Here is a 144,179-nt window from a genome sequence, read left to right on the forward strand (position 1 = left end):
ACAGCACAATTTAGGAGTCATTTATCAAAAGAGACACAAGATTAATTAAGCCTGAAGTCTGAATTATCCTCCCTCTCCTCTCTCATCAAGGTGCACCCTCCAGCCCAGGGCTGAAAGGCAGTAATAGTCAGAAATGCTTCTGGGGAAGATAGGAACTTAAGATGCCCTTCCTTTGGCATAACACAAAGAAAATGGAAAGCTCTTCAAAGTTTGTATGTGTATATATACATATATATAGATAGATATCACATATTGCATACTTGTACACATATAGTGTATACAACAGAGGCTATATACATCACACATAATTTGCAAACTAATGCATTTTTATTTTTTATGAATCTTGTAGATACCAGCCCTCCTGTCCATATCACAATATCTGTCTGCATTATAAACCCTGGCAAAGAAACTAAAGGGGTGTAAAGGAAAGAAAATGTGAAATTAAGTTTGCAGAAATGCAAGGTGTCCAGATAAGAATAATAGGGTTAACTAAGGTTATCTTTTACTGGACCCCTGGGTATGTATTTTCCCTGACATTGTGCTTTGTAATTCGTACATGTGAATTGCAAAAGGAATAAAGCTGCTTAACTTTGTTCACTCATCGGCACCCCTATTTACAAATTCTTCAAAAAGAAAATCTTTTCATATTTAGTCAATTCACAGGCTTTTGATCCCATGCTGATACTGTGTGGACAGCTCTGTCTGAGTTGAACATGTCCCACAGCTGACAGAGCCCTTGCCTGTGCTGAATTAGCCCAGCAGCACAGAGCTAAAAACGTTACCAGTCCCCTTAGCCAGCAAGTTCATTATTAAAACAAATATATATCTAAAGCTTCTTTCTATATATGTATCTAACACCGTGGCAGCATAAAAATGATAAATAAATCATAGCCTTATTAGGTCCGTGTTGAGCATTTAAATTTGCTGTCAGTTTCCCCTTTGGCACCAATTCATACCTTAACATGTTTGATGCGGCTCAAGCACATCCCACCTACGCTACAGGTTTAAAGCTGGCTTATTCACAACCTACAATATCTGCTAAGATTGATGCATTGAGACTGAACTTAAAGGTTGGGGTAATGATAGTATTTTTTCTTTTTTTTCCTGTTTGCTGATTACTTTGTTAAATGAATCCCCCCTCTGTCCCATGGCAAATTATTTCCTGTTTATATATATATATATATATATATATATATATATATATATATATATATATATATATATTAATTTAATGAGTTCATTAGCCCTATTGTATCTTTTCCCTTGTTTGAGCAGGTCACGGCGGTGATGAATGGTTTATCTGGCACATAGCTCGGGGGTAGGATTCACCTAGGAATCAGGAGAAACCAAGAAAAATAAGAGAGGAAAAAAGAGAAAAAAAAGGGGCCATTTGGATCACCTGAGAATTCTCTCTCCTGAGTCCTGCATCTCAGAGACATTAAGAATCTAATGCGCTATTATTCTCCATCACCCCCCAAAGCCCTAAACATCTGTCCTCTGGGTCTCTGTTGTAATAGACCGGGGCTTTAGGACCTGTTTCTTAGAGAAGATACCGGCGCTTAGAAGGGCCCTTGACATGGTGCAGACTTAATGCTGGCTGCATCTGCGGCTACTTGGACAAAATTGACATTGTCTAGAGAGTAAAGCAATCACCAGCTCTGGTATTACAGAGCATTTATGTTTGAGCTGTGCTACCAGACAGCAAATCTTGACCTTTAGGAGCCCCGATATTAGATTTTTCTGCTGCTGCCTTTTCTAACTCACGTTAAGAATTAGTTTGCCATTCAAGTTAGCTTTCCTTTAGGTTACATGTGGGTTTAATGCATGGATGGCAGCAATCAGTTGCTGATAATTCCACAACAGAATTGAAAGAAAAAATTGGGAAAATGGGCTTAGACTCTTCCACTTGCTTGACAGAAGTTGTTATTTCTTTTGACAGCAGTGTTACTTGAGAGCAAATAAACTTGACGTGAGCCACAAGCACAATGTGTTTTGTCTTTCTTTGTCTGAAATCTAAATATAGGAAGAATATACAGTTTATATTCACATATATAAATAGATTCACACATTTCCACATATGTTAGCTCTGGCAGTGCATTATTGACACCTGGAAAACAACAATTAGGCCTCCATTGTGGAAAACTTTTGTACACTTTTCTCATGAGTGGCCATAAAAAGCTTCAGGTTCTACTAAAAATGTGCCTAAATGAATAATGATCCATACTATAATATATCAGCTCTGATTATTGCCAAAAGTAGGTGTTTATTTAAATGATTTATTTGGAGAGTAATAATAAGATAAAATTAACAAAAATAATGCAATTGAATTTTTTTTTCTGAACAAAAGACGAAGGACAGTGATTTGGGATTCCATAATAATACTAGATGTTGGATTAAACAGAAAGTTTAAAAAATCTAAAATTAATTCCACTCAGGGATAAATATTATTGTATCATTTATTTAACATGACTGAAAGATAAAGCTCTATGTTTCTGTTTCTTCAACAAAGTTAAGAATGAAAATGGAAACGTCAGGACAAGACAATGGGGAACTTTCTCCGCACAGACAGGAGCCAGATACAAAAAAAATTAAATCAAGCTTTATTTCAAATGTACCTTTTTAAATGTCCTTATAATTGAAATTGAAATTAGAGGGATCACACACATCAGAAGCCAAAAGAAAGAAAGATATACAGATACGGTATATGCAACTTCAAAAGAATAAAATGTTGGGCTGTAAATAAGAAATTGAGGACCTAAAGAACATTTTGTTAAAATATGGTCATGTTTAAAACACTTTTTAAAATTCCACAGGGAATCCTTTCAGAGATGATTAAAAGGAAAGCGGCAAGGATTTTGTTTGATGTTAGGTGGGGGGTTTTGTAATCACTGATGTAATTTTTTCCAACAAGCAGAAATCGCACTCTGCCCAGCGACCAATAACAAATAAAACTGATTACAAGGGAGGTCTGTGTGTGCAGGCGCCTGTCTCCACAGTAACAAACCATGAGCAAGGTAGCAGATGGGCCGGGGTTCGACTGGAAAGTGTGTTGCCAAGGACCTCGTGGATTTAACTTGTTACATTTCATTCATTAACCAGCTCTGGCAGCTGTGCCAACTCGCCTGGCCAACAGCTTCTCTGTTCAGATGCTGAAAACTTTGTACAGCCACAGTGCATTCTCAAATAATCCCCCAGAATGCAAATTCACATTGCAACAAATTAAAAATATAAACTTTGCTCAGATTGTTGCACACTTCACTATTTATTTAATGGTCCATTACAAAAATACAACTAAACACTTTCATTTGTTCAGCTTTATCATAAGACAACTGCAAACTATTTACAGATATCTCTGTACCGTGTGCTAAAAAGACTAGGAGCTAGACCAATTCAAAACTTTGACCCACCCATGAATCGCAAATTATGGAGTTGTACCCTATTGCATTTTGATTATTACATAGTATAAAGTGGATTCTGACAATACATTAAACCACAATAGGCTCCAGATTCGAACTTTTGAGATTAGCAGATGGGTCAAAGTTTTGATTTGGTCTAGCCTAAAAATGAATTTCCATTGATAATTTTCCATAAAATCACAAATAAATAAATACTGAGATTAACTTTTAATCTGCAAAAAATACATAGTTGTATATGCAGAGGTCTACAAAATGTCAAGTGGGAATGAATATTTCCAATGTTATTTTATATATAATACAACATATAATTACTTTCAGCGGGATCTGTAGAGATCCAAAATATCACACATCTTGTGATGAAAGAAAATGCAAAGGGGATAATATACACTTAATTCCATTATGCTTTCAGACCGAATAGGAATGTATGCTTTAATTCCTCCTAAGCATTAGAAAACTTTGCTTCTACAAAATTGGATTGTGTGCTGATTCACTCTCTCTGCTTGCATAAATGACATCTAACACTAATCTCTGAAGCAAACGTTTTAGAGAAACCTTGATTTTTAATTACATAAAACGCAACAGAGCACGACTTTCAGCAGGTTCTCGCAATACCAGACAATTTGTAATTATAAAGGCAGTTTAACATCTTATAATAAATTAATTAAACACATATCATTATTCAGTTTCAAAAAGAAAGAAAAGAAAAAAACAACTTGTAATGCTTTATTATTCCTGGGGAGTTCATTCCTTGTTTTAATTCCAGTTGGACTGCTTTCTGAAATGATCAAAAAAGTAAATTATTTGTTAAAAGCATAATTTAAATTGCTGGTCACTGTTTTTTTTTATCTTCCCCCTTTTGCTGTAGAGCAAAGGCCTCCCACATTGGTCTATATGGGATTACCACTGAAGATTCCCTCATTTAGTAAGATATAGTGTAGCTCCATTGTTGAGCTTTGTAGTGTCATTGTCACTTACATTATATCACTCTGAATGCTTCATCATGTGCTGTAGAACAAGATAAAATGATCACTTGGGAGCCAGGGGAGCAGAGCTGAAAAAGCCATTCATATTTATAAGTCAAGCAATTACAGTGACAAAGGAGAGGAAGACATTAACACCATCAAAAGAAGCAATTTTCACCAAACAGTCTTAAAAAGACAAATTTACTGCTTTCAGAGTCACTTAACCTTTGATCTAGCATGTCTTCCATAAATACTTAAAGTATATTTTGAAGGTGGTAACGAGAGATCTTTAGTTTGCTTTAAATTATTTTTGATCACTCTTATATTTTAATGAGATGACAAGAAACATCCTAACTACATGCTTAAAATATACCAGATTTTTACATTGTGTTTTATATTGCATACGATTATATTATAAGGAACAAAACCAGCATTTGTAATGAGTATGGCAAAGACATAAAAGATGACTACCAAAAGAAACCAGGGAATCTCTTTAAATACATTGTACAATTAAACATGTTTTTTATTGTTTTGCACCAAGTTTGCAATTTGATAAATAATTGTAATGTACAATGATCTCTTTGTTTAAATAATTTTGAAGTAGATAATTAATTAAATATAGGTTGTTAATCACATTACAAACAATCATCCATGGTTGTTTTTCACCCTATAATCAAGAGAAATTTTATTGCTAAACATCATTTACAAATATATTATTCAGTATGGAATATATTCAGTATAATAATAATTTGTCTCGATGGTGTAGATGTTACTTATTCTATTAGATACATTTTAAATCACTATTGTCATAAATAAGACATCATTGAATATTCTAGTGAATAGTGAATTGATGCTATTAAACTTGTCTGTTACATTAACCTTAAAGTTAACAGAAGATATTTAAATCTTGCAAGAACTTACTCAAAAGTACTTATATAGCCCCCCTAGAAACATATCATAAATCCAGGGCTCAGAAATTTCCCCTGAGAAAAAAGCAACTATCTTAATTTCAAGCTCTGTAAACTTTTAAAAATGGTCGATTCTTTTTTCTCAACACTGACTACGCAATGTAGGACTAAAATGAAAAATTTATAGGGACTCTCCTTTTCTTTTTTCAAAAAGAAAAAAAAATCAATTAACATTCTCTCTCGTATTTGAAGTCGCCTTTCTATTAATTGTAATCTGGTGCAAGCACAGTTAATACTAACTTAAAGGCTTTACATTCCCTCTAGGCCCTAATTAAAAATACAATCCTTTATAAACAACATTTTCATTCAGTTCATTAAATATTAACATGGTGGAGAAAGTCTAGGACTAATGTCTTGAAATCTTGTATAATAGCAATGCTCTGTGTCCACTGGTTTAATAGCCTGACTAGATTTAGTTTAAAATGCTGGAAAACATGGCCAGGACAGATAAAGCCTACAGAAAATGTGAGGGAACACAAAGAAGACTAGGAGAGCGGACAATAAAAACTTCTTAATAGGTTAGTAAGTATCAAAATAAAACAAAACCAACAAACACCCACCCCTTTTATTTTTAATTCGAAAGCATCCTTTTTAAGAGGCATGCGGTTAATCTACATGCAGTTAACAGATGGCTAAAACTATGCCTTTAAGTGCTGTTTCGTTCAGCAATTAAAAGTTTCTGGCTGTCATTTTTCTCCCCAAGTACAGATTGCAAACAACAAGAGAGGTCAAATATCTGCGAGGGAAAAGAAGGGAAGCAACTGTTCCAGTGCGCTCGTGAAGCCTCAGCTGGAATAAAAGTGGCCAGGGATGCACCTGAAGGAGCATTTGTAATCACCCTGCACCGAAATGAATAATTAGCCGGAATAATTACCAGCCTTAAGATGAATCTCTGCACTGTTTTTGCCCACGATGCTATCAAGGATAACAGGTGTTGAAAGTGCCTTGAAGGGACAAAGATTAAAGATTATTTCATTATCCAGGTTCCTTCAGGCAGAAATGTCTTGTATTTTATCCTGTCATGCACAGCAAGGTCTAAGTAGGGGCTCGTTTTCCTCTTGCTTGGCAGTTTTGGAGCTGGGCGTTTGACAGAGAGTGAATATTGTTTAATCTGGGAGAAGGATCTGTCCTTGAGATTTCTGTAAATTCAGTGCCCACATAACCTCCAGCTACCCACCCACCCCCCACCCCCTCAAAAAAAAAATCTCTCAGCACCACTCCAGCTCAATGCAGAGAGAGAGAGAGAGAGAGAGAGAGAGAGAGAGAGAGAGAGAGATGGAGAGCGAATGAGCAGTGTTTGGCATTGAGCCACAGAGAGTGTGTCACTGTGTTAGCAACAGGTTCTCTTTAATTAGGGAAACTTATTTAGGCAGCAAATGCTGGCTGACTTACTGTTTGACTGGGACAGGCGCTGGTTCAGCTTACAAAAACAAAACATCGTTTCCATGCTTTTCACAAAAGGGGAAAGGAGTGATTTAGACATTTGCTTCTCACAGCTAAAGTAGGTGGCTTTCTCTTTTCTTATTATTTTTTAAATAAACACAATCCAGATATTGAGAAATTAAAATAAGAGACGAAAAGCATGTGAAATGGCTAATATCAATATCAATTGTCATTTTTCTGGCTCTGTACACCACCACAATGGATTTGAAAGGAAACAATCAAGATGGACTTTCATCTTTAATTTGAGCGTAGTTACATCCAAATTGGGTGAACAGTGTAGGAATTACACCCATTTTTATATGTGGTTCCCCCAATTTTAGGGTCTCAAACGTAATTGGACAAACTAACATAATCATGAATTAAAATGTGAGTTTCCATACTTGCTTGCAAATCCTTTGCAGTCAATGACTGCCTGAAGTCTGGAACCCATAGACATCACTAGATGCTGGGTTTCTTCCCTGGTGACTGCAGCTGTCTTTAGTTCCTGCTTGTTCTTGGGGCGTTTTGCCTTCAATTTTGCCTTAGAAATCAAAACAAACCAATTAGAGAGATAGCAAAAACATTAGGTGTGGCCAAATCAACTATTTGGTACATTCTTAAAAAGAAAGAACGCACTGGTGAGATCAGGAACACCAAAAGGCCCGGAAGACCACGGACAACAACTGTGGTGGATGACAGAAGAATTATTTCCCTGGTGAAGAAAAACCCCTTCACAACAGTTGGCCAGATCAAGAACACCCTCTAGGAGGTAGGTGTATCTGTGTCAAAGTCAACAATCAAGAGAAGACGTCACCAGAGTAAATACAGAGGGTTTACCACAAGATGTAACCCGGAAACAGGGAGACCAGATTAGAGTTTGCCAAAAAAACATCTAAAGAACCCTGTACAGTTCTGGAACAACATCCTATGGACAGATGAGACAAAGATCAACTTGTACCAGAATGATGGGAAGAGAAGAGTATGGAGGAAGGAACTGCTCATGATCCAAAGCATACCACCCTTATCTGTGAAGCTTGTTATGGCATGGGCATGTATGGCTGCCAAGGGAACTGGTTCCCTTGTATTTATTGATGATGTGACAGCTGACAAAAGCAGCAGGATGAATTCTGAAGTGTTTAGGACTATATTATCTGCTCAGATTCAGCCAAATGCTTCAAAACTCATTGGACGGCGCTTCACAGTGCAGATGGATAATGACCCTAAGCATACTGCAAAAGCAACCCAAATATTTTTTTAAGGTGAAGAAGTGGAATGTCCTGCAATGGCCAAGTCAATCACCTGACCTGAATCCAATTGAGCAGCATTTCACTTGCTGAAGGCAAAACGCCTCAAGAACAAGCAGGAACTAAAGACAGCTGCAGTGCAGCCCTGGCAGAGCATCACCAGGGAAGAAACCCAGCATCTGGTGATGTCTATGGGTTCCAGACTTCAGGCAGTCATTGACTGCAAAGGATTTGCAAGCAAGTATTGAAAATCACAATTTAATTCATGATTATGTTAGTTTGTCCAAATACTTTTGAGACCCTAAAATTGGGGGGACCACATATAAAAATGGGTGTAATTACTACACTGTTCACCCAATTTGGATGGGTGATTGTTTCCTTTCAAATCCATTGTGGTGGCATACAGAGCCAAAATAATGACAATTGTGTTACTGTCCAAATATATATGGAACTAACTGTATGAATACTTGTATTCACAAAATAACTGCATGTTATTCAATTTTCACCACAGCCCAAAAGTATACGAAATATTAAAAGCAATTGAGAATGGATGGGAAGCAATGTTTCTATCAATGACATTTCAAGGGGGGAAGGAGTTAACAGTGAAATGATGCTTGCATGTTTTTAAACCCCAATTGCGCGGACTGCTCTAAATGAAGGCTTTGGGGAGCTCTGTCTGCATGTCTGTACCCAGGGGGATGTTTTCTTCTAGTTTACTGACAAAGTGGCACAGGCACCAGGTGGGGGTGTAGTATGGGGGGTGGGGGGAGAAACCTCTACGACCAGAAAAAATTCACTCATTACCTCCAGACTAGGGCCCTGACAGAACACACATGGGAAAAGATGATTGCGGATCTTGGATCTGGAGGTTTGAGTCAAGAGAGGTTGATTTTTTGTGTATGAACAAAATGTTACTATCTAGATTCATCTCGTAGTAATTAATAACTGCACAATAAGGGCCAAAGCCCATATAGTAATAATCAAACTTATAATAATCTACCAAATAGAGTGATACAGTCATTTCATACACCTAAGGCAAATGATGGGGGGGGGGGGAGTAATTGTTTGATCATTTGCCCACAGAAAACAAAGCTTTACTGGTTATAGTTATATTAAGCAAAATACAGGCTGTATAGTATGTAGGAGAATTAAGTTTGTAACCTAGAGACAACCCCCTACACACACACACATACATTGGCAATTTATGTACATGGTAATTTAATGAATTGGTGAAAATATATAAAAATAAAAAAACATACAAAATAAAAAAACTATAGCAATACATATGTGTAACTTCTCTTTATATGGCTTCCCAGTGATGACTCTACTCAGATGAAGTCTAAGACTTGAGAAAAGAGACCACCATAACAATCCAACCGTTTCCATGCAAAATAAACAACAACTATGGTACTACCACATTAAACCAATTAAATAATGTTAAGACCTCGACAATAAATACATACACGAATGAGTAAAACTCAAGTACAGTTTTCAATGTTCTGCTCAGGTCTGCTTTTCCTGCATATAAATTCTCCCTTGTCAAGAGATGTGGATGGTGCGTTCTGGTATAAGGCTTTGATATTAGCTTCTTACCAACTTAGCAATAAAGCCAGGAAGCCCGAGGATGTTTGTTCTTCTTGGAATTACTTTAAGACTTGTCAAGATGCCACTGTTACTCCTTGCATGCTCAGCCTCTTTCTTTGTTTGTTATGGAGACTTGTGTGTTTTTACAATTATAACAACAGGTGTTAGAGATCTGAAATTCAACTGTTTACATTAGGCAGGAAGTGGGACTTCATTTAATACAAAAGTGCTTTATTAATGAATGAGTAGGCACTGCTATTGCGGCAGGAAGCACGATTCTAAGAGACAGGTCAGCTTGATAACTGAAGGTGCTCTTGTATCAACTAAAATACTAAGTGAGATTAAAACATTTGACACAATATTACAGTTTTACCACCATATTGAATTTTAAGATTGATCAAAATACTATGAACCTGGGCAATCATTACCTGTTCTAGTTCCATATAAGTGGCCCGAAAAAGTTTTGGATTTGTATTAAACATGGCAACTATTCAAAAAAGCTTTGTCATTGCATTTCTTTTGTCAAAATAACTTACTGAATGATCTGTGTGTACTCTAGACTCTAAATCGTCTTTATGAAAATACATAAATTGAGCATATAATTTTTTCCCATAAACAAAATCTAAATGAATTTAGATTTACCAGTTAGTCAATTTTGTTTAATACACCAATTAAATCAGAAATGCCTACTATAACAATACAACCTTGTCCTTCATCATATCTTATTTTCCTTATTTGTCTTTGAAACAAAACAATTCCACTACTTACAATTTAAATAAACACTGCTTTGACATTTTTCCAGAGATGTATTGATAAATCCTTTCAGTGTAAAGCAGAATAAGTGCAAGTCTATGCAAAATAAAGATGAATGTGGAATGGCAAAGACGGCGGTTGATTAAGGAATGAGAGACTGCACTCTATCTTGCATCTTGTCCTGCGTCTTATGATATCTTATCATTAGTTTCCTTGACAAGGATTTAGCAGTCAGTATTCGATCTCATTGCCTGGTACTGTGTTTAAAAGTAACCTTCTTTCAATAATAATGGTCATTTGTCACTTTTTAACTGACACATACAAGGGCTCGAAACTAAATTGAACACCCCCAACCATGGCCCCTTGCCTGTAATGCACTGGGATGGTATGCACGAGCAGGAGCTCAGTGTCCCAACGTCGTATGTCGTTAATATTTCCTCGGTTACAAAGCATTCCTAAAACATTACCACCTCTAATTTCTTTGGGGAAAATGGGACTCCAGTTCTGCAGCCAAGTCTAATCTCCAGGAATGGCCCATAGATGTTAAATAACATTCAGACTGGGTGAGTGGGCAGGCTAGGGTCGATGGAGGAAAGAGCTGCCTCCTGCTCCTCAGACTGCTGGGCAACAACTCGTGCAGAAAGTTGCCATCCGTCTCTGGCAAGGTGCTAATGGGGTGCACTGGGAAGTACTTGGTGAGAGAGACTTTCCAGGTATCACCGTGCTAGGGCAATTGTTCTGCCAGAACAAAGCAGACCAAACCAGCACAGACCCTTCAGTTTCCTCCACACAGACTATTGTAAAGGTATCATTTAATTACATAGAATGTGCTTTCGTTGCTTGATTTTTTTGTTAAAACTTGAGCTTCTGAGAGGGGTGTTAAATCATGGCATACTTTATTATACTGATTTCCTAAGTGTAATACAAGGCTTTTCGTTGTTTTTTCCTATTATCATTTTTATTAACATTGATTGTAAAAATAGTTAATTAAAATCATTCAAGCATAACAAAATATTTGCTTCCCCTGTCCATTGAGCCTCATTTTCAAGCCATTTGCCTCGCTGTTGTTTCCTTGGGCATTCTTCCACAAACTAACAGAAATGTACTCAGTGGCATAATGGCTTAATCGTATTGTCAAATAAATACTACAGATAAAAATACCTTTTGACATATGCAACAGAACATGTGTTATGAACAAGAAAAGCAACATGTTTCAAGATGGAAAGATGTGAATAATTAATTGCTAATAATTAAGTAGCTTAGTTTTTTTTTTGCTGCAGGGTATTCTGTGCATAATTTGGCTTAAATTTTGGGACCATATGAAACAAATGCATGACTTACTTACTGTTGATCAGACACCTTATAATATTATTAATGAACAACACGCATTACATTTTCAGTTTAATAAAATATATTAATGATTTACACCATGGTATTTAATTAATATGTATATAAAACATTGCATAAATATTTTTTAATTTTATATATGTCTATATACACACACAGTAATTAAAAATCTTTTTAAAGGTTTTGTTTCAGTACATTATTTTTATTTTTTCCAGTATTTAGATCCAGACATATATATATTTCTATACGAAATAATCTGTACAATGTAAAATTGCTGCATACAATTCTGATGCTTAGTGTCACAATTAACATGGTTCCTAACACTAGTGTGTTATCAATGAAAGGCTAAAGCAAAATGTATAGCCCCCCAAAATATCTATCAAAACCCCCTAAAATTGCAGCTGCTTTCAGTATGCAGATTTTCATTTTTATTTTTATTATTGAAGACAGACTGTATTTCTGTGGTAATATACAGTAGAAAAGTCCATAATCTCAATGAAAGATGATAAATGTCATTCACAACCTCTAACCAATTTGAGAAGAATGCTGATTCTTTGAACCATTGTTAGAATATTGTGCATTTTCTTGTTTACTTATTAAATAACAGAATGCTTCCAAAAGGTTACTCACAATAGAATGTCTGTCCTGTTTGTGTTAGCCTCAGAGCTTTATCTACGAGCTGAATATGAATGAGAGCCCTGGAGGTTTCCCAAAAAGTCTTGTGTTCAAGCAAATTTGGGCTGAAAAAATGCATTTTCAGCACAGCCGATGTAAATGCGATTTCTTTGCCTCTCGGTGATGTGCATCTTACGCATTAATGCTTTGAGCTGTTAAGATGTTCGTCATATATAATAGTAATAAAATAAAAAATAATTAAACTTTTACAGACATGTGATTTATATGTTTGCCTTTCAAAAATATGTGGAGAATTTTGTGGCACGGGTAAAGAGTATATATGAGTGTGTTCGATCTTGATCACTAATAAAAGATTTATGCTGCAAGTCTCAGCATCTGACAAGGTTAATAATTTAGGATGCTTGACAGCTCTTTAAGAGAAAAAAAAAGCTGTTTTCTGCAGCAAAATACACCCGACTCTGACATTAAATAAAGTTATCTACCCAGAGCAGTTTGCTCTAGTGAGGTTTCTGAATAAAGAGATGTAATATGTTTGTCTTTCTATACAATTAGTTTACAATAGACCCTAGAAGATTATAAATTGATGTTATCAATATTTTACCTGACTTCCTTTTCTGCCTCGTTTCATATTGCATCTATCAAACAGGCAGTACCAAAACAAACACAACAAAAATAGATCACAGTGTTTTTTTGTTTGTTATTCATTCTAATTTTACAATTTTTAAGATAGTATGAAAGATTTGGTGAGTATAGGAATAACAAACAAATGTGAAAATGTTACACTGAGATGGTTTAATTGATAAATCTCCCTTATATGTTAATAGGATTATTTGATGGATAGATTGTGGTTAATGGCTGTTTATGTAAATGGTACTAAGACAATTACAACTAAAAACACTAGTGGATTTTTTTTTTTAATTGTCATGGTTTCATGAATTAATGTAGCCCCTTTTCAAAGTAAATATGGAGAATGAATGAATGGTAAACTTGATTAGCTTCTTAATGCATAATGTCCACAGTAGGAATGAATATATATTTATATATATATATATATATATATATACAAACATATGTTATTATATTAAATACTATTTCCATTACCTCTTGCAGCCACGTCAACGAATAGAGAAATAAAATAGAGAATGAATAGAGAAGCGAAAACCTGCCAGCATGAGCTGAATTTGTAATTTGCAATAGGTTGGTAAGGTTTGATTTAATCATGGACTTTCACAAAATTCCGTGCATCACTAACTGCTACATTGCATAATCTGTAAAGATATAAACAAACTATTTTTAAAAGCTTAGTAAAAGGATAAACACCAGATATTAAGGTTAACCACTAAGCAAACTTGTAAGGCACTGCTGAGGAACTTCTAAATTGTAAGAATCTGTATCCATATGCATTAATCACATTTAAATAACAGAATTCAAATTTAAAAACAACATAACCAAGAGCTGGTTTAAAAGATAAAAAGTATATATGAATGTTACAATAATTGTGACTACATTACAAACCAACCCTGGTTTCCTAACAATGTGTTGATAAAGGCCTGTGCAACTTAATTATCAGAAGGCAGAAACTGACTAGAAGTGTCTTAGGTCAGTCCTTAAAAAAAAAAAAAAAAAAAAAAAAAAAGATGAATAGACCTGGAATAATGAACTGCAGAATCTGTGTGCTGAATTTTAAAAAGTCAACTGTTACAGGGATTAAATTGTGTCTTATTCTATAACACCATTACTAAGGCAAAACTATGATGGTTCGTTTATACATATATCAATTAATCAAACAAGACAAAGCTGCCTACCTGGATGCTTGCTCTCAAGCCGATTTGTCTCTCTGCAGTGTTTGGACTGACAGTTTCCTACTGGGTGGTCTGAAAACAAAACAATAAGGACAGTTTTATTAAAACAGAATTTCTACATTGTCTAGCACCATTTCCCAGAAAAAATACAAAATAAAATGATTTGCTTAGAAAACATAAAAATAACAAATGACATATTCTTATATAGTCTAAGTCTGATTATGTATTTAATATATCAAAATTGGTCATCACCTTAATGACAATACAAAATCATAATTCTTTATATTATTCCCAATCAAATTAAATGTGCCTTTATCTAAATACAGAAGTAACCTAAGACATTTATTTTTTCTATCTTGGCATGCTGTTTTTGCCAAGAGACCTAAGCAATAACATTATTATTCAGTAAATCATTACAAACTGGGAGTCAGCAAAAGTGATATTTTGTCAAAAGCAATTCAACTGCTTTTTAGAAAGCCATTTATCCTGTCTTTCACAAACGTCTAAGAGCTGTCAAGTGAAAATGGTCCCAGTACTGAAAGACTTGGCAGGAGAGCCTCTTTGGCACAGTAGTGACAGTGTTGAAATGTCACAATGAATGGGATTAATGAATATTCAAATTCAAAATTAACAATGGGTAGAGACACTCATTTCTAAGATGAAATAAAGAAGTCACATTTTCTACATACCACTGTTTAAGGAGCCTGATATTTTCATCATAGAAACACAAAAAAACAAAAGCTTTGTTGATTTAATTTAAAATAAATACATCCACAGTATATTCTCTGTCATTCTTCTTTCCATGTTTATTTCTATGAAAATTGCAGAATCCTTTTTAATGTATTAGCCAGTTTGGGTGTATCAGAGAGATAGTGTTCAGCAATTGCTTCTTAAATGTATCTTTTTGTTACTACTTTTGATTAAAATCTGATATAATAAAGGATCACAGCAAATAGTGTAATATAGTATAATACTGTAATAATGTACCAATAATCTTAGGAATAATATTCATAATATAGCTGCATGATAAAGTACTACATGTTTAAATACCTATTACTTTCTTTAAATTATGCCAACAACTAGAAATTGCTTTCTTCATCAAAAATAAATTATGAAAAAATAATACTGTTAGTCTAACTTATTGATAAGACACTGCTTTTTTCTGTGGGGAAAAAAAACAGCATTTCAAGGTTATTGCCATTAATAATGTTACTCATCTTTGCTATGACCATAAAATACATTCTTTAGATGTGAACAAGCTGTAGTGAGGGTGTAATAAGGCTTAAAACACATGCACTGCTACAGGCTTTTTTCTCCCCTTATTTTATGACAGAATACCCAACTCTGTATACTGCACAGTTACAAAGGTGTGTTTTATGAACTCTCATCAGGTGTGAAAGTAGATGAGTGTGTGTTTCTGGACACAGGGAGCAACATGACATTTGCTGAAAGGCAGTGTAAAAAAAAAAAAATCTAATAATTACCTGCACTCTAATCCTGACTGAAGAGGGCGCGTGCCTTCAGCTATGTGCTGCCGGCTACAGGCCTAGTGTGGAAGATTACAGAAACGCCACACGATCATATGTTGCCCTTCCACCTTCAGAGTCTGCCATTATGCCACTTTATTTACTACATCAAGAAGGCAGGAGTGGTGAGTTTCAGAGACCTACTTGTCTGACTGCTGAACAAATGAGCCCTGGCCAGCTCCCTCCCTGTCTCGTGGGGCTGGTGGAAAAAGCCAGGGGGCTGACTTGACCTGGCTGTGTCTGTCAGGAAAGCTAGAGAGGATCCTGCTTCACCTTCTGAAAGGAAAAATATGCCACTCTGTTACATAGACAAGAGTTTGATTTTAATTTTATAATTTATTTTATTCAGTATTTGTTTAGCCTTATATTACAGTAAAACAACAAAACAAAGTTGTCAGCAGTGCAAATGGGAAAAATACTTTTCATTTGGTTTGTGTTTGGGGTTTAACATGGGAACTACTTTGCAAATTCAATTTTATAGGTTTTAACTTTTCAGTGATAGCTTTTCAAAGTTCACTCCTGGGGCAAGGTTTAAAGTAGCTACTGGTCCATCTCTGGTGACACTGTAAGCAGTGTATATTAACTTGTATTATTCAAATACCATTCCCACTGAACAGGAAATACTGTCACCTAACATCATTGGACAGTTGATTTAGTATGTGCAAAAATTTTCTTCTCATTCAATACTGCTCTAGAAAGCACATTTTAGATATATTTACACTCAAAGGCCAACATTTATATTTGTACTTTCATGGTGGCAATTATTGACAATACATTTTGAAAATTGCAACCAAACACTGTTAAAAAATGTTATACCATGAAAATAAAAAAGTGTACATTTGTAAGTAAATAATTTTGAGTTAAGTATACAAAATCTGATTTTTAAATGTATAAAAAGATAACTAAATATATTCTGCAATGTATATGTAAATAGAGATTATACTGTACATACATACATCTTTAAAAAGGCTAATTGTAAGACATATTTTATATTTGATAGGAGTCATATACACTAAGTAACTACAACAATAATAAAGCATAATTAAACCACAGGACAAAACAAGCAGAAAATACATTCAGAATGCTTATCAATGTGTAAATCCTGAACCTTTTCTCTGTACAACTTACAATGTATTTATAATTTAATGTTGCAGAGAAGGTCTTCAAAAAAACTAAATTATACATATGCTTAAGAAGAGTCCAATTCAGTGTCAGTGAAATCAAAGCTCAAGAAAAATCTAAAATATGTCTCCATGCATTTGTGTCAGTATGTTTAAGTATAGGGGCATGTTTTCTTTAAACATGTGCTATCTAATTTTATCTAATTTGGTCAACAATAAAATGGCTAATTAAAACATAACAGCATTACTTTGTTAATAAAGCAGACAGATTGACTCAGGGGAACATTTCCTTTGCAGTTAATTATGCACAGCAATAGTCTCAGACCTACTGTGCAAATTTGTAGCAATAAAACAGTTACATCCTACATTCAACTGCCACATAGCTGTATTTCACACACACACACACACACACACACACACACACACACAGATACAAAAAACCAACAAAGAACAAAACCCCTTTATCTTTATATTTTTTATTTTGCTTGAAGAAAAATTACTCAACTCCCAGCAGAACTGTGAGTTACAGAATAGTAAAGGCTATTCTGTTTAAAAACATTTTATACAGAATAAAGTCAATCAGCATTTGACCAGAGGTAGCATTGTTAACCCCTTCCCTCTTTTGAAGCTGTTGCAGAACAATAGGACAATAATGCAGCCAGAGCCTGCTTTCTCTGGCATGACACACAGCATTCACATGGAAAAGGTCATTTATGGGTCATCAGAAACACTCACTTTGGTTACATGTACTTAAGGTCAGCACTGTTCAGCGTTTTATAAAGTGTCTAGGAATTATAACACAGATACAGATGAACTACAGCCAATATTTCTGTACTGTATATGAATTACTGAATTTTACTACTTTACTACTTGGTTCCAATTCTATTGGCATAATTATTTTGAACATGTTTTTTTTTTTTTTTTTTTTAAAGTTATTTATTTACAAGCCACAACATCATAAAATATATAATCATATTTGGTTTTTATTTTATAAGTTTTACATTTTTAATATATAGACTGATGAACAAATATTAGAGAGCTTAAAATGACTGACCAGCAAATCAATCATATATATACTATTTCCAAATGTACTCCACCTAGGATGTATTACTATTATTGTTGTTATTATAATTAATACAAATTTACTATAGACCAAAAAATAAAACATAATCTCAAACAACTGTCATCATATAAAAGCTTACCAATAAACAGTTGCTTTGTATTATTAAATACATAAATTATAAACATTCCAGTAACAGTAACCACTATACTTCTAAGCATCAAATCGCATTTGTCTTATTTTGTTTTCCTCTACAGTGTACAATATGATTCTGTTATTATTATTTTTGTATTGTCTTAGTCATATAGCACACACAACTGTGTTTGAATTTACTATACTGATGGTAGTTGTTGACTTTTCAAATGGGAAATGCCAGGCAGCTTTAAGGAACATCACTTAAAGCAATAAGAAAGCTTGTCCGGCTGTTATACTGTTGACCCCCTTAGGAAGAAAAATTGAGTCATAATGAGATCAGCCTGCCTGTGTTAGAACGCTGACATTTTGTCAATATTCTATTGGCATTCGAGTTAGGCTGAGAAACGAGCAGATTATTTCGTTGTTGCGAGTTAGTAAATGGATTGTTTGTTGTGCTGTCTGCCATCAATCAGTAAACAGTACAAACACAGGCTGTGGCTGTCTACTGTAATTTCTCTCAAAAGACTTGCTGCCGTCCTTTTAGATTAATCTTGGCAATGCTGCTTCCACTAATTTCTTTTCTTAGCTGTGTGTTGACTTTTTATGGGAGATAAATTCTGACTGTGCTCCAAAACTTTTTGACCAAGTGATGCTCAGGAGCAGAATGACTGAACTTGACTAGTCTCTGTGAGTAGCTCCTTTTCAAAGCTCTTGCAAACTATTAAATGGTGATTGCTATTAAATGGTACAATATATTTTTCATAACTACTAAGAGTGATGAAAATGTAGTCCTGCTATAGAATGACACCCATTAAATGTTAATAATACATGTGAAATAAATTACATTTTCAAAATATAAAAGCTGATCCTTTTCAAATAGTAGATAGATAGAGATGTTGTAGTTTAAATTTAGTTTTGAAGCTCTTACTTCATACCATTCTTTAGGTTGGAAAGAGACTGAATTACTCTGGCAGTGCAAAAAAAGTCACACAAAAAGATCATTCTGCTAATTGTTTAGATTTCTTCTGATGCTAATGAATGTTTATTGCTAGGAAGGAGTTAACCACTACAAGTTATGCAAACAAACAGAAATTAATAAGTCAAAACACATCGTTAAAGTGATTCAGAAAGTAAAAGTTTTATATCTGTAAATAATGCATACAAATCTTTGATTTGCACTGAGTCACCATTTGAAACCTAACAGTAAATGCTAATGAGAAAGTAGCAATAACATTGATGGATTGTGTGAATAGATTGCAGTGGCTTTTGCCGTTACCATTCAAATAAGGTTTATGTCTTTAAGATAAATACTCAATATAAATAGTTTGGACTGCGGTGGTAATGAAAGATTTTTCAATTAAGTGGATGCTGGGTTGTAAAATATATATATACATATATATATATATACATATATATTATAAAATGAGAGACGGCATTAACAAATGTTTGTGCTTTTTCTGCTCTTCTAAATCATGATTTTATAATTATTTTAATTATTCTTATTGTCAATAACCTTAACCTCAGTACTTTTACCTGTTTAATCACTGGATAAAGATACATCAATGCAGAAGCATTTTTGAAAGAAAAATAGTCAGTCTTTTTATTTTAGAATTATCCCTCTGTGTATGACACATCTGTTTCCCCCTCAAATCACTAACATTTAAACTATCCCCATGGGCAAGAGTAAGGTCTTTGACAAACAAGACATGAAAGCAGTTTCTTAAAATGTACTTAAAATCTACTCAATTTGAGAGGGTAAATGAGGATCTGAGTAAGACAATTAAGAGACTTTAAAGATCATGCAAGTTTGTAGACAAAATCAGATCAAAATCAGTTTATGATTCACTGGGTATGAGTTATAAAGTTACAGTACCAGTATACCCTTGTTTTTTTGTTGAGCTCAGATCATATTTAATTCTCCATACAGTACCCCTTAGAATGTATAAAATATTATTATTATTATTATTATTATTATTATTATTATTATTATTATTATATGATACAATTCTGTCTAAAGCCTCTCATTGTTTTCCTGTGTAGTAAATGAAGCTTGCGAAGCACAGGGATTGCTTTGCATGAACTGTCTATTCCACAGAAGGAGTGGGCTTTTCTTTCCAAGGGTTAATCTTTCAAAGCCAAAGACATTGGGAGTTTAGGTATATTAATGATACTTGATCCACTGTTTCTCTTGGCTCAAGGCACCATGAAAAATGACAGGGCCAGATGCAGATATGTTAAATAAAGACAGAGTGTCTGACATGTCACTGCTGATGAAATTTTTTTCAGAGCTAAAGTTCAATGAAACCATTCTTTCAACATGACATCTATTACCTGAGGTGTGGTACATCATTATTTCAAGACTGACCGTGATATTTGCTCACTGCGTATTTAAATTATACTCAACATAGAGGATAAGAAGGAATTATTTGAATTACCAAATAAAAATCTTGCTCATAAAATTCTGGTGCTTTTTTAACCTAACTATGCTATAGGCAATCAAAATAAATAAATAAATAAATTAGATTTAAAAATAACTTTTGTGATCCTGTGAGATCAGAGTGCATTTTTGTTTAGCAGCTAATTATTGTTTTACTTAAAATACAAAAAAGACAGCCCATTTCAGAAGTCTATAAACCCTGCAGGAATTAATTCAAAGATGTGGATTGTCTTTACTCTGAAATCCACAACGAATATGCTAATAAGATTCTAATTAGTTAATTGCTTTGGTATAAAATTCTCAGTGTGTAAATAACCCTACATGAAAACAAGATACTAAATTTAAAGCTAGCAACCAAATAAAAACTCAAAATGTACTTTTTGTCCCAGTAATTGAGACAGTTACTAGGCTATTTTTAATATTTAATTCACCACTGTTTAACTACATCGCACTAGGTGTTGTATATTATGGCATGTGCGAATATCTACAGTGTGACACAACCGAACTAAAAAATATCTCTAGACTGTGATTTAAAGGCTTCAGTCTATTTGAACACTGATTAGTCAATAGAAACAAATGCCAGTTGGTCACTTCATAGTTTAGACTCAGACAGCATGCAAAAAAAGCTGTATTACGCAGACATGCCATTAATCTTGGTGCCACTTTAATAAATTCCCAAGAAAAAAAAAAAAGTATTAAAGCAGATACTGTTGGGTTAACATGATTGATATGTTAAATTACATTAATACAGAGAGCACCACAAAGGTTGGACATGTCATGTATCACAAAGGGATTATGATACTTAATTTGAAAAGGGAAAAAAATACATTTGCCTACATTTTAAGTTACGTTAATGAAAGCAAAAGGACAACTCAGCCTTGTACCGTAAGAGAAAGTTAATATGTGATTTGTCTTGGCTTGTTAGATTTTTTTTTTTTTTTTTTTTTTTTTACTTCTCTCCCGACTGTCAACTTTGTGATTAACCCTTTACAAAGAATGGGAACTCTGTTAGGAGAAAGTAAGTCTTCAGTGAGAATAAGAAATATTTTCTTTTAATACAAGAAGGGAGATGCTGCTGGCAGTTTCAGTTGAGCAGAATGGCCTGCAGGGACTAAGGCTGTGAGTTCAGTCTCTCAGAGATCTAACCTCTCAACTCCTCACATATGCTGCCAGATATCCAGATAGTTAATTACATGGGGAATTGTCAGTAAATACTTACTATTACTGCTATGTATAACTTTTTATATTCAGCGGAGCCTCAAAATTATAAAATATTGAAAAATACATTAAACAGAAATCCAAAATAGTTGCTATGTCTGTCTCCTGCTAATTGAGTTGCTACCAAGAATGTTAGGGCTCTGGAGTATAATTTGTCAGAGCAAAACATCGAATGGTCCAATTTAATACTTGCTGCAGGCTTCAGAGTTCCAACAGTCTTTGATCAACCTTTTTAGGTCAGTTTCACTGAAGAAAAAAAAAAAAAACAAATCTCAGGAACCAGAGATAAAATAATTTCCTTTTTTTTTTTTTAAAGAAGAAGAAAAATTGTATGTCTCTAGCTTTACAATCATCTGAGCCATGAGAGAACAAGTCTGTATGGTACTGGTGAACAAATGTCGTAAAAAGACAAATCCCACATTGTTTATTTGTAGTGTTACACAGGTAATTGGTTAAACATTTATAATCAAGATGACAGCAACAGCAATTATGAGTTTAGCTGATTTTTTTTGTTCTAGTTTTGCATCAGTATACAGAAACTTGCAAACACATTCTCAGCACACAATGGCTCACAGTGATGACATCCTGAGCATTTCTTTCTTTTCTTCTGTTTTGTCAAACAGGAAGAATCTTCAAAAGGCTGGGTTTGACAGCTCTGTTGTCAAGCTACTGTAAACGGCTGTTACTGTATATTTTTGAACCAGGAGAAAACTACAGAGAATTTGTGGAGCACAAAAGATGAACAAACTCTGCTTTGCATTTCCTAATATCATTTTAAAAATGTGATGCCATAAACTGATTACGGCAAATGCCACTAATCCTCAAGTTTACACATCCACGCATCTAATTTAATTAAACCTAATCTAAACCTCCCATATTTTACAGTTATACAAAAAGTTATATATCCGTAACTTGTAAATATATTAGGTCATACATATATGTTTAATGTTATCAACACCTACAAAAGTAATATCTTAATATTAGTGTAGTTTATCCCCCCCCCAAATTAAAACAAATCTACTGAATGTTTAAATTGTAATTGTAATTTATCAGGGGTTGCAGTTTGTGGGCTTTTTTAAAGTCTCACTTTAAACTATAAACTAAGATCTGACAAGTCCACAAATACATATAATTTATGTTTCACAGACACTTAAATATTTAATTCTTATTTATCCATAGCCTATTTCACTCCACTTATGACCTTGAGAGTTGTGTGGTGGTTGTGCTTCCTTGGCCAGTTGGAGTTGTGTCTACGTTGATTAACTCTTGATCTCATTTATTATCTCTGGAAATGGTCTCAAGGTCACAGGGCTGGAAATTTAATTACGGTGGCAGTATATTAAGTGGCACATTTAAAAATGCTGAATCGGAGTAATTAATTTTTTGGACGGTACTCCCAGTAGAACTGGGGGGGGGATTCTCCCCTTTTTTCCCTCTCACACTGGGGTGTCTGGACATTCATCAGCACCATTGTAGCTGACAGCTGTCTTTTAGCTGTAAACAGCATCGTTATTCTTGTTTTATGGCTGCATTTAAAAACACTATTCGGCAGTCTCCCTTTATAATATGTAATATATGCTTGTCTGTCTCACTGCGCCATACTTCACCTTTGTTGTAAAACATGATTTGAGGTTTCTACCCACCTTGGCCTCTAAATTGAAATAACATTCACCCTTCACTTACATCTTGTGTCAAAACATGAGCAACGAGCCAGGGCACGGTGCCTAGTGGCCCAGAAAAGCCAAGCATGGCTCACAGATCCAGCCCACTGCCCTGAGGACGTTGCAGCACTGGACATAATTAGTAAACACTAGACATTAACTTGGCACTTGCTGTTGACTTTGTAACAGCTTTCAGTTGTTGAGCAAAAAGCTCAGTCCACCAGGCAGCGTTTACCACCCAGCTTGTAATGTTTAATGAACTATTTGTCATTAAACTTGCTGTAATTTGCTGTTTTAATATTAGGCGAGATATGGTTCATATATATTTAATAAAGATGTGTGGATGCAGCCCTAGCGCATCCCTCTTATGTAGTTGTCTACTCCTTTAACGCGTCCATTTGGATTTATTTCCTTGGGGGAGAAAAAAAGAAAACTGGTGGCAGGAAGAGAGAGGCTTTGACACATCCCGAATCATGGTAGTGCTCTGCTTACTTCTGAGCACAGATACAGCTGGGAAATAAGAGAAATTTATGGTATTATGGTTTTGCACTAATAATGCGTCACAGAATCTGCAGTGTACTCAGGTCTGCAATTACATTTTGGAGCAGCAATTTTGGAACAAGGAGCTGCAATGTTCGAATAGTCATTATCTTGTGATACAGTAACAGGCAGGATAAAACAAAGCATTTTCATTATTATTACTATTCTTACTGTTATTGTATAACAATTTATATCCATGTATTTTCATTATTGTCTATAGTATGCCATAAGAGATGGGGTGGAATACATGCATGGAGGAAATTCAGCTCACGCATTAAAACAGTCATTGGAAAGTTCTTCTCTCCATACGCAAAATTCTTCCTCTAAGTCTAAATAAACTGAAAATTATTTATCACGGTCTGAGGGCTTTTGTGTATCTCGATAAAGAAATTAAACCCTACTTTAAAATTAAAAATTAAAATTAAGAACCAAATGTTATCGTGTTATATTGTGTAACAACAAACATGTTTTTTGCGCTCCACTCCTGTAGTTTCTTTTGCCACCGCATGTCAGTGCTTGATCTCCATAGGGCTACACAGTACACTGCTTCCAAAAGCGTTCTCTTAACCTGTACGACTCCTGCTAGCAGTGTTTCAGCCCAGGCTCACAGGAAAAATCTGTTGCAAATTGGAATTCTTCCGCTTGGGTACGATCATGCAAACAATCACACAGAATTTATTTAACCTTCAGCCAACTGCTCAACCAGCCTGAAATTATTGATAGCCCATCAGTGATGATCAAGATGGAGGGGCTAAATGAAGAGGCACATTTTTACGATAGAGCCATTGAGCTGGTAACAGGACTTGAAAGGTTGTGTCCGCTGAGCTAGCATGGTCAAGGAGCTCAGCTGCGGGAAGGAAATAAAACTGTTAAGTCACGGCTGCCCTCCAATCAGTCACAGGGGTAATGATCTTTGACTTTGGCTGGGTTATATGTCAGCAAATATTCGTCTGTCAGACAGCCTCAGCAAAAGCCTCCAGCCCCGACGCATTGTTATCAGAGAGACCAGGTCTGATATATGGAGCTCACAGGCCAGTGAAATAAATTTCACAGCCTTCAGCAGGCATACTGAATTTTAATAGTGAAGAGTTTAATGTGAGTCCCAGAAAAGTATTTTGTTATGTGCCAATACCAGGGTCCTGCATCATATTTCATACTAGAAGGACAAAATGGGTTGAGTATACACTTTTGTGTGTATGTATCAATATATATAAAATAAAAAAAAACAGAATGCGCTTAAGAACTATTAAAGTAGTATCACTGTGAAGGTAAATGTATAGATTTTGAAACCTCTAAAGTGGAAGAAATGTGGTAAAGTGGTAAACATTTGGAAAGCTTCAACAGAATAGCAGTAAACCTGACAATATAATGACTTTTTGTTTTCAGAATACAAAGTTTTAATGCCTATACATATATTTTTCAGAAACTTTTCTATTAATGGAGTAAATTACACTGTTATTCCTCTGGGGGCATGTTTTTCTCAGTTCATATCTTAGTACAGTTAGTTAAACAAAATTTGTTTTACAAAACAGGATGCCAGACAACACTGCAGCTCTACATTATTAAAATTAAAACCAAAAACCTGTTGTTATTTTCAGACACCAGATGGTACACAGATTGTTTGGCAAATGAAACACTAGTCTTGTAGGTGGTGGATTTCAAATAGTTAAAGGACATAACATAAAGAATGCAAAATTAAGTTTGTGTTAATTGCTTTAATTATAGCATTAAATATTAAGGTTGCAACAGTTAAAGATACCTCAAATTAATTGATGTATCTTTTTTATTAGCATTTATAGTAGCATATGAATTCATGTTCATCTTTAACGACTCTGGTAAAATGTATGTGAAAACCTTTTAGAAAATGGTGATTTGAATTAAAAGAAATGCTGTTTGCACATAATGATGGCTTATATAGAGTACAAGTTGAAAAATCCATATTAAAAAGGAAATTGAGAAAAGAATGATAATCTTCAACAATTCCTGAGTAATTTGAAACTACTAATTATATTAAGTGTGATGCCACAGATTGTTGAATGTACATTCAATTGCATGACTTATTTTGCCAGTTGCTGTAAACTTTAGACAAGTATTTGTTTCAACTGCTACATGGAATGTAACATTGAATGAAATGAGAGTGGTACAAACAGACACAAGGTAAACAATTGGCACGCCTGTCATCAACAGCTAGCTGCCGCAAAATGCAAAGCACTGGATTCCACTAGAGAAAAAAATCACACATGTAAACTTGGAAAGAGAAGAGCAGTAGGTGTGGTATTCGCATAAACAATAATTAAATCACTCATTCAGCCCTTCAAAGTCTCAAAGGTATTTTTGTATAATTGTCGTAATTGATTGAATTAATAATAGTGGGCAGTGTTCAAGATCTTTCATTGCTGCATAAATGTTTACATTGAGTTTCGAGTACTGACTAGGTCTGTCATCCTACAAGCATTACATCTAAATAAGATTATTATTAGAGGTAGCACAGGTAGTAAGGATAATAACATTATATATAGTCTATAATTTGGGTAAGTTAGTGATAACGATTATGAATAAATACATTATATACTAATTATTATCCTTATCCATTTGATTGATGGATTGCCAGGCCAATTTATAAAACTCAAAATATTATGTGCTTCAAATAAAAATTAAAAACTATAAAGCTACAGAAAAGTAAATTTCACAGTGCAGTCTTTTTCAAAAGTACAGAATTGCTATTAAACGTGTATTATGAAAAAATAAAAAATAAAACCCATATGTAGCTCATCTTTACACGTAGTGCCTATGTCTTATAAAAGCAAGCAGGAACATCTTTTGGACAAATGCATTAAGTTAGCTGAGACAGCTACAACAAACATTAAAATTCAGAGTATATAATACATACATGTACTACTTTTGTTAATAAAGAAACAATGGAAAACATTTAAAATATCCACTAAAGTAAATTATTGGTTTCGTCCGCTAATCCAATGGACAATCACATAATGGAAATACATAGCTTAGGTATCCAAATGCATTTCAGAAACCACATTACAGGGAAAAGGACACACGTTTTTGTATTTCAAAGTCCTGCTGACCTAATTCAGATGAGCTATGGATAAGAACACAAAAGCCTGAATTGAACAGCTACAATCTAGAGTTACCCTTGGAAATTTTAAAGATAATTTCAGTGCATTTAACAAACTGGCAAATGTTAACTTTTGCATGAGATTGGGGAATTGAAACATGAAGGAAAGCATTAAAATAATAATAATAATATAACAGTCGATTTAAGAAGTCTGGAAACTCCTTTTAGCCTGTCACTACATGTACACCAAGGTGCACACACTTGGCAAATCAGTCGGAGCAGTCTTATCTTGATATTTTAATAACTTTATTCTTTGAAGCTTTTGGAGTTCCAATGCTTGCCTCAAGGTCAAATACGTAAAACAAATCAAAATAAGGTAAATGTGGAGTTGGGCCAAACTGAGTTGAGCACTAATTGAGCAGTGCAGAGTGATTAGACAAGCAAAGTTTAGCACACATTAGGGCTTAAGATAACCATTAAGCCTTAGGTGACTATATTGTAGCCTGTGTGTAAAGAACTGTAAACGATTGTGCACCTACAGAAGTCCCGTCCCAGTTTAGCTGTGCATCTGTTAATGGTGGAGTCGAGAAACAGTCAGTGAAGAATGGAAAGGGTTACGTTCAATCAAAGTTAAAATGGGTGGAGGAGTGCAATTTAACAAAAGCTACCATAATTTGCCATTAAGAGGGACCACACTCTACTTCACAGATTTGTTTTAATTTTGCGCATCTTGGAATTAACTTTGCTGCTGTTCACAGGTTATTATGGATGTAAATGTTACTTTTTAAGCATGTTAATTGCAATCTAATTTGATTCAAGCAGACAATTATAATAATTGAAGTTTCATGAATCTTAGAATTTATTTCACAGTGAGTCTTGCCAAAGACACCCTTTGTGAACTGGTGAATTATATAGTAAATTGACATCAAATGAAGAAGGCAAAAACACAATCAAAACAAATCCAGCTGTGTGCCCATGGATCCAGTGTTTCGTAGATGTCATGGATGGAAATAAAGAGAGCCATGCTAATGCTAAGCGATGTTCATTTTTACACAATTGATTATTATTATTTTCTACAGCTACAGCTTATTTCCCATGCAAACACCACTGTTCCAATGCAAACCCATTAGAGACAAGCAACGATTAATCATAATTGTCCTGTGACTCAAATCCAAGCCATGCTGAATAGAAAAAGCAAAACTGCAGAGCCCTGAGCAGGACCCTGAAAAAAGCTAAAAAGCAGACCTTGTGTGCCCCTCTAATGACTGCCATGCTGAAAACAAACTACACAGACAGAGCTTAAACACAGCCATGAAAATGCAACAAACGAGAGTTTATTAAAGGGCTTGTGGCAGCAATGTAAAATGCTTATAATTTGACCCAGTTAGAATTGCACTTTTTATGGCACAGAGTATTATTTATGCTGCCATTTTAAATGTTTTGTTCATTCGTTTCCCTTAAATATTTCATACTTCATTTATTTCCTGTATTAAATTTTTAATCAGTTTATTTCCTATAACTTTCCTTTTAACTCTTTACATGATAAGTATTATTGTTATTAATAGGGTATACATTTTATGTTCATTAGGAATGAAGCTTAAACTGACCTATACACTGACCTTCAGAACACTTAAATATGTATATTCATATTCTGGAAATCCCTTCACCAAACCTAAGGAAAAGTGTTCGGAAAGGTTGTTTCCTTAACATACACAAACCAAGTATGTTCCATATATATAGAATTTTGGGCTAATATACATAAACATTATTATTAATAATAATAATGATCAATATATAATGAAACCTGAAAATAAGTCACCTGCTTCCCTCAGCAAACAAAACAATTTAATCTCATTGAATACAGTTTCAGCTTGATGGGTTTTTCTAGAAGGAGCCTATATTTTCTTATTATTTTAACAGAAACGTAAATATATATATATATATATATATATATATATATATATATATATATATATATATATATATATATATATATTCTATATGATCACTGCAGCTTGTGAGTATACATGCAGCTGGTTTAATGGTAAGTGCAGAAGCTTTTTACTTTAATATGTCAAACATACTTGTAAACATTTTGGCAATTATCTTTTGAAAACCAAACTCCTGCTTTTCTCGCCCAGAGTGTTTCTTTTATGCTGTCTGAAGTAAGGAAATGTGTTTGCTTAATTGCTTCCTCGTTAAGAACTCATAAATTAGGAATCATGTACTTCCTCTTATGTTACATACTAAAAGAAAAGAAAAGAAAAGAAAAGAAGCCATAGCACAAGATCACATCTGGAAGGTAGTTTTAGTAGAATAAAATATATATCTGGACACATTTGGGATAAACATGCTTCAATTTACCACTAAGCTGTTGCTCAGTGTATATATACTATTGATTCATCTTTGTTTCAGATTCCTTCATGCACAAAAAGCAGAATAAGCTTTTCAATTCTAGCTCCCTAATAGTTTGTATCCTGATAAACCCCTGTAAGCCTTTGCTACCAAGACATACAAGAGCTGCAAGGTATGTAGGATCTGAAGGTAAAAGTAGAAGTTTAAAGCCCTTTTGTCAAGCATGTAAGGCCCGTTCCATCTCCTCTCAATAAATGCAATTTTCCTCCACTACAAATAAAATAGTTCTGCCGTCTGGAGCTTTATCTAGTAAATTTCTTTAAAATCTTGTGTTTAAAAAATGCCTTTATTTTCCAGCAAATAGTTTTACAGCTGACTTTTATTGGCAAATTATTATTCTTACAGCTTACAGCTGTGTCTGGGGTAAACCTAGCATCTTGACATTTCTGTTCTTTGATAACCTATGGATCTCCACCTTCCCAGGCATCACTGGTTATGGTATGTATCTCCCTTAGAAGTGACTGAGTTCTTAATAATAACATTATATTTAAATGTTTCCACACAAAGTGGAAGCTGCTGAAATGCAAGAGAATCACAGACAGAGCCATTTTTTCCAAAAAAAACATACAACTTCTACAAGTTGTTAAAATATGCAAAGGCATCATCTGTTATCTTTCAGTTAATGTATTTTTTTTAAGTCTGTTGAGGAGTTTCTTTATCTTTTCTATAGGGACCATGTCAATTCATTTTCATTAGAGTCATTTCATCTCTCACTTTGTATACATTCCTTTTCCTAACCACCCTAGTGATTCCCCTTTCATCTTTGGATAAAAACAATTTGACAGATACTTATATATATATTATATATATTATATGTATATATATATATATATATAAGTATTATATACACACACACACACACACACACAATAATTCAGTAACAAGAACATATTTTGATGGGATGGAATGTACCATCAGAATGCAGCCATGTTTTACTCAAATTATACACAGATTATATAGATTAAATGACAGATGATTTACAGGTCTTGTGATTCAGCTCCACATTTATATAATAATAATGACCTTACTATATTGCAGTTTGATCCATTTTAGATTTTACAAGCTGGAGGTTCTAGGCTATAAGGCTACTCCAGATGCTTTGCATTTCATGCTTGTTAACTTATTTTGAATTAATTTGCATGGACAGATATGGAGTTAAAACATAAAATACACAATTGCTTGTCTGTTTCATCAGTACAATCTAATTTGTAATTTGTATATTAAAAAATGACAGCATTTTTCAAGGTAATGATACTGATGCACACAAGTCCACGAACAAGAATAAATATTACATTTGTTGCTACTGTATGGACTAGAAACTCACTGCAGTCTGTCGGAGAAGTGGGGCTTGGTGTCGGAATCTCTAGCCTTGTTTGCTGCTTCTGTTTGACTGCGATTATTTTTCTAAGTTTAATCTCGGGTGCTAATTTGCTTTAGTTAATAAGGAATCAGAGACGATGCTCTGAATTGTGAGCGTCTGTTGCTGGCAGGATCATGTCCAAACAGTTCAGCTTGACTTCAAAAGAAAACACGGTCTCGTTTTGTAGGTGCACACCATTAAAGCCTGTGCAAACACAACTGCACTGCTAAAATAAAACACCATAATAAACTCTCGTTTCATTGGATCATCTTTTACTTAACAAGGCCTACTGATCTGGCAGTGTAAACAGTGATGTGTTAATTAGTAATTCCAACATATAATCCAGTGTAAACAGGGGAGAGTTATAGTATTAGAGAGGAAGAACAAAACTTGTGATCGTATAAGGCCCGGCATTGTTATCTGCATGTTCATTTGTCAGGCTAGTCTTGGACTGTTTTTCACCAGAGCTACAGTAATTATATCCCTATATCGCTATAAAATGACTAGTAATGCCAGTAAATCCTCAAACACTGTCTACACTGATATTATTATTGTTATTTCATATATAAGATATTGTCCATCTAACAAAGAACTTTGAAACACTTTGTATCCAAGCTGAAAATTAATTTTAAAATTATTTAGCCAACATTTGTTCAAACATTTGAGATTTGATCAAAATTCCTCAGAATGTACAAAATCCTATGTAAACACACACACAGAATATATATTGCAAGCATCTGCATACTGTATACCTGTATTGCATTACAAAAGGTAATTTATATTTTCTTCGGCTATTCCAGAGATGTTCTTTTATGTTGTACTCTCTGACAACAGTAAAGTGTTCACGGGACAAATGAGCCCCCATAAGGCATTTCGGTATCATTTTGGTCTGGAAGAGGTCATCATAACAAATTAAGCAACACTCAATGAAGCTGAACCAACACAATAATACATGCAACAAGTAACAAAATATATAATGAAAACATTACTCTGACACAAAGCATTCATTATAAGACATTGTTTAGACACTTAAAATCTATTTAGACATTATTCATTTTGTATTTCTTTGACAGCTCAATTCCAGTATTAATGTACAAGTGTGGCTTTGGCAGATATTTCTAAATATACTGTTATAGCCCATTAGTTATTAATGATGGTATAAAACAAAACATGTCACTTAAACAGTTGAATACAATGAAATTATTTATGTTACTTCTGATAAATGGCTATTTACTCATGTCTTCATTACTGTAAAAAAAGATCAATAGAAACATATATATATACACAGCATCATCAGGAATAATAATACATGTGACACTGTCATAATATTTTTTAAAAATTTTTGAAAGTAAATCAGTTTTAAATCTGAAGTGTATACAGTCTGAATTTCATTCAGATATTTATTTATATAATATATAATTTTATTTGGGGGGGTTTTCCATAAGGATTTGCCACTTTGACGGTTAAAATTAAAGAAAACAGCCTCCCTTTTTGTCTTTGAGCTACTTTTAAGGAAAAGGGTTAAAATCAGGCAGACAATACACACACTTGTAGTCATTTAAATTGCAAAACCAAATACACCTCCCCCAAAATAGCACTCATGTCAGGGATAAACTTGTATAGAATTTTTAGTTGGGTGTTAGACATGACCCAAATCATAGCAGATCCGACAGTTTTCTTCTCCATAGCAATCCTACCTCCCTGTAATACTGACAGCTTGTTAAAGATTTTAATCTTTAATATGTCATTAGAATTTTTTCGGTTCTCATTTTGTGAATGCAGTGTTGAGATATATTTTTCCAGATCAGTCAGCAGTGTTTCAAAAACATCCTCCCATCACCACCAGAAATCCTTATTCTTGCACATACCCACAAAGTCTTTCATACATTTAATCAGGACTGCTAGCCAACAGATACAATGAAATTAATTGTGAATGCTCAAACCTTAGCTAAAGAAAAAAATATCCTTCAATTTGAGCCTGATTAATAGGAGACTCAAAGAGAGAAATAATGAAGCTTAATTTGAGAAACAGACTCTGTAATCCAAATTAAAAACAATATTTTTGTAGCTTTTTCTCTCTTTTTTTCACAAGTATTCGTCTAGATAAATATAATTAGTTAATGTATGATGGTTTCTTAGCATTTATTACCTCTGTTTGCATGGGTATTAAGAATAATTACCCCCCACCCCCCCACCCCCCAAAAAAAAGCCTGAACAAAACCATGGTCCTAGGGTTTTTATGTGGAACGTGATTTTTGAAAATCATAGGCAGCTTTCACTGAAAATATGGATTTACTCATCAAACAGACACATGGCATGCATTTCTAGATTTATACGTCTGGAATTCTACAATCCTTATTTACCCTTCCCTGATTTGCATACACTAATTGCCAGTTACCATTATCCAGTGCGTGGTCACCTTTGTTGGTAATACGAAAAGAATAATAAATTACAGCTTTTATCATTTCATTTATTCCAGCCCAGCAGGACAGTCAAGAACACTTTAAACTTGGTTTTAGAAAAGGGATTGTCTGAATCTTTCATTTGTCACTTTATATTCTCTACAGGGTGTTGAAAATAGGATGTGTGTTGTTAATGGTAGAATTAGTTATCTTATGGAAAAAAATATTTAAAAAATAAAAAAGGTTTCTTTATTAAATTATGGCCATGATTTAGAAAATGGAAAAACAAAGATGTTTTATCTTGCAACATCATTGATAACAAATGTATCCGTTTAAAATGAGGACATTCTGCATTTGCAAGGTGTTTCTTACATAGACCAACTGCTCATGTCATGAGATGAGTGTACTGTCAGTTCTGGAAACTGACATTATCATGTAGGGTTGCCAGCTCCATAGATAGCACTCCTCAAGCCAGCCTTTAGGGATGGCTTCCTGGGGAAAACACGGTGGGGAATTTACGATAATACAATTCTTTCCCCTTTGTGAAACTGCTGACAAAGGTATGCTTTACAGCTGGCAAGATTCATTTTACACAAAAAAAATGTTACACCAAAAAGTGCAGCAGGCAGCTTTGATGATGAATTTTAGATTTCAAAGGGATCCCAAAGTAACTACTTTTACAGAGCAGACCATGCTACACTGACAGAGATATAATCTTGACAATTACGTGAATTTTAACTGTATTTATATACCAAAACATTTCAGTTATATAAATATACAACTGCTCTAGAATACAATACAATAGACCAATTCTGGAATTCTACTTACGAAACAATTGTCAACAAAGGTAGCTAAATATATTTTTGTTAAATGAAAAGTTAAATCTTCCTGATATAATAGCAGTTTCATTAACTAAGCACATCTGGTATGGTTAGGCTACAGTGTACATTTACACATTTAAGGATTTTCTTTTGTTTCAGGCATGAAAAACATGTTTGTTTCTGCCTCTGAAGTTGCTCTCCCACTAATTGCCACATTGTTGAAAAGCACCACAATTACTGCATAACAACAAGGTGTACAGTTATGTGAAATTTCTGTCTAGGCAATGAATTTCCTATGCATCAAGTTGTCTTCCTGTAAAATTAAGCATTATCAGAAAAGCATAATGCCAACATTGCTAATTGTATAGGCAAAAAAAAAATCTAAATATTTAAACTCCATAATTTTCCCATTATCATCACATTAATTACTGTGCTGGCTTGCTCAGGCACACGTAATTAAATTAGGGCAACAAACTGAACAATAAGAAAATAAAATTTAAAAAATGTTCCTCTTGTATATAAGCATATGTTTACATTATTTCTGAAATCATAGGAACATTACTGAATAAAATACATTCTCCAAGTCTCCAAACAATCCCTCTGGATTAGAAAGTACAATGTACTACTTGCAACCTACATTAATCCAATTTTTAATTAAACACATTTTGACATTAATTGCTTTGAAGTGTCAAAGCCACAAACTCCACCAGACAAACCATTTAACTTGACTACCTGGAGGCAATCACACTACTATCTTTGTGAATCTAAGGTGCTTAGAAATTAAAGAAAATGAATGCATGGGTTGTCAGCTACAGTATTCTACAAACCATTCACTTTACATCTACTGGCATGTTGATATGCAGGCAGTTGTAATGATTTCTCCCAGATCACTAGTGTCTGTATTGATGTTTTTCTGAATACAAAGGATCTAAGTAACTCTTGCTAATTTCACTGCCTATCATTATATTCCAATATAGGCTTGCATTTAGACAAGCAAGTGGTGAGGAACCTACAGTTTTTTGTTTCAGCCCACAGAACTAAGTAATGAGCTCCATACCTCAAGCAATTATTCCAGAATAACATCTACAAATGATGGCCACTCTGTTCAGTAGAGGGAAATGTAATGAGAAAAGTAAAATCGCAAATGTTGACAACTATCTGTGATGTCAAGCACCATGGTGCTGCTCTGTGTGTGTATGTAAACTGTATTCGCCAGTTTGTCCATGTTGGTAGATCTCTGAAGTAATTCAGTTTGACACAGTAATTAAATAAAGGAAGCAGTTCCCATTTGCTGTGTATTTTGTATATTAATCCTCATTTGGTTCTCTGTATAATTTCCCACTAATAAATAAAATTGTAAAGAGAGATAAATAAGTTAAACGAATGCAATTACTTCTTACAGAAGGAAAGTGAATTCATAGATCAATTTTAATAGTTCAGTTTGTGTTGAGCTCATAGTCCTTCAGAGTGTCCAAATAATTGCATTCTGTGTTGTTTTTGTATTATTATTTACAGTGCCACTTCCTCTATTTGCATTCTCCTGAAAAAAAATGAAAAAGACAGTAAAGCTTGTCACCTTAAATTTATTTTTTAACAGTTCCATTCATTACCAAACAACACTTTATTATATTGATGCATATGTAAGTAGTTTACAAAATTCTTGTTAAACAATGATTTATCAACCAATTTAACACATGTAAATGCATATTCCAGCAACTGTAGGCATATACATTTTTCAGAGTACAGTATAACTAATGAATAACTTTGTACTCGAAGCATTAGACTTGATACTTTCCCCTGGCTTACCAAAATGGGTTCTAAAGAATAGTTTTCTGGGTTCATTCATTCAAGTATTCATTCAATCAAAGAATGTGCATTTAAAACTAAGGGACTATAATAGCAAAGTCTTAGAATTCCATACATTGTGGATAACACCTGATTTAATTTAAGATGCACACACAAAAACTATATATACTGAAGCAGGAACACTAATTATGATGTATCGTTATAGCAAAACACTTACAAATTCTGAAAAACTACCTATTTTAGTGCATCTTGTTTCGCATGATATTATGGATCTTTTTTTTTATTCTTCTTAGCCATAGATTATAAAGTAATGTAATGAAACAATTTTTCACAACAGCAACACAAAGGACAAATCCAGGGACATATGTGACACCTACATATTGCTACTTACAAACATTACAGTGAGAATGCCAGTGGAACTATCACAATATATGTTATGTATTTATATAAAACATAACTCAGGTTTCTTTTGACTAGCTATCAAATATTATACTTCAGCTTTCCCAAATAATTGCTATGTAGTTCAATTAATTTGTGATAAGGTGTGAAGTTTGAGAATTAAAGTTAACTCAAAAAAAGCATAGTAGACTGTACTACAAGTAACTGAATCCACCGGTTATAATACATACAAGCTTTTATGTGCAATTTTTGTAAAAAATATATTCCAAGCGTTTCTCTTCCTTTTTTTCTTAAATATTTTGAAACATATTATGAAACATATGACATTATATGTTATTATTTATTTACAATTAGGAATATTTCAACACTGAATAACCTATGCTGTACTCTTAGCTCTAAAAAGGACAGGTGGTCAGTCATGATTTGGTTTAACCTGGTTGTCTCCTGACACCTAGTGGATAATTGGAGAAGACCACAGAAATAAACGGATCTTATTGTTGACTGCAAAAATCAGCTTTATTTGCAATGACATTGCTCTATTTTCGACATCAGGTATTTATGATAATAAAGTCACCTTCCTCTAATATTTCTGTTTTATTTAAGTTTTTATTTTGTAAGCATTGAAGTTTCATGTTCATTACAGACACTACTTTGATTTGATTGTTTCTTACACAGATGTTTCATTTTATTGAAGTTTCTACATACAAAATGAGATACCGCTTCAGTGAAATAGTTCTTACTCACAGAAATTCCAGTTTTACAATTCCAACAACAACTGAAGTATTTTTAATTCCTGTCTTGTGTTTACAATCATAGCACCTGATTTCCAAAAGGGGTGAGATACGTTGGCAGCAATGTCATTATTAAAACAATCAGTGAGAGTTAGTTGATAAACTCCTTTCAAAGAATGTATATAAAATGTATCATGTCTACTTTCTGCACCATTAACATTATATATAATTTTATTCTGTCACACAAACCAGGGTATTTAAACATCACTTTGCAAACTATTTATCTTGCCCCTTTACAAAATTCTACATCTACAACTGAATCCATGTAGACACTATATTTTGCAGAATACCATCCACGTTATATCAGGATTAATTTATTTTTAAAAAAGAAAAAAATCTGAGCACCATGTTCACTCAATATTTTAACATGTATCAAAGAAATCTCTACAAGACAAAAATATGCTCAGAAAATCAACACAATTCAATGTAATAAGGACTTAAAACCTTTGTGCCTTTATGATCAAAAAAACTTTATGCCAGGGACTGACTAAATGTTTACAATTATCTAGACAAAAACACAAATGATAGGTTGTGTTACAAAGGTAAATACTGGATGATTTGTGCACTACAATAAAACTGCAGAGAATATTGGCATTCTGCCAAATGAAAGAAAAGTGATTGGGAACCCATAAAACATCTGTCTGTTAACTGATTTACACTATAATGTTGCATAACGTACATTAAATCAGTCAATTAAAAAGGGAGAATTATGCATTCAGTAGTTCCAATAATGCACTTGGAGATGTATGTCTTACACAGACATATGGTATAAAGTATTGTGATTCTTCCCCCATTTGGTTTATTGTTATCCAAGATCACAAACGGATGGTATAGTTCTTATATTACTGTGAATCTACCTCTACCTTTAATGCATTTTACCTCAATATATAACCAAGGGAGCAGTTTTAGTCAATTCATACAACATAGAAACAGAAGTAAAACAAACACAGCCATATCTTACCTCAAAAATCTTTCAGAGTCCATCTTCCTCTGGGACTCAGAGATCTGGATGAAAGGAGGGGTGAACTGACCAGGTCAAGAACAGGTTATGTAGTGAATTGGGGTCTGGAAAGCAAGCAGAAACTCCAGATTGAACCCACCATTCCAACAGAAAACAAGCTGGGCTCTTGCAGTAGGCTATAGCACACATGTTGTTTGCTGCAAAGGTAAATGACAGAACCTTACTGTTGTTCAAGTGTACAAACAGGAAAGAACAGAAACATACCTATAATTACTGGAATGCTTTCATTCTATGTGTGCTTGGTTGTATTAATTATCCTGTTAAAAATTAGGTTGCTTATCATATATGAAGTGTTTAATTAAGTTATTTTTTAACATGGTTCACTTTTGTATGAACAGGGACAGTCAAAGAAGGCTTTATAAAAGCTGTCATTTTATGCTGAATACACAATAACCGTGAAGCCTGAGGAAATATTATGTAGGCTTACATGCAATTACTTTTAAGTTCCTTTTGGACTTTGTTTTACTCTATTTTATACCATTTGAGTATGGAATGGAAATGGAAAAAATAAAAACAGGTTGTTTTTTTCCCCGAGCATTTCCTTGCACTACATATTTTTGTATCTACATGTATTTATCTCTGGCATTTCAGCAGTCCTGTACAACAGAGGAAAGGAAGCGTCAAGTCGTCGTCCCACAACCCCCTTTTTTTAAACAAATAAAGCCAGGTAAATTGTGAGTGTGGCCTATTTATAGCAATGGTACACTACTGTGAACGATATTATCTGTAGACGTGGTTTTAGTATATTGACAAAACATGTTTAAAACTAGTAAATAGGCCTATTTACTATGGTGTTGCCTATTTTATAACCACTGGCTTGAGAGTGTCTATTGTGTTTTAAAATGTATTTCCAGTTAGTTCATGCTTAACTAAAAGTTTAACCAAAATGTCACAAAGTGTCTGTGTCCACTGCTTACCTCAGTGCTCAGTATTGGTCTAGTTTGCAGGTAAACAGCAGGCGCCGAGCAGCGTGGAGAGCCGCCAGACGAGAGGCCACAAGAGTGTATCTCCCAATACTGATTCATTTTATAATTGTTTACAATGCAGTCTGTAACGTTTTAACACTTGTAATGTATTATCTTACCAAAATGGCCTTTTTGCCAAGCCCTTCCGCGTAAACATGTTGTGTAAGAACTAAATACACTACTGCTGCTTCTACCTTTTCAATATATGTTAAATGTACAGCACTTAGTGTACAAAATGCTACACTGTTACAGTATTACGGTCGCGGTCGTGTAGCGCAGACGTCCGCAGTGCTGCGCTGCTCCACCAATGGGATCGTCGATGTTCTGCAGGTCTGCGCAGCACTGCGGACGTCTGCGCTACACGACCGCGACCCTTGCGGATTTGTTTTCTTGCATCGCTTTTCTCCTTCTTCTTGGACGACAGAGGGCAGTAGCGCCGAAACCCTGCGGTGGAAGATGGGAGGAGAAAAGCAGCCCTGCACGGCCCACCGGAGTAACGGGGCAGGGAGCGAGCAGCCTGACTGACAGATCGGGACCGTTTGACAAGCCAGAGCCCTGCAGCGGAGAGCGGTCCGCCAAGTCCCGCAGCTGGGAATCGAGGCGCACAATGGACGGTCAGTTTGATAAACCTACTTAAATTCCGTGGCAGCCGGCGAGCTCGTTCATAAAGATCGCTTTCAAGCGCTTCTGTGGCACAATGGGAAGGACCTAGCAGATCCGCGAAAACAGTTTGCTAGTGCTAGTTTAGCCTTGCACCACTCTTTTCCAGCACAGGAAGGAAGGAAGGGGGAAAACGGACCGCACAGGGTAGCCAGAGACTGGGCCACAAAGCAGGCTAGCAGCGGGAAACGGCAGCGTGTCGCTCTGTGTTCGCACCCGTACCGTCCGGAAAGCAGGCCGACCCGATACCGAGGAGCGGGACAGACCTAACGGCTTCATACGTGCGGAGTGGCGTGAAAGGGCTGGCAGGACTTCTCGCTTCTTGTACTTCGTTGCGTGTCAGCGAGGCTTTTAAAGTTTTGGACGCTTATTTGTTTTAATTCTATATATTAAAAAGAGGACCGTCCTGCCCTTATGGCTAGCGAGGGGACTGGAAGTGAAGCCGGGCTAGGTGGGGATATGGGCTTAAACAAAAGCAAAGCCGAACCAGACACGCCCAGGGTGTTTGAGAAGCTGGAAAACAGGCCGGCAACGACGACTTTGACTTCGGGGGGAGAAACTGACGCGCCGGAAAACAGGACGGCGAGTTCACCGGAGAGAGCTGCTGCTGATCGCCGGGCTGCGACTCCAAGCAAAACAGGAGGTCCGCCGCAGGAAGCAGCCGCTCCGGACAATGTGCAGACGCGGGGCTCGGCGGGGCTGCTGACCGCCACTCCGGTTCGTCACAGTCGGCCTTCTCCGGCAGAGCACAATGGAAGGTGAGGCGGACGGGCTCGGGTTGCTTCTGTGAGGAGACGCGAATGGCATGTTGAATGCAACAGTTGCATAAACATATTCACTTGACAGATGTGTTAACATTAAACACCGAAATTCCTTTGTATAATTTACAAAGAGCTGTAACCAGTTACACGATATAACAATCAATACAATAAAAAGCAATTGCAGTGTGACATTAGTGACGTAATTACTTATGTCACCAGAAAATACCACTATGAATTCCTGTGCAGTACGTCAAATTCTGGTATAATCAAAATGCATTTATATAAAGTGCATGTTAAATATTATATTGTGTTGCTTCATACCAATATAGAATCATTCTAACGAAGCTGTGTAAAAAGTGAAGACCTCTTCCAATATTTTCCAGGGTTCACATCTTTTGTAAAATGCACGTGTATTTGTTGTGCTGGAAGTCTATCAATGTGTCACAGAGGAGGAATTAAACTTCTTATCTCTGAATATCCATACATTTCCTATCAGCTGAACACAGATATCCAACCTGCAAATACTGTGATTGCATTGAAACTGGTGTTGTGATTATCAGTATACGAAGTGCCATTGGTAGTTATAATAGGTATAATATATATCAGCAAAAGAGAGAGAGATAGAACTTCAACTTTGTAGTATCTATCACTATTCTACCATTTAAGATGTAGTGCACTTCATACCATAGGAGAGGATTCCATTTGCCTACCTAAAAGTAGTGGACAATAAATTAGTTTGCTCTTCCATCCACCTGCTTTTCTGTTCTTTCTGAATTGCCTTAAAGAAACTCTTTCTTTCACAGATGAGGTTGTGTGGGACTTGGCTGATTTGCTTCCTGCAGCTGTATTAGCTTACATAAGCAAAAGGTGGGGGCTATAGGTCCATAAGACAGTTAATGTGTCCTGTGTTTGCTGAAGAGACTCTTATTCCTTTGCATTCAATGAACAGAGTACTGTATTGTAAGATGAACGTTTTTGGTTCACAGAAAGTGATCTTTAAAGTTCCAGGGTATTTTTTTATTTTTCCTTTTGTTTTTTTGGAAATGGTATGGGGTTTTTACTCTTAAGACACTTGCCATTTGTTTTTAAGGGGACAGATTCAGAGAGAGCAAGCATTTCATCTTGGTCTGTGTTGTGGACCAAGGGCCAGATGTTAGAAAAAATGGGAACAGTTGCAGATTGGGGGGGGGGTAATGTGGTTTCCAGAAAAATGTATAATTGAATCAGTCACTTTTTATGAAAAACTGACAAAAGAAATGAAGGAGTTTATAACAAAAACTCAGTCCAGGAAAGAACCAAAAAAAAGCATAAGCAGGATAACTAATGTCACAGAGCGTCATAGACTCTGGTTTGCCATCACATCTTATCCAGTGCAGCACAACCCCCCTACTAACTCCTTGGCCCAGCTTTTCTACTATAGTCATCTTAGCCCCACCCCCTGGACCAAACCATCAGAAAATAGGGATGATAAAAAGAAAGATGAGATCATACAACCCCAAATATACATTCTCAAAATAAGTTTACATAAACATAACAAGCTTATAATAAAGTGAAATTCTATTATAAAACAAATCTAAACTATACACCAAGGAAATAACATTCCACACAATAACCTTAACACCCTCCCCATGTCAGTGATAATGCGACCCAGGTCCCTTCCCAACATGGCCTCTGTAACCTTCCCCTACTTTCCCCAAGATGGCTGCTGCACAACCCCACCCCAAGTAAGTTTGTTTGTTTGGAAGGTTTTTTGAACATCTTAACAGATTGATGGGCCTACTCCATCACAGTCTGCTTAGGTGAAACAACTGTGTAATTGGCTCTTGTTTGGTTTTTGACCGTGCAAATAGTGTGTAAGGCCCTTATTTTAAAGTAGGCCTCTCTTCTCATAAGTAAGCACTAATTACATTACAGCATGCTGAACTCATTCCTAAAACTGTAGTTGCATTAGAATGTTGACTATTTTAATTTATCAATAGACAAAGACTAAGATGAGAGTAGATGCCCATTTAGCCAACAGTATGAATATTATGTCAACTAAGTATTAGACCATACCTGGTCAGTTCACCACTGAATTGGTGTAGTGGAAATTTTTTTTGCACATGCCCCAGTGATGATAAATTTGTGTATATAAAACACACAGTTTTTTTTGTTTTTTGGTGGTTAAACAGACTCGGGCCTTGACCAGACGCAGACATTCAGCTGTATGATGACAATAGTTTGAGACATTCCTCCCCCTTCCTTAGGAATGACCACGAGAAACTGAACTTCTGTCCCAGTCCACAAATGGCATTGACAATCCCTTTACAAATTAAACTACCTTGGTGCTGTAGTGCAATGAATTAAAATGGGGATGCTATGTGTAATATTGCTTCCTCCTAAATGTTAGTCCAGTATTTCCACCCTAATTACACAAGATATGCATATGCTAAAAAGTAGTTTTTACATTAGTATGAGCGTATTTATTGAGCAGCAGCTCCTTGACTCTACATTTAATGTAGAATGAGTTTGACAGACACTACACATCACCTCTTTATATGTATTGACAAAGTGAGAAAAAATGTCTCTAGACTTACATTATGTTGGTCATCAGTTGCTCTACAACAGCCTTTCTCGGAGTTCAGGTTATGAAGTCTTTCCATTCTACTGACTGTTTTATTTTAGATCTTAATGTACAGTATACATGTAATGTATAAAGTATTGCTCTTTATCTCTTAAGCACTGGTGTGTGTTTCCATCAGTTGATACCCAACATAATGAGCTGAATTTTAAAGGGTAGTGTCTCTGTGAACAATATTCAGTATTATGGAACATAATTTCAGAGTCAATCAAAATTAAACATGTATTCATGAAAACTAAGTGTATTAAATTTAATGCACATGTTCCTAACCACGATTTGTTTCCTTCATTGAGATGAGCACCCCCCCACCTTTTACATAAAAAGTTATGTGTTTGGTTTTTCTTTTGAAAAATCATTCAATGACATACAGCTTTGCTATAGTTTTCACAAGGAGAGTGCCTGTACCAAATGGAAAGCTCAGACAAAGTTTCCAGTTTTCAACAAGATGGATGTGTCAAACTACTAGTCTCAATCCCTTGACCGAACTAAATGTGTATTTCCTTTTCTCCTCACATTATAAAATCTGGAATGTACAGTTCATAATTAAAACAATGCAATTTACCATAGGTATGTGTTACCAATGTTTGTTTAGGGAATCTTTAAAAATGATTGAGTGGATCTATAGTTTAAAACTATGTTCTCCTAGAGATGAAAATATATAATTTAAACACTTTTTAAATTAATTGTCAAAGACTTGAATTAAATCAATACTTTGACACACCTAATCACAAATTATTATACTTGCCTGAAGGGTCTGGGTTCTACCCTAGAATGATCTCCCAATCGACATTCGAGTTTGTAATTAATTGGGTAGATGGTTCTGGTTTTAATGCGTTTCTGCCATAGCTGAGTTTCAGTGCCAACTCCTATGACAATAATCTGCATAGTACATTCAATTGATTATAGGCTACATATAGAAGGTCTTTGAAATAAATTTTGCCTGTCAGCCATGGAAAAGGTTTAGTTAAAGCAGAGTCTTGCGCTGCGGCTTTGGATGTTTAATGAACTTAAGCAGCTGGCCTTCGGTGATTGGCACAGAGCACTGTGAATCAGGCATTTGTAACTGGTAAGCAGTGAACACAGCATCAATTGAAAGCAGGAAGCATAGGCTACTCTTCATGCAACTGATGAAAACATTTTACAAAAGAGCACTACATGAATAGAAGGAAGTGGGCTGTGCCTTTAAGGCCTGTATGATCAATCAGTATCGCAAGGTTGTTTTCCAGATGTAAGGCACTGTGGTTATTGACTAATTATGTGGCTTCATTGCAAAGTTATTTTGCATCATTATCTGACATGTCATTCAGTATATCATATGCAGTGGCTCCAATCATTTTTTTTTTTTCTACAGCAGTTGTTCATATACTGACAGGAGTCCCTGTGAAAGATGAAATGGCTGATTACTTCGTATCTTACTTTCTGTTTCAGCCTTTTGGAGAGGCAGGAGTCAGTGGCCACTACAGAGGCACGGCTGAGGATGGAGGGGGTGGAGCTGAAAGAGGAGTGGCAGGATGAGGATTTCCCCAGGTATTTACAGACCACCCTGTCTCCACAGCTTTCTGTACCTCACACGGGAGCTGGCTTTTAACCATTCTCCCGCAGCAGCCCAGTCCTGTATGTCGAGACTTGATCCCATACATTTCTTTTCTCACACTCGAAATTACATTGAGGGAGAAATCTGTTCCTGGCTTTCTGAAAGTTTAAAGATGCCATTTTTGCACAACCAAGGATGAGAAGAGCTTTCATGTTCCACAACAATTAACAATTGGCTTCTAAAATAGGCACTATAACACATGTTCTGTGATTCAAGCTCTTGATGTGTCTTGTTTGTATTAATGATATAGCCCAGATCTTTTAATTAGGTAAATAACACGAATAATCATTTCTATCTGCTGTTGGTAGCCCCACTTTGCATGAACACATTCTAATAGCAAAGCAGAGTTGTTGCTCATCAAAGAGGTGACAACACAGGCCTGCTGTTTACTATTGAGTGAAGAAGGACCTCTTAATAAAGAACAGCTGTTTGCATCCAGTCTTGCACAACCCACACATCATTGTATTGTGGATTGATGTGGACGAAGTACAAGGCATTGTTCTAACATACATAGCCATTTCACAGAACTGGGGGTAAACAAAACTGAATAACAACCTTTTCGTATAGAGGACATACTTTAACAGCTTTTGCTTCTCACTGTGTTTAAAACATATAAACCCACTAAACTCATTTGAAGGTTTTGTTTGTTTGAGATTAAGACCCTGTAAGGAAGTGGTTATAAGCAGTCTACTGTCTGTGCTGGATCTCTTCAGTGGCTCATAGGTGTGTGTTTGTGTTTGTGCAGGCCACTTCCTGAGGAGGAGGACATGCATATGGATGAGGAGCTGTTCCCTGGCACTGGCAGAGAGGGTCAGCCTGGTAAGTCTTCAGAGATAGCAAATGGACATTTCAAAAATGATTTCTGAGGGTTTTTGGCTGTAACACAAATGCAAAATCAAAATATAGCTGCAAGCAGCAATGCAGGGGGCCAAGTACACATCTACACAGTATCATCAAGTCTAACATATTCTAAGTTTGACACCTTATGCAATTTAACCATCTCCAAAATTTGATTGGGTCATGGTGGCCATCTTGTTTTATCAATCATATTGCCATTAACAAATCTGATAGAGGAGCTAGCCAAGGTCATGTGTACAAAAGTTCACATTAATTGGACCTGTGGTTTCAGAGAAGAAAATCTTTGAAGATTTATGGCCAATCCAATATGGCTGCCAAACCATGCGACCAATCGCGTTGTCTTACTACTACTACCCAGTTTTTTAGCAGACACCCTTATCCAGGGTGACTTACAATTGTTACAATATATTGCGTTATTTTTACATTTTACCCATTTATACTACTGGGCATTTTACTGGAGCAATCTAGGTAAATTACCTTGCTCAAGGGTACAACAGCAGTGACCCCCACCTGAGATTGAACCCACAACAAAGTAACACATTTTGGACAATCTGCAAAAATCTTCTTCTCCAAATCTGAATATAAGCCATAACATAACAACACACACCAAGTTGCACATCTGTCCCATTTGCAGTTTTGGAGAAGATTTTTGTAGATTGTCCAAAATGTGTTGCTTAAGCCAGTATGGCCACCAGACCATGTGACATATGGCCAGACCATGTGACATATGCATATGGCATAGCCCTACATTGCCATCTATCACTGTATGAAGTTTCATGGCTTTCCGTCCAGCGGTTTGGTTTTTATAGGCTTTTGAAAATAACGTTGGAAAAATAATAATCCTAACAATTAAATTAGGGTTCTAGCAACTTAGTTGCTTGGCCCCCCTAATAAAATACAGAAATGTGCCTCTCCGCTGTTTGCTAAATAATATTCCACAAACCAAAATGTCTTTGTTTTGTTGTTTCTAGTCTCCTAATAGTGAGAATTCAGATCACCCCATTGTTCGCCAACCAAAATGCATTTAGCCCAGTTGAAATCCTAAAAGGTTCAAGTTTGTTTTGAAGAGCAGAATATGTAGGCCTATCATCTGGAAAGACAAGCCCTTCCTTAGATTGGGGATCTGCAGATTTCCAATGAAGCACTCTGCTGTATTCTTTTTAAATCAGAAAGATGTTTATCTTCCCTCTGAGAGAATCTTTCCTACTTTATTTTAAATACTGAAATTACATTACCAGCCCTTGTAGAATATTATCTCATGTACTAGTAGTTAAACTTCCTATCCTTGTGTTACCATTTGACGGTAGTCATCGGTGCTTCTTCTTGGTGAGTTTCACTTCGCTTTGCCCCATTCTCAGTGAAGATTACTCTCTCACCAATCCATTCTAAGAGTGTGTACATGTTTTATTTTATTTTTAATATCCTGTATGACGGTAATTTGTTTGTAACAACTAGAACTGTGAAGCTACAATTTGGTTTTCCAAACTTTATTTTTTTCTCTTTAGGCACACAGTCGTATGACCTAAGCAATGACAAGAAGACCAAAAAAAAACTGATGGCCCCTAATATCAGCCTGACTTTAGATCGCAGTGACGGCTCTGTCCTCTCCGATGAACTGGAGGAGAGTGCCGAGCTGGATCTAGATGACATGGACACCCCCTCTGACAACAGCAATGAGTTTGAATGGGAAGGTGAGAATAGCCTGGGAAACTTGAGTGTGTTTAAACCATGGAGTGATCCCAAGATAGGTTTAAGGATACCCTGGTAGAGCTGGAGTTTTATTGTCTTATCCACAACAAAGTGCTTTATTTTACATCACAGGTATTTATAACCATTTGAGGTTTTCTGATCAGAATGTCTGTGATCGACGTGTTCAGATGTCATTTTCTCTGCCTGTTTCAGCATTTGTCTGCTTTAATATAACAGCTTGTCGTAGCTGATTAACACTACTACCTCTTGCTTGGGGATGGATTCTTAATTGTTTGACTCCTAAACTGAGCACCCACCAGGTGAAATTAAGTAGGTTGACTCCAGGGGAGTGCATGTTTCTTAAGAAGAATACCTGGATGTTATGTTATAATGGTTTATAGACCAGATAATTGCTCTGCTTGGGCTGCAGTTAAGCCAGTGAAAAATCTATTCTCCAGTCAGTTTTATAGCTCCCCAATAATAGATCAGTTTGTAATCTCTCAAAGTCTGGAGCAGTTACTCCCAAATTGGTTTTAAGGATGATGTGCCTAAACAATCAGATCACAGAATATGAACCAGTTTACGCTTTTCCATGTTCCATGTGAATTGTAGCAGGAAGATGTGATCTCAACGTTCAGTCTCGGGTAGGAGGAGGTTGGGAGAGGAGGATGCAATTGTGCTGGAGATTAGAAATTCCATTAGTCTGATCGTTGTTCGTTACTATCACTTTGAGGTGTATCATATCCTCCCAATACAGTATCCCTGTGCCCGAATGGAAAAGTAGTAACTTCAAAGTGATTCATCAGCATGTTTAAATAGTATCTTGTTTTTGTGTCTCCACCGCTGCTTTCTGCTTTCTCTCCTGGAAGGATTGTTTCCATTCATTGCTTGGAAACAGGCCACTGGCCAGCAACATGTTGCTCTTCTCTATGTGGTAAGGTTACCTAGACAGAGATGGCAAGAGTCTTGCTTTTACACAACCAACAATCAGTTCAGTCGTAAAGCTCTGTGATTTGCTTCATTCCAATATGTGTATCAGCAATGTGACCAAATCAAGTTATCTGTAACATCTGTGCCTTTTTGTTTTAGTCTTTTTAACCCAGATTTCTTTTGCATGTTTTTTTTTTCTCCTCACCTCAATCCCATTGTTACTGTATAGTGTGCAAAACAACATCGAAAGAATCGCTTCACAGATTTGAAATCAATTTTCGATCATTCAGTTAAGAGCTTAATTTTCAGTTGATCAGTTTTATTTTCACAAATATTTTCAAAATACAGACTAATTCTGTTTTGTGTCCATAACGAAGAACATTTTCAAATTTATATTTTAAAGTTGTATCAGTACCCAAGCGGTTTCAGACTATAGAACCATAAAATGTAAGATTGAAATACTTTTAAATTCACAACCTAAACCAATGGCAATAATTTGACAGGTCTAAATTTTTGATTGTCAAGAAAGTGTTTTTTAGAAGAATATTTATTTAGTTCAGGCTCCACAAACTGCCAAAGCAGGGGTTGTTTTTTAGTGCCACATGGAGTTTTGGCCTCCTCAGCGTCTCTCTATTATTAAAAACCATTATGTATTTTTATAACATTAGTTTGTTATCCATTTCCATTTTAAATTGAATAAATTAATCATAGCTGCTTTAAACCTTAAAATTAACTAAAATTAAATTTTAACCTTCCAGTAGGTTTTGTGGAGGGATGTTTCAGTGCAGCTGGTAAAGTGACTCTTGAAAGAGCTTGCATGACTGTTTGGGGAATTATTTTTTCCAGACGATCTTCCGAAGCCGAAGACGACAGAGCTGCTTCGGAAAGGCGTCGACTCCATTCAGGAGTACTCTGCCTCAGAGGAGAGGGAGGAAGGCCGGCGCTGGCGGATATTCCGGATCGGGGAGCAAGACCACAGAGTGGACATGAAGGCCATCGAGCCCTACAAGAGAGTCATCAGCCATGGAGGTCAGGTTTAGAAGGCGACAAGGCACTATCATATATTGGAAGTGAAGAGCTTTTGGAAATGTAGTTTGTTGGTGTTAATAAGGAACATTTTGACCCAAGTGTCAGTGGTTTTAGTGCCAGGAGAATGTAAAGCCTAGTTTGTGTGTACCATTTCATATATGCTTGACAGCCTGTTGATCTTCCTCAATGCTTGATTATCCTTCCTTCATGTGGATTTCACTTTATTCTCACACTGAATGCTTGCTTTATTCGCAACCAAAAATGGCAACCTTCAAGTTTGATGCCGAGGTGGAGTTTACAATCAATTACAATCAGTTTTCGGGGATTTCTTTTTTCTGTAAACTTGATTGTGAACTAAACAATGTAATTTCCAGGTATGGGTTATTACCATATTATAATGAGCCTTAACGAAACTCATTGTAGGCTACATATGTCCAGAAAAGAAGTATTATGCCTGCACCTTGAACTGGGCTATACAAATGAAGCAAAAACTTCACCAATAAATAGATTGGAAACTTTTCCCCCTCCCATGATCACCCCCTAATGCCCCCCTACAAAGCATCTGTGGCCTTGCTGAGTCAGTTTTTTTTTTTTTTTAGCAGAGCCTTCTAGGGGGGCTGTTTGTACACTGTTCTGCAGACAGCCACCTTACCCCCTGGGTAATTTAGAAACACTATAGACATTGCCTGATTAATGTAGAGGACCGATAATAGCAGCCCTGGACATCCTTCAATATGACGAGCCCACCATCTGTTCCTGTCACGCAGGACGTTGTTTTCTTTCTCCGACAGCTGTTTTCAAAGCCTGTTTGGTGTTCTGCATATAATTACTAATTAGAGGGAGATTGGAGTAAGTTGTTTAATTTGAAGGGAGAGATTTATATATACATTTTTAAATGTACATCTTTTCAAATTAAAAAGCTAATGTTGATCAGTGATCCGAAAGAGCTAATGTTGATCAGTGAACCAAAAGAGTATTGGGCTTGGCCTTTTAGCTTGTTTTAGGATTAGACCACTTTTCCAGAGTATTAGCTCCTGTACTGCTAAAAGACTTTATATACATTATATACATTAATACTCCAGTGCTAAGTGGCTGTGGTAATTGTGTGCTCCTTCATGACAGTTTGTTTCCGTTTCAAACTAATTTAAAAACTTCCCATCATAGGTTTGCTCACTTCTGCTGTCACTAAAGATCTTTTTTACTCTGACCATTTATATTAGTGTTTTGTTTTGTTTTTCTAAATCATTTACTATCTGTTGAGCAACTTCTTAAAAATACACTAGACACTGCTGAACGAACCATCTTAAAAGTTAACTGCAGTTCGATGTGTCCTCCTTTTACAAAAAAAAACAAACTGTATAGCTCAGCCTCTGAAGGGCGTGTATGGCCTGATCAATTAATTTATGCTACCCGCAATTAAAAATGTGTGTTTGTGTGTGTGTGTGTGTGTGTAATTATATATATATATATATATATATATATATAATGTGTATATATGTGTATATATGTGTATATATATGTATGTATATGTGTGTGTGTGTATATATATATATATATATATATATATATATATGTGTATATATATATATATATGTATATGTATATGTGTATATACATATGTGATCCCCCACAAAAAAAATACATATACACACACATATATGTATGTATGTATGTATATATATATACACTCACCTAAAGGATTATTAGGAACACCTGTTCAATTTCTCATTAATGCAATTATCTAAACAACCAATCACATGGCAGTTGCTTCAATGCATTTAGGGGTGCGGTCCTGGTCAAGACAATCTCCTGAACTCCAAACTGAATGTCTGAATGGGAAAGAAAGGTGATTTAAGCAATTTTGAGCCTGGCATGGTTGTTGGTGCCAGACGGGCCGGTCTGTGTATTTCACAATCTGCTCAGTTACTGGGATTTTCATGCACAACCATTTCTAGGGTTTACAAAGAATGGTGTGAAAAGGGAAAAACATCCAGTATGCGGCAGTCCTGTGGGCGAAAATGCCTTGTTGATGCTAGAGGTCAGAGGAGAATGGGCCGACTGATTCAAGCTGATAGAAGATCAACTTTGACTGAAATAAGCACTCGTTACAACCGAGGTATGCAGCAAAGCATTTGTGAAGCCACAACACGTACAACCTTGAGGCGGATGGGCTACAACAGCAGAAGACCCCACCGGGTACCACTCATCTCCACTACAAATAGGAAAAAGAGGCTACAATTTGCACAAGCTCACCAAAATTGGACAGTTGAAGACTGGAAAAATGTTGCCTGGTCTGATGAGTCTCGATTTCTGTTGAGACATTCAGATGGTAGAGTCAGAATTTGGCGTAAACAGAATGAGAACATGGATCCATCATGCCTTGTTACCACTGTGCAGGCTGGTGGTGGTGGTGTAATGGTGTGGGGGATGTTTTCTTGGCACACTTTAGGCCCCTTAGTGCCAATTGGGCATCGTTTAAATGCCACGGCCTTCCTGAGCATTGTTTCTGACCATGTCCATCCCTTTATGACCACCATGTACCCATCCTCTGATGGCTACTTCCAGCAGGATAATGCACCATGTCACAAAGGTCGAATCATTTCAAATTGGTTTCTTGAACATGACAATGAGTTCACTGTACTAAACTGGCCCCCACAGTCACCAGATCTCAACCCAATAGAGCATCTTTGGGATGTGGTGGAACGGGAGCTTCGTGCCCTGGATGTGCATCCCACAAATCTCCATCAACTGCAAGATGCTATCCTATCAATATGGGCCAACATTTCTAAAGAATGCTTTCAGCACCTTGTTGAATCAATGCCACGTAGAATTAAGGCAGTTCTGAAGGCGAAAGGGGGTCAAACACAGTATTAGTATGGTGTTCCTAATAATCCTTTAGGTGAGTGTATATATATATATATATGTGTATGTGTATATATATATATATATATATATATATATATATAATTAGTGTATATGTATTTTTTTGGGGGGGGGGGCTTTTCCACTTACAACAATATGTGATTTCTGTTTTAGGTTATTACGGAGACGGTTTGAATGCTATCATCGTATTTGCAGTGTGCTATATGCCTGAGAGCAATCAACCAAACTACCGATATATTATGGACAATCTTTTCAAGTAAGTGAGCTTAACTATCACTGAGGCGCTGCCCCTACCTACCATTGTACTGCTGCAGGATAAATTGAGCATTCAAAAGCTTGTAATGATGTTCACTTCTATGTTAAACTATCACCGCACAAAACTGCTTTTAATTTATTTCTATAAAGGAAGTCTTCAACCTGGGTGATCCCTGTCTCCTGCTAAAAAAAAGTTAAATACTTATGGTTACCCTTGTTTTTCTCCCAGGTATGTAATTGGCACTCTGGAGCTTCTAGTCGCTGAAAACTATATGATAGTGTATTTAAATGGTGCAACGACACGCCGGAAGATGCCGAGTGTGGGCTGGCTCAGGAAGTGTTATCAGCAGATTGACAGGAGGTGAGGACTGGAGCATTGTAGTCGGTCATGGCATGTACTACCTTCAGGGATACGATATCTACTAGCCTCTTAGCTGACATTGCAGCCAGTAACTCTGGAGCATCTTACTGTATTTCTGCTTCCTGTCAGCTTTATAACAAAAATAATAACCCAATGCATAAATACTGCTGTTTCTGTACAATTCTGATATTTTAAAAAAATCAAACACCGTTGATAGAAGGGTTGTCATTCATGTTTTAAGACCCTAGTTTAGTTAAAATAACCATGGCCACCATTGCCTCATCTGCTCTTGTTTCTCTCCATTTGTAGGTTACGAAAGAATTTGAAGTCCTTGATAATTGTCCACCCCTCCTGGTTTATCAGGACTCTTCTTGCCATCACAAGGCCGTTCATAAGGTGAGTCCCCTCGCTGCTGTTTGCATTCTCATTAATTGTTTTTGCTTTTAGCTTTAATGTAGATCCTTGTGCTCCAGACCAATCAGATAGGACTGACGCCAGCTTGTTCTTCCTTTTCCTAGCTCGAAATTTAGCCAAAAAATCAAGTATGTGTTCAGCTTGACAGACCTGGCCGAACTAGTACCAATGGAGTATGTTTCTATACCAGAGTGCATCAAGCAGTAAGTATGGTGATATCTTTCCTTTAATACAGAATTCTGCATTTATGAATTCTTTATTTACTTTTGCCAAAGATGCCAAAGATTTTTGTATTTATTGGCAGCATACAGTCCATTTAAGTGGTTATATGTGTTGGAGATTTAAGCATTTAAGTAAAATATGTATTTGTATTAAGAGCACATGTATTTGCAGAGCTTGTCACAGTAGCTCAGTTTGTCTGAAATCTGCTGCAGTACACTGTACACCATTTTCTGTTTGTTGCTTTTACTTGTATGAGCTGCTAGGAGCCTATTGTTTCCTTTCTTTTTTGTTCCCTATTACTGGCTGAACATAACAGAAGAACTTGCATCTTACTAAGTGCCAGTTAATAACTCTCTGTCAGGAACCCTTAAAGCAATTGTAATCAGCATATGTTCTGTTAGATGTTTGTATGTCTGTTGGCTGTTGAATCTTTCCAATTTTCGTAATTGCTTAACCAATTTTCCCTACCCCTTCAAAGGTTTGAAGAAGAAAAAAATAGAAAAAGACGTAAAAGGTACCTGTCCCCTTTATTTTAGGGATTAAGCTAGGACTAGAACTTTGCCTTGCACGAAACTAACAATTATTCAATTGGTTGGCTTTGAGGAATGTGACATGAGCTTCATTAAAACCAGCAGGAAATGAGTTAAAATTGTAAAACTGGCAATCTGTGTTATTGTGTAAAACATTTGTTATCTTATGATTTTAGATTTCCTGCATTTGAAAAACTCAGTCCTTATCAAGAACCACTTGCCATTCCACTTAGTTTTTCTATAATTCCTAGTCATTCTACAGAACCACACCCAGACATCTTAAACAAGTTATTAATGTCTTTATATTATAGCAAAGCTTGTTTGTTTCTCTTGCCGTTTACTTTGTTTAAAGAGATTGATATTAATTCTTTGAAACTGTAACTTATGCGAAGTTTTCCTTTGTAAAGACAGAAATAAAGTAAAATGTGCTAAAACATACTTTAGGTCAAAATATTATGCTTTATTGCTATAAGAAATTGACTAAAATGAATTAATCCAAACTGAAAACTATATAAAAAGTGGAGTTGTCCTGGTACTTTCATAGTAACTTGTTTCACCTGTATGATTATAGGTGTTCATGCCAAACATCAAAGCTAACCAATACTTTGATTTCAACAGTATGCCTACTAAGTTAAAGTTCAAGATGTCAGTCAGAAAAGCTGTTGCAGGAAATCACCCCACGCAGCTGACATTTTCTATTATTGCAAATTGCAAACTCACCCACTACCTGCAAAACTCTCATTCTCTCACTGAACATTGATAAAGCTTGCCACAATTTTAAACAATGCAGTTAGGCCTAACTACAGAAACCCCTCATTTAATTTACAAGGCAGTGCACCTCCCTTATTGAGAAGGATTTACATGCTTGGGATCCTTGCTCTCCAGCCTGCTGTTCAGCATTAGCCTTTTTTGAAAGCGTAAACAAAAACATGAATGATTGATTTTAAGGCTATTTTAGGATTAACAGGGACCAAACTAAAGCCAATGGGTCTGTTACAAATATTTGTTGTCATTGTTGTTTTTGATTTGTTCTTTTAAAGCATATAAGAAAAAGACACTAGCCTACCACCTATTGTTCATAAACAAGATCATGTTAATCTGAGGAGACCCCCACTCCTACCTCAGCCTTGGTTTAATTGTTAAATTAAATAAATTGGTAAGGCAGCATTGTAATGCATCGCCTGTTATTATGCAGTGCCATTATACATGATTAAACCAAAGGGTAAGTCTGTCTGCCAGTTTATGTTGTGGAAATTGCTCTTTCCAACTGGAATTCTTTTGATGTAACGGCTGGAGATCACTGGATGGAAGCTAACAAAACTAATGAGTTCAAACAGAAATATAATTTTATGGACAAGTTCAGAGGCATCTGTAAAATATCCTCCTTGCAGTGGAATTTGTTTATTTCTATATAGAATGCAATGAAAACTATACAAGTAATTCTAAACACTGTTCAAATAAAAGGTGACTTCCTTAAAACTGTTTATTTATATGAAATCTAACATCCCTGTGCATTATCTTTTCTATATTGATGTTGATATATAACTAAGAAAATGCAAAGTGTTAGTTATATACAGTGACATTGTTCTGGGTGTGTTTATTTATACAATGCAGAACTAGTCAAATGCTAATGTATTATTTATTTCTTAGTAGACACCCTTATTCAGGCTGCTTTCATGGGAACTAACCAGATCAGCTTCTAGCATTTGTACTGTGGTCCATGAGTCAGTTTGTACATGCTCCATGTGCATGACCAAGGCTACAGATTTTTCTCTTGCATTCGCTTGACTTATCGCAAGTAAACCACAAAGACACTAGCTTGCATCACACACAGCAGGAATGCTTACTGTACTTTGTTTGTGAAAATAGGTCTGAGCGCTGAGCCCATGACATGGAAAAATTAGCCTCTATGTTGCTCGGTAATAAAGACATCGTTTGTGCTTTGTTCTGTCATCACAACGGGTGCGGGAGTGTGTTCACAATGGTGTTTGGCATGTGTTATGAGTTTTTCCAGGCTGACGGCACACCTTGCTTCGTGTCATCACCCCACTGTATGATCATCACTGTACTGCTGATTGATTGGTTTGCCTCTTTTTTCAGTGCTCTGACCATGCAACTGTCTTGTGTTGCAAACCACTAAAAGCACAGTTGCATGATTGTGATCCACACGCTCTAGTTTAATGTGATGTCAAACTCATTGAACTGACATGAACGTAGATTTATCTAGAATTCATAATTATTTTAAATTGTATCCTGAACAGTGCAGCAATCTAAACTGACTACTGAATGGTTCAGGAAAATGTTTGTGAGTCAGAAATTTTGAAATGATGCAGCTTGACCAATTTTTCTAAAGACAAATAATAAAAAAAAAAAAAATATGTACCCATAAAATTCTGTAGAAAATTGTATCCAGCTATTGGCATATACATTAATACATTATCCACTTTTTAATGAAGCTTAAAATATTTCAATGTTAATGGAAGAGTTAACCAAAGGACATTTTATCATGCTTTGCTTAAAACCTTGCATACTAATCCAAATACAGTGACACATGTGCCAAAGGAAGACAATAACGCCTATTGTCCTTAAGAATTTCTCATTAGAAATCTACTAATACTAATATTTAAAACAAAAGTCGGGTGTCTTGTGGGTTCGAAAAAAAGGTTTGTTCTTTGAGGTCTCGGTCTTTTGAGGAGCCCTAAACACCTAAAAAGGAAACTGATGCAAAGGGGGTTACAGTGAGGATAAGTAATGTTTATTATATTTGGTAGATAGTGGGGGGGGGAAATACAGCATTAACATTGTAGGGCACAATAAGGACAATTTCAGCATTAGAATCACATCTTCAAGATTCTCCACCCCCCACCCCCCCACCCAGAAACATTGGTTTTCCTTCTGTTTGTGCCTCACAGAACCGACCGGGATATGCAAGGGAAACCACAACCGGCAGCAGCCGCAGAAACGCAGCAGTGAAGAGCAGAGACCTGCGTCCTTCATGGAAGGAGACTAAAGAATGTGCAGAACGTCCGCTGCTTTCATGTATTTTACAGTGCGTTTCACAAGCTGTGGCCTTAGGTATTACTATTGGAAGAATAAGTGCCTTTATTTTTAATGTCATGGTAGCCTGTTGCATTGTGGAGACATTCACTGCTGTATAAGTATGCCAAACACTTGACCTATGGATGGAAACACAATGATCTGTTACAAGCATTTTTATATATTTTATGTATCAAGCCAAAATGTAACGAACCATGTTTATTTTGTTTTGTTTGTTTTTGTTTCTTACATATATATTTAAGGCACTATGATTCAATTGATTGATGCATGTTCTTCAATACATTTAAAAATATATATTTATATTCAAGTGGAAAAGGACAGAGATTTAATATATTTTTATGGCGGAAATGATATGAGCAATGTTTTTTTTTTTTTAGTTCTGTGAACCTGCACGTTAATTTGACTGCAGCAGGTTCCAGATTATTTCTGTGACTGTTTACTGCTGATGTCCTTCATGAATCTGCATGAAAAGGCTCATTGTCTTTACAAAAATTAAATAAAAGGAGAAGAAAAGCATCTTTGAATTCTTTTAGCAAGTCTGGGGACTTAAGTGTATTTGGGTGGGAAGATTTTTCCATTTGACTGAATTTTGTAGTCTGTTACTGTTTGTAATGTTGGGGGAATTGTATCATGTACATTTATTTACTGCAAGTAAACTATCAATTGCACAAATATGCCTATGTGTTTGTTTTACACTTTACTGCTCGGATGATTACATTGTACATAAAGTGCTAAATCTTGGTTCATTGAAGACTTTCAGCAGATGACATTGAACACGGATTATGTACACTATACACACTTATACTGTCAGCCCTACTAGGGTTTTGTTTATTTTATTTATAAATTTAAAAAGTCCATAGTTTTTGCCATTTACAGGTCATATTGCATATATTTCAATTTTTTTGTGGTTCCATATCAACTCTAATAAGCCAAGCTGTGAAAGTGTGCAAACAGTGTATGCATTTCATATTTCTATACATATGTCCTCCTTTAGCACATTTCTACCATGACTAGATAGGGTTAGTTGCAAGAAATATATTTTAAAGTAGGATTGCCAGATCTGACTGGTGATATGTCCTGTATTTTGTTTAATCTGTATCAGTATTTTTCTCTCTGATGGTGCTGCTATAAATACAGATTGAGCCATAAGTCAATTATTTGCTCTAGGAGTGGGCAACCTTGGGCACTTAATTATGGCATTCCCATTTTCTTTTTCTGGAATTAAGTACTGGTTTACTTAAAGCAGTTCAATGAATAATACCATGCTTTTTTAAACTCTGAATTGCTCTTTGGGAGCTGCTAAAATAGATCCAAGTGTTCCAACCCTGGTTCTGGAGGATTTAAACTCATTCCAACCAATTACAATTATTGTTAAAAAATATTTAGGAAGAAGGAATGAAGGAAAGGAACCCCCAGATACTTTTGTTCTTGCAACAGGTTGAAACGGCCAAACCAACACCACAGTATTCAGAGATAATGCCACTTAACAAGAATTGCATCATAGATGTTCTGTTGTGGCATGCATGTTTTTTATTCTTAGACAACTAAATTATGCAAATAACAAAAGGCTGTAAATAATTTGAGGGAACTATGAAAAAGAAACTGATCATATCAATCTCTTGACTGCCTTCCCTGCATCAACATCTAACCTCTCAGGGACTCAGCCTTATGTGCTGCTTACCTAGTATTTTATGTGTTTAATTTCTCATTTCTTTTTTCTAATTTTAACTCTTAAATGTCATTATTTTGCTTCTGTACCATACTCTGATACTAGTGTTACTAAAATCCCTTATAGTCTCCCTAAATGCTTGTTTCTGCTCCCTCCTGTGGGCCTTCTGGTTGTACCTTCTCGTAAATCTCCTACATCCAGTGCCCCCTTTGTTGGAGCTGGATACCTGTGACCATCAGGACTTACATCTCAGGATCCAATGATGATCTTACCTTTGCTGCTATTATCACCAGCAGTGTTACTTTGCACTGCCACTAGAGGTCGGATCACAAGTAGTTTTGGTTCAAGAATATTAAAATGCCATCCCTCATTTGGGGCTGTTGTATTTTTGTTTCACTATTGCTTCACAACTTTTTGTGTTAAGCTGTTTCTTGGATTTTTTTTTTGAAGTATTCAACACTGGCAGATGTATCTAAGTGTACTGTAATTTGTTTTGTTTTGGTAGTTTGGGTAAAACCAGTCAAACAGTATCATATTGTAATACCACAAACCTTTAAAGACATCCCTTTGTTTCACTGCCCGAATTGAAGATCCGTCTTGTTACATTTGAAGACGGTGCCTATATTTTTCACCGTTGTTTGTTAATAGTGAAATAGCATATAATTCCATCTCTGCAGATTGGTGTGCATCTTGTGTTTAGGTATTTAAATCTACATTGTTACCTGGACGAACAAGCAACTGTTCTTTTATATACCCGAATCACAGATACAAAATTGTATTTCCATCAATCTACCTTAAAACAAAATAAATCCAAGATTGATTATCAAAACTACTGACAGAAATTAAGGTTCTTCCAATCTAAATATTGAATTGTTTCTTTATATATTTGTTGCGCCAAGAACTAATATACTCAATTTATTAACGTTGTATGTCTGTGGTAGGTCTGAGTGTTAGTTAAACACACAAATTGAAATTGTTGAATTATTTAAATAATAGTTTGAGGATTGTATTTATTTACACTTTCTCTGCATAATTATTTTATATCTATACCTCAATTAACATTATTAAAGTAGATACTATTTTGTTGTACTAGTAATTCTATAATAATAATAATAATAATAATAATAATAATAATAATAATACAATTTTCTTAAAGATTATGATGATGATGTCTCCCAAAGAAGCAAGCTCTTAATTGTTTGGTTGAATTTCTCTATCACAATAACTGCATTTTAAAATAAAGGTGCTCCGAAACGCCGCACTCCAGCACGAACAAGTCCACAGCGTGAAGGTCCGCGCTCTTCGTCATGTTTGTCCTTCTCGGTGTGCCGTACTCTGTGTACCGGGTTTATGCTTCCTGTTTAAGAGACAACAACAGGACGGGGAAGGGAAATACCAGTACGAGGGAGTTTTGATTATATTAACAACAAGGGCTTGTAACCTTGGTATTACTACTCAGACAGTTAGATAAAATGGCATACCAGCTTTACAGAAATACCACCCTGGGGAACAGTCTGCAGGAGAGTCTGGACGAACTCATTCAGGTAATATGCGAGGTGTAGGCAACGTGTGGTGTTCAGTATGTTCATACTCCCGCTACATGCACCAGTAGGCAAAACACGCATTTGTCTTTCCTCCGTCGACACCACGGTTATATCAACGTGTTCACTGAACAGTGCAGGTGTTAAGGAAGCGCACTGCCACCGAGCTCAGTCGCGAATACAAGTTCAGCCTCAGACAGGACCAAAATGGTCGAGCTGTCTGCTCAGGCTCTGGGGACAAAAAGAAAAAAAGCAACTTTTCCCCTGTTATAAATCTGCAATCTCTTCTGTTTTGATGGGTGAGAGACGTGACGTTTTTACAAAGAGGGATTTCCTGAGCAGCTCGGCATTGTAAAGTGTTTCCATATGGTGAACCCAATCACAGCGGGTCTGTTTAGTATTAATGTCCCCCAACACGCCACCCAAACGATCAGGTACATTTCAGCAGAGAAGCAATGGTCTGTTCTGCCGATGATAATGTTTGATGTATTGGGATTTGAGTTTAGATACGGTATGGTTCTTTGTCGTAGTTCTAATAATTCATGGCTGACCTCAATGAATTGAATGGGATCTGACATGTCTTGAAAGGTCTGATAAGGTCAGTCGCAGGGGGGAGAAATCAATGGCTGTTGTACTTGTATGTGACACGCAAAGGTTATTAATTGAAACAAATTATTTCTGTGCCGTTTGGGAACATTGACCAGGTCGACAAAATCAGTAAAAGATCTGTCTAGGTATGCAACTCCCAGACACCATTACTGTAAGAACCAAGTTTGGCCCTTCAGCAATATACTGTGTTTTAAATTAATCTTTCATATTAAAGAAAGTCGTTTTATTGAGCTATGTGATGTGATGATGCTATATTATTGAGTGTTGAAGGTTTGTGTCGGTATGTGTTTTAAATATTGTGTATATTTATCATATTTATTTTGCCCCACTGAAATACGACAACACTTTCTACATTATAAGCGATGTCTTCTTGATTCCCAGACCCAACAGATCACTCCACAGCTTGCACTCCAGGTGCTCCTTCAGTTTGATAAAGCCATTAACACAGCGCTGGCGAATAGGGTGCGCAATCGGGTCAACTTTCGGGTGAGTACCGTGCTTTCCAGGACGCCCAGGTCTCGGCACAGTTATGGGTTAGAAGAGAGCAGAACTGCAAATATTCGAGGAATGGAATCTGGAACTTCAGGTTCTTAAGTTCCAGATTCCACTGCTCGAATATTTCCAGTTCTGCTCTCTTCTAACCCATAACTGTTTCCAAATATTATCCAAATATAACCGGAGAACTTCCAGTTCTGCGTTTCAATTCTTTTGTAGTCTTTTTGTGCCTCAAGAGGGCAGCATTGATGTACATGATGTACATATGTAACCACTTACATAAGTATTTGTGTGTATTTATCAGTCGACAGTGAATGTGACATGTTTAAACTTTTGTTGAGAAATGCCACAAACACCAAAATGTGTAAATACTATGTATGTAATGAGGAAAACATAATGAATATGGAATACTTTCATTTTAAAAACAATCTCTCTCTCTCTCTCTCTCTCTCTCTCTTAATATATATATATTACTTTTTTGATATTTGTTCTTAACCATTGATTCGTTTTTTAAAAAATATTGCTCAGCTGCTCATAGTGCTATATTAAGATTACACTTTCATTTGTAGATATTATAAGTATGCATTGACAACCTTTTTTGGTTTTTACCCCCCCCCCCCTCCCCATATTGCTATCTTTGCAGGGATCGCTCAACACTTATAGATTCTGTGACAATGTCTGGACATTTGTGTTGAACGATGTCGAGTTTAGAGAAGTGACTGACTTGGTTAAAGTGGACAAAGTAAAGATTGTCGCTTGTGATGGAAAAAGTAAGTGGGAGCCTTTAAAAGTCCATGTAATGTTGTTATTCAATTAAGGAGTATGTATAGTGCATTTGTTTACCTTACATTATTACATTTCTTAGCAGATGCATGTATAACATAATGAAGAACACAAAGTCTTCAGATTACATTACATTACTTCAGATTCTTTCTCAGATGAAATTAAATTTTTAAATGAATTTCTGTGTATTCTGGATACTTTGTGTGAGAGGACTTCAATGTATTTTTTTCTGGTTCTATTTGTTTTACCCTGAAAAGACTTCTGAGGTGTACAGAACAATTGTCAAATATAAATCAAGGTACATAACTATACCTTGTATTCTGTTACTGTTTAAATGTATACAGTCTCTAAAATGTAATCTATTATGTGAAACACTTAAGTCACAGGTCTTGAACATTTTGTTTCATTTTTATTACAGACACTGGTTCCAATGCTGCTGAGTGAATAAAGGATTTTTGTGTAATTGTTACTGATGGAGAAGGGGCCCATGCTCCTGACAAAATGCCACACAGACAGGACTGTATATATTTATAATTTATGACAGTGATTTCTGTAAAGACCTGAAGTATCAACCCTGTATATAGCAAATGGATCAGTGGGAATAATGGAGCTACAAATGGATCTGCCGAATCATCTGTTTTTGCATGACCTTTTTTTAATGACTTTCATATCCCAGCTTTTTTTCAGTTCATAACTGTTATTTAGCTTGAGATTTCTTTAATAAACTTTTATTTAAAAAAACACATACTGTTCCTGTCAGTTTTTGTCTTATACAAGTTTATTTAAAGTACACGTAAAGTATATACAAAAGGTTGTTCACAGTGTTGTACAGGGTTAACATTAACATATTCAGTTTCTCATATGAAATCTACTATCAGAGCAAGGTATATTTGGTATTGGTCCCAACATATGAATTCTGTCAAATCTATGTAGTTAATCATCCAATTCATACATTATTTAATTATGTGATGATTGTTCACTTAATTCACTGTAGTTAGAAAATGCAGTTTATTTCCTCCAGAGCATTAGGCTACACAATAGTCAGTATTTGAGTTCAAAACCATTTGTCCCTTTTTGAAAATCCATACAAAATATATTTTTCACACAAATAAAATAATTATCATTTTTATTCCTTGATATCATGAATGCTTTTCATTGTTTGTTGTAGTTCCTACATTAGCCTATGGGTCTTAGGGAGCTTTGTAGCCTGTATTGTGGGAATGGATTTTAAATCTGGGTCATATTTGACAAATAATGTATTATCCAATATGATTAATCCTAGGTAACCATGTATGTAATATATTTTTTAAGTCATGAATATAACACTTATTAAGGCACACACCAATTTAATAAAACATATTTGTAGACAAACCTGTTTTGTAGAGAGGAGTTGGCAAACGTTAAAAGCATAATGTATTGCATGATGTTTAAATAACACGTTCAATTATAAATAAAAGTTTGATATCAATCTATGTTATAAATGATCTGTTTCTTATTTATCTTAGTAGGTCTTTGTAGGTCAATATTTGTCCTCATATAGTCCTGTTAACTCAAGATTGTCCCTAGTCTCTTGCCATTGACTGCTTTGTCACGAAGGTGCACCTCTAGGCATTTGATGGCAACGTCATCCACTTCAGGGTCAAATTTGTTCGCGAATAGATGGTGCTGAGGTAGCATCCAATGGAGGTCCCCACTACCATAGACGCACACTGCTCTCCGGTGAATGCCAGAACAACGTGGATAGGGTGACCCTTTCCTTGTGTCGCCTTCAAAATACTCCCATTTTACTAGTCGAGCTATGGCCTGCAAATCCGTGGTGTGAAATTTGGAATTGCTGGGAATGGATCCTGGTACTCCAGGCATTCTCTGTAAAGTCGCCCAGAGATGTTCATCCGGGCTGTACGTGTCCTTTGACCATTCCAGTAGATTCTGCACCTTGGGATTTTCAAATAGGTATTGGACAAATTCACGAGTGACAACAAAATAAGCGTTGCCAGCAAACATGGGAGAGTCGATAGGTGGGGGGATCTTCTTGGTTTCCGTCCTGGTTATGGAATCTTTGACTTCGTGATGGTAAATCCAACGGTCTTTCTTGTGCTGTGGTGGAGGCTCCGATTCAAGGCTGTTCTTGCCATTCAGGAATTTAAGGGTCTGTACTATTTCCGCGTTGGTTTTTATTGGAAAATCGGTCCCACAGGTATTTAGAAGATATCTCCATTGTACCGTTGAGTTGAGCAAATCTTCCATACAGTTCAGGTCAGCCTGCACCCTCGACCACGATGCGTAGACTATCTTTTCCAGCTTTTTCACCACAAACACATTCGGCAAACAGGACACAATGGCCCTCACGGCATTCTTGAAGTCAGTTGAAGATTTTTGGTCCACATGTACACAGTACACATTCTGAGGGGTGTATATGGCACGAAGAAGTCTCTCGAACATCTCAATTTTTTCATGGATAACCATTGAGTAAGAGATAGGGAAGTCTTTCTCTTCTTGGCTCAACGGTGATGTAAGAAATTTTCTATTTTTCACATAGGTATCACAGTCACGTGTAAGGTTAACATAATCAGCTTCTGTTAAATGCTTAATTTTATTGGCGACAAGTACCCTGCTTATCAGTGCTTGCTCAATAGCATCCTGATCTCCACGAATTATTCTGGAACAGGTGGACAAATCCTTTTGGTCGTCACTTACCAGATGCACAGGTCTCAATGTTAAGTTATTGATGGTACAGTTGTCTCTTCTAGTCTGCCACAGAATGAACATGAATGAAAGCCAAAAAAGTAAAAGAGTACCGGTTGAAAATTTGTGATGGAAGAGTTTTGTCACAGCTTTTAAACTTGTGTTGATTTTATTCCATTTTGCCATCGCTAATAATATGTTGTTTTTTTAAAAAGTCTCCTGAAAAGCAGAAATCTCCTGTCCTATATAAGTATGAGCATGCAGTATCCACATCCCTTGAGTACACTGCGCTTTTTAAGTCTTCAGCAAAAGTAATCACTTTTGAGTAAACAAGGTAAAGTAAATTATTTACCCAGGATATTATCTTCAAGAATGAATAACCAAGTATTGTGTTAGTCAAATGCCCTTTCGACTATACAGCAATCCATTTTTTTATGAAGTGGTGTCGTGACTCATTTGTTCTGACCTCAGCACTGACAAAAACTGAGCAAAACTATACAAATGTTTCCCACCCTTAGTTGTGGTTATTTGCAATATTGGCTCATCCCATGCACATGCGTTCTCAGAAGGTTTTCCTATGTTGACATTGTTCCTCTTGCATTAGGCTACTTAAACAGGCAAGCCATGCAACTGTTGGAATTTGTCAAAAATTCTCCTAAACTTTTTCTTATGCATAGAACGAGATTATTTTCAGTAATTTACACATTTTTCAGGATATACATTTCTTATCTCACAAAAAATATAGAAAGACAAACAACGTAATAAAGGGAGAATATATTTACAATCATACAGAACACCTGTTTGATGGTAACATCCGTACAACATCATTTTTTAATTGTTTTATTATTAAATAAACCACATAGAAGATAAACTTAGCTGTACTATGTGCTGACCTTGCTATGGGAAAATATACTATCGGGATTCACTAAACAGTAAAGATCAGGGAAAACAATACTTTATTAAAAATCTCATTTTGCATTTGCTGGTTTCAATCCTGAACAGCCTAAAACGAATTATGTTCTAGTTAAATATGCTATTGCCAAGGGGGGAAGATGTCAGAAACGTGTGTATAATTCAAATACCAGCAGAACTGGCCAGTGTATAGGCTATAGCATAATTCACACTCATAATTCAGCAACTCATCAGATAATTTTTTGTGTAAAATGTAGTTTTACACTTTACAAGTACTCCGCTGTTATTGTAATACGTACTGTAACTTACTGGCAACTCAAGCTGCAAGATATGTTTATTCGATATAATTATTGATATATTTCACAGAATAACCCGGAAAAGAGACATGGCAAATACAGCAAGGGAAAATCCAGAGCAGAATCAAGGCTGCCGATCTCGGTTCAATGGCTGTGTATTGTGTATTAATCTTCATAGACGTGTTCCTGGATGTATTTGTGATTACCCAAGAGCTTTCAATACAGGAAAGAGGGCTTATTGTGATAGCTACAGATCCGGCATTGCGATGCCCGCCCAGGTTCACAGCAGGAGCCTGACTTCCACGGCGAGGTGTTGGCTTTACCTGTCTGGCCGCGGGTGTGGAGGTTGTGTCGGTTATTAACTTGCAGATAAAGGGAGGAGATTAATCACGGCAAGCTCCTCTGTCTTTGTGGGAGTTTGTAGAGATCCGGCAGTCCCGGAAAGCTAGCTGATAAAAGGGCTTATACGCTTATAAATTGAAAGTTAGTCAGAAAATAGAGGAATTAAGGTGGGCGCACCTTTACCTATAAACTACATAATAGGATTTCTCAATGTCTAATAAATCAATAAACAAAAAGCAGAATAACTAAATATAATATGTATATATGACCATTAGCCTACACCAATATATATATATATATATATATATATATATATATATATATAGTGTAGTGTAAGTTATGCTGGACACTGCCTTTATTACTAGTGGACAATTTATTAAGTCATCTCTATATGTATAACTTTTTCCCCCAACATTTAATTTTAAGGAAAAGAGCACACGCATACATCCCTCTTCACATCAGGAGGCATTTCATTTATAAACGTTGAAGTTCGTGTGCCTGTAAAAAGCACAGCAGCATCTCAGGGATCTTGTCTAAATGAGAAAAGGCGGGTGGAAACATCTTGGCAGTAATTACATTTCTTTACAGCATATTAAAGTATTTAATGAAGCCTTCTTTTGAAACTCTAAAAAAAAAATCTATTTTAATACACAACATAAACAAACTACCCAGCAGCCACTCGACGTCATTTCATCGTTGTTTCGTGGTTGAAATGACGTGGATCAACAACAATACAACCGCTATCCAACGTGGATTTGGCAGCGATTCATCAACGTCGAAATATACGTTGCTTTAATGTTCAATAGACGTCGTGACAGTCAAAGCAATCAAACAGACCCCAGATAACAAACACAGTATCCTCTCAAACACATGTATTTCCCCAGACGGTACTTTTTTCATGGGTGTATTTTGAGTGACATGGTAAAAAATAAGCAAAATTCCCCTTAATAAAGAAAACATATAAATAAAACGCTACTCTATGACAAACAGCTTAGCCGGCGAATCATAGAGTCGGAAAGGGTTATCAAGTACTCAGCCAATGAGATGAAGGCGGGAAGCCTCTGAACTGGAACACCTGGGAAGAGCCTCCATTTTCACGGAAGCGGCTGTATGGAGGAAGGCTTGCTCAAGTAAGACTACATATATTTTTTGTGTAGGCTGTTGAACGGGTCTTTGCTGCTTAAATGTTTAAGTGCTATACACTGTAGAAATTGATGAAGGTATATAATTCGAATTGAAGCACGGACAAATATTTCTGAGTTTCGTTAATTAAAATATGTCATTTGTCATATGTCATAAACGGCTAGTTTAACTCAAATATTTTACCAGCAAAATATTTCAGTGCAGGATAACAAAATTGTATTATGTGTGCATTCATCAAATTTATTATCAAAATAGTAACTACATTTAAAATATTTTATCAGTGACCGCTGACGATATTTGAAATTTGAAAAATGTCAGCGTGCATCGTTTTGTTGTTGTTGTTGTTGTTGTTGTTGTTGTTGTTGTTGTTGTTGTTGTTGTTGTTTTTTACTTCAACTTTAATTGAACTGGAGACCTGTATACAACATATTGGAAAAACTGAATGTGTATAAAAGTGCTCTCTAACCATAACTTGCATGGAACTAGTTTTAAAAACATTGATAGTATTTTTAAAATCTGTTTTTCAGGTTTAATATACATGTGTATAAATTCTACACAAATAATGTGTTAGGTACTACACAATATGTGGAGGGTACTGTCTTTCTTCTAACACACGTCAATAAACTAATTTCAGCCAAAAAAACGATGTTTGCAGTTTTCATTCTAGGTTCATCCTGAAGCTGTAGTGTTTTTTCCTCTACTGTTTTTGTATAGTTAACACCAAGAAAGTGTATTTCAGTTGTTTTCATTTCTTCTCCCCCCCAGATTAACTGTCATCACTCTCTCTCTGTGGTTGTTTGCATTTGCTGATGAAATTGATGTTGAAGAAATGTTGACAATGAACATAAGAAAGTTTACAAATGAGAGGAGGCCATTCGACCCATCATGCTCGTTTGGTGTCCATTTGGGTCCAAGGATCCTATCCAGTCTATTTTTGAATGTTCCCAAATTCTCAGCTTCAACCACATTGTTGGGGAGTTTGTTCCAGATTGTGACAACTCTCTGTGTAAAGAAGTGTCTCCTGTTTTCCGTTTTGAATGCCTTGAAGCCCAATTTCCATTTGTGTCCCTGGGTGCATGTGTCCCTGCTGATCTGGAAAAGCTCCTCTGGTTTGATGTGGTCGATGCCTTTCATGATTTTGAAGACTTGAATCAAGTCCCCACGTAGTCTCCTCTGTTCCAGGGTGAAAAGGTTCAGTTCCTCAGTCTCTCAGTAGGACATTCCCTTCAGACCTGGAATAAGTCTGGTTGCTCTCCTCTGAACTGCCTCTAGAGCAGCGATATCTTTCTTGAAGTGTGGAGCCCAGAACTGTACACAGTATCCAGATGAGCTCTAACTAGTGCATTGTACAGTCTGAACATCACTGCCCTTGTTCTCAATTCTACACTATTGACAATATACCTTAACATCATTTGCCTTTTTTATTGCTTCCCCACATTGTTCGGATGGAGAAAGTGAGGAGTCCACATAGACTCCTAGGTATTTCTCATGTGTTACTTCCTCTAGTTCAATTCCTCCCATAGTGTAATTATAGTGGACATTTTTATTGTATTACCTTGCACTTGTCCACATCTTGTTTCATCTGCCAGGTGTCGGCCCACAACTGAATATTATCTAAGTCCCTTTGAATGGCCTGTGCTGCCGAGATTGTATCTGCGAGCCACCTATTTAAGTATCATCTGCAAATTTGACAAGTTTGCTAACTATCCCAGAGTCCAGATCATTGATATAGATTAGACAAAGCAAAGGCCCTAATACTGATCCCTGTGGAACTCCACTAACAACCTCACTCCAGTTACAGTGAGGGAAAAAAGTATTTGATCCCCTGCTGATTTTGTACGTTTGCCCACTGACAAAGAAATGATCAGTCTATAATTTTAATGGTAGGTGTATTTTAACCGTGAGAGACCGAATAACAACAAAATCCAGAAAAACGCATTTCAAAAAAGTTATAAATTGATTTGCATGTTAATGAGGGAAATAAGTATTTGATCCCCTATCAATCAGCAAGATTTCTGGCTCCCAGGTGTCTTTTATACAGGTAACGAGCTGAGATTAGGAGCACTCTCTTAAAGGGACTGCTCCTAATCTCAGCTCGTTACCTGTATAAAAGACACCTGTCCACAGAAGCAAGCAATCAATCAGATTCCAAACTCTCCACCATGGCCAAGACCAAAGAGCTGTCCAAGGATGTCAGGGACAAGATTGTAGACCTACACAAGGCTGGAATGGGCTACAAGACCATCGCCAAGCAGCTTGGTGAGAAGGTGACAACAGTTGGTGCGAATATTCGCAAATGGAAGAAACACAAAATAACTGTCAATCTCCCTCGGTCTGGGGCTCCATGCAAGATCTCACCTCGTGGAGTTTCAATGATCATGAGAACGGTGAGGAATCAGCCCAGAACTACACGGGAGGATCTTGTTAATGAGCTCAAGGCAGCTGGGACCATAGTCACCAAGAAAACAATTGGTAACACACTACACCGTGAAGGACTGAAATCCTGCAGCGCCCGCAAGGTCCCCCTGCTCAAGAAAGCACATGTTCATTGGCAAACTTCAGATGGGCCTGTACATCTGAATGATTCAGAGGAGAACTGGGTGAAAGTGTTGTGGTCAGATGAGACCAAAATCGAGCTCTTTGGCATCAACTCAACTCGCCGTGTTTGGAGGAGGAGGAATGACCCCAAGAACACCATCCCCACCGTCAAACATGGAGGTGGAAACATTATGCTTTGGGGGTGTTTTTCTGCTAAGGGGACAGGACAACTGCACCGCATCAAAGGGACGATGGACAGGGCCATGTACCATCAAATCTTGGGTGAGAACCTCCTTCCCTCAGCCAGGGCATTGAAAATGGGTCGTGGATGGGTATTCCAGCATGACAATGACCCAAGACACACAGCCAAGGCAACAAAGGAGTGGCTCAAGAAGAAGCACATTAAGGTCCTGGAGTGGCCTAGCCAGTCTCCAGACCTTAGTCCCATAGAAAATCTGTGGAGGGAGCTGAAGGTTCGAGTTGCCAAACGTCAGCCTCGAAACCTTAATGACTTGGAGAGGATCTGCAAAGAGGAGTGGGACAAAATCCCTCCTGAGATGTGTGCAAACCTGGTGGCCAACTACAAGAAACGTCTGACCTCTGTGATTGCCAACAAGGGTTTTGCCACCAAGTACTAAGTGGAAGGGGTCAAATACTTATTTCTCTCATTAACATGCATATACATTTATAACTTTTTTGAAATGCGTTTTTCTGGATTTTGTTGTTGTTATTCTGTCTCTCACTGTTAAAATACACCTACCATTAAAATTATAGACTGATCCATTACTTTGTCAGTGGGTAAACGTACAAAAGCAGCAGGGGATCAAATACTTTTTTCCCCTCACTGTAGAAGCAACTCCTCTAAATCAACACCCTCTGTTTCCTATACATCAACCAGTTCATAATCCATCTACTTACATTACCCTGAATGCCTACAGCTTCCAATGTGAGGATCAGTCTTTGGTGTGGAACCTTATCAAAAGCTTTGTGAAAATCTAAGTATATCATATCATATCATATGCTTTCATGTGATCAACAGCTGTGATGAATGAATTTATGATTACACTCCTAATAAAATATTTCCCCTCATTCACTTTCACTTGATAATATACACATGTACTATATTATATATAGGAGGAAAAAAAAAAAACATTCAACCCCACCCTCCCACCTCAATGAACACCCCCAAATCACAGGCCCTTCAGAACAGGTTGAAGACACTCCATAGTGGTTAGATCATATCCAAAGTACTAGATAAAGGTATGGTTTCTGTAATCTTTTTATTTAGGATACATCCTCAAATTATCAAAAAGATGAAGCATCATACAAAAATTACTTTCTAAATATGAATTTGTGTGTGAAGCATCATGTTCCTACTGAAGGCACGTATTCAGCAAACCACTACACATTTCACACAGATCTTGGCCCTAAGATTTGCTCAAGTAAGTGTTTTCATTGTCATCCTCTCCATCCTCAGCCTTGATGAAGTTGTAGCGTCGGTAGACCGTGCCATCCCTGCTGGTGTAAACCACATCAGTCTCGTCACCGCTGTCCTCGGGGCCCGGGACGCCATGGAGCATGGTAGAGGTGGGGGGGGCAGCCTTAGCACTGCCACTCAGTCTCTCATAGCTCTGTTTCCAGCACAGTCTCTTCCTCGCCCTGGCCTGGAAGAGTGCGAACATGGCTAGCCCCAACACCAGGGCCAGCACCAGCAGGGCAGGCAGTGCTATGGATGCGTGACTTGGCATCTGAGAGTCTGCCTTCCCAGATAGAAGAGTGTGCTCCGACATGGGGAAGGAGACCTCTACACAAAGCGCTGGGGATTGTAAACAAACAAATTCAGCTAGCATCACACTATTACCATTTTTTTAACATACATACTTTACTGGTGCTAGTAATTAATCTCCTGTGGTGGCAAAGTAAATATAAAGAAGCTGGTTGTAGAAAATGCACTAAACATTTTATTGGGTGGAAATTCAGGTCAATATAACCATGTTATATAAACCACAGGGAAACAGAATATTGATAACTTGCAAGTACACTATGTGCAAATCTTTGCTGCAGAATTTATTTAGATCACTCAGTTTTAATCAGAAGGCAATTCATTCTAATAATCCATGAAAGAACACCGGAATATCATACTACTGGACAAAGAACCAATATAATCAGTTTGCAATTGTGATACTGCAGCTTTGTGAAGATTTAACCCATCTCATATTACTTTACACCACACTTTGCTACCAACCTCTTGTGGTTCTACAAAACCCTCCATTTTAGATTTGAAAAGCTTGAGTACCTGAGTTGGTACTACAGTGGCAGCAGTTAGTATTGTTGAGCTTTGACTCGCAGCATCTATCACACCGGTTTTCCAGAGGATGAAGACTGAAGTTAGGCTTGCATGTCAAACACTGATGTGGGCCCGGGCCTGAACAGTGTCTGCAGGAGGGATCACATAGCTTACAAAGCTCCTGAGGGGAGAGAGGAGAAAACATATCCAGATGGCTACAATTAGATGAGTTATCCATATTGAATGGCATGCTATGCAACTTAAAATGTCCACAGAGAGGTATCTAAATCTAAAATTGTTTTGAAATGTAATGTTTGTATTCAGGATAGGGAGAAGGAATATTTACTTATCCGTTTGAAAACAGAGAGCTACCATGATCTCAAATCAATTGGGTTGAGTATAATATTCTTGGAAAGAAACTGGCAATTTATTAAGTTTTGCACAATGCTGGTTTGATATGTATGTTTTTAAGAAACAAGAAACTGTGAAAGTAAGCCAAAATGTTAAACAGACTGATACAATGTTGTGTAAGAGCAAGAGCATGCTTGGTGCACACAATTATATTCATATGAAGGAACCTCCAATAAGCACCCTTCTTTTGTAACTCAAAACCGTAACCTTATGAGCAGTTCTCAGATGGCAAAACCACATTAACAGGCCATACATCACATTTTATATGACAAATATTTGTTGCAGATCCTTAAAGAGCAGAACTTGAGTTTTAATGTATACTTTTTTTTTATTATTATTATTTACATCATGTTAGTCATAGGTGTAGTCAAATAAAAGTCAGCATTTCTTAACCACAGTACAACTTCTTTTGTATTGCAGCTACTGGAGTCTTTGACTGCAGCTACTTACATCCTCAGAGAAGTAATGCCTTTCTTCACAGCGAGGGTAACAGATCCCATCCTGCAGGGTACTGCCCCTGTCACAGGTAAGACATCCCTGAGGGGTGGCATCTACAATGTAAAAACTATCAAATCAAGGGTTAAGGGTTCACGAGACAAAAACTGAAACTTATATAAAAAACAGAATTGAACTATGAACTGACAAATTATTACTGTTCCTCAAGGGCAGTTTGTTAGATGAGGTGCTTGCTTTCATCAGCATTGACAGTAATAAACCAATAGCCCTAATTACCTTTACAAGTTTTACAGCTAGTGTGGCACTGTCTGCACTTGTGGTCCTGCTGGTAGAATCGCTGAGGGCAGTGCTCTACACAGAGTTTGGTACTTTCCAGTTCCAGCAGGTGGGGGGGGCAGGCCAGGCAGGACTTAATGCCAGGGCCAGAGCAGCGGCCACAGGAAGAGTCACATTTCTCACATCGAGTCTTCTCACGATAGTACCTGTAGCAACCAGGACAAAACTACTACATAAGGATGCAAACATTCAGTAAGGCATGTGCATCAAACCAGACAGCCTGTATTAAAAAAATAAATACAAAACAAATCATTAAAAAAGTGTCAGTCTTCAGTCACCCTTGATTTGGATTCTTCCTAGCAAATCCTTTATGGTCAGTGACTGGCTGCATGAATAACATTAGTACCAAAGAACATTGAATAAAGTTATTCAGCATCTTCTTTCTCTCACATATTGGTTTAAAAGTGTTAAGATAACACCTTTAAACTCAAGGATGTAAGGGCAAAACTTGACTTAAGTTTTATGGAGTTGGAGTTGGTCAAAGGACTTCCTTGGTCCTTCTGGGCTCTGAATTAGAGATTCCCTTAAGCTGACCAGACTTGTTTTTTCCAGGTCTAAGGCAGAGTCCTCTAGCCCTGGTCCTGCAGAGCTTTAGGCTTTATAGGGTTATCACATCATTGGCTAAATAAATCAATCACATAATACAATCAAAACCAATTACACCACAATTGGTTCATTAAATAAATGAGAACATGGCTGAAAATAAATGCAAACAACTCAGTTCTCCAGAAGCAGGATCAGGGACTCCGGAAGAAAAATAAACGAAATACCTGTAAAACCTGTCCCCATATGCTCATTCATATAAACATTATCTTTTGAGATCTCTTCCTTATTAAACATGGGTAGTGCAGTCAGGTTCCTATATATACGGAACTACCCATTTACCATTGTCACTAGGAAATCAAATCTATTCCAGAGTTGACGTTGGTCACCAGCAGTTGGTGTAATATTTGCAGTAAGCATGTTCAATTTAGGTGGGGCAATCAGGACACAGTCATTGTATAAGCAGGTAAGGGTGGAGGAGAAAAAAAAAAAAAAAAAAAAAAAAAAAAAAACCTACAGGTGTGCAACACATACCAATTCACCTGTAGCACTAGGCTAAATAAAAACTCAATCCTCTCCTCTTACAGAAGGTTGGATTAAGGATGAATAATATCTTCATGATAGCGTCACTACAGTCACACGCAAATACTACCATTAAGATTGATACAGGTGTGGAAACAGGTGGAGAAGTTAACACAGACCAAGTATTCCTACAATGCCATGTCTGAAAGTATTAGTCATTTGAAAAGCTTCTTTTACCCTGTAGTTATATCAATTTTCAATTTCTTCTGAATTCGTAACGGACGTGTGCTGAAACTACTTCTGGTTTAAATGGTTTCCTCAAAATGTGGTAGGATGTATTTGACAAACTACTGCCCACACTTAACGGTACTTACCCTGTGGGACAGTGGGAGATGCAGAGGTGAAGGAATTTTAAATAGCCTGAAGAACAAGTGATGCAGTCCTTGGGCGAGGCCCCAGTACAGGTGTCACAGACATGGTCACACACCGAACAGAAACCGAGCTCCACTCTGTCTGCCTCCTCACTGGACTGGAAGGTGCCCCCAGGACATCCCGTCACACATGTGCCATCTGCATCAAAACAAATTGGCATACTGGATGCAGCTGTTCTCTTCAGATTAAGCCTTTCACCGTGTATTTCAAATTATATTACATTTTACGGTCACTTGCATATAATGAAACAGGGGGGAAGAAATGTTTCCAATATGATGGAGCTCTGCCAGACCATTACAAGTACCCACTACATATAACAAAAATCAAGCACATCTCGCAAGACTTGATCAACAAAAGTACTTACTGTACAAGTAACTGGGCACTGCGCAGGTCTGGCAGTCTGTGTCAGCAGGGCCCACACACGATTCACACTGGCGGTGACAAGCATTGCAAGTGAAACGATCTTCATGAAGAAACATTTTGGGGGGGCAGTTGGAGTCACCGGTGACACCACACATCCTGGTTTCTTGATCTAGTGCCAAGCCTTCCTTACATTTAATGCACTGTGTTGCCTCTGGGCCTAAACAGCTGGCACAGGTCAGGTCACACTCTGAAAGATTGAAGATTACAATTATATATTCCTTAGAGGCATTTTCCAATTAATGTCTTGAACGTTTTTAACGATCTGTTTTTAAATCTGCCTTCACGCCTGAGTGAAAAGTAAACACGGTTGTTAAAACACCAACTAACAAAAGTTGAATTCTGAGGAAAAAGTATTGGAGACCGTGACAATGGTCAATTTGATTTCAAATTCATTGGAACACTGTACTCAAGCTGTCGCACGGTAGGGAAGTGCCACAATCGATAAGGTTGTGTGTGTATCCCAAGGCGCCTTCGGCAGATGCATAAAACACTTTGTGCTACATGCAGTAGTAACATGCATGATAATAAAGGACTATATACATTCAAGCCTTTGTTTTCTTCTAAGCAATAAACACAATTGTGGTGGATTTAGCTGCAATTACAGAAGAGATTAACCACAGTCACTGAAGATTACCATTTAAACTAAAAGGCACATATGTATGACTACTGTGCAACAAATGCAAGTAACAGTATATAAATATGTATAGGTACATGCATACAAATGGGTTCTAGAGTAATTACAGTGAGGGGAAAAAAGTATTTGATCCCCTGCTGATTTTGTACGTTTGCCCACTGACAAAGAAATGATCAGTCTATAATTTTAATGGTAGGTGTATTTTAACAGTGAGAGACAGAATAACAACAAAAAAATCCAGACTTCGACTTCGACTTAGTACTTGGTGGCAAAACCCTTGTTGGCAATCACAGAGGTCAGACGTTTCTTGTAGTTGGCCACCAGGTTTGCACACATCTCAGGAGGGATTTTGTCCCACTCCTCTTTGCAGATCCTCTCCAAGTCATTAAGGTTTCGAGGCTGACGTTTGGCAACTCGAACCTTCAGCTCCCTCCACAGATTTTCTATGGGATTAAGGTCTGGTGACTGGCTAGGCCACTCCAGGACCTTAATGTGCTTCTTCTTGAGCCACTCCTTTGTTGCCTTGGCTGTGTGTTTTGGGTCATTGTCTTGCTGGGATACCCATCCATGACCCATTTTCAATGCCCTGGCTGAGGGGAGGAGGTTCTCACCCAAGATTTGACGGTACATGGCCCCGTCCATCGTCCCTTTGACGCGGTGCAGTTGTCCTGTCCCCTTAGCAGAAAATCACCCCCAAAGCATAATGTTTCCACCTCCATGTTTGACGGTGGGGATGGTGTTCTTGGGGTCATTCCTCCTCCTCCAAACATGGCAAGTTGAGTTGATGCCAAAGAGCTCGATTTTGGTCTCATCTGACCACAACACTTTCACCCAGTTCTCCTCTGAATCATTCAGATGTACAGGCCCATCTGAAGTTTGCCAATGAACATGTGCTTTCTTGAGCAGGGGGACCTTGCGGGCGCTGCAGGATTTCAGTCCTTCACGGTGTAGTGTGTTACCAATTGTTTTCTTGGTGACTATGGTCCCAGCTGCCTTGAGCTCATTAACAAGATCCTCCCGTGTAGTTCTGGGCTGATTCCTCACCGTTCTCATGATCATTGAAACTCCACGAGGTGAGATCTTGCATGGAGCCCCAGACCGAGGGAGATTGACAGTTATTTTGTGTTTCTTCCATTTGCGAATATTCGCACCAACTGTTGTCACCTTCTCACCAAGCTGCTTGGCGATGGTCTTGTAGCCCATTCCAGCCTTGTGTAGGTCTACAATCTTGTCCCTGACATCCTTGGACAGCTCTTTGGTCTTGGCCATGGTGGAGAGTTTGGAATCTGATTGATTGCTTGCTTCTGTGGACAGGTGTCTTTTATACAGGTAACGAGCTGAGATTAGGAGCAGTCCCTTTAAGAGAGTGCTCCTAATCTCAGCTCGTTACCTGTATAAAAGACACCTGGGAGCCAGAAATCTTGCTGATTGATAGGGGATCAAATACTTATTTCCCTCATTAACATGCAAATCAATTTATAACTTTTTTGAAATGCGTTTTTCTGGATTTTGTTGTTATTCGGTCTCTCACGGTTAAAATACACCTACCATTAAAATTATAGACTGATCATTTCTTTGTCAGTGGGCAAACGTACAAAATCAGCAGGGGATCAAATACTTTTTTCCCTCACTGTATATATACAAGGTTAATAAGTAACATCTTTACTACATGGCATGTCTAGCTGTCCATTTTTTACTGTAGTCCTAACATGATTTGTATTGAAATCTAAAGTCTGATCACACATTGATTATAATTGTTCCCTTACCCTGACATTCACTGGCTGAAATCTCATAATAGGTTCCTGGAGGACAGTCCTCAGAGCAGCGACCATCGTACAGCCTGGGATATTGCAGTGAGCAGCTCTCACAATCATCCGTCTCTGGCCCCGAGCAGGTGGCACAGGTAGGGTGGCATGGAACACACTTGCCTTTGTCCAGGTCCTCATAGTAACCATCAGGACAATTTGCTTTGCAGACACCATTGAGAAGCAGGTACAAAAAACTGCATTCTTGGTGAAACAAAACAAATAAATTGGTAAAAATGTATTAGTTTGCTGATCTTGCATCTTTGTGAAGAGAATTTAAACAGTTTCTTCCCAGCAACAATCCACTGAACACTACCTCCTGACTTTGAATATTTTAGGAGATGCCCAGCAGCTGCACTGAGACACAGTCACCACAGTCACCACCTACTGAAGTGCTCCACTGGCCTGCTGCTCTCAAGCCCCAGCTGGATTCATGAAGTTCAGTTTACATGGGTTTAGAGAAGCCCAATGAAGGACTGATTTTAAAAGCAAAACATATACGTTTTAGCTGCAAACAGTTCATTGAAAACTTGTGCAAGATACAAACATTAAAAATTCTGAATGCTCAATTTATTTTTTCTGAAAAAACAGTGCCACAGGCAGAACAGGACAATGGAGAGACTCAGTTCCAGCATCTGCAACACATTTTTCAGACAGAATATCAGCCAGTATTCTTTCATGCTGGCTGAACTGATGTCTTGCAACCCCAGGAAGTGCGATTACAACAAGGAAAATGTAAAAGCCAAAATGAGATTCTCTCAAAATGTAACTAAATCAACTGGAGACCCACCATGCTATGCTTTCTTCTTCATTTGGCAAAGAAAAATGGGGCTTGTGATGCAATAACTGAACTGTAATCAGGTTTAGGACAGAAAAGGAAAAAAACAGGCTGAAGAATAGTAACTGCATCTGGAGAGAAGGCTGCTCACAACAGCCCAGACATCCCTGGTTCCAATTTCAATCGCTGGGGCTGGCCTGGCTCACAGTTGGCCAGGGTTTCCTTGACTTGCTGCACAACAATAAGGACTGTCTAACCAGGCACATGTAGGTCCACAGCATTATTGGCGAGAGCTGCATTAGTTACAACCTTACTGCATGTCAATTTGGAGCCTGTGTGCATAAATCATCTCCCCGAGCCTGTATAATAGTTGTAGTAGCAGTGATAGTTACAAAAACAAGTTTGGAGGGCTTAAAAGAATGCGTTCAAAAACCAAAAAACATCTTCACTAAACAATGGCCTTCAACTATGAAGAATCAGCCATACTATTTGAGAAGTGCTTAATGATCAGCCTAAATGAATAACAAATAATCACAGTGATGCCTTACTCATACAGGTGTTGGCGTCAGTGCAGACATCACAGTGAGCAGAGCAGCGGCTGCAGGTCCCATCCTCGGCAGGGTAGCTCCCGAAGGAGCAGTTGCCATTGCACTGGTGATTCTCCAGGTACAGCCCCTTCACACAAGACAGGCACTTGTACTTGTTTTCGTCACATGTAAGACAGGAGTCATCACAGGCCTCACATGTGCCTTCCACTCTCTCAAAGTAACCTCTGAAACGACACTGTAGTGAATCACCATACTTTGACCAAAACTACAACATTTAAAACAATACATTTTTTTTGCATTAAAGGGTGTGCTGCAGATATAATCTAAATTATTTCATAATCAAGGTTAGAACTGTATACAGTACCATGAAAAAGTATTTGCCCCATACTTTACATGAAAAGGGTGAATTTTGTCAGAATTAAGTTTGATAATTCCAACTTACTCTGGGCAATTTGACCAGCACTTCCCTTCATGAAGGAAGAGTCTGTATTTGCCTTTCTTACAGCTGACACACGTGTCACTAGTCTCCTCGCATGTCTCACAGTTGGGAGAGCACTCCTCACACAGCTGGCTTTCAGACTTAACAAAGTACCCAGCAGGGCAGTGCTCCACACAGGAGCCCTCCTGGTCCAGTAGATAGCCTACAACAGCAGGAGTAGATAAGTTGTTAGAGGAAACAACCAAGTCTAATATATTGCTTACACCAGGTTGAACAGTCATGGTCCCACCATTACATCTTTGGGTTTCAATCTTGCCTAATTCAATGCATTATAACATTTTACCCCAGTACTTTAGGTGTTCATTGTTTAATATGACCTATAACACATAAGACTGCAGCACTCCAATATCAGTGACCGATAACTGATTCGGACAGAATATGGAAATTGTAAACCAAATCTTGAATTAGGGTAATTTATCCCCATGTGTCACCCTCATTTAAGATTGAGTGCAACTGCTGGGTCTCCAGGGCATTGGCAATCATTTCCACAGTGTCTGGGTCAAATGAAGTGTTCCCAGGTATGCAGAGGAGTTAATTGAAATGGTTACAGTATGTACATAAATATCACTTGCCTCTCCAAATCTCTCGAGATTATTGCAGGCAATATTGCTCAGTGTGTTACACTGGGCGGTTTGCCCACCAGGCTTTCTTTCTGCTCAATTATCAGTGAGGGGATTACAGTTCCAGTTGCTATTTTTAGTTCCATCAAACAGAGGACAGTGACAAATGTGCAATTTAACATCACCATCCATTTAGTTCGGGAGGTTGAAGTATTTTACCATTAACTGATCCCATTCCACAATCACTACCATCAGACGACAGCCTCTAATCTGTGTAGTTATCAGATTTATGCTGTGGCTGTTTACAGCAGAAAGGATAAACATGCATCAAAGTGAAATGGAGGCCGTTTAGCAAGGAGAACGACAGCATTTGTGAAATATCTTCCCTTGTAAAATCCATTTGCATTATATATTTTCGCCACCGACTTCATGGTTTGTAACAGTAATTGCTTGAATAGATGGACATTACAAACAAACCCGTTTGGTTCATGAAATGCGCATCTTGACTGAATCGACACTCACGCAAAGGGACAAAGTACCTGTAAAGCATGAGGAGCAGTCCAGAGCTTGAGGCCCAAAGCAGGTCTTGCAGGAAATGTCACATGCATAGCACTTTGCATCGGTTGCTAAGAGGTCAGGCAATACAAGAGAAACCAAATAAAACATGTCCAGATTCAAAAAGCATAGATCTGATACAGCCACAGTACAGTCTAACTTTGCGATTGTCTTATTATATCCACAACATAAATCCATTTTCGGAAAACAGGCAAAACCAAAATAAATCTATACAAACTATGTGTTTACAGTTCTTACAAATGGAACTGCAGTGTTTCCCTGCATTAAACAGCATAAGTACCAAAGTGTAGTATTTGAATTTATCCAGCAGAGGACAGTCTTGGTATTGCTATAAGGAAGGCTATATCTTTTTTTATGCATTCACATTCTGAATTAATTTTATTTGAAGTTGATTTTGAACGTAGATGTACATCTAAAAATAAACTTTGGTAAGAAGAATACATCTTACATAAAACTGCAATTTTAATTTTACTTTTTCCCCAGTAGTTTGTGCTGTAGGGATGTACAACATGAGAAAAGGGAAGTAGCAGCACAGGGACATTAAAACAGCTGAAAGAACATCCCTGTGTGGGCCGCAGTGTGGAGATAAACAGATGGTCTTTCCAGGGCCCAAAGAAAATCAAAATACAAAACAAATGGTAAATTTTGAAAAAGTAGTTATTGCAGTATTTTTAACTTAACATTTTGAATTTTGACAGTACGGAATTAAACCTAGGGGTTTTTAGCAGACCCTATTGAATAAGGCAAACAATTAAATGGATAGACATGGAAAGATTTTATAATAAGTGCGTTTACAGCTCTGGCAGTGTGTGGAAAGCAGTTGTTGATTAGTTTAAAAAATAATGAAAAACTACTGAATAGAATGGAATGGATGACTGGTTTGTTCAATTGAATCGCTTTAAAATAAAGTTTCAATTTCAGCAAATCTATATTTATATTTATCAAAATCGGGTACAACTGCACAATGGTTTTTAATCTTACCTAAAATTACTAGAACACTTAGTGACACAGTCCTTGTGATATTTACAAGTTACACAGAAGCAGTTTGTTCAAAAGACAGATTATGTACACTTAATAAAAAAAAAAAAAAAAGCGTCAGTGTTGGCCGACTTACCATCAAAATACTGTCCCTCCAGGCAGCTGGCAGCAGGACACTGACCGTACAGAGGAAGGTTCCCATCAGGGCATACATCACAGTCCTTCACCAGCAGGCCATGGCAGCTCTGGCAGGAGCTGTGACAGGCCTCGCAGCGCCAGCCGTTTGTGTCCCCGTAGGTGCCATCAGGGCATTGCTTTACACAACCTCCCTCTGTGGACAAAGCATATTGTAGGGCATGATGAATTCCTGCCACGGCCTTCTCACACAAAACAATCCTGCCTGCCCACCCGTTGCGTAGATTACAACAAGAATATAACAAAAACAAAAGCTGTGATGTATATTTCAGTAACTACTTCAGAAGCAGACTTCTGACCTGTATAAACAATTTCCTTATGTTCAGCATTTGAGAAAGATTAAGCCATGATAGTAAGCAAAATTCCACACACTTTCTTGGATATCAAATAATTTGGTCCAATAATCCTTTTTGCATGGTTGAGTCACAGTGACCAGGTGGTTGCTAAAAAAATATCTTTACCTGTAAAATGTAAGAATCATTGTTTTGACCATTTGTACATATAATGCTTTTTTACCCTTAGAATTTATGGGTGGGCACAGGGCATGTTAAAGTGCAGATACAAAAAAGGTCACAGGAGTTTGTTATGGATTATGAGCCTTTTTCTTAAATTATAAAAAACCAAGAAGGAATACAGTTTTCAATTCCACTAGATGGGTCCAAATCAAAAGATCAAAACAAACATGTATTGTTTAGTATGTTCACTTTTAAAGTAATTACATTTTAAAAGTTATTTCTGAAATAGCTGAAAGCACTGGAAATCAACATTAGATTATAAATGCAAACCAGCAATACAGAATAGTCCTCCTTGCAATGGATATCCCTAAATCGCAGAGAAAAACTACAACATTCCCACAAAAGATTACAGAACAGGTAGTTCCAGGCCACTTTTTGAATACACACATTGAAGCTAGAAACGGCAATGGCGCTCAAAACTGTTGATGTTAGAGAAAGTGCCGAATGGCTCGCCTTAAGCAAATGAAGTGGAGCTCTCAAAGGCGGTCTGTGTTTTTGTCATGACCTCTCCTCAGTTAGAGTAAGCAAGGCAGTGTCTTCTTGCATTCCTTCTGGCAGTTCAACTGTGAAACTGTGACCCAAATCACTTGGAACTGGATCTCAAACAACGGCTTGCTTTTAAGAGAGTGGCCGAGAGAGAGAGAGAGAGAGAGAGAGAGAGAGAGATGCAGAGGGAGAGGAGGCGGCTTCAGCTGCCTGTAACTATGAAACTAAAGTACACAGTGCCCTCTCAGAAATGCAACTGAAGGAGGGGAGGAGGGGAAAAGTAAAGTATGAAAGTCAACAATTGTCAATCTAAAAACAAAAACACGAGAGGTTTTCTTTACAAACATATATGGTATGACAGTTGAAATGCAGCATGTTTTCTCTGATGGGGAAAAAAAATAAATAAAAAAATAAATGGAAACCCTGAAATTTAAATACCCTCTTTTTACATCTCCCAATTTCTAAGATAATGCATTGCTACCACCTTCAAACAAAATAAAGATCTAAAGATAGTTTTCCCTAATAGTACTGCAATTGCACAGGTACCTGACCAGCCACAAAGGTTGTGCTTGTACATAATACCATGAACATTGGGGGCCATGGTGACTGCAGACTGAGCAGAGACCTTTACTAGCTGAGCCACTACATCTAATATGGAGTCACAGATACTATGTATAATAGCCATTGACTGGATATTACAACTGCTTGCTTTTGGTAAAAGGTCAGTGAAGCTCAGTGAAGACTTGCCGAGGGTCAAATTGGCAGTGTAAAAAATGTAATTGGAACCTCTTTATATTGGACTACTTGTAGGACATCTGTCCCAGTTTGTCATCAATGTATTGGGCTAGGGCATTATTTATATATTATATACATCACACACACACACACACACTTAACCCCTCAACCATTATTTGCATTACCCCTAGAATCCAATTGCCTATAGAAATAGAACACTGATTTGCTATCCAAATTGACTATTGTTGGACTTTCATCATAGAAGTGCCTTTATGAGTGTGGCAAGTTTATTAGGTGCTGGGAAATGTCTAGAAACTACAAGAGAAACTCAACTGGTTAATTCTGGGTTAATTTTTAAACAAACAAACTCTTATTGGAGGCAGTGATTCTTATAGCTGACTACTGAAAGATTCCAGTGGGCTGATTGGTGAACTGTTCAAAGTGGTGTCTGCTATTTATGAAGAAAAGGAAAGAAAGAGGAAAAAAACACAAAAAAAACCAAAGCAGTTTCAGCTGGGTCTCATGATGTGCCCTGATATTTTGCTTTGTTTAATTCATTTTAGATTACCTAGACCTCAGCGGAGTCACCTCTCTACCGCCACCTTCCAAAAAGTTAGAAAGATTAAGCTCTTTGAATCATTCCTCTTTAAAGCACTCATCCAAAAGGTAATTCGTCAAAATGAGAAACTGAGAATACACCAAAATGCTTTCATTTATTCTCAACATTGCCCTGTCCTCAAACATTTCATGAATGAGTTTCTCATGCCTGGGACAATGTCAAAGTATTTGGAGCATTTCATTTTCTGACTTCTAAATCCTTTTCAGGATATCATGCCCTGAACTAGACATGGTATTCTAAGTGAAGTAATAACCAAAGAGCAAGTTAGTAGTAGCTGCGCATTCACTGTAGGCTGTAGACTAAAGCACTAAAACATTAGGTACTCACCAGTCAAGAAATGGCCAGGCTGACAGGCAAGGCAGAGAGACTCACTAAAGCAGTCAGTGCAGGGGACTGGGCAGCTAAAGCAAATTTTCCTCCCAACATCCTCATAGGTCTTTTGTGGGCAGCGCCGGCGACACTGGTGTCTGTAGCTGGAGAAATGCAAGATCAATATAATCAGGAGATTGCATTGCCATAGAGGTCATTATATCAAATTTCAACCTCCAATCTAAATAACAATACAGGAGAGTACACGAAGTAAAGGTTCTAATAAGAACCTTTTAGGGTTCCTGGGGTTGATACTGTGGAGGAACCCTTAAGGTTCTTATTAGAACCTTTTACCAAGGTTCCTTACAAACAAGTATCCTTAAAGAACGTTAAATGTATCTTAAATCAACCACGATCATGATGAAAAGGGTTTTTAAATGATCCCATGCGTTTAAGACAGACCTCACGGTTCTTAAACAAACTCTTTAACTCAAGAACCCAAAGGTTCTAAATAGAACCGCTAAAGAACCTTCATATTTTACAGTGCAAGAATAAGTAAGACTGGAGACGTTTTTTTCCTTCTTCTTCCAGGGCTGATTGGGAGCACGTGACATGTATGCATTTCCACTGTATGCTGAAAGAAATGTACAGTAATCAAAATACTTTGTGATTAATTTATATTCGGACTTATGGGATGCATCAGTGTTCTGAGAGAAAAGAGCAAGAGAAGGCTGCTACCGAGTGAGAAATTCACTTCCAGATACAGTACGGTAGCCCAACTTATTAATTGAAGCAGGGCAACTGATATGATTGTTCTCAGATCAAATGGCTAATGAAAATAATATGGCTATGAATCATTATGGCTCTTGCAGGTGATACAAAGATAAATAATGGGATATGGCTGTGTGTGGAAGTCTGACAATAGGAGCTGGGCAAAGAGGTAACCAGAGAGCTGCTGCCACACCCAGGTTCACAGCACAGCCTGCAGCAGTATAGAAGTGGGCTGGAGACAGTGGCCCAAGGGAGTCCAAAAGCACACCTGTTGCATTGTTTAAGTATCCCCATGTCAAAGATATAACTTGACATTAACAACCTGGTTGGCATACAGCTCTCCGAAATTAAAAACCATCCCAGAACTGCTTTTCAGGCTACTGCCCCACAGGGTCATTTTAATTGACAAGTTGTCCCCAGAAATGGTTTTAAATGAAATAGGATTTTGTGCGACACTGTAAAAGTCACAGTTTAAACGTTGCTACATGTACAGTCACTTAATAGTCTGGACTGGTGACAGTCATCTTGCTTGAAAGTTTCAAATACAAACTAATGGAGCAGGTGTGATCCAATGATCTGGGGCTGGCACCGATGGGCTCTCAGTTAAGTGAAGTCTTTAATTATTGGAATAATTATTGGAACCGACAGTGAGTTGCGTTTCCTGCTCGGTGCTGTGGCTGTGAATCTCTGCACTGTGATGCTCTGAGGGGCTGTTCAGATAAACTGCAGAGGCTGTGTTGCTCATCACAGCTGCTCATCTCTTTCAGAGCCAGAAACCCATGGCCAGCTGCAGGCAATACAACCTTCAAAGTGTCCAGGCACATTTCCTCTGTCACACACTGGCATCATGGTTTGTAGACTACAGTGGTAACCAGTTACCCAAAGCTATCAGCCACAGATAAAGAAAATCAGCTTCCTTCTTGCTTAAAAGAGTTATTGGAAGTGCACTGCTGCTTATGACATTTTAGATTGTATTATAGAATAACCATGACATTAATATACATTACCTTATTCCTTATAAACCTTATGGTCATTTAGGTTTTGTACAATGCAGACAAAGTGTGTGGAAGTGTTTGCGCGTGTGTGTATGCACACAGACTTGGACAAGAATACTACCAGTACTTTAAACACTGTTTGTTGCCAAAGAAATATTCTACGTGCATATATTTGGGGTCCTTGCTTTCCTTTCCCGAGTTACAGGTTACTAAAGCTGGGGGACTGCAGTTTGCTTTGATTTAACCCGAGAGCTGAAAAAATGCATTGCAAAGCTGAAAATAAAGTACCAGCATTTTAAGGGTATTGAAGGGTGGATTTTGTGGACTTGGATTAATAAGCAAAAGATTCAAGAACAGTGTGAAGACTTTTGAAAAGGAAACAAAAAATGACCCTAAATCCTGTTTACTACTTAGCTGTGTTTCTCCAGTTAATCTTCCCAGCTACAATGGATGATTTTCCACTACTAAAATCTATCAAGGGCTTTCAAACACAATGCATGAATGCATAAGGTTTTTTAAATGTTTACCTTTTAAAGTGTTGAAGATTGCCAACAAATATTACTATAGAATATTCCATGTAAGAAGGGGACAACTGGGGAAGCATGGAAAGGGAAGATACCAGAGAAACCCTATGTACACAGCCTCCAAACCTTCAAAGGAAATGTCTGACTTAAAACTGAAGGATGACCCCCCAAAAATAAATCGTAAAAGTCAACCGTAAATAGTAAAGGTAAAATCCAAATAAACAGACAGATTTGTTTCCAAACTGTTGACATCAACATAGACTATTCGCTAATATGTTGGGTTCAATTCAGCTCTACAAGTTTTCCTCTATACTAAATCTCAGGTTTCAGAAAACATCCCTCATCAGTAGGTAACATGATGCAAAAGAATAGTGGAGCAAAGCTAATGCAGAAGGGGAAACTGAACAATGTGCCATTTGTTCAGAGGCTAAGGTAATGCAGGGGACCAATGAAACAACTCTGGCGCAGTGGAGAGAGTGTTGGTCGCCACATCTGGATTCTTGGTTGCTGCTCGGTTTTCAGTCCTTAAAAAGAGCCAGGCTCCCTAAATAGAGCGGTGACATTCACCCCCCTTGCCATCAGGTAAAATATCTAAAGAGGATTAATCACTATTCAGGAATGTAATCTAGCATTCTTTATAATACTTCAATGGAAGTCAAATCAGACTCAGTTTTAGCCTCAGGCACCACATCATTGTTTAAATCTTCTCTGGTCCTCAAGGGCCAAATTATGGTTATTTTATATAGGTCTCTTTTTCTCATTACCTTCTTCAGTTCTGGGTGGAGTGTTAAATATGGTTCAGTGCAGTTCATCAAAAGTTTACTTTCCTGAAAGCTCAGGTGGATGTGAAACAACAACAGACCCTATGGCCCCCAAGGACTGGATGGAAAAGGAACTCTGTCAGGAATGGTTCTTTCAATTTATAGCCAAGGTGGTGCAAAACTTGAGATGTTATGCATGTGGGACCTTCCACGTTCAAAACACTTCCATTTCAAGGCTTCCATTTCTTTGTGAGGATACTGAAGGGGAACTGACCACACTCGTTTGCATATTCATTAATAAAAGTAACCAGAAGTTGTTTCTTCTATTAGAAACCCAAACAAAATGTTCAAAACCAGCCTAACACTGCAGAACATATTCTTACATCAGCAGGGAGGAAGACAGTCTTGGCAAACATCCCTTTTTGTAGCAGGCTGAAGACATATTTGGAGGACTTACATGCTATGGCAGTTCTCCATTTCATTGTGAAACAATACTGGTCAATTAAGAATTTCAGTAAATTAAAAGACTCCCTTTTGGGACATCCAGAGGAATTGTACACTCAAACACCTTGGACTGTGAAAGGAAGAGAAAGAATGCAATGGGAAAAAATGCAAATGAGCTTTACTCACAGAAAATATCCTTCCATGCAGCTGTTACAGAGCTCAGGGTCATCTGGGTGGGAAAGAAAGAATGATCAGTACGAGAAAGTGCTTTTCAGGACGCAAATAAAATACAAAAAGCACCAGGGAATGAGAAAGGACGTGAACATATTGATCCACTTTAGCAGCCTCATATATTTTCTTGCAAAAGAAGAGATCTTACATGCTGAACACAAAAAATATGGCCATACATTAGTTTAAGTTCATAAAATGGAAAATAGGCCGATAAAGTGCCCTCTAATAATAAAGTCCACTGCAGTTTTCAAGCTTAAATTACAGACTTGTTTTCATCAATGCTAACTTATTACCTTTCACCCCCCTGTGTACACAATTCCAAATGAACATTAGCCATAATCTAAATCACCAGCCCATTTATACAGCAGGCCCCAGGATCAGACCTGTGATTTACCTGTTGAACATGTTTTACATCCAGCTTCACAGTCAAAGCATTCTCCAGTTTCAGGGTCTTGGACTTGGCCTGTAACACAAGAAGCACAGCACCACTCAGCCCCTGAACACCAGGCACTACATTTACAAAGCAACTGCACCTCCTCCGAGAGAGACTGGAGCTCTGTGCACTATGACATTTAAATATCCTTCTCTTCCAACACCAATTTCTCTTGGTCGGGTCATCAAAAAGTCACCGGTTAACATTACCTTCTTCACACTCAGCTGCCTGGCAGATTCCATTTTGGAGTTTGTAACTTTCTTGGCACTTGGCGCAGACATCGGCATCAGTGCAGATCTCACAGTTGGGCATGCAGGACTCGCAGGTGTACAGATTCCGGTCTGGGTAGTAACCCCGGGGGCAGTGCAGCCTGCAGCGGCCTCGGTGCAGAAACCGCTCCAATCCGTCTTCATCTAGGAAGACCACAAGTGCTGTTAATGGAAACCAGCGCTTCACCTCTCCTGATGGATCCATTAGCTACAAAAATGCTTGCCAGTAAAGGTCTTTTGCAATCCAAGTTCCACTGGGAATTTTAATCAAAGGCTCTTCCACAACAATATACAAATCTGTGCCAAGTAGGTTTTACCAACTTTTGCATAAATCAAATGTGACACGGCCCATTGAAAGGTTATTGTTTGGTTACATTTATTATATGAAAGTTCACATAAGGTAAACGACATACTGGCAAGGGTGCGTCAACCTTCTTCCAGCAAGACACTGAACACACCAAAGGAAGCAGCCAGATCAGACCATAATAAGAAAATGCATCAGGGAAGTCATCTTCACTTTCAATACAAAAAAAGGGGTGGGGTTGATTTCAACCTTTTACCATACAAAGCTTTGTCAGGATGTTAACTGTTGAAATAAAAGTTGTTAGTTAACTTTAGTTCATGATTATGCAACATATAGAGGTCTACTATAGCAACACCCCTGTCCACACACACCAATATACGAGACAGAAGTTAGTGTAGGAAAGACAATTAGGCCAAATCCTACAAATGTTGCTCTGAACTCAACTATAACATTAAATTGCTGCATTTGTCTTTGCTTGCTTTTCATGATCAGAGCATGTTTTTCTCCCACCAAACCCATTTAAACCAGCTTTCAACTTCTAATAGGCCCTAGTAGATTGCACCCTACTTATTCAGCCAAATCAGTACAATAACAGAGCAGTTACATTATTTATGCATTTTAATGTCCATTCCACAATTCATATTTTTATCATCCATGCATCAGTATGAACCATTTCACAGCTGTGTATAACCTTGGAAAGAACAGTCAAATTTTGCAAATCTAGAATATTTGTCTAGCTATAATTTACTTATTTATTAAAAACAACTTAATACATAGTCCTTTTCTGAAATCAAAACCATTAACCACATTGTCTGGTAGTTCTTGATTTCCTTAGTGCTCTATACAGTGTGGTTTCCTATCCAGACAACTACTTAGGACGGGGGGACTATGTAATAAGACAACCGCATAGTGCTGCAGCAATGGCTAACTGGATGCTTTCTTGTACATTTCTAATTGTTTGTGTGTGTGGCTGCTGTAGTTATCACATTACAACAATACAGCATGGACTTGAATCCATTTTGCAACATAAAGGCCGGAAAATGGGCACTTCTGTTCCCCCTGCCACCCATTTCTGTATTAAAGGATTTCTCTAAACTGAGTTGCTTGCGATTCCTTATTGAGATAGAGAGAGAAAACTTTAGGGGATTAATATTTTACCAAACGTTTGCATTTCTAATAATACAAATTAGATATAGCTCAGCTGAAAGAAACGTCCTTATAATTAAAATAATGTTAAAAACAAAAATACAAAAAGAAGTCCTTTATTATGCATGTCGTCGACTTTACTTAGCCAGGTCTCTTTTTCAAAAATAATGCATCTTTGTCAAAAAGATAAATGAAGGTGTGCTTCGTTTTGTCCGACTCCAACAGCTGTGTATACAGAGAGAACAAGCTGGGAGCCTGGGATTGCTCACCACCTTATTAGCTTCTCTGAGAACAAATACCTTTGAACAGAAAGACAGTGGTGAGCCTTTGTGTCTATGCGAAAATGTTAAATAGAGACCTGAAATACCCCACCAATACTGTTAAATTAAATTCTAAACGGATTCCTTATGAAACTGCATTCACCCACGTTTGTGTACACCTAGCATTTAGAAAGAGTTTCCTTATTCAGTTATTGCTTATCTCAAAACTAACTAATAATACATTATGTTTATCGTTGTTTCATTATACTTTCTCAAACTGGCGGATATGTTGCGCAAAAAGGAACACTTCCACCAGCCTTCACATGGTGAATGATTAGTAAATACGATAACAACGCATTGCATTTCACATTGCACCACAACATTAAAAAGGCATGCATGTATATTTCAATCCAGTTAAGGAATTAGCTTTTTATTTGCATCTCGACTCCTTTTAAAACTCATTTGATGCATGTACACAAGTCACAAAGTGTCTCACCCACTCCACAGGTTGTGCACTCAAACAGCTCATGACCGACGCATTCAGCGCAGGTAGGATGGCAGCCGACGCACTGCTGCTTCAACGCAAACTGCCCGCCGGGACAGGACAGCGACGCAGGTTTACTGTGCGCAAATCCGCAGAAAACCACCAAAAGCAGTGCTTGGAAAGTGTTAACCTCCATGTCTTCTTTAACATTCACGCAAAAACAAGAGCTTTTAGTGACGATAAATGACGGCAGTCGGCGAGTTGAAGCTCCCGCAGGTGTGCATCCCTAGTTGAGCACCAGGGATTGAACGCTTGAACTCGCTCGACCAGTTTGTGTATGGGGGTTGGTCAATTGGCACGCTGAGTGAGCAAATTGTGCACTTTTAGAAATAAAACGATGATTCTCAATAGGCATTTCAATATTTAATTGCTTATACAATGTAGAGAGACATTGTGTCTAACAGTACTGATTTCATACACTATGCGTTTCCGTTTTGATGTTAATAATGAATATACAATAAATACTGGACGCTATATAAAAGAAGCGATGATCCATTTAAAAGCTCGATAAATATTACAAAAATAATTCCTATTACACAAGAGTGGAGCAGGTTAAATGTATAGCCTACGTAATTTTCAAGTAAAAGTTTCTTTGTCACAACTGAAGAACTTAATTAAGTAACATACCATTCTAATTTGAATTGCAATTTATGATACATATTTTATTATTATTTGTCTCCGACTGATGCAACTTTGAACCTGTCTCTACCCACTTGCAGGTCCCCTGCTGTAAGTCACGCGTTTTGAGAGATGGATTATGCTCAAGACAATTGCATTAGGTAGGCCTATAGTAAAACATAATATAACAGTTAATTTCAACTAGTTACAATAGGCATGGAGATAATAATCACAAATGATATGCAGTATGGTTCCAGAATTGTAATGAAATGTGCATATTAATTGATTGTACCTGTATTGGCCTTGTACTATTATTACACTGTGAAGTGCCTTGATTTCATTATATGGAACAATGAGGCTAAATTACCCCCACCCGCTGGTGCGCCCTGACACTGCAATCCTTCAGAGGAGCAGACGGAGACACAGACCTGCCTGTGCCTGTGCCTCATCACGGTCTAACAGTAATAGTTTCATGTGTTGTTCATTGTGTGGACGCTTGCATAGCTGATGTATTTGTTAAAATGCAATGGGTTATTTACAAAATATTGGTCGAAAAGCATTTCAATTACAATATTATACCCTACATTTTAAAATCAACTGTATTGCCTTGTCTGATTTCACTGGTCTAATTTTGATACAACTTTAGAGCGAACTATAGGCCTACAGTCTTCTGTCTGCTTGGTACAAATGTAATTATATATAAGCTACTAATTGTTTTGGTCCCCATTTAGCTGAGGTTTTGCTGAGTGGACGTTATGGACATTTTAAAATGGAAAGCCTATTTTATTATCAAAGCATAGAACACTGAATATTTGTGGTTTTAAACATTCTTCTTAGCACGTACATTTTGAAGGATTCTGCAATTCACAAAAGATCAGTTAAATGAATAAAAGCCCATGCCTTTGGTTTATACTCAAGGTCAAGCCTTTCAAGGTCATTAACTATTGTGAAATATTCCCGAGCTTCTTACTTGCATAATTTGGCAGAAACCATTATCAAAAGTGACCTAATTGAAATATAAAACGTAAAACTATATTTGTTTCTGATTTGTGATCATTATTTGTTTTCCCAAAGAATGTGCTGAAAATAATAAAATTAACACTTCTAATTTAACAGCAGACGGGAACAATTCATGTATATGCTTTGCACACAGACACTTGGAATTTCTCAAGGCAGGGCGTTAATAGCTCCCCCAGTTAGACTTTTTCTTTACAGTTTCCAATTACGTAAGAAGTACATAAGAGCTCGGATCCCCAGAACATTCTGCATGTCTGAACTATTCCTTTCTAGGAGAACATTTTGTTTTTTGTTTGTTTTGAATTTGGTATTGAAAACTTTCAAATTTTAAGTATCAGTCTAGTATTCACTTTTAACACAGACAGGCCTCTGCTTTCCTTTCTCTTAGCTGAAGAAAAGGTTATGACAGTTAAGCTTGCTAGGAAATGCCTTTGAACTTGTGTTCTGTGAAACCCAGATCTTAAGTGGCAATTGCTATTAATGTGAGATGAGAGCTCTGCTAGTGTGGATTTTTCCATCTCCGCTAGCCCTTTGAAGCTAATGGCCCTGCCGTGCATAATGAGTGCATGCCTCTCCTGTTTGCAGATGCTAGTCAACCTAGCAACTTGTAATGATGAGTGTTAAATTGGGATTGCAATAAAAAGTGTCAAACCTTGTTTTGTTCCAGCGATGGCCCAGCAGCTGTTTTGTAGACAAGTCAGTGCTGCCTAATTCAGGACTAAGCACCTCCTGGCAACTCCCTCAGTCAGCTTCTGAGATTTTCTGGCCTGGGAGAGAATCCCACTTTTATTTAGAATCGTGTTTGGAACAGATTGTCTGGGGCTAGAAAAATGGCCACGGTTATAAGAAGATGAAGGGATGAGAATTTGACATTCCTGATTTATAACCATGAAGAAGGAAAATAAAAGTCACGATTACAGGGTGATGGTTTTGAATTTAGGCATGTTAATTTTCTTTAGGTATAAAACATAACATTTTAAATTAATTAGTATATATTAAAAAAAAATACAGACAGACTTAAGTATCTCCTACTGTCTTCTTACATTGCTGCATAATATGAGACAGCTCAGACTGTTCAGGTTTCACACTGAGCCCATCAATCAGAAATAACCTGATAATAGTCAAACATAATGTGTACAAATGTGTTTGCTTTAAAATTATTTGCTGTTTAATTATTTTTACTGTGGGTTGACTTGGTTATAAAATTAAGTTATTCTACATAAAAAGTTATTCATTTTTTTTCAAAATGTGTATTCTCTACAAAGGTACTATGCCTATGAACAGAGATCTTATATAATAATCCTTATATAATATCTTGTATAGGTGTACAGCATGTATAAACATAAACACATAGTTTTCACACTTTCAGAAATTCACACTTTTTACAATATGTAAGTTCAAGTAGAATTAGCTGTGATGTAAAACCAATCTAAACACATCTCTTAAGTTCAGGGAGCCATGTGGGAGGTATGTTATCTAGCAATTAAGGACTTGGGTACATTACACCATTTCTAGGAAATGCGCAAACATCTAGTGTTGCAACAGACTGAATATGAAAATAGTATTGTATCATAATGCTGACTGATGATTATTTTTGTTGCAGCTTATTAAACCTAATCATTGATTAGGAATTGTGCAAAGGATCAATGAAATGCCATTTGGTCACTGAAGCTGAATGACCTGCAAAAGTGTATCTAAAGTGAGTTACATTATTAACGCCAGTGACAGTTTTGGGATACCTATGAAAAGTACAGAGAGAATACAGAATTACAAATGTTTTGTCTGACTGCTTAGTCACATCTTTCTTTAAGGGACTTTGAGTGTGTTGGTGGTGAAAAGACACTGTCACTCATCTCTGCTTCTCTCCTGGGGGGTCAACCAGAACAGCTCACTTTTAATTTGAATTTCCCGTCTCTGATATGACTCTGAGCACAGTGAATCACAAATAGATGTCTTCACTTTTCTCCACTGACTTGTTCCTGTAACATTTGTGTTCAATTATGTGCCATAGATCAGTTTATATACATGTACTCCTCCTAAAGGCTATAGAATGGGTAATAATGGGTTTCATATACATGATTATTTTGCTGCATTAAAACATTGCCATGAGAAAAACAATCTATACAAATATATTTTAATCTTAGGGGCATTGATATACATTTTCTGCATTCACCCTCAATTGAGTTGATTTAGTCATGTACAGCCACAAATATTGACTTATAACATTGATGCTTTTTTTTTTTTTACTTTTTAAGGGTTTCCTTCTTTTCGGTTGTAAGAAATATATCAGTGCTCATGTACTTCATTTAAAAGTATAATTGATCTAATGGTCAAATGCGCATAATCTGAAGTCTAGTTTTTATATATCACTATGAAATATATTCTGTAAAGTTTCTCTCTATGTTTTAAATGTATTTATTTATTTGTTTGTTTAATTGGTTTTATGCTGGTTTCAACTGAATGTCACACTCAGACATGTTAATGTATCTTCAGTATTGAACTTAGTAAATTGCAAGGGGATTTTTATTCATATTTTGGGATCTTGATAGGGTCTACCCCAACATCAATGCAAAACTACTTTGACCTGAAGTGACAACTGCAAGGTAGGATTGAAAACAAGTGAGGAACCTGCATACAAATATTATGAGCATCTTGTGCAAACTGCCCAGGCACATAAGTGGAGATGTCTCCCTGGGTTCCACCAAGAAAGGCGGGTTGATATCCTGAGATTGATTAGGTCTGGCAATCAAATGCACAAGCGAGACAGACTGAATGGGCCTAATCTAATTTGTAACCTTTATTATGTTCTTATCCGATCTGTACATCTATGTTTAAATTCCTGACACACTGTATATATAACATCAAACTCCTTGACTCTCCTTCATTGATCTCATGCTGAACACAGAGCCTGTGAACTACTGTCTGGAGACTGCTGGCATGTGAGTAAAGCACACCAACGGCAGTCTTGGCAGGCAACTCCACGTCTACCTAAAACCCGATGTGGGCTTGTTGCTGTTGATCAGCATGAAAGAACGAAAGGGAAAAATACTCAGGACATGTGGAAATTGTATTTGAATTTGTATTGGATTTCACCAAATAACAAAAGGAAAGGAGTGTACATAGACACAGAGTAACCCTAGAGGTCCATTTTAATTTTTACAGAATTTTGCTTCAGTTCATTGTGTAGCTTCACACCCAAACCCATTAAGTGGTCATTTGAGGTATTCATTATTTTGGTATCGTTTTACTGTCCAATATGCTACAGATGCTTAGAACTATCAATATTATACTTCTAGGAAAAGTGAAACTGCTATAGTATCAAAAGTTGCTGGTATTAAATGCAATATTATTAAAGATGAATGTTTCTGTTCTGATTGTGTCCTGTATGTTTATGTACTGCACTTTTTAGGAGCATGTTCAAAAATATGCTAAGTAAAGGTGCTGTTGGAGTTAGTCAGGCAGAGACTTTAGCTGCCTGGCCTTTACAGATGGGACAGGATAATTGTGTGTACCCACTCTACAATGAATGCAAGAGCCGGAAACCCATGGCACAGCAACACGAACATGGCAATGCCCGTCGTCTGCACTGTCTTCCTCAGACAACTGAAGTACCAGGCGCCATCCCCTGGCGTGACACAAATATGCAGTAATGCAGCTTCAAGTGCAATGCATCCCTACGCCATTTTCACGCCCCCCCTGCCTCACGGAAAGAAACCCACCTCTCGCATGTAATTGACGCTAAATCAGACGAACAGCAGAGTACGCTGTTTCTCAGGCCCGGGACGCCAGGTGAGGAGATCGCCAATGGCGGAGCGGAGGAGGGCGGCTGCTGTTGATCCCTGACGTCATGGCGTGGAAGAGATAGGGGGAGGAGTGACTTTGTGGTTCTGCTGCAGCGGAGAATGACAAGAGGATGAGAGAGAGAGAGAGAGAGAGGGGGGGAGACGGACTGTCTTGTTTATTATAGGGAATAAATAAGGTATTCATAAAGGAACCGGAGGAGGGGAAATAAGATGGGGAGTAATGACTGAATGTACGACGGTAAGACGCTGTTTGTTGTGTTTCAGCTGTGAGATGCATGGAAATATGAAATATTTAAGAGAGTCAGCTGTTTAAATCACTGCAGACCTGGAACAGGTGCACCCTGGTCTTGTAAATGTGCTACGTGCCTGTGTCTATTTGCATGGTGCAGGTTAGGTGTTTGTTTTTGATGAAGTATGCAAACATGAAATGCAGCCGACTGGGGGGTAGGGGTGCAGCGCATCTGAAAAGGGAGCTCGGGGAGGGGGAGCAATTTTTGGGGAGAGTTATTGTGTTTCGCGATGTGAAGAAGGCACCTTGATGCACAGAGATAGCGATCTAAGCCGCCAACGTCAGGGGGAGGATTTAAAGAAAGTCTTTTATGTGTTGACGTAAAAATAACTCTTTCATATCCCACGTACATAGTACTGCAACTTCACCAGTTTCAGTGGCGATCACATCCCCGCAAACGTGAAAGGTGTGTTTGTTTTGTGTCGGCACAGCTCATTGTGTGGCTTCCGCTGCTCACAGGTTTCTTTTCTTTTTTCAATGAACGTGTTTTCAGAAAAACGAAAGCTGCTATGTATGTATTGGCTTTCTCGTTTATGCCTCCTATTAGGGTTAACGTGACCTGTTTGAAATCATTATCAGCTGGTATGCAATTTCTGGCAATGTGATTGAAGATCACTAACCCAAGAAGATAACTTCTCGTTTCAACTTTGATGTTATGCTTTGACTAGTGTTTCATTGTGTCCGTTTAATGTATAAAGAACATACGTTATTTTCCTTAATAACTACCTTCATTATTTCCAATCAGTTCCAATCAAGATTTTAAAATTGTGAGCACAAATGTGAATTGCAATAGAAATGCATGTATCTGTCAGAATCCGGTCATTCCGGTTCCGTTATGTGGAAGAAATGTTAGCACTCCTTCTACATTGTATCTCATAACGGAAATCATTTAATGACCTTTAAATAGCTATTTACCAGTTGGACATTTACAAACCTTTTTTTGTTATTCATTAAAGGAATTGATAAACGTTTACAACCATTATATCTGCTTTAACCCGTTTTCTTCAATACATATGTATTTTGCATATATACGTTTCATTGCTTGAACACATTAAGCTACCATATTGCTTAAAGCTGAATGGTAACAGCAGGATGAGAAACAAGAGGGGGGTGCCTAACCCAGGGATTATTATAGTCTAGTTAGAGCTACCCTTACCATTTCCATAGGGAAACGACATTGTTTTTGAGCATCCTGCAACAAAGCTGGGCAGATTGCATTTTGCAGGGCACTAGCACCACTGATGTACTCCAAAGCAGGTTAAGGCTCAAACATAAACGGGTAACTGTGGAGGTCTGAAAAAAGGACTGGGAGACTCTTTTCCTCAATTGGCTGTTTGTCGCAGCATCATAATGTGAGTTCTGTTAAGGCTTTTGAGAACTGACACACAAAATGAATGACATGCGTGTCTGCCGCTGTTTGGGGTTTTCTTTTCAGTCTCATTCCTTTATATCACTGCTTTTGAAAATGAATAGGGTACATCTTCAAAATCAGTGCACTATTTCCTACAATTTTTAATTTGGCTGGGACTTTACTGTTAAGCCCAGATCTTACTGGAAGAAGCTTGATGCTGGACCTCAGTGCTCTATGGACCTGTTTTGCAGAGACGTAGTTGTCTGGGTGGTTTGTCCAGATATTTGTGTAGGATGTTTCATTCTTGGTGGTGATGCTTCACCTTCACTCGTACTAATGTTAATGCTCTGAATGTCACCGGGTTTACATTTTAGACTAGTTTATTGGGTATGGGGACCAAGGGCCATGAAAGTACTGACTTTCCAAACTGTATTTTTTATACTTCAATGTCTGAGGGTCTGGAACCAATTTGGCTCATGTGGACTCAAGGCAGCTTAGTTTTGGAGTATTGTGTACAGAACAATTCCCACCTGTGTCTATACATCTTTAACTGGAAAATTATTAAGAGTGGTTGAAACGGCTAACGGGGAGTAACAATTTCTGTATAAAAACCGGAGGACTGACCTACATTTTCAATACACCTAAAGCAGTTTTTTTCTAAAAGCAAGGACTGAGGTCAGAAGTTTTAAAAAAGAAGAAAACACAGTAGTTCAGTTGAGTATTGAGATTGTATGAGGTAATAATAGCTCAACCTGAATGAAAAATGTACAATACAAGAAATCCAGGACTGAAAAACCTTGACATAGATATGATTTCAGTATATCGTTCCTTGTTTTTGTTTTTATAGGAAGGAAAGCCGACATCAGTCTAAAATGCACTTGGTGTTCATATTGTGTTCCTTTAAATCAAAACAAACACGTTCTGAAATGACAACAGGGGGAAGGGAAACATTAACAATAAATTAACCATTAGAAGAACGTTTATGTTTAAATTCTGGTCTTTCATTTTTTTAACACAAAACAAATGCCAAAAGCTATTCAGTTCATCTGTGTAATGGCCAGTTTTAAGAACATAACTTCTGTTTCTCAGGGTAGGGAAGCTATATAATTATATAATCATCAAGGGGAGTTAGCAGAAATCAGTACTATGCCAGATGCCTATTGTACGGTACAGGCCTCACAGCATCCCTCCATTGACTGAAGTGTCTGAATTCCTGGGTCATCATGTTGCTCTCCTTCATTTTTTTACCCTTTGTGAATCAGAAACTCCCTCTGCAAATGCTTAACTTTCAGTACTCACCTCACTAGAGAAGATGCTAATTTATAATATGCATGACATCATCTATAGACCTTAGCTTTTATTACTGATGAATATCCTTCAGTAGCTTGTCCCTCTTATGGCTCGTGTAGGGGTGACTTTCATGAGTGGTGGTGTTTCTGTGTTTCAGACCTCCATATGATGGCCTATTACTAAGGTATGACTGTCTCTCCTGTTCTTGAAATCAGATAGGACAAAAGTTCCTGAGCTTCATATAAAGATAACTGAGCTTTTCTTTCATACGTGTGAATCTGCCATCAATGTCTGCTTGTCCTCTTGAGAAACCCTTTTGCATACATGCTGAAATAATGCAGTTACAACCAGAGATTTTGGGCAGAGCATATCTTTCAAGGTGGCTGTGAGTAAGAAATAAAGTGATAATTAGCATGTAACAGGGATGCAAGTCAAGTGCAGAAATATATAAAGTGTGAACATATAGGAACAATGTACAGTTTGTTTATAGTGTATATACATTAGTGAATATCATTGAGTGCCTGTTTAATAACACTTCGATAATACGTGCCAATATATTCCAAATTAAAACACAGTTTTGTATTTTGATGTTGTTGTCTCCTCTGGTCCATTTACACACAGTGTGTCTTGTTAAAACCACATTTTCCATTTCTGTTGTATCTTGGCAATGTTCAGTCTTTTTTTCTTGTGCAGTGTTTCTGCACACTAAATATTGTGTCCAACTCATTAAGGTCTTGAGTTGTCTGTCAAAAATCTGCCATCATGTATTGAAATTGTAATTGAGATTGGTGGATGGGCCAATGTTTTGGTTTAGTCTGGGCCCAAGCCAAAATGGTTGGTTGAAAAATGTGTAAAGACATGTTTGTTTCCAGGAATACTTTAAGAACAATGAAAATTGTGCCCACTTTGGCATGACAGTATCATTATAGATATTGTTGAAAGACATTGATGAGATGCTATAACAAAGTTGTAGCAGTTTTCCAAATGTACCATACAGCACTAGAATAGGTGGTATCGCTAAAAAACCAATAAAGACCTTTACAGCTGTTGCACCAGAGGGGAAAAACATCACATTGTTTTTTTTATATTTTATTAAAATGAAAATCTGTTTATTACATACTGTTAAACCTACTTTTTGGTTCTGGTGACTTGCAATAAGTAGCCCACTGACTAATAGGCCTGTGTTCAATAAGAATAAACAAAATCTGCATCAGGAACACCAACTTTGAACTTGAGCTTTATCATTCACTTGATTACAATCCTCTTACACTTCCAATTTGGATGTTATCATATATGATGTATGTGTATTACGTAAGCTAATATAACTATGTAACATGCTGCATGAATTATGCACTTTATGCACATTTCAAGGAAGCAACTGAAAGTGGGAGACCATTACTGAATGCAATTACAGGTTAACTTGCTTTTATATGGGCAATTATAACATTTCCCATTGGTTACTAAGCACTATTTTTCATCCCCCCTGCCCCCACCTTTATGGCTTGTGTGGTTCACTTAAAAATGGAAGATTAAAGGCCCAATATTAGTATTGGCATTTATTATTTATCAAGAGAGTGTTTGTGTACATACAGTGTTTCATCTGATTATTAGATTGATACACTTAGATCAGGAGTTTAAGTATTGTATTTTCATCATTGACACAAATATATCAGATTTATTCCCACTTATTTAAAAATGCAAATTATTCATTTTTATTTGCAGATGCACAACTAAAGTAGTATTTAGTCTCCTTAAAAAACATGAATATATCAGTTTCAGCCAAGTGAGAATGAAAGAAAATACCAAAATCAGATCATACAAAAACATCAGTTAGATAAAGATTCAACCTACAATTTTAGATCTTTTCTTAAGCATATTGGAATCTTAGTGTATGTGTGTGTTTTTTTTTTTTTTTTTTTTTAGAAATAATCCCTTTTCGGAATGAAAATTCACACCTTTGTTATTGTTCAAACATGATGTAATGTTTTTCTGCACTCTGCTGAATGTGTCTCCAGCACTGCATGTGAGACATCACTGGTATATGGACCATTCATGACTAATGACAATTCAACACATGCATAATCTTAAGTCTGAAATGTGGTGCTTACATTCATTCATCTACAAAGCTAAACATATATATAAAGGGTGTTTTAACCTCCAAATTGAAAGTAACAAAGATGCTAGTACGCTTTAATTTAAAATCTTTCCTTCATCCTTCATCATCTATAGTATTCACATTTCATTGTTCACTGATTGTGGAAGGCAGAAACTTGGCAATTTAGTAAAAAGTACAAACAAAATGTAATTTTTGCCTAGTATTAATGCATTGTTATGAACAAATTATTTAAAAAAGATACATATTTTCTTAGGTTCAAAATCCAATTAAAAATGTGTTTTATTGATGTAGCTTTCTGTGGGGAATTCGTACTTGACTTCAGGGTATCTATAAAAGCATTCATTTTACTTTGAGTATTTCTTTACTTGAAAATACACAACATGCGTTCGATAGCATTATTTTATTTTTTAATTAGACTTGGTACTGTTTGGGAAATACACCACCAGCCACTCAAAGTGCAGCAGTTTAGCATAATTCCCTTATGAATACAGCATCTCAGCCTTGACTGCAATCATACGTTCCCGACAAACACCAACTCGGAGACGGGAGCAACAGTGACAGCCAGGAAGCAAGGCGTGCACACTGATCTGCGATAGTGCTGCTCACAGAGTCCAGTCTGGACTGAATGTGAGCACAAGGGGCTAGATTGTTTTTCCAGTAGATTCTCATCATTTGCAGCGTTGTGTTTTTTTCTAGTGCTTTCAGAAATTAGCTCATAGTTAATGAAAAGTAAAGTAAATGTATTATATACATTTAATTCCCCCTCAGATATGACCAAGGCTCAGTGCCTGAACCCTCTGCGTTGATTGAAGGCCTGTCCCTCAGTATCAGTAAGCAAGTCCCGTCCCTTTAGTGGAAACTGGCTAAATGTTGCAAATGGCTACATGTACCACAGGCATCATAGGACTGTATTTACTAAACTTTCTGCATCTGTTGGAAAGTTTGCTTTCAACTACAACTTGCTGATGGTTTACTCCAAGTAATGGCTTAAATGATTTCACTCTTAACCAAATATTTTGGCTTATTTGTCTCTAGTCATGAACAATCTATGGACTTTAATCCCAGATTTGTTCCTTTTTCCTTTTTTTTTTGCATAAACTACTTGCTGCAAACATATCTGTGCTTCAGTGCATCATTTCGCTTTGCAAATAAGACCAACCTTGTTAATGGTTCGACGTTTGAAGTAACATAGCCACATGATTCTAGGCATAGCATTGATTGTATAGGACTATATATTTCTTTAAAATAAACATTATTACCAGAAATGGGGGGCACCTGAGACATTAGGGTAACTTGAGTCAGTATGGCAACATTTTGAACTTGTCAACTTCAGCCAGGGTGCTGTATTGTATCGTATTGCCTGGATGTCAGAAGCAACATCAGCCTGCGTTTCTGCAGTGTGATAAGTACTCTTTCTGAATGTCAGGGCATTCTAGAATTCTTGGTTCATTTATGTGGTTAAAAAAAGTAAGCTTAATAGGGGTATTCATATACTCTGTTAAATAAATAATATAAAGGAGATGCATAAATGCCCTTTTGTAAAAGATGTTACCACACCACTTGAAATGTCACGACATTGTGCAGAGCAAGTATTGACTGAGAGACAGCAAAGGCAGATCGTTTTCTTAGTAGACAAGCAGCCAACAGTGGCTATGGCAGCAAGTGTTAAAGCAAAGCCTGTAAGAAAATTTACTGAATCTCATAAAGAAGTCCCTCTCTGGTTATATAATGTAACTGCTTAACAACCATTTTAAATAGCACTGTGTCAGCTTCATGATTTTTTTTTTCTGTTGTGTGGGCTCTACATTTTTTTTGCAGTATAAACTACATCTTGTTTTTAAAGTAAAGTGAAACACTGTTTAATTTCCATAGTTAACAGCCTGAGCATGTTACTTTACATTATACATTTGTAGGTCTCTGACTAAAGCTCTATTACATTTGAACATCTTTTATTTGTATTCTCTCTAAAAGAGCATTTTCCCTCTAAGCATTGGTCCAAGAGATTACTAATGTGAAAAAAATATTATAAAATTATTACACCATGCCAGTATGGATTAGAATATCTTGCCAACCTGGGCTTGCATTTGAAAGGGACAGTGTTGTGCTTTTATTCTGTTTGTCAGACTCATTATTCTGTATTGGTTTTGAATTGTGTGTTCACTTTCTGACTTGAAAGCATTTACCACAAATTGAGTTTAAACTAAGGGCCCTGTGGTGATTTTTATTTTGTTATTGTTTTGTTTTGTAACAAGTTATTACAAGCTGCATTAGAGAACTGTAATGAACCATAATACATCATAAAAAGAAACCTTGACAGTAACACTGTTGTTTATCCTGTGATGAATGTTTGCATTTCAGAGGTTGTGTGTTTAATACCTGTTGTGAACATATAGTAAATGTATACTGTATATGACCTCATTTCATTTGTTGTAACCAAGTAAATCATAATTCTCGCAATACCAAGTGGTCATTGCCATGATATTTCATTAATCTGCCATACAATGTATTGAATATAATACCGTTTAACTCTGAGTAATTAAAGATACCAGACTCATTCAGCATTACTTTGGCTTTTTCTGTTTCAAACTAATAGAAATTGCCCCCTTTATTATCTCACCCTAGAGGTTGAGTGTCCTTGATTACACCTTGAAATTAAGGGAAGTTAAAGCTGGAAGGAAATAGTGTCCAGCTTGGTATTGGTATTTTAATCAAAGCTATAGACGTTTATGTAAGATATTCTCAGATTATTGCTTGCAGTTTCATATATTTTCAGAATGCCTTTCCTCTTCTGTGTACTATTCAGAACCATGGTGCAGACTTCTGCTAGGATACAAGCTCATGTGAAGCTCACTCACTGCCATATAGTGGATACTGTTGCAAGGTTTTTAAACCAAGAACGGGGCAGCAAGACATTGTTTTAAACTCGATACTGTTCAGGAACAATTAAGTAAAATCGATATGTTTAAATCCAGCAGTAAACCTATTGGTGAGTCCCAAAATCATCCAAATTTAACTTTGCCATCTGCTCAGTAAAACAACTTTTTATAAAACACTGCTTCTCTGTGTTTGTGCATAGTGACATCAAAGAATGCTGATTTGTTTTACAGAACGAGGTATATATTCCTTGCAGAAAATGAAGATGCTTATTATCTTCAAAGAAATTCAAACTACAGCTAGAGGCCACTCATTTGGGTGCTGTTTCCAGAAAGCCTCTCTTCTCAGTTGTGCACTGCCCAGCCTGCTCTGCACATTCTACATTTGAACCAAAGTTTGGTCCCCATGTAGATGTGAAATTTTAAAAGCGCAAACCCCAATAGTTCTGAACAATGTATGTGATCTGTGATATAATTTGTTCAGTTGTTCACAACCAACCTGATCCTTCAGTCAAAAACATCACTGCACTCACTTACAGATTAATCAAACGCGTCTGGATTTTCATAACATCTATTCCTATAATACACCGTATCGCTGCTAGCTTCGGGAATTAAGTTCAGAATGAATTGCAATCTATAGGGAATCTCATTTATTAACAAGAACTAAAAGAAAAATGTGGCTGTACATATTTTGTTTTCTTAATTTTCTATTTCTGATTCTGTATCAAAATAACACAAGTGTGAACACATGATGATACTGCCACACACGCAATTATTACCAGGGTTTTAGAAGACTGGAACTTGCTAGATGATATCAGTTTTTCATTTTTCATCATACATGTTTTTCAGATAAAAAACTAAACAAAAAACTAAAACAGGCATTCGAATAAGTGTATGTGTATGTGTATGTATATGTATATGTGTGTGTATATATATATATATATATATATATATATATATATATATATATAGTATGTATATATTTATATATATATATATATATAAATATATACATACAAGTGGCAGTGTTGGGAGTAAGTCCAGCACTGCCAGGGCTCTCAGGTGGGGTTTAAGGAACAAGGAGACAAACGGGTACACACAGTGATTTATTACAGTGCTCAAACCACAACAAGACCAACAGAAACTGAAAACAAAAGCTAACTCTTTGTTGAGCCTAAACTAACACACATAATCTGGTCCTTCTCTAAATATAATAATAAGACAATACACTATCAATCCAATATCTGCAATCTGTTGTCGTTGTCAAATTAATAATCCAAGTCCTGTTACCATAATTGTTATGCTCAAAGCTCTTCTTTTGTTCACACACAAAACAGTCAGCTCCTCTCCCAGGTTCTCCTCTCTGCCTCTCTACAACAGGAAGCCTGTCACTTCCTGTTTAAGTGAGGGGAGAGCCAGTCATGGGGGAAAACACTGGTCATATGTTGTCATCCGCCCACATGGTAATTTTCTTCCACCAGGGTCTGGGGAGATGCAGGGTAGTTCAGGGTGGGTCCCCACCTCGCCACCAAGCATGGAGTAACAATATATACACTGAACAAAACGCAACAGTTTTAAAGATTTTACTGAGTTACAGTTCATATAAGGAAATCGGTCAATTGAAATAAATTAATTAGGCCCTTATCAATGGATATCAAGTCTCAAGTTTTTAGGGAGTCAGGTCAAGGCCCTGGTGAGGACAATGAGCAGGCAGATAAACTTCCCTGAGACCATTTGTCCAGAAATTATTTGGTTGTGCAACAGCTCTGGTGGACATTCCTGCAGTCAGCAGCCAATTGCACTCCCTCAAAACTTAGACATCTGTGGGATTGTGTTGTGTGACAAAACTGCACATTTTAGAGTAGCCTTTTACTGTCCCCAGTACAAGGGGCACCTGTGTAATGGTCATGCTGTTTAATCAGCTTCTTGATTTGCCACACCTGTCAGGTGGATGGATGGAGAAATGCTCACTATCAGGGATTTAAACAAATTTGTGCACAAAAATATGGAGAAACTCATCTCAAATCTCTGAGAAAATACAAATTAATTCAAGTACCCCAGGGCAATCATTCATTTTTTAATTGTTTTTTTAAGGATTGATTGTGCATGCTAAAATTAATTGTTATTTTAACACATTTCTGCTGGTTGATAAGAAACAACAGTGTACAGTCCATTAAAGAGCAATGTCAAGTTGTCTTGCATGCTGTTGGTAACAAGGTCAAATGACTTGAGGAAGGAGGTTTTTACTGAAACTTGAAGGACAGTTGAAAGTGTCTTTGATTTTAACCTAGGAAAAATAACATGCACTCCAACTTTTAACCCCCCAAAAAAGGGAGTATTGAATGGAAGTAGGTCCAATGTAATACTGTATTTATAGGAGATGTATGTATTTTTTCCCCCTAATTTTAAGTTCAGAATAACAGACCTTTTTGAAGATGTACAGTACTGTGCAAAAGTTTTAGGCAGGTGTGAAAAAATGCTTTCAAAAATAGACATGTTAATAGATTATATTTATCAATTAACTAAATGCAAAGTGAGTGAACAGAAGAAAAATCTACATCAAATCCATATTTGGTGTGACCACCCTTTGCCTTCAAAACAGCATCAGTTCTTCTAGGTACACTTGCACAAAGTCAGGGATTTTGTAGGCATATAGTCAGGTGTATGATTAAACAATTATACAAAACAGGTGCTAATGATCATCAATTCAATTAAATTGAAACAGAATCATTAACTGAAACAGAAACAGCTGTGTAGGAGGAATAAAACTGGGTGAGGAACAGCCAAACTCAGCTAACAAGGTGAGGTTGCTGAAGACAGTTTACTGTCAAAAGTCATAAACCATGGCAAGACTGAGCACAGCATCAAGACACAAGGTAGTTATACTGCATCAGCAAGGTCTCTCCCAGGCAGACATTTCAAGGCAGACGGGTTTCCAGATGTGCTGTCCAAGCTCTTCTGAAGAAGCACAAAGAAACGGGCAACGTTGAGGACCATAGACGCAGTGGTCGGCCAAGGAAACTTACTGCAGCAGATGAAAGACACATCATGCTTACTTCCCTTCGCAATCGGAAGATGTCCAACAGTGCCATCAGCTCAGAATTGGCAGAAAACAGTGGGACCCTGGTATACCCATCTACTGTCCGGAGAAGTCTGGTCAGAAGTGGCCTTCATGGAAGACTTGCGGCCAAAAAGCCATACCTCCGACGTGACAACAAGGCCAAGCGGTTCAACTATGCACAAAAACACAGGAACTGGGGTGCAGAAAAATGGCAGCAGGTGCTCTGTACTGAAGAGTCAAAATTTGTAATATTTGGCTGTAGGAGAAGGCAGTTTGTTCGCTGAAGGGCTGGAGAGCGGTACACAAATGAGTGTCTGTAGACAACAGTGAAGCACGGTGGAGGTTCCTTGCAAGTTTGGGGCTGCATTTCTGCAAATGGAGTTGGGGATTTGGTCAGAATTAATGGTCTCCTCAATGTTGAGAAGTACAGGCAGATACTTATCCATCATGCAATACCATCAGAGAGGCATCTGATTGGCCCCAAATGTATTCTGCAGCACGAGGACCCCAAACATACAGCAACAGTCATTAAGAAGTATCTTCAGCGTAAAGAAGAACAAAGAGTCCTGGAAGTGATGGTATGGCCCCCACAGAGCCCTGATCTCAACATCATTGAGTCTGTCTGGGATTACATGAAGAGAGAGAAGCAACTGAGGCTGCCTAAATCTTGGAGAACTAACCACAGTTCTTCTGTGGATGTTTGGGCCAACCTACCTGCTGAGTTCCTTCACAAACTGTGTGCAAGTGAACCTAGAAGAATTGATGCTGTTTTGAAGTCAAAGGGTGGTCACACCAAATATGGATTTGATGTAGATTTTTCTTCTGTTCACTCACTTTGCATTTAGTTAATTGATAAATATAATCAATTAACATGTCTATTTTTGAAAGCATTCTTACTTTATAGCATTTTTTCACACCTGCCCAAAACTTTTGCACAGCACTGTATTTGTTACTAGGGAGTACTTAGGAGGAATGTCTTAACTTAACGTGAATTACTGTTATGTAGGCTAGGTTTTTGTTTTTTATAGGGGGGATAGTGGAATTTTTAAATGAAAAGGGTGTTGTTTAAGTTTAAATCACATTTACTCGCAGAATTAAGTATTATTATTATTATTATTATTATTATTAAGTTTAATTTTCAGATGCCTTTAGACAGGGCAACTCATATGGTGTAAGAAAACAGCCTTGTTCTGTGTCCTTATTAGTTATTTACTTGCTTTTAAACTGCCCTGCTATATGTGTTGACATACACCAGTATGATATGTTGCATCATGAGCAGTGCAACTGCCTGTTCTTTATTTTTTGGATTTAATCAATGCTCTTAGTCTCAAGATGATGTCAAAAGGTGGTTCACTGTGAAGTATAGATAGGTGATATAGATGATGTACAAGAAAAGGAGCTCTTTTATAAGAAGCAAGTCAATTCTGAAGCTGTTTTAACAAAGTCTAAATGTGTCAGTAGGTCCTAAGGAGATAACTAATAACTAATATAGTGGTAACTCAGGTCTCTGGCTTGGTTTAACCTTGGACTTAATGCCACCTAAATCTGCATGTTTTTTACACTATTTGTATGAAGCTGTGATATGTCCTTGAAAAGCTGGAAACTAGACTGTATGAGACCCAATGAAATAATATCCTTTAAATGTTCACTAATTACTGTATTAACAGATTGAGATATTTGTTTGAATATTGATTTGATTTAATGTGCTGACTCCTACACTATTAGCACTTCTACTGTAGGTTGGAGCAGGAAAATTAAAAAAATAGGATGGTACTCATCATTGGTGCTGAACATGCTTATCTAAGTACAGGATGGGTGCTATATTTCTAAGGTTATAGGTTCAAATATTAGATGACTGGCTGTGATTCTCTGGCTCTTTAGCTCTGTTCTTCGCACAGTGGATGGCAGTGTAGAATTAAACTGAATGCCCTGGCAGTTTGTTTTAGAGGGAGCTTGTAAGTGGTCTTCATCCATCTAGTGCTGGGATGAAGGTTGTAATGATGATGTGAGATTAATTTAAAAAATCCTAATTGAGTTGTAAAGTAGTTGGTACATTCACAGTAAGCCAACAATATAGGTGAGTTTGATTTGAAGTATTCCACAATCCTCTATTGAATAACAAAATGTTGTAAGTATTAAGCTTTTTTGTTTCCTTTGTAATTTTAAGATATTTTGCACATGGGAAAAGCCAGAAACAAACCTCTGTTGAAATTATTGCCTGCATGGTTTCTGTGACAGTCTTCCCTGATGTACACTGAGTTGCCACTTTATTAGATACACCCTCCCTTTCCATGAAAAAGACTGTGCAGTCAGTGACAGCATCACGTGTTCAGACTATGCAATTTAAAGCAGGTTGGCAGTTACCTAGAGATGCTGTGTGTGTGCAAAATCAGAGGGAGAATGGACAATACAAAAGATTAAAGCAACTTTGAGCACACAACTCATCGTACCTTGTCACGGATAGGTCATCGCCTGCCATACCCTATCTGAGGTTGCAGTCGGCTAAGGAGCAAAAACACTGGACAATGGAGGATTGGAAAAAAATCACCTGGTCTGATTGAATCACATTTTCTGCTGTTTCACGCTGATAAGAGGACCAGGATATGGCAAAAACTGCAGGAGTCGATGGATTGATACTGCAGGGTATCAAGAATGCAGACTGGTGGTGGCAGTGTGATGGTGTGGGGTATGTTTTTGTGGCACATATTGAGTCCTGTTGTATTATTATTTATTTTTTGGCAGATGCCCTTATCCGGGCGCAATACAAAGTGCAAAAATACAGTTCAGTACAAAACATTACAAATTCAGATTTACATAATACAAAGCAATTCAAAGCATAATACATTTTACAAATTCCAATTTACACAAGTGAATACAATAAATGAGGTCTTACATCCTGGATAGTAAAAGCTAGGTGCGGACAAGATGTTAGGTCACAGTCAAGGGCTACGGGAACGGGAGCAAAGGGGAAATCAAAATAATACAAATACAAGTAACGCAAGAAGCATGTTAAAATGTTGTAAAGTGCTATCCTACAGGAGAGTAAAGGACTAAAATTACAAGTATTGTCTGAAAAGTTGTGTCTTGAGTAATCACCGGAATGAGGTCAAGGACTCTGCTGTTTTGACTTCAGTGGGAAGGTCGTTCCACCACTTAGGGGCCAGGGATGAGAAGGAGCGGCTCTGGAGGATGGAGAGTGGAGAGGAGGCAGAGTTAGTCTTCTGCCACTGGAAGACCGCAGCGGTCTGGAGGGGATGTATGGAGAGACGAGGGACGGAAGGTAGCTTGTTGCCATGTGGTCGAGACAGCGGTAGGTGAGGGTAAATGTCTTGAACTGAATGCGTGCTGTTATCAGGAGCCAGTGGAGTAGCGTGTGCAAAAGGGGGCAGAGAGAATACCAGACGGGCCGCAGAGTTCTGGATGAGCTGGAGCGGGCGGATAGTAGTTGCAGGTAGGCCGGCCAGGAGGGAGTTGCAGTAGTCCAGGCGGGAGAGGATCAGTGACTGGACGAGCCGCTGAGTCGAGTAGTTGGTGAGGAAGGGACGGATCTGGCGTATGTCGCTCAGGAAGAATCTGCAAGTGCGTGTCAGCGTGGTGATATGCTTGGTGTAGGAGAGCACAGGATTGAGGGTCACTCCTAGGTTTTTAGCGGAAGAAGAAGGAGAGAGTGTCGTAGACTCAATGGGATTGAAATGGAGATATCAGCAGAAAGTGAGGAAGAGTGGGGGAAAAAAAGAAGAGATCCGATTTGAAGAGATTGAGCTTGAGGTGGTGCGAGTGCATCCAGGCGGAAACAGCAGACAAGCAGGAAGAGATGCGAGAGGGGATGAGAGGGTCAGAAGAGGGAAAAGACAGGAAGATGTGGGCATCATCAGCATAGAAGTGGTAGGAGAAACCATGGGATGCGATGAGGGGGCCCAGGGAACGAGTGTAGAGAGAGAACAGGAGCGGGCCCAGGACGGAGCCTTGGGGTATGCCTTAGAGGAGAGGTTGGGGGGTGGATGAGGAACCTCGCCATGTAACCTTGTATGAGTGGATCAATGTTTGCCACAGGATATTTGAACATTGTTGGGAATCAAGTGCATCCCTTCATGGCAGCCGTGTATCCATCTGCGAATGGGTTCTTGCAGCAGGATAATGCCCCATGCCACAAAGCTAGGATTGTCCAGGAATGGTTCTGGGAACATGACAATGTCTTCAGCTTACTGCAGTGGCCTCTCCAGTTACCAGATGTCATTCTAATAGAGTATCTGTGGGATGAGATGGAATGAGCTGTTGGGAGTAGAGATCCACCACCAGCCAATTTGCAACAACTATGGGAAGCAATTGAGTCAACATGATGCTTGTGACACCTTGTTGAGTCCATGCCTCTGACTGATGAATTGAGGTTGTTCTGAAGGCAAAAGGGGGAGCAACTCATTATCATCATCATCTGCCTTTGCAATCCACTACTGGATGAGGTCCTCCCCAAAATGTTTGGACTTTTTTCCAATGTAGAGCATGTCTTTGCCAGGTCACACTGGCAAAGCATCACTTGGGATCCATTATATAGCTTCTTTGGTACATCTTTGGTCTGTTCTTCTTGCAATGTGTACGGCCCATTGGCATTTTAACATTGTCACTCTTTCAATGTTAAACACTTTTTTTGATTCTCTGATTAATTTCTTTATTTTTCTGTCTCTTCTTGTTATTCCAAGCATTCATCTTTCCATGCTTCTTTGTGTTGTTTGCAGTTTCTGTATAATTTTTGCATTTAGTCACCGTTCTGAGCCACAGGTGAGCACTGGTAGTATGCACTGATAAACTGTGCTGAGGAGCCTTTCGCCTTTTCAGATTTGAATGTTTTTAAGTGGTCTGGGGCAATCAAAGATGCAGCAGAAAGACAGAGACTGAAAAATAGACGCTCTAGTAGTCGCTCTCAGTGGTGAAGCAGACATATATGCATTAATGTAATGTACAATTAATGTCAGGGTGAATTTTTAAATTGGTAGATAAACTCGTAGGACAAAGCCTGCAAGCTTCTCCAGATTGTTTAATCCCTTGTTTAGTATCTTTAAAAATCGGTAAGTGCAGTTCTGAATATCATTGTTACCACACCACATTGCATGGTAAAGCCTACACCAGTAATTTGAGATAATGTATTGAACCACACTAGCTACAAACATAAGAGTTTTTTTGTGGTCATTGGTCTTAACAAATAAGTGCAATCATCATGTACAAACATGTATAAATAATATATTTGTATGACTTGGCATAGTATGAATATATTTAGTGGATCATAGTTTATTTAATTTTTATTTCAAATTTAATGTTTTTTAAAAATTAATGAAAATTAAAACTGATATATGCGAGATATGTATTTGGACACTGTTCTCGGTTATAATGTTAATTTTATCATAGTATTCATTTAATCCAAAGCTTCAGTTATTGTTTGGACAATGTAATTATTTTGCTCATCTACAATTGTCGAGATCGGCAACGATGGGGATTTGAATTGTTTTCCTAAATTAATTTCTAAACAAAGAGCCCCTAGACATGCTTTCCAAATGGATTCATTTTCTGAATTACAGTTTGATGGACATACCTTAAGAAGGAAATTGTGATAGTGACCGAGTAAAGGTGAGTTTAATGATAAGGCTTGAGAGAAATTGCTGGTTCTGTGTGGGCTCTTCTTTACAGGAACTGGAATACTTTACAGATGACGATGACAAAAATTTTACAGATTGTGCTGAGTCAGGCAGCAGCCACTGTGCCATGATCATATTTCATTTGCCAGAGTAAGTCAGGGCTTTTAGACTATACTCGCAGCCCATAGGAAACTGTAAAATGAAAATTGAATGAGGTCAGGACCAGGAGCTCCTTAATGATTTTTGAGGCCAGTGAAAGCATAGTACAGTCTAATTCGTGGTACTTGCAGCAGTCTTTAACACGGCAATCAGAATGAGAGGAGTTCTTGTCTAATTTAAGGCTGTCTGCTGTAATTCTGGCTCAAAGAATACTGGTAGATTCATAATAGAAATTGTTCTGTGAGTGTGTTGACTGCTAGAAAGTGTTTTGATGAAATCTGTCTGAATGTATTTGATATCGTTTTAAATTATTATGATTGCTTCATAGAATCACATTAATGGGAGTGTCTGATAGCATTAGGTTACATGATGTAGGGCCTTGTTGTGCGGACTTTCTTCCTGAAAGTGAGCTAGCTTCCAGTGCTGCAGCTGAGCTGAACATAATAAAACCCACAGGTTTCTTTGAGAATTAGCCTGCACTTATGCTTGTGACACCTTGTTGAGTCCATGCCTCTGACTGACGAATTGAGGTTGTTCTGAAGGCAAAAGGGGGAGCAACTCATTATCATCATCATCTGCCTTTGCAATCCACTACTGGATGAGGTCCTCCCCAAATTGGTAATTAGCTCAGTTTGGGCATCTTTAATTAAAATTGCCCAAAATGGCAATTAACATAAAAATAAAATAATCTTAGGTAAAAGTATTGAGGCCTTATCCCAGGATTGTCTGCACACTTTTAAAAAGCACTTCACAGCACTTCAGTCAATCACTCTCAAAGGCAGCCAAGTGCTAGACTGAAATGAAGAAAATGGGTTTTCTCTGCCTGATTGGAAGATTCAAGTGCATCTGCCTCTTGATAAGAGAGCAGTTAGTTTCGCAGAACGGAGGACACTGCAGGTTGGTGTGGTTTGCTCGAAAGATGGGTTTTGATGTGAGGGAGCAATAGCAGACAGGCTTCATCAACTGAGTGGCTACAGGCAAAGCCCCTGGCCATTGGATCAAGGAATAACAGTGGATATGAAGCATTAGCAGATGATGTTTTAGAGTGTTTTCAAACTCACAATTCGGTTCTTCAAATTGAAGTCAAGCCTCTTGAGAAGCTTTACCATACTCTCCAGACTTAGGTATGGTCAGGGTTCCACCCTTCCTAAGAATTTTCACAATTGAAGCTGAGAGAGGCCATTACACAAGTTGAAATTGTACAGCTCTGAAATATTTGTACACAACTGGTCAAAAGTTTTAGAACACCTACATTTTTCCAGTTTAATGTCTCAACGTACTCTGAAATTAAAGCATAGAACAAATAAACAATTGGAGATAAAAAAGAAATAATGGAATCGTTTTGCTTAACAAAATTTAATTTAAATTTGTGACTCATCAAAGTAGCCACCTTTTGCAGCTATAACAGCCGAACATGCTTGTGGCATTCTTTCTACAATGGAAATCAAATATTGTTCGGAAAGTTCTTCCCAACACTGTTGCAGAAGTTCCCACAAATGTGTTGCACTTGTAGGTTGATTTGCTTTCACCCTATTATCCAGTTCATCTCAAACCAGCTCGATGGGGTTTAAGTCTGGAGACTGTGTCGACCATTCCATGATTTGAAGCCTACCGTCTTGTTCTTTTCTTCTAAGGTAGTTCTGACATAGCCTTGAGGTATGTTTTGGGTCATTATTTTGCTGTAGGATGAACCCCTGAGGGTTTGTAAGTAATCAACAAAAGTTGGGACACCTGTAGGAATTGTTTGCATCAACTTTCAAGGCTTAATTTACTTCCATTGCTGCAGAACAGCTGTAAGTTGTTAACCTATTACTTGTTTCAGGAAAAAGGCCTTTTTTATAACTCTAAAATGTACATTATTTTTCAGTTTTTGGTAACCTCAACTTTATTTTAACCTCTCTCAGTTTACCGCTTACCTATGTACCATTTCAGGTTATTCACTGGACTTGAACTGCTTAAATTTCAAAGAAACTGGAAAAATAGGGGTGTTCTAAAAGTTGTGACCGGTAGTGTATACGTATGTGTGTGTTTGTTTGTTTATTATTTTGTTAATTATGATTACTTTTCCAATATATAGATTTATATTTTAAACTTATATAGATATAGTTGTTAAGTTGTGCATGTAATTAAAGATTTGATTGGATATTTTCTTAGACAAAAAGTAAAACCGACAGATCAGTTAAAAAAATCTTAAGAACTGGATCTGTTATTTTTTTCTTTTTACTTTTTTAAGTATTTAACTTTTTAGGATATTAAGAAATATGTCACTGAAGATGTGGTCTTATTTAGAATTGGCAAAGCAGAGCTAATGAAAGAGGCTAAATTCCCTGTAATCTCTGATAATTTGCTCTTCAACATTAGTTTCACTTATCTTTCCCTCTTACAATTTGAAAATAAATAAATATCCTGTTCCCAAAATCTGATTTAGGAAGTCTGCTTAGAATGACTTACCCTTTAGTGAAATTTGCACAAGCTATTTTTCCAGTCTGTTTAGACAACTGCTTATGCTTAAGACTTAAGAGATCTTTTAAGGTTTCAAATGCACAATTAATATAAGATTCATATGCTTGATGGTGACACTATAATAATGAGGTATAAAAAGTAACTTAACTATTAACATGAAGGTGTTGACAATAAATATTTGAACACTCGAATAGTCTTTAATTTAATTTCCACCTGTTTTTCCATATTTTGCTCTGCAGGCACAGATTTAGACCAGTTCATATAAATTCACATGAACCAGTCCAGAAAAAAAAAGAAAAAAAATCAGACAATCAGAATGTTTTTAATAATTTGTTAAAATTTTAAGAGATTATTTGAACGACTTGTTTCATATGTCCTGAATGTTGATAGCAGGGGACCTTTTCTGTAACTGGAAGTTTTCATTTAATATTCAGTCATCCTACACGTTTGCTTCCACTCCAGCTCTAGTCCTAAGTTTGTGACTCATGACAAAACAAAACAACAATAACAGTTTTGCTGACATGTGAATCATAGTGCACAGATCGGGAAGACACTGAACAGCCCTAAATAAGGAGTGCAAGTCTTGTCTTTGAATTAAATTAAAATTTGTAAAGGAAGGAGGCACTAGTCTGGGTGCAAGTGCTTATGCCATCCTTGGGTTGTTATGACTATAAACCATGTGTGAAATGTCGGGACCCTTGTCCCATAACTGTCAATGCCGTACCTTTGTGATGGTTTCATTCCTGTTGTTCAGTGATTTCTACCACATTTTGTTTAAGCTTAAGTCTTTGTGTCATCATTCTGTGTAACTCAAGTCTATGTACTTTCCATTTTGGCTAGGTGCCATTAACGGGGCAGTTGCTGAAAGGTTTTGCAATAAAATCTACAGACTACGTGGATTTCCTTTTGAAGGCTGGAATGGAATCTTTCCCAGCTTGCCTACTGACTCCATGCTTAGATAGAACCCACTATATTATTAAGTTTTATGTGTATCAATAGACCTTAATATTAAAGTACCACCATAAAATCTTGCCCAGCCAGAGGCAAGACTGTTTGCTTTTCTATGGCTAGAGACTTATACTACTTTCTTTTAGGATTGTTAAGATTTCATATAAGTGTTATTTTATTTTACTCATTCTCTCTCTCTCTCTCCTTACTTATCTATATCAGTCTATCTCAATCTACTGCTGGATGAAGGCCTCCCCAAGATGTTTCCACTTGCTTTAGGTTGCCTTTTCCATGTCACACCTGCAAACTTAATCTTCCTATATTTTAATCCTTTTCAATTAAACTATTTTAGTTTGTTCTCAAATGTATTCATTTATTTTTCCATTTCTTGATATTCCAAGCATACATCTTTCCATGTTTCTTTGTGTTATCCACACTTTCTGTAACACTTTTGTGTTTAGTGACTTGGAGCCATAAGTGAGTATTGGTAGTAGGCATTGATCAAATACTTTACTCTTCAGGCATATGGGTAGATTTCCTTTTAACAGCATGTTGTTTCTTCCAAATGAAATCCATCCCATTTTTTCATTTTTTGATTTCTTCCATAATATCTCCATCTGTGCTGATTTGTTGTCCAAGGTAGACATCACATTTTTTCAACTTTTGACTTCTTCAAGTATCTGATCTATTTCAATTCTTAAATATAACAATTTTTAAACATGACTTTGGTTTTACTCAAGTTCATTTTTAGTAAATTTTTCTTGCTTGCATCTGAGAGTTCTTGAATTTCTATCCAAAGGATTCTCTCTGTTTTTGGATACCATTGTGTGAAGCACAGCTACAGCTTCATTTTCAATGTGTAGAAGTGCTAGTATCCACACAGTTCCAATACAAGTCTCCTCTTTTTCTTCTTCTCTTCTGTATTCTGTCAGTGTGGTGAGAAGGGGAGTTAGCCCCTGAGCTGGTTCACGGAGATGTCATTTGTGGGGGTGTCCTCTCTCTGCCTCCTTTGTCTCATGTCTGTCCCTACCTGTGCACAAAGAAACCTTGAACTGCACCACGTCTCTATGCCAAGGTCACAACTGGCTAGGAAGTGTTCTTGTGTGATGGGTACAAAACAGCCCATAAGCTGCCTGTGATGTGTGTAGAATATTCCCTTGCTGTGTTGAATTAAATCTTGACCACCTTCTCCAAATTGCATTTGCAACTTATTAGGCACCTCCAGCTGCCCCCCAAATAAGTCTCATGGTGATTTCGGACTTGGCTCTGTGCTTCTACTGATAATTTGACTCGGGGTCCATTTGTGGAGTCTTGTCTCTCTTTTGTTGTCATTTGAAAAGAATAAATGTTTTGACTAAATCCCAAGGTTTCTTTGGATTGGGGTCTGAATTTGCATCAAGGCACAGCTTGGCAGGAAGCTGGAATATGTTGTACTAGGGGAGTTTTGTAAGGGTTTTCAACCTAAATCTCTGTCTTAATCTTATACATGTGACAAGTATTAATATGGTGTACAATTTATGTTCCTTTTTAAAACTTGTGTTTATTTTCACAACTGTATCTTGCTCTGCAGTTCCCAACATTTGCATCTAACTCATCCACTATTTATTAATGCCACACCACTTGCTTTTTTTTTTTTTTTTTTTAAAGCATGTTAATGCATGCATACCATGTTCTTCTCTTTGAGCTTAGGAAGTTACTATTCTTGAGAGATTTCAGCAAGAGACAGGGTTCAGTAGTGTTATATGTGCATGTGTGGGTATACATACCACATACAAATTGTGGATCAGAAAATCTGTTCGAAACTGTCAATATTTAAGTTTAACCTTTTAAGTACTCTCTCTAAAAAATAATACAACTTTCATATTGAATCTTTAATATTGGTTTATCCCTGTTTTTAACACCTCTGGTATTCTTTCACAAAATAAGTTTATAATGGTCTTGGTAAAAGGTTGAGACCATGAGAGTTGCACAGAAGGTCTCACCCTCCCCCCTCCTTGTTATCCTAGCTGCCTTTTCACACAATTTAAACTGTACAGCAGGAGGTTTTAATGTGGTGTCTTTTTTCGCTTGCAAATAAGGTTAATGACCAAGTACATTGTGTATTGTCTGAAATGGGCTAGAATTTTCTTCAAAAAAATGTCAGCCTCCTTGAAGGCCTAATCAACCATCACAGATCAGATGTCTAGGAAAACATGTTTCCATTTATTCACCATGTGTGTTACATAACCAGGACTGTTCCGTATCTGAAACCCAAGAACAACCATTTTGTAATTGCACAAAAGACCTTTTTTGGCTTTTATAATATACATCTTCAAAAAGGCGACTATTAGTGAGGTACAGAAGCAAATGTGAGGAGCAGAAATGTAAATTTATCGGCGAGAGAGAGAGAGAGAGAGAGAGGTGGGGCTGTAGCCTGTATTCCATCATCCTTCTGATGCCCTCCTGAAAGATACCCCCCACAGAGTGGTTACCAAGTGTTAAATTAAAGGCTCTCATGCATTTGTGCCAAGGTCAACAGCTACCATAAAACTTCATTACATTCTTCACAGAAATACCTCTTCATGGCCATATTCAGCTGGATGAAACAAAGAGTGCAGTGAAAATATCAAAGTGATCATAGTTCAATAACGTTTGCTTCAAATAGGCAAGCAATTGAATATGTATTGAAATATTCTTTCTGACCACTAAAAAGTGCATAACAGATTAATCTTGATCTTTGGCAATAAGCACAGGGATCCTATACATGTTTAAAAGGGTGCACTGCTCTTCATTGCATCTATTATACATATATTTTGTATTATTCTTGTTTTTTTAAATTTTATTTTTAAGCCTTTCAACCTATTTGAGCTGTAAATGGGAAGCAGTTTTATACAAAACTTGACCTTCTCATTTCCCTTTCACTATTACTCTGCCAACAGTATTACTAAAGTAAGATGTTTTTAGCAGCTTTGTTTTAGATGTTATTTGACCATGCTCCAAAGAAGTCTTAAGCCTTTCACCCCCCTCCCTGCCAACCTTTTTTTTTTCATCTAGTTGAAGCACTTTCACGTTGATTACATAATGTGGCAATGTATTTACTATTAGATTTTTTTTTTTTTTCCCTCTTCATCATAAAGAATTAGAGGGAGACTCTTTCATATTAATGTTTTGGGAATTCAGCAACTGGGGGGGTGAAGAGAAAAAAGCTAAACGAAATTGACGCTGTCTGGAGAGATGGGGATTTCAGTGCATTTAACCTAAAGTAATCATAACTCAAGCAAGAGGGTCATGTCGTGTCCCTGTCTCGGTAATAGCCGGGCTGTGTCATCGAAAAAAATATATTTATTTGACCAGAGAGACTGCTTAAAGTGTTTCATATCATACAGACTGTAAATTGAACAGACTTTCGCGACATGTCAGATTTAGCAGGCTTGGAAGCCATCCTTATGGCATTGCAGAGGTAGAAATGATTCAGCCCAGATTTATGTTTTAATGGCACAGATTATAAGGGCTATTCTCACACCTAACAACACATCTTTTTGAGCCCAACCCACCTTTTTTTAAGTGACATGTTTTAGTTTATATTGCAGGTGCCTCTCAAAAAAGAAGGTGTTTTCTCCCCTGATGCATTGCAACTTTCGGTTCTCCAGTTGGGTATCGCTGCATTGTGAATGTGCAATATCAGATTTTAACAAAGATGTCGCTTTATTGTTGTGTTTCTGGACTGATTAATTAAGTTTGATTGGACGACTCTGCTGGCAGTGTGGAGGAACTCCTCTTCTGATTTGCCCTGGGAGAATTACAGGCCGCATGCTGTGCTTTGGGTTTATGAGGTGCGTTAGTCCAATTCTCACATAAAACATGGTTGTAAAAAACTGGTCCTTGAGAGTCTAAATCTGGGAGGTATTTAAATCATTAGCTGCTTAAAATGTGGAGATCATGTATATTTTGTCTAGCTTAGACAATAATCAGCTCTCTAAGTTAAAGCTTGTATAGTGGCATTTTGAGGTTTTTATCAAGGAACACTTTGAGAGCTATGACAAAATGCATTTGTTGAGTATAGAAACCCTACCAACTATCACTAAAATTTAAGAACCAATATTTTCAAAAGCACAACTTCAGAACAATGGTAAAACAAATGGACACATGAACAACAGTGCTTCCAAATATCCCATACATAGAATACAGAATAGCAGAATCTGAGCAATTTTGCTAAATGTTAGCCCTATACAGTATAGCCTGATTTATAGGTCAGGAGATGGGCTGTAACCATAAATACAATTAATCAAAGTCTACTACACCAACTACATTAGAGGTGAAAACACTGTCCCATGCTACAAACCGCAACTGAAATTTACTTAAATACAACACATCCATGTCATGTAATCCTAATATTGACAGAGTTTGTAGTGATGGGTATTTTAAATAGACGTAGAAGAAACTGTACAGTTAAAAAAAAAAAAAAAAAAAAAAAAAAAAATCCTTTTTTGTTTTGTTTTTACACAGTGCTTTCATTAAAATACAATGTTTGGTTTCTAATACTAAAAATGCAGTGTAATGGGCAGTTTCTATTAGTTTAGTTGTCAAGTGAGGAATAGGCTATATGTGCTTGGATGCAGTAAGCAGAATGGAATAAGAATGTTTTTAAGAGCTAGACATTCTAAAGGATTCCGTAGGTTTAAGAGTCGCAAACAAGTTGGAAATGTCGGGTGACATACTAAACAACAGAAATGACTTTTGTATGGTTTAAAGAACTGTTTTGCAGAAATAATCAAATGTTTCGATTAAGCCATTGATGAATATTTCCTAATTCTGGGCATTTCTGCAAAAAGCTGCAAAGATGGGTTGGAGAAGGTGTGAATGAGGTGTATAATTTATTACAATAAGATGTACTAAAGCCGCCAGCATTAGTGACACTTGTAATTGCATCAATTAATTAAGAACTTTGGAGAGCATGTTTTAAACTGTTGCAATCAGCAATCCTTTCAAGGGAAATGTGGGGAAAAAACACTGTAACCTCACCAAGATCAAAAGACAAAATCGAGAACAGGTGCAGTCGCCATTCACACAATTATTGAGCTACTGGATGATTGAAAAGATGACCTGGAGCGAGCCTGCCCCCCAGAGAAGCAGTGCTATCCCTGCAGGGGTGAAAATATTATTCACCCTGTATTTTATGTTTTTCACTGAACACATGCTTCAGCCTTAAAAAGTCTTTCAAATGTCATTTTTATTGGTATTACTATTATTACTGTTGTTTTTAGTAGTCTTACTACATCTATACCAAAGTGTTTTGGAGTTCTGCCTTGGTCTCCAATTTCATCTCAATCCATAGTAACTGTAATGTATATTTTGGCATCTAAACCCTCATGGAGTGTAATTTGGTCTATGGTAAATGATAAACTTCAGTACAGACATTGTGGTTCAGCATGATTAATGACATGGTTTACCATAGAAATGTTTAATTAAACTAGCAACATGCAGTCAGCCTTACATTGCCACCAATATTATTTGTTGTTCTTGTCATTGTTCGCTCATTGTGAAGATTAATGTTAATAGAAGGGACATTTTCTTTAGATGCATCCTGTTACAGTTCATTAATTCCCCCCGGAACAAAATGGGCTGCCACAGTTTGATGGAAAAAGGGGATATGTCCTTATAATTTGGAAGGAGATTTTGTTGTATTGAACAAAATCCTGTCATTGCACAGTTATTGATGTTCTCATGCTTTTTCCTCAATGGCTGCATTCATTGTGCCGTACCAGCGGATGTGACTACAATCCCTTATTAGAATTGCCAGCATCAGTCTGATCAGAAATGCAGGTGCAGTACAGAGCATTTTAATTTCTGCTTTTGGCCATAACTGAAGAATAATAGCCCACAGGGGTCATATGTTGTCTGGCTAAGGCAAGATAATATTTGTTGAATTTCCAGCCTTTTAAGTGTGACATTCTGGCAGCTATGTCTATATGTAACTCTGTATTTTGTAAAATCTGCACAGACATTGTCCATCTACACTTCAGATTTTGACTAAATGTTTTTTCTACCAGCAGTCTTAAAGAAACTCGCACCTAGTTTCACATTTCTCACGTTATGAAATAACCAAGCCTATTTCTGTTATTTTAAGACGTAGACCTAGTTTTGTTTTACACTTTAGTCTCTAGTTACTGAGATAAACATTTATTTGGATCCTCCAACCCCCTTTTGTCCCTATCCTTCTTCAATGGTGGTTCACCCTCACATTTTATCCTGCCACTACTAATCTTGGTGACTGTGGCCCCATCATTTCCAAAACCTGCATCCCTATGCTCTTCTGCTCTTTTTATGGTGAGTATAATATCTGACTCATGGCAATGTTTAGACTTTAAATGTCTGTGTGTCAGCAGGAGAAGTACCATAATGTGCAGTTGAGATGTGGACTCCTGATTAATTGATTACATAATGAAATAGAAACTGCAGACTTGTTAGATGCTTTATCAACAATTGCCTTCATTTTCAGGTCCTCAGCAGTCAATAACCTTTGTGGGGCAAAGTGGCACCTTGGGAGATGTCAATAATTTTTCATCACTGAACTTCTGGGTTTAAAATTGTTAACAGCAACAAGGTACAGTCGACATGTATTCCTCATAATACAGAAAACCATTTAAAAGCATGTCTGTTTTGCATTTTTTCGAAACCCTGACTCAATTAATCCTTTTAAACATCTCTGGATATTTAAAACATATTTACGTACTGAAAGTGCTGATGTATTGGAGAAGATACATCACCACTTTCTACAGAACCTGTTTGTAGGGGTTTTCTATTGTACAGTTAGTAATTATGTGTAATGCACAGTGGATGCCGTCAATACTGCACTGTGAAATGGTGAGCAAGAGGGAATAAAGAACACATTGACTGTCGCAATGTACTGACAGAGCAATCAGATCAATGTTCACTTTGCCACTCAAATAATAATCTGCTTCTATTGGATCGAAAAAAGAAAAGAAAAAAAAAGCAATTCATAGCCAAGAAGCCCTTTCTTCACAAGCTGTGAGCAATTTATAGACAGACATTGTTTTTGATGTAGAAGTACAACCAAATATAAGTGCAATCATCCACCTGAAGTTTTCTTCTGTAATACGCACTAATGTCGCAGATCATTCTGTTAAAGGGGTCTGTTTGTCTACTATTTGTATCCACCTTGTTGTGTAACCACTTGTTTAGTTTAGTGGAAAAAGCAGAGGTTTCCAGAACAAGGCAAACTTGATATTCGAGACCTGTAATCACACAGTTTGTATGTCTGCATACGTTTGTTAAGTGTCTGCCTTCGCTCCACAAAGTGCAGGAGTGTAAGTTCAAAGAACCCGTCTTCTCCTCCTCTAGACGTAATGACTCAGAAATGACATTTAGTAGCTTCTTGCCAGGTGGTTACCAAATTATTAATGCTGCATCTGGATAAGACGGTGTTCTGCAGCCAGATATGCAATTTAGACAAGGTAGACTATATGCCGTGCAATTAATGCAATAGAATAAAAATATTTTATAGCACCTCATTTGGAAACAGGCAAAAATTCTGCACAGTGGAATTAGGCTAATCAGACTATAGTTATTATTTAGATCTTAAAAGCTTAAAAGTTAAGTGTGATGATTGCAGCTCAAATAAGGGCAGTTTAAAAATAAAATATATCAACTTGTTTGCATTTAGTTAGTTTGTTGGATATTTATTTAAAATTTTATCATTTATTTATCATTTTTCACACCCAGTTGAATTATTCTGGCTACATTTCTATAGGAATTGCACAAGTAAGGAAATCTGAGCTTTACCTCCTTGGTGTCTTCAGACCAATCTTTGGTAAGTTTCAGAGACAAGCTTCAGCAAAGGTGATGTTTTTTGTTGATCTAGTGCAAGTTAATTGCTTTTGCTGCACTTCACTATGACCTGTAAAGTACCCCACTGATGACATTCCTCTTGATTCATTTACTGGATTTTTGTGTTGTATACAGTGCTGTTTACTTGGCAAAAATGGTCTAATTGGTGAATATTTTCATATGAGCATAGTTTCTAAGGACAGAAATCGACATACAAAAAGCAGTATTTTTGAATTTGGTTTAACAGACAAGCTCTGCAATAAATTTAACTTGGTAAAACATTTCTTTAGAAATACGTAAATGTTTGTCAATCTATACACATTTTCCATCACTTAATCTCCACAGATTGTCTCTAATATATTACGTACTGTTAAAGCCTCTGTAGAATAATCAAGTCTTTAACAGGAAACTCATTTATATTAGTGTTAAAAAGATTCTGAAGGGTACTTAAAAAAAAAAAAAAAAGTGTTGCAAATTTGCTTTTTAATAATAGCTGTTATCTGTTATACTGTTTAACAGTTCTGAAAAGACTGTTTTATGTGGTATTGTGGCCAGGCCTTTGTTGTGTAGTTTATATATATATGAGTGACAGGATAAAAATCACAAGATGTTTGACAATTTTGTCTGCTGTGTGCATTTCTTCTAAATTCAATCTTCTAAATTGAGAGGGTAAATCATTTCCCCCGATTTAATTCTCAGTGATAGTAATCGCTCTTTATTTAATTACTTGCATTTTTATCCCCAACAGCTGAAATCTGGGGGAAACGAGCACTGTATGAATGCTGGAATCCCCAGAGATTGTCACGGCTATTAAGTAGGACAAAAATTTGAAATGCCCTGTTGGCTGTTTCGTCTAATCTGCAGCAACAGTTCAGGTGTCAGTTTGGGCAAAAATTATTTCACATGAATGCGCCATTATTCTGTTCTGTTCACAGTGAGGTAAACATTTTAATAATATATGTATCTGTACATTGCTTCTTCTAACTTCCGCAAGTATCTGTCCTAGCACATTCCAATATACAAAGGTTTCACATCTTCTAATGAACAGTCTGGCATCTTTTCCAGCCTAGTAAAGTCATCCACAACAGCTACAGTTCAGCTGAACATAGGCCTTTTGTTGCGGTGGGTTTGTTAGGTATCTCATTAGAATATCTAGTGTGGTCTTCCCTTCTGGGCTGATTTGTCATTTCCTGATGAAGATTGACCAGGCTTGGTGTAGCCCACTTGTTGATATGCAAATACACACTGAACTTTCAGCAGTTTCTTTCAAGCCCAAAAGTAGAGCCAGTTGGTGGAAAGTTCAGCTTTCAGTCTGATCTTTATTACACTTTTAAGCATCATGTTAAATATGAATATGACCAATTGAGAGTACACAAACCTCTGTGTGAATGCTCAAAACTTTAAAATAAGAAGATATTTTTGCCACCTCAAATCTCATGGAAAAGAAAATGGTTGATGGGTATTGTACATAAATAAAACTGCCGAATTTATTTTGGGGATCGTTTAGTATAGCTATTGATTCAAGATAATTCATATTTATTTAAATTATTATTGTGCTTTGCCATGGTTAGGGGAATCACACCCAAAATCACATGTATAATAGTCTTGGTGCTCAAACTAATGATAAGAATGGTTTTACCAGAAATTATTAGACCTCTTTCTTGTTTCAAGTTTTGCCAAAGGTATGTAATTCATTATTCACAGACTGCATAAACCTTTCCTAAAAGAAGAAAGCAATTGTATTACACAGATTTTTTTCCCCTTCATTTCCTTCAATGGAGAACAATTAAATTGGGACCATCCATTGAAATGGATTATTGTGCCACCATATAAACTTCTGAGAATGCAGACTTTACGTATCTCAGATGTTTAGGGGTTTTAAGGTTAAAGTCCAATGCATTTTATATATTTTTTTTAAATGGGGTAGATAAACATTCCAGTAATTAAGAAGAAAGACCTGTGGAATAGTGGTGAAAGTGGGAGAATGTTGGCTGGTGATATACAGTGAGGGAAAAAAGTATTTGATCCCCTGCTGATTTTGTACATTTGTCCACTGACAAAGAAATGATCACTCTATAATTTTAATGGTAGATGTATTTTAACAGTGAGAGACAGAATAACAACAAAAAAATCCAGAAAAACGCATTTCAAAAAAGATATAAATTGATTTGCGTGTTTGATCCCCTATCAATCGGCAAGATTTCTGGCTCCCAGGTGTCTTTTATACAGGTAACGAGCTGAGATTAGGAGCACTCTCTTAAAGGGAGTGCTCCTAATCTCAGCTCGTTACCTGTATAAAAGACACCTGTCCACAGAAGCAATCAATCAATCAGATTCCAAACTCTCCACCATGGCCAAGACCAAAGAGCTGTCCAAGGATGTCAAGGACAAGATTGTAGACCTACACAACGCTGGAATGGGCTACAAGACCATCGCCAAGCAGCTTGGTGAGAAGGTGACAACAGTTGGTGCGATTATTCGTAAATGGAAGAAACACAAAATAACTGTCAGTCCCCCTCGGTCTGGGGCTCCATGCAAGATCTCACCTTGTGGAGTTTCAATGATCATGAGAACGGTGAGGAATCAGCCCAGAACTACATGGGAGGATCTTGTTAATGATCTCAAGGCAGCTTGGACCACAGTCACCAAGAAAACAATTGGTAACACATTACGCGGTGAAGGACTAAAATCCTGCAGCGCCCGCAAGGTCCCCCTGCTCAAGAAAGCACATGTACAGGCCCGTCTGAAGTTTGCCTACATCTGAATGATTCAGAGGAGAATTGGGTGAAAGTGTTGTGGTCAGATGAGACCAAAATCGAGCTCTTTGGCATCAACTCAACTCACCGTGTTTGGAGGAGGAGGAATGACCCCAAGAACACCATCCCCACCGTCAAACATGGAGGTGGAAAGGGGACTAAGGACAACTGCACCGCATCAAATGGACGCTGGATGGGGCCATGTACCGTCAAATCTTGGGTGAGAACCTCCTTCCCTCAGCCAGGGCATTGAAAATGGGTCGTGGATGGGTATTCCAGCATGACAATGACCCAAAACACACAGCCAAGGCAACAAAGGAGTGGCTCAAGAAGAAGCACATTAAGGTCCTGGAGTGGCCTAGCCAGTCTCCAGACCTTAATCCCATAGAAAATCTGTGGAGGGAGCTGAAGCTTCGAGTTGCCAAACGTCAGCCTCGAAACCTTAATGACTTGGAGAGGATCTGCAAAGAGGAGTGGGACAAAATCCCTCCTGAGATGTGTGCAAACCTGGTGGCCAACTACAAGAAACGTCTGACCTCTGTGATTGCCAACAAGGGTTTTGCCACCAAGTACTAAGTGGAAGGGGTCAAATACTTATTTCCCTTATTAACATGCAAATCAATGTATAACTTTTTTGAAATGCGTTTTTCTGGATTTTTTTATTGTTATTCTGTCTCTCACTGTTAAAATACACCTACCATTTAAATTATAGACTGATCATTTCTTTGTCAGTGGGCAAACGTACAAAATCAGCAGGGGATCAAATACTTTTTTCCCTCATTATATCTCAGTTCGCCGTTTTCAAGTGATTTTATGCACCTGTAGGTTCAACTGTTCTTTCAGCCTCAAATCCTCCAGTTGGTGTGTGAGTGAGATTCGTGGACAGTAGGACTGCTGGGTTTACAGGGTAAACCATAGCATATGTCTATGCTATTATGCGGGTCAGAGGACCTTTGCTTTGTCTCATTCCTGTGAAAGAAGCATTGAGGGTGTAGCAGTGAACCCAGTTCAGTCATTGGTGATGCCAAACTGGGAAGTGGGCTGTTACTGTGGGGATTTCCAGTTCCAGCTCCAGCTCTGAAGCTGTATCACTTTGCATCACTCTGAGCAACTTATTGGAGCTCTCAGTCCAAGGGCTCAGTCCTTTAGATGAGTCTGGAAACTGAACTTGTTTTGTAAATGACTCTGCAATGGCAGCTGTTGATGTACTGTCACCCGAATGTCTCTGAATAAAAATGTTTGTTTCATTTTGAATTAGTTAGTTAGTTAGTTATTGACTAATGAGCTGAAATTTCAAATGAATTGTCAAGCCTGTGCTTGAACTATTAGATGTAAATCTCAGTTGTAAACATGGCCTCGTTTCTAATACTGAAATACTTCCAAGTTGAATCAACTAAGCAATGGCAGTACATGGATGCATTAAATGTCCAATGTACCTAGTCTATAGGTTTTAAAAGTAATGCCTTTTAATTTGCAGGTACATTTCTATAATATACAGCTCTAGAAAAAAATAAGATTAACATTGATTTCTGAACTTGGAGTGGTCTCCAGAGCTGTATGTATACCACAATTGCCAAATATAGTACCTAAACATGTAGCACCAGAATGTTCTTAGTATTAAATATTATATGAGATCATACTTGCAGTTTGGTGTTTGCTGTATTTTCAGTATATTTGAGACCACAGCCTAATACTGATAGATAGCTAAATAAAAATATATCAGCAAAGTTATTATATCTCTGCTATACAGTGTGTATTTTCTAGATTTTTCTTGTTGTGTGAGAGCACCTTTATTTCACATTGATAAATTGCGTTTATTCCAGTTCTAAATACCCATTTTATGGCACACAGTATATGTTAAAGCTGGACGCAAGGCACACAGCAGAAATACGATAAACTCCAAACCTTTCTGCCCATAATGGGACATTTACCATAGTAATTCTGTATTGAGTTCAGGTAGCATATCTTCCTGTTTATAATTGAAAAGCTTTTGCAGGAACCCTGGTGGGCATTTCAGCATCATTCACCAAAATATTGAGTCTAAGTTATCAGGTGGCCCTTACGTCAGCTAGGTTCTGATTGGTTGATACACTGATGTTTCTCTACTGGAACAAACATGACCCCATTTTTACTGGGGATAAAGCCAGCTCATAGCCTGCACCTGGAAGGAAACTTATCAGCACAACACACCAAGCTGAAAAAAATAATAAATAAATTATTGAATTGTCCCCATTTCTGAGGAAAGCTATTTTAACTGGGTTGTAACCTCCTCAGGTGCTTGGCTTTCAAATTGCAAATCACAGTCCCATGGACATTACAGACCACTCGGTTTAAGTGTGGTATTGCTTTTATTCTCTTAAACTTGTAAGGTACACAGAGACAGTTTTCACAGATGTTATTTTCATTTGAAGAGGAGACAAAACAGGAACTAGTCAAATCTAATTTCATCTTGACTTTTAGGGGCAGGATTGTGAATTCCTCAACCATTTTCACGCAGTCTGTTCAATAAAAGCCACATTGATTCCTGACCATTCTGCATTCATAACAGACTTCCATTGTGAATGATGCTTGTCCACAAGGAACACGATATTCACCTGGGAATTAATTTTGTACTGGAAGTAAACATGTCTCTCCTTGGACTCTGTATTGCCTGCATTTAAAAATAACTGAGCATCACTTTAATGTGTGGATGAAGTCTTGACTATTTACTTTCAGAAAACTCATGCACTGTACAGGAGCTCCAGTTCCATTGAGCTCCTTAAAACCTTAAATCCAAGTCAATAGTTAAAATGGAAAAAACAAGAAAGCTACTGAAATTCACTGTTCTCATTTTATACAAGTGATTGTTTCTCTTTAAGACAGCATCAGGTTTGAAGGGAGGCAAAATGTATAATGGAAGGATCATGTTTTTTCAGGTATGTCACTAAAACTTTGAAAAGCCTCCACAATCAACGTGATGACAAAATACTCTTGCTTTTATGAAAGATGCTGCACTATAAACTGTAGTTTGCTGTTAGTTTATATTTATTCAGCTATAAATGCTGATATTTCCTCCTTGATCGATTTTTTTTTTTTTTTTGTCTTTCTTACGAATATATTACAAAGATTTTTGGTACAGCAGACGAGTGCAAAAACACAACTGTTTAAAATGTATTTATTAGGGTGTAGGCCTAGTACCAAGCACAGTTACATGTGCAGTGAGGGAAAAAAATCTTTGTTGTCTCTTCTAGATTCCCTGTTACACGTGAAGCCATTGGTATGCAATGGGACTGAAATCAATATAGGCAACATCAGGTGGGGGTGGGGGGGTCTTTGTTAACCTTCTTACTGTAAGGCATTTTTTTTATTGGTTTAAATGTAATTAGGATCTAATGCATAGTAGGAATCTGATGAACAGCCCCTTAAGCCTGCTTATGAATTTGTGATCTGCTTTAAGTAACTTCCATGAGGAAGGAAACATTCAGGTCTGTAATTGAGTGAAAAAGAAAGGGGGGATGATTCCAAAACTGGTTTCGGGCTCAGCTGAATGAATTTCAGTCATCACTCCTTTTCCTTTTACTTCAGCCTCAATTCCGCCTCCCCTCAGAGTACAAACCCAGCATTGTGATGAGAAGGCGAGCATGTGAGTGAGTGATTGATTCCATGCCCAAATAAAGGAGTTTTTTCACTCGGCACTGAAATTCCAACATTGAATCTTGAGCAATCGGAGAGTTTGAACCAGCTGAAATACCTAGGTTGCTTACATAGCTTTGTGGAAAATACATAATTATGCCCCATTAATGAGTCTGTATGGTTTTCACAGCATATTGGAGCACACAAGTACATATTGATAATGGAAAAAGCTGGAGGCGGAGTAAATTAACTTGTTGAATCACTGTTTTACGTGATAGTCATTTCTGTATTTGTTTTTGACATTTTCAGAGAAAATGTATTCATGTATTTATTAATTAATTTATTGTGCTAATGGAAAATGCAGTAAATAACAGGTTAACTTGGTTGTGCTTTTTAAGTAAAGATCTACTGCATTTCTGTGTTCTGCCTCTACCTCCAATGAAAATATGAGTGAGCTGCCCTTTGTGTTATACAGTTTAAATTGTCATTATCAAAGAATGCTCAGAATTGGAGCTTTATTCTGTAGAATTCAGAATGGTTTTGGGTAATTCTGCAGCGACACGTGCAAACACAATTGGTAAGACTGACAGTCATTGTTTCTGTTCTTGAATGTCTTTCTGTGTATAAACAGATTGGGCTGTTTTGTGTGTGTATGTGTTTCTTGTCTCAGTTGTGAGGTTGATTTAGCTTTGATTAAGCTGTAAAACTTGGAAACAGTAATATATACACTCAGAAATTGCATTAACACCTGAAAACTGCTTTAAAACAACAGTAGGAGATGCTGCCAAGAGACAACTATAGACTGATTTAAATGTAAAGTCAGATTGTATTGCCTTTATTTCCACACACAAATTAATAAATAAATAAATAAAAACTTTGTTGGTTGTCCCGCTACTCTGAGCAAGGATTCCAGTCCCAGATCCAAAAGTTAGCATATCTGACAGGCTAGCATCAATATAAATGCCACAGCTTCATTTTTTTTTCCCATTTATAAACAAACACATTCCCAAAAGACAAGCTGACATTTCACTCCGTTTTCAAAATGCTAATGTTTTTTGATGAATGCCATCTTTATCTGGTACCCATTTAGTGTTGTGTTGGAAACATTTATGGGGGTGAAAATACAAGCACTGTAACATGGTGTTGGCATCTGTTGTTGTGGAAGGATTTTGTCATCTTTGTCTGAGCTCAATGCGCGAGACATTCTGCTCTGGGTCCAAAACAAGTGTTTCTCACCAGCAGAATTTGTGCTATTAATGACTTTCTTCCCGCCTGCAGCCCTGTAGGACTAATCAGTCGTGATCTACTTTATTTCTTGGACTTACTGCCACCATTGCACTGCACATTTTATAGCCCCCCATCTGTATAGAGAGACTTCAGGGCAATTCAGACAATTCAGGCAATGCCATTTAAACGTGGGAGTTGACAAATGATTGAGTCTTCGAATGTAATTTATTGTTTGACTATTATATATTATTATTTGTTTGCTATTGTGTTTTATCGAGTGAATCTAAAGTCTTCTGCTCCAATATTAGGACACAGAACTGCAGTCTTAGGTACTCCTTGCTGTCTTCTCAGAATAAAGCTTCACATCCCATTTCCCTGCAAAATGTTCTAACTCTGCAATGTGTTGTGATAATGTTAGATCAGGAATCCTCAGATCCAGTTCTTGTCTTAGGAGGACCACCGCTTTTGAATAATCTATGAAGAAATCTGTAGAAAAAAAAAAATGAAATGGGTTGCCATTATTTGAATGCACACGTTTTAATATTTGATAAATTATATTTATAATTTGAATTATAATTTGTTTATTAATGTGTGAAAATGAAACCATTAAAGAGACTCTTTGTAAAATGCTTGCCTATCAAACATATAGGCCAATATGATTTGCCTTTTATTTACTTTGGTGAAAGAAGAAGTGTGCTTTAATGCAAGGTGTGTGTGTGTTTATATGTTGTAAGCGGTACCACAATTTAATTCCTCTCTAAATCCTACCCTCAAATGAGATGGTCACTTTTTAAGACCACTCTTTGGATATCAAATAAAAGCAAATTAAAGAGCTTTTTCAATACAGATCTTATACGTCATAATATTTAATAAAACCACAGTATTCTTACAGTATATGACATCTTTACAGATATGAGTTGATAAATATTGCCTTCATTTGTCATGTTTGTCAATAATTGCCAGTAGTTTGATTCTGATCATCGGATGCAACACTTTAGGAAAGCGTGGAGCAGTATAAATATGTTGAATATGAGAAGAAGTAAGTTTCTGTGTTGTCCTTGGTGATATCGTGTAGTAACTGTAGGTTAAAGATTGATTATTATTATTGAACTCTTGTAAGAATACAGCTGTTTCCATATGTTTTAGGTTTAGTCTAACCCAAGGAAATCTCAGGGTATGCTGTTTAATTATTTATTTATTTATTTATTTTTATTTGGCCACATGTTCACAATTTACAATATTTAAGCATACTTTAAACAAAGGTAAAGCTGCTTCTATTTTAAGTTGTGTATTAAAAATATTGGCAAACCCATTGCTGCTATAACATGTTAAATCTGCCTTACCTTGTTATTGACACACAGTGTTCATGTTCACAGATCGGTTTAGACTCTAGCCAAGCTCAGGCTTTTTGAGACCCGTTTATGAATGGTTAGAATAGTCTTTGAACAGCAGTCCAGGAAACGGTGAATTAATCCACCTCCATGTAGATAGGTCATCGTTACATTGAATTGCATTATTAGTGTTGTACATTTCCCAATGTACGTGGACCTGACTCTCTCACTAAAACTTTTTTTGCTGTACCAGCTCATTGTTTTTAATCCATTCTCTTTCTTGAGCACTTTTCCATCAAGGTGCCAGCACTCCAGTGACAGACGGACAATCTGTTCTAAAGTTGAGTGGTCTGCGTTTGTTGGGTGGCAGGGATTGTAGGCCAACATTTAAAAGAGATTGTATAGATGTAAATAAGGTGTGCAATTGTGTGTGTTTGTGTGTGTGTGGCTCATCTTAAGGGTCTTACAACTCTTACATATTTTTATCTTAATTTTCTTCCCTTCCCTTCTCCTCTTCGTAGGAGAGACTTCAGAGGACCTGTCTGTCTACAGGTGAAGATTCGGATATTGCGGGAGACCGAGGAACTCTGTTATGCGTCTCTGAGGACTTGCAAAATCTGTCCCCACAGTTACCGAGTCATGGTGAGCAGAAAGAACCCAGTGATTATTATATATATATCTATATATAGATATATATACACTCACCTAAAGGATTATTAGGAACACCATACTAATACTGTGTTTGACCCCCTTTCGCCTTCAGAACTGCCTTAATTCTACGTGGCATTGATTCAACAAGGTGCTGAAAGCATTCTTTAGAAATGTTGGCCCATATTGATAGGATAGCATCTTACAGTTGATGGAGATCTGTGGGATGCACATCCAGGGCACGAAGCTCCCGTTCCACCACATCCCAAAGATGCTCTATTGGGTTGAGATCTGGTGACTGTGGGGGCCAGTTTAGTACAGTGAACTCATTGTCATGTTCAAGAAACCAATTTGAAATGATTCGACCTTTGTGACATGGTGCATTATCCTGCTGGAAGTAGCCATCAGAGGATGGGTACATGGTGGTCATAAAGGGATGGACATGGTCAGAAACAATAAACGATGCCCAATTGGCACTAAGGGGCCTAAAGTGTGCCAAGAAAACATCCCCCACACCATTACACCACCACCAGCAGCCTGCACAGTGGTAACAAGGCATGATGGATCCATGTTCTCATTCTGTTTACGCCAAATTCTGACTCTACCATCTGAATGTCTCAACAGAAATCGAGACTCATCAGACCAGGCAACATTTTTCCAGTCTTCGACTGTCCAATTTTGGTGAGCTTGTGCAAATTGTAGCCTCTTTTTCCTATTTGTAGTGGAGATGAGTGGTACCTGGTGGGGTCTTCTGCTGTTGTAGCCCATCCGCCTCAAGGTTGTACGTGTTGTGGCTTCACAAATGCTTTGCTGCATACCTCGGTTGTAACGAGTGGTTATTTCAGTCAAAGTTGCTCTTCTATCAGCTTGAATCAGTCGGCCCATTCTCCTCTGACCTCTAGCATCAACAAGGCATTTTCGCCCACAGGACTGCCGCATACTGGATGTTTTTCCCTTTTCACACCATTCTTTGTAAACCCTAGAAATGGTTGTGCGTGAAAATCCCAGTAACTGAGCAGATTGTGAAATACTCAGACCGGCCCGTCTGGCACCAACAACCATGCCACGCTCAAAATTGCTTAAATCACTTTTCTTTCCCATTCAGACATTCAGTTTGGAGTTCAGGAGATTGTCTTGACCAGGACCACACCCCTAAATGCATTGAAGCAACTGCCATGTGATTGGTTGGTTAGATAATTGCATTAATGAGAAATTTAACAGGTGTTCCTAATAATCCTTTAGGTGAGTGTATATATATATATATATATATATATATATATATATATATATATATATATATATATATGAGAGAGAGAGAGAGAGAGAGAGAGAGAGAGAGAGAGAAATATATATATATATATATATATATATATATAGATAGATCTTTATTTGCAAATAATGCATTGCCTGTTATTTCAGATTTGGTATGACATGACAGATTTGTGTTTATTTATTTATTTATTTATTTTTTGCTTTTTACAATTTATTTACATGTTTGTATCATGTGTGCTTGAGTGTGCATGACTCACACTCACAATACTATGGAGAAAAGAATACATCCCTGCTAGTTTTTATTGGCTCTTTGTATTCTTGTTTATCCCTGTGGTTAATTACACATCAGAAAAATGTCAAATAACATGGGTGTACAGTGCTATTAATTGATCCTATTCTCATGTGAATGTGTTTGATGAATTTCTTGTGAGCTCTGTAAGAGCTATTCATTTGTAGTCAGATATTTAAAATGTAATTGTGTTCATAGTGCTTTCTTTTTAATCAAAAAAGCATGTATTGTTTGCAGTAATTTGTAAGAATATGGGTTACCTTGTAACAATGAAAGGTCTTTGCTACTGAATTACATATTGTGTGGAGATTTTGTGTTGTAGGAAGCCCATCTGGTGTTTTTGGCTGAAGGTTGTGCCTCAGCTAGGAGTACAATGGTCATTTGCACACACAGAGATTGAACAAGTTTGGACTGCATTCCCTAAAACCTATTTTTGGAAAGACAGGATACTGGTAGGAAGCAGAGTATTAATGCAGAGTATTACCATGTAGTAAACCAAAGTATGATATATATATATATTTTTTTAATTAGCATATGGTAATCCTATGATTAGGGCTATGATTTTGTCATGGAGATATTTTGGTTTACCTACCTGTCTTTTACAACATTTGTAGCAATTTGTACAACGTTTAATAAGACTCCGTTAAAAGCTATTGTAGGAAAGTTCAATTTGCCCAGTAGCTAGTATGAGCAAAATATGTTGAAGCCTTTTGTGCTACGGAAGTTAGATAAGTTGTAATGAAATGAAAAACAAGTGTTGCACTGTGAATGATTAATTAATTAAACGGAATATTAATTGGGAAAAAATATTTGCAGTGTTGTGGAGTTACCTTGATACAATGTGATCTGTAGGGTGTTGCTCAATGCAGTCACGTCAATAAATACAATCACAATTATTAGTTTTCATGATTAAGAAACTAAGTTGGTGAAAACATCTTAAAAGGCAGGTATGTAAACACAATTATCTCCGTGACAAAATCGTAGCCCTACCTATGGTTAATGGTCAAAAACAATACAATAATACAAGGTGGTATCCTACCTTTTTAAAATGAACAACAGAAACCTGTGACTGGATTAATGCCTTTTTGTTTGAGTCTCGTAGTGGAAGTAAAAACTGCAAGGCTTTAGTCAATAGCAAAGCTGTTCAATTAATTCTACTGAAACACCTTTCTCCAGTCAGCCAGTTAATTATCCTTGTCCCTAATCAACTTCCTTTCCATTGGCCTTCATCTGTGAGAGAGATGGGGGTAAGCCCATAATGTAGTTTTTTCATGCTTCATTTCTCCTCTTTACCACCTAATTTTCATCCTATTTATCTATTGCAACTGTTTAATCAACATACTGTAATGAACACTTTGTTGGAAATTGGCCTTTTTTCTCATGCCTGAACCACCCAGTCCTTGCTCAGTTCAGATGAGATGCTAAAAAAGTTTTTTTTTTTTTCTTTTTCCTGCAGTACAAGCAGGGTTGATTAGTGCTGTTTGCCAAAAAATATATAGGCTGTATATATTTTTTAACTTGTCAAGTAGAAATGACGATATTGCCTGCACTTGAAGGTTTCTGAGGGATGCTGTGTGTGAAGCAGAATGATGAGATGACCTCTGTGGAATGTGTGTGAAGAGAATGTCTTCATCAGACCTGGAACCCGGAGAAAAGGGCTTCCGCTTTCACATCAAATACAATTGAATAGAGTTGACATCTAATCTGTAATGTGTAATACCGACTCTTTCCGTTCCTCTTACAGTTCAATGTATATTATTTTCCATTGTTCTGGAAACGTTTTAGTTTTTAATTTTCCGAATACTTAGTCATCAGCCTACTATCCCAGATACAGCTAATTTACCCTCCCTCATATCTCTAATATATACACTTATTAATGTATATTTTTCTGTTAGATTAAAGTTATATTTGTAAGTTTAACATAAATGGTATATTTAAGTTAATGGATAAACAGTATATTCCACAATTCTATTTTTGTAAGATTTAAACTCCCTTTAGTACCCAACAATACCCCCAGTCTCAGAAAACAGTCATTAAAAATACATTGTCTGCTCTGAAAATGTTCTTGTGGTGTGTGAAGTGTTTTTCCTTGAGTCAGATCTGTAAAACATGTAATTTATCAATATATATATAAACAACCTTTTGTTAGTTTCAGAAACCAAGTGAAGTAACCCATTAATGAGATAACATTAGAATAGTTCAAATGGTTGTGATTCAAGTAATAGGAAAATACAATTTATAGAGCCTGGAAGAAGATTTGAAACCCCATTGGGTTAAATAATTTATATGGTTACAGGGATATGTTTAAAACAAATTTAACAAATGAAACAGTTATTTGATTAAAGTAAATTATAGCCAACATTCTTCTCAATCACTGGATACATTTTCTATATTTTGAAGCTGTCCTCCATAATGTGTCCTTACCAAGTGTTTGGAAATCATAAAGTAATTTCCTTTCTTATAGAACACTGGAGACATTTTTCAAAAGGAAACAATGGAATTAATATCTATATTTATTTCTTAAATATGAAATAAGTAAGTGGGGCTTTAGGTTTTGGGTGTCTGTACATTAGAATATTTAATATGCTGGAATCAATATTAAAAATATAATATTGAGATAGGTTAAGGTTTAAGAAAAAGGTGAGAATTTACAATATGGGTAGTCATATGAACTTTTGACTTTAATAAGGCATAGTTTTGATCCAACCATATAAAACCACCTGCCTACACATTGCTAGTGGAAATTTTAAACTTGGCCTCTGCCAAAATTAAATGCTAAAGTCACAGCGGGGTGCTTACACGGGCCACTGAGTGTTTTGCATAGCGAAAAATTGAAAATATCCAAAGACTGGGCGTCTTCTTTTTTTATAGACCTTTCTGTGGTGACAATAAATATACCAGATGGCTTGTCAGTAGCAAGTCTTACAACACTTACCCACATTGTGAAATTTCTGCTTTAAAAAGCAACAATTTGCATTTCAATTTGCAGAACAGAAAGACTATTTAATTCTGTCATGTCATGCTGAAACACGGATTGATTTAGAAAAACTGAGAAACTGAGAAAATTCCATTTTAGGAACGCCTTCTTTATATAGCTCAATATTTCGTCAGGTTTTTAACCCATAAAAGAGTGAGCTAGTTGCATCTATTGCCATTCAAGACTTATAGCAGGATTGAACCTCCTAATGTATTTTCTTACATAAATAAATAAATGTATAAAAGAAATGAAGAAAAATATATTGATTGTATGTATTGATTAAGTCATGAACCGTATAAATTGGCGTATATAAAGTAAACATTCTAAATTAAATTACAATTTAGTATTTTTGTGTATATGTGAATTTAAAAAATATAATTTTCATTAAATGATATATTTTAATAGTTAAGTGACGTCATTTTTAACTTTAATTCTGTGTGTCGTATTTATAATAAAATATTTTATTAAAAGTCTACTGAATTTGGATATTTAAAATAATTTATAAGTCCCCATGTCAAATGCTATAAAATATATTTATTTAATGTGTATATGTAGAAAAAGCACTGTTAATAGTAATTTTGTACAGCAACTAGCATGTCTCTCCTGAAATCAAATTAGTGATGTTGGGCAAGGCAAGAAAACATGTATGGCAGAGCTCAGAAGTGACTAACAGTACAGAAAATCAAATTATGCAAGAATTAAAAACCATTAGGTCTCTCTTGGCTGGGTATGCTAATTCAGTGGAACAAATCCTGACAAAAACTTGATGACTTTGAATATCTAAAGATGGCATTAATGCAACGTTTGGAAGGGGAGGAAATGTCTGTTCTTAATCAAGATCATTGCTAACTGGGTCTTTTAGTATATTATCAATTTACTTGTAGTTAGTCATTTATTTACTTGGAACTAGTATTTGATTATGTTTTACTACTTTTGTTCACTGTAATCTGTGTAATCTTAGTAAGTTATTTTGACAAAACCTTTTTAGTCTCTTGGGTGAATGTGTCTACATATAATAATAGCAATCACGTGGCTTTGGTAGTGTGGACAAGTATATTCTTTGATTCTGCTCAGACACAAGTCAGTTAAGTCGAGGACCGCTCTCTAACATTAAGCATGGGTTTAAAGGGTATTATTAACCTGTTTGCTTCTATTAATACACAGTGTGTACAGGACATATACTAAAATAACACCAGCTGAGTCCAGCAGCATACCGAGTGACTCATTACTGTGAAGTACCAGTGCACAGATACCAGTGAGTTCCGGCAATTACGAAGCGCTCCTTAAACCAGGACGTTCTCAGTGGGTGATGGCCCACAGCATGCATGGGAAGAAATGAGTCTTGAATCTGCCAAGAGCACAGAGCACGTTCTACCTTTTACAGTCCCACTTTGTCCTGGATGATTCAGAAATGTTCTGAACCTCAGTGATTAACGGAGAGATTCTGTCGGTCAGAAGCAGCAGTACCCTTTCGGTTTTCCGCAATGTCAAGCAGACAGCCTTATAACTTGATTATCATTGCATTTTCAGAAGATAACAGTGGATTTCTTTTTCTTTTTCTTTCATACAACCAATTCTTTGAATACAAGATCATTCCCTCCATTGACCAAATACTAGGCTTAGAGTCAAGTTGTTCACCACAGAACGACAAGGAGAATTAAATATAACCGAAAGAAAAAGGATTTGGCATTTTATGTTTTTATATTATTATGTTTTTCATTGAAGATCTGCACAATGTAGGTTTTGTTATTGACATGGCACAGTGGTGAAGTGCACTAAATTGATATTTACACAGGATAAGTAAAGATCTTGTTTGATTAAACTTTCATCATTCTTCATCAGCTTATTCGTGACAGCTGTATTATTCCATGACATAAATTAGTTGATTTAACCACAAGTTAGTTACAGTGTTTGGATGGAAGGTGATGGGTACAGAATTAATTCATACAGCAAAAAGAAAAAGGTAATTTCAGGTTCCCCAATTAGTATTGTCTTATAAATTCTGGCCTGGGTCTTCAATACTTAGAGATTCTAAGAGACTGCCTGACAGCCAGGTATTCAATCAATAAGCAAGTAAGCTGACATACATTTTTGTTGTTTCACAGAAATGAATAAGATAAAGTAATGAATTTGCTTATCTTCACTATCTTTATGTCCAACACATTAACAGAGGGATTCTGAGCTGGAAAGACCGGAAGTGTTGCTGTGATTACAACTGATTTTGCATTTTGATTAGGGTGTTATTGTTCAATATGCATATTCATATTTATTGTACAATTTGATTGCATTGAGGCTTAGCTGCATTGGAAATGCACAGTCATTGTGACTACAGTGCAAAGTAGTTTTACAACTTAATGGTAAAATTGCTTATCCTTTTTTGAGTGGAAGTAGCCATACATTTTTCTGGTCTAATTTGTTTCTCTGTGAATTCGTCATATGTTTCTGCATTTATACGTTTTAAGTGTCCTAACATCCAGGACATGCTGGTATATTTGAGGTTAGCACAACGAGGTCAGTAAATACTATGGCAGGGTATACTACTCTAGGGGTTTACTTGTACTTTTTACAGCACCAGGGAATCCTCCTTAATTGTATTAAACACCTATTTTTAAGTGTAATCCTGGGATAAACACTTAAAAGATGCTTATACAAGATCCAGGGGCATTCCCAAACTTTTTGCAGGATTTGATATGAATATGTATTGAATGCTCTCTAGTTTAAAATATGAACAAGTTCGGAACTGGAATTTTGATTATAATCCATACCATATGTGATCTAGGAAATTAGTTGCAGTGCAGTCCAAAATTTGAATATTGGACTTATATACATAACTTTAAAGAGGAATCTATAGACTTGAAAATTATATAATACATTATTCTATCATAACGCATCACCAAGATATTGGCGTTCAAAGCCGTCTAGGTCTAGCATCTGTCGAATGCAGTGCTCTCATTGGCTGAATAGACATTGATTATAATTCATTTTGTAAAGGGAAAGAGGGAATTCCACGCTTGCTCTTGATGCCCATGTGATGGGGGTCCTCCAATAGTAATTTAAAGAGTAATATTATAAAAGATTTACTAAAAGGATTCACAGGGCTTTCCAAATTAATTTCCCACTAGTCCCTTTTATCACCTTCAGTACAGCTGGTGGAGTTTAGGATGGCCATTGTGTCCTGTGTGGTACCCCGAGTCAGTAGCAGCAGGTTTCTTATGTACCGAGGCACATTTATTACACCACACCACATTTATTGTCCTTTCTTGGTTGCTTAATTTCCCAGTGTGCTTAAAGGATCCTCATCTGGACCTCACATGCAACTGAAACAGGTTGAATAAATAGCCTCTTCCAATGTAAATGTACAACCAATTTCTTAACCGTAAAAATGAACTGCTGGCACAGAGTCCAGGGCTGTGGGGAAACTTGGAGTAGATCAGTTTGGAACTGCTCCATAGTATTTCAAGCCTTTCTGTTCTCATCCTATAATGATAACACTGTTGGCTGACCGTTGCCTTGCAAGTTACTGGGGTTGTTTGTCGGTGACAAGTTGAGAAGAGCCCGGCTGATTTTAAACCAATCCAAGCCCAGCAGTGCTAAATTACACACTGTGCCCCTTCTTTGGAATCACAGTGACAGTTGACTTGCGAAATCACCCTGATATCTAGACTGTAAGGCCCAGCCTGTGCTCCTATCAGAGGTTTTGACTGGTTGAACGACTCTGAAGCCCCCAGGACTGAATTTAAATCTGTTGTCTGGCAGATGGGCATTGGAAAGTTACTGAGTGTAGTTTAAGTTGCCATCGCAATAGCAAAGTCTCTGCAGGAGCAGTGTGCAGCAAGAAATACAGTCTAAAGAGCATGCTAAATCACAGAATCCCTCTCAGCCAATACAATCTCCAGAGACAGTCATTCAGATGCTGCGTTTTATTTTAGCATTGTATGGGGCCTTTATATAAAAAAAGTAAAATGACACAAAGAACTCTTCTAAAACTTCTGTTTCTCTGGGTAGTGAATCTAGCTGACTTCATATTTTATTTTGAATGTGTTCACAAGAAGAGAAATGTGATGTAAGAGACAAGTGAAGAAGCTGAACAATTAAATACTTGATAGCTCAAAACTCTGAATACTGGGAAAGAGACATGATGAATATTATTTATTGATTGTTGTCAGACAAGCTTATCCAGGGTGACTTACAGGTTACAAGAGCAATACAAAAGTGCCGTAATACAGTACAAACTTAACAATTGAGCTTAATATATCGAAGGTTTGCCATTAATGGTGCAATTCTCATCAGAATGAAAGGCTGAGAAACACAGGGAGCCCCTGCAGACTGACACATTGCTGCTGAGAACTCTGCTGTGCTAATTAGAGGTGAGAAAATAGTTTTCAAAAAAGCCCTAGTTATTACTTTAAGCCAACTAGTAACTTCATTAGCACAGTGGATTCCTTTCTTGGCTGAGAAAGCTGACGCCTGCAAGTTCTCATCTCTCCTCTGGTGAATTTATAATATGAGTTTCTTTTAAAACTTGGAATCATTTAAAGTATTTTACTGTATTCAAGGAACTGTTTAGCTGATAAACTGATTTTATAGCACTTTGTTGCTTTGATTCAGGAGGGAGAATGTGGCCCAGTCCTAAAGGCCACAGGGTCTTCAGGATGCTTTAAATAGTCAACAGCTTATTTGGTGAGATGGAGATTAAACTTCTCTAATTAAGTAACTGATGAGTTCAATAAGGTTTTAAGAACCCTAGTGAAATGTATCGGTGACTTTGGAGGGCCGGAGCTGAGTACCCTTGATGTAGGGGGCAAGCTTGCATCATTGGAGAAAATATTTTGGACAGTTTTAATGACATGCATAACTGGAAATAAAGCTGTTTGAATAACATCAAGGCCCAGAATTTTCTATATTCCTCATCCGATGATGCACACTTGCACTTCCAGTACACAAAGGAGGAGATACCATTCTTGACAGTCTCAGGTGTAGCGTCATACCGGTACTGTCATACATTTTCTGTCATGAATACAGAAATTCAATTTCCGGAATGGATTTTAAGCCAATTCCCTGGATAGAATCTGTAAAGGTAGGTGATAAAACCCCTAGGCTAATCCTTTTGGTTTCATTAAGTACCAGCTTAAGGAGACAAGGACACCTCTTTTCAGCATGGCTGCCTCCAAAATGCTGTCATTATGTAAATAGAGAGAGCTGAGAAATCATAAATCTGCAGGTACATGTAGATCAACCATCATCCATTGGCAGGACATCCTACCAGTCAAAAGTTGTGGACTGTTGGTGTTTTATATCTTATTACATTTTTTTATTTTTACTTTATTTAGGGGGCATTCTTTTTGTGGGGCGGTGGTGGTTGATTTGCAGGATGAGGGCTTTGATAGAACTTGACTTGGGCAACTCTGCCACACACTGTGTCTAGCTAGCTACTAGATTGCTTGCTGTGTGTGTTGAGTGAATGAGGTTGGTTATAAGTGGTTTGTTAGCATAGACATTCCATTAGGAATATGTACAGATTTTTGGTCCCAAAGC

The 144,179-nt window shown here is 37.1% G+C and overlaps 4 protein-coding genes and 3 long non-coding RNA genes across 10 annotated transcripts; 4 read left to right on the forward strand and 3 right to left on the reverse strand.

Annotated features, from left to right (window-relative positions):
- Nucleotides 1–14,136: 14,136 nt before the first annotated feature.
- On the reverse strand, nucleotides 14,137–37,977 carry LOC136748886 (uncharacterized). Its single transcript, XR_010816646.1, has 3 exons — nucleotides 37,861–37,977; nucleotides 15,805–15,936; nucleotides 14,137–14,206 (listed from the first exon to the last, which is right to left on the reverse strand). It is a non-coding gene; the product is annotated as an uncharacterized LOC136748886 (long non-coding RNA).
- A 1,378-nt stretch (nucleotides 37,978–39,355) lies between these two features.
- On the forward strand, nucleotides 39,356–57,420 carry bnip2 (BCL2 interacting protein 2). 4 transcript variants are annotated; one of them, XM_066701874.1, is made up of 11 exons: nucleotides 39,356–40,303; nucleotides 44,355–44,453; nucleotides 45,266–45,339; nucleotides 46,884–47,069; nucleotides 48,844–49,026; nucleotides 52,063–52,165; nucleotides 52,394–52,525; nucleotides 52,835–52,921; nucleotides 53,044–53,142; nucleotides 55,561–55,610; nucleotides 56,604–57,420. In XM_066701874.1, the coding sequence occupies exons 1-10, from the start codon at nucleotides 39,960–39,962 to the stop codon at nucleotides 55,571–55,573; spliced, it is 1,320 nt and encodes a 439-aa protein (XP_066557971.1). In that variant the 5' UTR covers nucleotides 39,356–39,959; the 3' UTR covers nucleotides 55,574–55,610; nucleotides 56,604–57,420. The 4 variants fall into 4 exon arrangements, with proteins under 4 accessions (XP_066557971.1, XP_066557970.1, XP_066557969.1 ...); XM_066701872.1 differs by lacking the exon at nucleotides 55,561–55,610 and adding an exon at nucleotides 53,640–53,675 and having other exon boundaries at nucleotides 39,357–40,303; XM_066701875.1 differs by lacking the exon at nucleotides 55,561–55,610 and adding an exon at nucleotides 53,640–53,675 and having other exon boundaries at nucleotides 39,359–39,499.
- A 2,286-nt stretch (nucleotides 57,421–59,706) lies between these two features.
- On the forward strand, nucleotides 59,707–62,588 carry gtf2a2 (general transcription factor IIA, 2). Its single transcript, XM_066701877.1, has 4 exons — nucleotides 59,707–59,961; nucleotides 60,949–61,053; nucleotides 61,706–61,832; nucleotides 62,264–62,588. Exons 1-4 carry the CDS (start codon nucleotides 59,890–59,892, stop codon nucleotides 62,287–62,289), a joined length of 330 nt encoding a protein of 109 aa, XP_066557974.1. The 5' UTR covers nucleotides 59,707–59,889; the 3' UTR covers nucleotides 62,290–62,588.
- An 18-nt stretch (nucleotides 62,589–62,606) lies between these two features.
- Nucleotides 62,607–64,811, reverse strand: gcnt3 (glucosaminyl (N-acetyl) transferase 3, mucin type). Its single transcript, XM_066701876.1, has one exon. It carries the CDS (start codon nucleotides 64,714–64,716, stop codon nucleotides 63,391–63,393), a length of 1,326 nt encoding a protein of 441 aa, XP_066557973.1. The 5' UTR covers nucleotides 64,717–64,811; the 3' UTR covers nucleotides 62,607–63,390.
- A 2,335-nt stretch (nucleotides 64,812–67,146) lies between these two features.
- On the forward strand, nucleotides 67,147–78,179 carry LOC136748269 (uncharacterized). The gene is made up of 4 exons (XR_010816571.1): nucleotides 67,147–67,210; nucleotides 72,880–72,985; nucleotides 77,604–77,708; nucleotides 77,949–78,179. It is a non-coding gene; the product is annotated as an uncharacterized LOC136748269 (long non-coding RNA).
- LOC136748267 (proprotein convertase subtilisin/kexin type 5) lies at nucleotides 71,025–91,351 on the reverse strand. Its single transcript, XM_066701878.1, has 16 exons — nucleotides 91,043–91,351; nucleotides 88,777–88,980; nucleotides 88,529–88,597; nucleotides 88,090–88,132; nucleotides 84,427–84,572; nucleotides 81,686–81,880; nucleotides 80,535–80,621; nucleotides 79,379–79,577; nucleotides 78,937–79,160; nucleotides 77,572–77,814; nucleotides 75,113–75,358; nucleotides 74,691–74,886; nucleotides 73,192–73,397; nucleotides 72,910–73,010; nucleotides 72,058–72,229; nucleotides 71,025–71,577 (listed from the first exon to the last, which is right to left on the reverse strand). Exons 1-16 carry the CDS (start codon nucleotides 91,224–91,226, stop codon nucleotides 71,189–71,191), a joined length of 2,904 nt encoding a protein of 967 aa, XP_066557975.1. The 5' UTR covers nucleotides 91,227–91,351; the 3' UTR covers nucleotides 71,025–71,188.
- A 5,307-nt stretch (nucleotides 91,352–96,658) lies between these two features.
- On the forward strand, nucleotides 96,659–137,623 carry LOC136748271 (uncharacterized). The gene is made up of 3 exons (XR_010816572.1): nucleotides 96,659–96,766; nucleotides 133,980–134,100; nucleotides 137,224–137,623. It is a non-coding gene; the product is annotated as an uncharacterized LOC136748271 (long non-coding RNA).
- The last annotated feature ends 6,556 nt before the right edge of the window (nucleotides 137,624–144,179 follow it).

Source organism: Amia ocellicauda, chromosome 4 (assembly GCF_036373705.1).
Source record: "Amia ocellicauda isolate fAmiCal2 chromosome 4, fAmiCal2.hap1, whole genome shotgun sequence".
In the NCBI taxonomy this organism is placed as follows: domain Eukaryota; kingdom Metazoa; phylum Chordata; class Actinopteri; order Amiiformes; family Amiidae; genus Amia; species Amia ocellicauda.

Excerpts from the sequence above, each read along its gene's own strand:
- bnip2 (XM_066701872.1), top strand. The coding sequence starts at position 39,960 with ATGGCTAGCGAGGGGACTGGAAGTGAAGCCGGGCTAGGTGGGGATATG. Across the intron at positions 49,027-52,062 it reads GAGAGTCATCAGCCATGGAG|GTTATTACGGAGACGGTTTG; the intron begins GTCAGGTTTAGA and ends TTTCTGTTTTAG. Across the intron at positions 52,922-53,043 it reads ATCACAAGGCCGTTCATAAG|CTCGAAATTTAGCCAAAAAA; the intron begins GTGAGTCCCCTC and ends TCCTTTTCCTAG.
- gtf2a2 (XM_066701877.1), top strand. The coding sequence starts at position 59,890 with ATGGCATACCAGCTTTACAGAAATACCACCCTGGGGAACAGTCTGCAG. Across the intron at positions 61,054-61,705 it reads GCAATCGGGTCAACTTTCGG|GGATCGCTCAACACTTATAG; the intron begins GTGAGTACCGTG and ends CTATCTTTGCAG. Across the intron at positions 61,833-62,263 it reads TGTCGCTTGTGATGGAAAAA|ACACTGGTTCCAATGCTGCT; the intron begins GTAAGTGGGAGC and ends TTTTTATTACAG.
- gcnt3 (XM_066701876.1), bottom strand. The coding sequence starts at position 64,716 with ATGGCAAAATGGAATAAAATCAACACAAGTTTAAAAGCTGTGACAAAA.
- LOC136748267 (XM_066701878.1), bottom strand. The coding sequence starts at position 91,226 with ATGGAGGTTAACACTTTCCAAGCACTGCTTTTGGTGGTTTTCTGCGGA. Across the intron at positions 88,981-91,042 it reads GTGCACAACCTGTGGAGTGG|ATGAAGACGGATTGGAGCGG; the intron begins GTGAGACACTTT and ends TGGTCTTCCTAG. Across the intron at positions 71,578-72,057 it reads CCACTGTAGTACCAACTCAG|CGCTTTGTGTAGAGGTCTCC; the intron begins GTACTCAAGCTT and ends TACAATCCCCAG.